The sequence below is a fragment of the Nycticebus coucang genome, chromosome 14, assembly GCF_027406575.1.
Source record: "Nycticebus coucang isolate mNycCou1 chromosome 14, mNycCou1.pri, whole genome shotgun sequence".
NCBI classification, from domain to species: Eukaryota; Metazoa; Chordata; class Mammalia; order Primates; family Lorisidae; genus Nycticebus; species Nycticebus coucang.
Genome location: NC_069793.1, coordinates 65,525,985 through 65,646,579, shown reverse-complemented (window position 1 = coordinate 65,646,579; position 120,595 = coordinate 65,525,985). Strand labels below are relative to the sequence as shown.

Below are 120,595 nucleotides of genomic sequence, written 5' to 3'. Positions count from 1 at the left end.
GGAGATAATGAGCTATTCAGAGACAGATTGGGGACTCCCTGGGAAGGTGCCAGACACACCACATTCCCGCCTCTGCCTAGAGCCTCATTATTGCTCCTCGCTCTCAGGCTGATCTCCCATCTTCATCCTCAGCCAATGGGCCAGGCAAAGTGGGTGGAGGATGGGCATATGAACTCTGACTCATATGATCTTGCTCAGTGGGGGGTCTGGGGTCCAGTGGAGGACTTGAGGACATGGACTCCTTCTCTCTGTCTGTTAAGAAGGGAAGATATATGCTAGGAGACTGAAAATGGTTCTCTGAGTCCTACTGATCTATTTCACAGGCTGGGGCTAAGTCATCCCTTGAGCCTTCCATCTCCTGTCCTGCCCTCAGTGAGCTGCACCAGGCCAGACTGATGGATTAAATGTCTGACTGTTCTTCCTACAGTCAGGATAAGGCTGATGTATCCCCTCATCCAAGTCCTCAGAGACTGGAATTCTTTCCTGGCTCTGACTTTGCACTGACCAGCTAGCCTTGGGAGGCCCAGAGACTGGGTGAGACTGGGTGAGACTGGGCTGCCCAGGGGACTGGCTGCAGTACTGCTTTGGGCCACAAGAGGGAAGCCATGGACTGCTGATTGTTGTTGGAATCAGGACCCTGTCTGGAGGCCTTAAGTGAGCTGGTCCTGGCCCATATCTTACTCTGCTGGGGTGTGGAGTAGGACTCAGCCCTGATTTTGGTTCAACGATGGTGATCTTCTGCAAGGCAAAGCAGTACAGGAATGTGCTTTTGACTCCTGGGCTCTAGGAATCAGCAGGAAGAGGTGGTAGAGGAGGAAACAGCCTTGTACCTAGCACCTACTGTGAATCAGTGCCTGTTCTTTGTGCGCTGTCTACCCTGGGGGGAGGGAGGTTAGGTCCAGAGAAGGGAGATGACTTTCCCAGCATCACATAGATCTTCCAAACAGGTCTGAGGTCCATTCCCACTGCCCTACTTTGGGGGGGGTGGGGGGTGGGGGTGGGCTGTTCCTCCTTGATTCCTCTTTTGATTCCAGCCATTTTCTCCTCTTATAAGTGGCCCTGTGTATTCCTCGAGGAGGGGGTTCTGAAGTGTCTGGAGTTACTGATAGCTTAAAAGTGTATTCCCTGGGGTAGGGAATTGACAGGAGCCTAACAGTGTTGGCTAGGTTGGGGCAGGAGCCTCTGCTGGTTCTTATCACAGGGATTCTTAAATATGGGGCCTCTTGGGACCTTGGCTAGTTTGTTCACATATTATTTGAGGTTGGGATGGGGGGGATGAGTTGAAGAGCCCAGAGCTGGGCCTGCTGAGGGACCATCACAGTGGCACAGGGGATGGAGGGGGCTCCCTGGAGGAGAAGGTACTCTTGAGTTGATCTTGAGGACTAGAAGAAGTCTTGCCAGGTATGCATGGTGGGAAGGGGTGCAATTTGGGGTGGTGGTTGGAGTGTTGGGGGGACAGGGCTCTGAGGGCAACCCAAGTTCAGGCCTAGCCCCAGGGGAGCCCAGAGAGCCCTGAAAGAAAAGGCTGTGGCAAGTCAGCACCTGGGTAGTGAGGGCGAGGGCATTGTGGGTAGAGAGGAGGCAAAGAGGAGTGTGGGGGTGGGCCAGGACGTGGGGGGGCGTCCTGCCTCTCTCCTTGCCTCCTTCCAGCTCAACCTACTTTGCAGAGAGGCCTGAGGAGCCTGGGGGGCAGAACGGATAAGCTGTACCCTGCCTCCTCTCCTTGCCCCTGAGCCCAGGGACTAGAGGGGGTACCTGGAGCCGAGGCCATTTTTCCTGGCCCCATGCTTTGCTGACTTACTAAGCTGCCTGCAGCTTGCTTTCTTGGGAAGCGTGTGTGGGTGCTGATGCCCCCGTTTACAAGCTGTGTGGCTTTAGCTGAGTTACTTAGGTCTCTGATCTGCAGTGTTCTCATCTAGCTACCTCCTTGTGGGTTGGGAGATTAAATGAGCTAATAAGTACTGTCCTTTGCTAATTCTCTTCCTGACATCTAGGCCCAGTGTATTTTCATTCAGTAAGCACCCATTGAACACTTACTGTGTGCAGAGCTTAACTGTATGCTAAGGAGGTGCAGATGAGTAGGTGATGTGGGGGAAGAAGGGAGTCCTTCTGATGGGGGAGATTGGTCAGGAAAGACTCCATAGAGGAGGTGAGCCCAGGTCTCGGTGGAGCTGAGAGGGGAAGACATCTCCAAGAGTGGGGAATGGCATGAGTACAGGCCAGGGGATGCGACTGCAGTGAGTGTTCCGGGGCACCCTGGGGCCTGCCCCTCATGCCTCCAATGTTGGGTCTTTGCCTTTACCCCCTACCTCTGAGATATGACCACATGCCAGACAAACAGGCTCCGTGAGATCTTCCCCCACCACAAAAAGGAACAGTTTCTGTTTTCTCAGCTCTGTGACCTAAGTGACCCTGACCCTGTTCTGGGGGACTGTCTCGCTCATATATACATAGATACAGCTGGCCTGAACCTCCCAACCTTTCCTCCTTCAGGAGGCTCTTCTGGTTGCCCTCATCCCACTGTACTGTGTGCACTTGGGGTATGTGTGTGTGCCCACTTGCACCCAGCTAGGGAGTAGCCTAGGGAAGAGCTATCAGGGACAGGGTCTCTGGTCAGTTAGCCCAACCTTAGTTTGTCCCCTCTCCCATGCCACTTTCAGCCTGTGGAAATTTCCACACTTTCTCTGCCCTGGTTACAGCTCCTATTGCTGTATTTATCACCCTGGAGACACAGTGGCACAGGGGCACACATGCCACACACTCAGGCCCTGTGCACACGTGCCTGTACACCTCAGCCTGCATGTCCAGATCTGCAAGTGCATGCTGCACACATACACACAGCACGTGGATGAACACCCACACACACACAGCTCTCTAGGAAAATTGTTCCCCTTCTCTCCTGCTCCTCCTCCTCCTCCTCCACTCTGTCCTCCCACCTCCAAACACTGAGACTAAAGAGATGGGCTGGACGGTGCCTCCCACCACTTGTCAGCCTAGGAAGCCCTTCTTCCCTGAGACTATAGTGTGCCCCACCTCCCCTTCTGTCTGCTTCTCCAGCTCTCCCTACCTTCCCCCTTCCCCGCCACTCGCCTGCACTCTTGTGTTTCTTCCCTCCATAAGTCACTCTCTTTGTGACTCTTTTGACTTCCCATAGTGGGAGCTGTCCTTCCCTGCTTTCTCCCTTGAGGAGCTCAGGGTAGGGACCTAAGGGAGCAGAGAGACAGGCTGAAGGGACCCGGGGCCCCAGATCTCCTCAGCTTTGGTTACCTTTAGGCCCTCCTCTTGGGTGAGGGGAGGGTTGTGTACCTGGCACCCTGGAGATCAGCATTATGGTAACACCATCCAGGTGGGCTCAGCCTTCTTCCTTCTAGGGGTGTGGGGAATAGGAGTTGCCAAGAGGCCCTGAGGAGTGGGGCCTTGTGCTGGTGCCCACCACTGGCTGCCATGTCTGCTTCTGGTTCATCCTACCCCAGGACACCCCACTCTGGCCAACTTTGTTTACACTGCAGCTTCCAATGCCACAAGTCACTAATTCAGTTGTGGGGGTGGGTGGGGATCTTCTTGCAAACAAACTCCAGAGTTAGGGACCAGAGAAGGCAGGGGTTTACCTAGGGTCACAGAGCAAGTCTGGCTAAGCTCCTGACTCTCAGACCTCAATTCTGTCCTTTGGTCTCCTGCTATCCAGGTCAGAGGCCACTGGGGGCAAAAGGGTCAGTCCAACCTCAGTTCTAGCCACCTGGGAAGTCTCTAGCCAGTCCTTGGCATTGGCAGTAATAATGGTACAAACAGTAATGCTGAAGAACATTCAGACCATCATGAAACACCCACCTCTTGCTATGCTGAGGCTTTGCATGTGTCATCTCATTTAATTCTTACAACAACCCATGAGGAAGGTGACAAATAAGTGGTGGGACGGGACAGGAACACAGGTCTTTCCCAGGTGGTGCAGGCGAGCCAAGGCTTCATGCACGGTGCATCCTCAGCAGGTGCTCTTTTCTAAAGCAATGACCAACTGTGTTTCCAATTCCATCTTTCTTGCAGGGATTGTTTATGGGGAAGATCTGGGGCGTAGTCTGGCCTTAGGGTTTCTAGAAAATACAGTTATTTTTCTAAGAAAATAGGGAACAGAGCCTTCCTCATGTGGTTAGACCTAAGGAAGATTTTTCTTGCAGTCCAGCAATACAGAGACTAGCTTCCAGTCCCCAGGTCCTTCTGAGTCATGTCTAAGGCCCAGGCTGGAGACTGGGGATAGGAGGGGAGGAGACCCCTGTATCCTGGGCCCAGCCTCAACTTGTCTCCTGACCTTGATGGAGTCACATTGCAGCTGCCTCCCTCCTGGCTTATGTAATAATTCAAATATAGCAGCTGCCTTTATCCAACTCAGTCACACCCCCTCCATCTCCCCTCAGGTGTGGGGAGCGAGGGGGGAAGAGGTGGATTGGGGCTGAATGGGAGGCTCAGGCCCTCCTGAAAAGGAGGATCCTGGTGTGTTGGATTGGAGGGTGGTGATGGAGAGGGTGCTGGTGCTGAGGCCCCAAGGAGAGCAGAACCTTCCCCAGAATATGAAGCCACGGGCCACTTTTACCCTGATTCATCCCTGCTGGCATTCCACATTCCTGTGGGTCCGTGGGGGGTGGGGGTCCATCTCCAGAGTCACAAGCTATATGCACAGCCTTCTATCCTTTTGTCCCAACTGGAGGCAGTAAGGAAGAGGGAGAGGTGGAAGTTGTCTGGTGGGGCAGAGGCCAGGTGTCACTAGTCCTAGGCCCACCCTTTCCCTTTACTTCCTGTGTGACCTGGGCATGTTTTTGTCCTCAGTTTTCCCATCTGTACAAGGAGGCATTGGAGTCTGCTGGCTCTAGCAATTTATGCTTCCTGATTCATATCCCTGGAGAGGACCTCACCTTAGGCAGAGGCAGAGCCTTACTCTATTGCCCAGGCTAGAACATGGTGGCATCAGCCCCATTCCAGGCTGACTTCCCTCTCCTATTCCTTTGCCCATCCCCAACACACCCAACCTTCATGGGCCAGCAGTGCACAACCCCCACCCCCAATACACGAGACAGAGTAGCCAGAAGGGGACACTAGATTCTGAGCTGAGGGCCTAAGGAGGCTTTGACTCCCTTTCCCTTCCCTGACCTTGCCATCTGTTCCACCACCTCAGCCCCCTGCCTAGGAGGAATGGAGAAGTCACTGTTCACCTCTGGTCACCCCTTCCCTTCAGAGGGCAGCTCTGATCAATCCTGGCACCTGGACTGACTCTTCATGCCTCAACCCTGGGTTCTGAATCCGAAGCCATCTCCTGGAGGTGCTGAGATATCTCCTACCTTAGTAAAGCTATTCTAGAGGCTGTAGTAGCCTTTCATTTTTTTTTGTCAGCAAGGGCTTTGCCACCCATTGTATAATGGGGTCCATGCTTAGTGTGAGAATGCAGGGAATGGAGCCAATCCCTTCTCAAGGACATGGTGCTCCTCCAGCCATTGTCATTGGAGCCATGGGTGGCAGTTTCTTGGCTGAGGAGGCAGCGAGAGGCACTGTGAGATGGCTCTGAGCTCCCCATCCCACCCCTATGCCTGCACCTGAACTTCTGTTGCCAAGACCATGATGTGGGCCCATTCTGACCCGCTGCCGGAGTGAGTCATCCAGGGGTGTTCAGGCCAATGCTTCATGTTCACCCAATTACCAGCCTTTTCCCAGGGAGCTGGAGGACTGTTTCACCCTCTGTAGTTCTCAGCCGGCCCTAGGGATAGGGGATGCCACCACCATCTTCGTCCCCACATATACCTGCAGCCTCTTATTTCAGGGCTTATTCCTACACAACTTTGATGTACATCATCTCATTTCTGTCTGTCTCTTTCCTTCTGACTTTCCTCCATCAGCATTTCTTGCTTGTACCTGTTGGGGCTGCACAAAGGCTGGGGACTATGGCTGAGGTGAATAGGACTATGGTTTTTTTGAAGAAAGTAGGATTTTTTTGGTTTTGAGACAGAGTCTCGGTTGCCCAGGCTAGAGTGTGGTGACATCACCCCAGCTTACAACAATCTCAAACTCTGGGTTCCGGTGATTTTCCTGTCTCAGCCTCCTGAGTAGCTGGGACTACAGGCCTGTGCCACAATGCCCAGCTAAACTTTCTATTTTTATTTTTTATTTGTAGAGACAGAGTCTCACTTTTTCACCCTCGGTAGAGTGCCATGGCATCACACAGCTCACAGCAACCTCCAACTCCTGGGCTCAGGCAATTCTCTTGCCTCAGCCTCCGGAGTAGCTGGGACTACAGGCGTCTGCCACAACACCCGGTTATTTTCTTGTTGTTGCAGTTTGGCCGGGGCTGGGTTTGAACCTGCCACCCTTGGTATATGGGGCCAGAGCCCTATCCACTGAGCCACAGGTGCCACCCCAAGTTTTCTATTTTTAGTAAAAATGAAATCTTGCTCTTGTCTAGGTTGGTCTTGAACTCCTGCACTCAAGTAATCCTCCCGGCTCAGCCTCCTAGAATGCTAGAATTGTAAGGGGGAGCCACTGTGCCCAGGTGAAAGTAGGAGCTTGTAGAATGAATGAGATGAACCTGAGCAGGAGGAATGAGGTGCTGGGACAGCTGGCAAGTCAGAGAAAGGGGAGGCCACCAATGGCTGCTCAGCCCAGAATCCAGTGACCCTCACCTGCCTACCCTGTTCCCTGTGGGTGGGGCAAAGTGTGCGCTGGACTGGCCACTTTGAAAAGGGAGGAATTGGGATGGGCAGAGGAAAGGACTAGCATGTTTGGGGACTAGACCCTGCTCTACCTGGAATAGAGAATGGTGATGTCAGTCAGAAACAGACACTAGAGACCTCCGATGCCAATCTGAGGAGCTTGGCCTTGATCCCAAGGGCACGGGCCATCCATGCAAATGTTTAAGGAGGGGTTCTGTGACCAGATGTCTTATAGGGCTGCCCCTAGGGACAGGGTGAAGGTGGAAGAGAGGTGTTGAACTGGGGGAGGAGGCTGGGGAATGACCAGGAGGTGGGAGAGGAAGTAGGGGCACAGAGGATGGAGGGAGTGAACAGGTGTGAGAGAATCTACAGGCCTTTGGAACAGACTTGATACAGGAAGTGTAGGGGAAAGAAGAGGCAAATTCACTTTGAAATTTCCAGCTTGGAGAGTAGAAGTTTGCTGATGCCTTTGATAGAGACAAAAGATGTATTGGATGTTGAATATTTGAGTATGAGTGGCCTTTGGAGTGTTCTCAGGGATGTTCAAGAAGCATCTTGTACCAGACATCTGGAGCTCCAGAGAGAGAAATAGGCATCAGGGGACACCCAAAGTTGTGGATACATTGGGGGAAGAGTGTTGAATGAGGAGAGGGAGGGTGGTGCTCCCGTGAGGAGCATCCATATTGAGGAGGCGAGGATAGGATGAGCCAGTGAGAGAGACAGAGGAGGGGACATCTGGAAGATAGAGGGAAACAGTGGCAAAGTAGGGAGCGGGGGCGGGCTGAGAAGAAGCCGCCCTCTTAGGCAGTGAGGAGGCACCTGGGGCCTGTGGAGCCTGCAGTCCTCCAAGGCTGTGGGGGCAGCGTGGAGGCCGGATTCCAGAACTGCATCTGCCCATCGCTTTGGGCAGCCACCCTGGCTCCCAAGAACATCGTTTTCCCCACTTTCCCCCATTCCCTGGCTCCGCAGCTAGCAAACACCTGTGTCCGCTGACCCCTGGGGGACAGTCGCCTGGACCTGTGAAGGTGGTTCGCACATTTCAGAACCCTGGAGAGCGGCCCGCGCTGGGGCGGGGCCTGCGGCGGGGGCGGGGCCTCGCCGTCCGCGCTGGGGGACTTTGGCTGCAGTTAGGGCTGCAATTAGCCAGGACTCAAACCCCCAAGTCCTCAAGATTTAAAGCATTTCTTTCAGGCAAGGGGTAGAGAAGTGAAGAACAGTTTTGGGGGCGGCGCCTGTGGCTCAAAGGAGTAGGGCGCCGGCCTCATATACCGGAGGTGGTGGGTTCAGACCCGGCCCCAGCCAAAGAACAGTTTTGGACCATCTCCATCTCTCTCTTCTTCGTGACGTCCCTCCCGCCCCATCTTGGCTCTGCCATACAGGAGCTCCTACCTCAACATTTGGGGCTATTACTCCCTTTTCTCCATCAATTCAATGTCTTCAGTGGTGGATTGGAGGGGAAGGGACAACTATTTACTGGAAACTTTACTGAATCTGCCAACATAACCCTTTGAGCTTGGAACTTGTGACTCCATATTTCAGACGATTGAAGTTCAGAACAATGAAATGACTTGCCTAGGCATGTGGCAGAGCTGGGATTTGAATTCCGCCTGATTGGCCCTAAGTCCAGGAGTGCCCATTAGGTTTCCTGAACTCTGGATCTTGCACCTTGTTCCTGAAGACTCTCTACTTCTGGGTAACTGTGGAATCTGGTGTGGCAGAGTGATGGGAAGGAGACCGTAATAGCATAATCATATTCTCAAGAGATTTCTGAGGATGAGGCCACCACCATTGTTTCTAGAGTGGGAAGTCGGAAGGCTGAGGACCAGGTAGGACCTCATCCTACCTGCACTCACCAGTACTCAGGAGGTGCCCTCCTTTGAACTCTTCTGACTCGGCTTCTTTCTACTGGACTCCTCAGACCCAAGAATGGCTTTCTACGGCATGAAGGGGAGCTGTGAAGGACCCAGACTGGCAAGGGCAGGGCCACAGCTTTCTGAGACCAGAGAATGCCTTCCAGCTAGCAGGAATGGAGCAGCAAGGTCGCAGGGACGGGCCAGCTGAGAAGCAAGATGTGAGCTGGCTCAGCTGGTTTAGGACGAGCCTGGGCCTCATTCCCTTTGAGTAAGAAAAAAAACTTTCCCAGAGCTTTCAAAGACCTAAAATTCTATCTCTGGGGTCACAGTTGGGGCAAAAGCTCCCTCAATTTTCTTTCCTAACATTTCCCATGCCACAAGACTTTCTGCAGCACTCAGCTTGGACAGACCAACTGCATAAGCTTGGTCATTCATGTTCATCCTCACACCAGTGTGTGCACCCCCTATACCTTTCTGCATGGGTCAGGTTTCCAGTCAGTTTCATGGCCTTCTCTGCCTGGAGCCTGTTGTGTGGGCAGAGGGTATTCTCTCTGTAGCTCAGAAAGACAGCCTCACTATGAGGTTCACTGAAGCTCCTCTACCCTAGACTATACCCTCTGTGCCTCTAAAAACTCAGCTCAGATTTTATCTTCCTGAAATGTTTTCCCCACACACACACTGGATCAGAAGTCCCCTTAGGCTCCACAGACCCTGTCATAGCCTGTGAGTCTCCCCTCCTCCCACTACAGCTGGGTGCTTCGCCAAGGCAAAGGACAGTCTGAGCCATATCTGATGGAGTTGTCCAGCGGTAGGCTGATGAATGAGTAAGTTAATGGTAGAGCCAGGACTCAAACCCCCAAGTCCTCAAGATTTAAAGCATTTTTTCCTACACACAGCAGGAGCTCTGTGGAGACAACTCCCTATCTGTCCCATTGCCTAAAATGCCTCTATTTCATTGTGCGAAAGCTTTATAAGACAGGGCAGAGATGCAGCAGACCTCCCCCCTTGCCTAGAGTCTATGGAAAGTGAAGGCCATGGGGGGCAGGCTGGGGCCTCGGTGTTCACAACTCAGCTCCCATGGCGAGCTAAGCAGAGCCATCAAAAGGTGGTCTACACAGCTCTGAGTCCAAAGGGCATTAGCAAAAGCCTTCTCAGTTCCTGGGTACCTGGCTCATGCACCCTAGGAAATGATATAAACCCAGTGAGGGAGCCCAGAGGAGATGGAAGCTAGTTCTGCATGGAAGCCTGCCCTCTCAGACTTGGGGAGGGGACATCCATGTCCCCCCACCTTGAAGGCCTCTGTAATAGGGCAGCAAAGGGTCTGGGTGCCATCCACTTGTCCCTCAAGTCCCCAGCTCATAAGGATTATAAGTCCCTTATCCTCACACTTCTCTTGGGGCTTCTTTATCAGCCACTCCTCCCTCCCACTCCCTTCCCCCCACCTCTCTCTTTCTATTTCTGCCTCTATTTTTTTCTTTTTTCTGTCTTTGTTCCTCTGTGTGTGTGTTTTCCCTGTGCCTCTCTGATCTCTTTGTATTTCTATCTTGATCTGTCTGAGGCTCTGATTCCTCTCTCCTCTCCTTCATGTGTTTCTCTTCCCCTTTCTGTCTCTGTGTATCTCTCAGTCTCTGTATGTGTGAGTCTTTTTTCCTTCCTCTCAGGCAGAGTCTCTCTCCACCCCTCCCTCTCTCCCTCTCTGTCTGGGCCTCTCTCCGTCCCTCCTCCCTCCTCCCTCCCCCTTCTGCATTATCAGACCTGCTCCAACCTCCTCCCAGAGCCAGCAGAGCAGCAGAGGCAGTGGCAGTGGGAGAGGCAGGAGCAGCAGGGCAGCAGAGCTGGATTGGGGTGTTGAGTCCGGGCTGAGTGGGGGTCAGGCCGTTGCTCTTAGTCCTAGTGCCTGCTGGGGGCGCTCTGCCCAGAACTCCGGGCAGGGGGGACAGGGCAAGGTGCCACCTTAGTCTGGCTGGTGAGGCAGATGATGAGTGATGGGGCAGGCATGCGGCCACTCCATCCTCTGCAGGAGCCAGCAGTACCCGGCAGCGCGACCGGCTGAGCCGTGAGTACTAGTGAGGGGCTGGGGTCTGGGTGAGTGGCTGTGAGAGGTCCCATGGGCAGGGTCCCTCCCAGGAGCTGGGGTTAGCATGGAGCTGAGCCACGTGGAAGGATTGATGCTGCTCCTGGCTACCCCCTCCCCCTCCGGACTGTAGCCTGGAGGTCCTCTGTGTAGGGGTGCCTGGCATCAGCCTAATAGGTGATAAGACTGGGGTCCCATAGAAGGGGCTGCTGGATGGGGGAGGGGTTGATAATGAACCTGAAGCATTTCTTCAGGGACTGGGGATGGGAGAGGTTTGCTAAGGAGTTCCAAGGAGCTCTGGAGCTGAGATAGGCTGGTTCAGGACCCTGGAGAGGGACAATGTCTTGGACCTGCAGGAGGGGGCAGGTGTGAGAGTAAAGGAGACAGGGAGAAGGGAAGGGAGAGTATATGATTAAGAGTGACCCTGGAGCAGGAGAGGATCAGGGGTAACCACTTTTCATGAAAATGAGGATTGGGGTCCAAGACACGACTTTATGCGACTTTACCCCAAACCATCTGTCCCAGTGTGAGATAAAGAGAGCCATGGAGCTGGTTGGAATGGAGCCCCTTTGTGCCAGCTTTGTGTATTCCCATGTGCAGGGGAGGGGGGGGCTCCATGAAGGTGTCCCTCTATTAAGGGTTGCTGAGGTGGCAGGCAGGTGATGAGCGTGTGGGTGTATGTCCAAGTTAGTAGTGTTGTGGGCCTATGCAGGCTGTGTGAGGGAGTGTTTGTACACATGTGGGAAGTAAGGAGCACATTGAGTATAGAGGGCCCTGTAGAGTTCTGGGGTCTTTTATGGTTGGATGTGAAGCAGCCTGTTTGTGAACATCCCTGTGTGACTGTGAGAGTTTATCTGTGTATGTCTGAGCATGAGTGCAGACTGGTGTGTATACGCAAGTAAGTGTGTGTGTTAAGTTGAATTTGTATGTTGGCGTGCGTGTTAATATATATGCTGTTTCTGTAAAACAGAGCGAACCAATATGCGTTTTTTAAATCTATTTCATGTGCATGCATGTTTTTGTGTGTATTTGTAAGTGGGCGAATAATAGTGTTGCTATGTGGGGGTGTATGTGGAATATGTATTAGCCTAAGTGTTCTGGTGTGGGTGTGTGATCATGGTGCTAGCAGGTATTAATGTATATTGGTGCTTATGTGGCTGGTGTGTGTGTGTGTGTGTATCTATATGTATGTGTTCATCTGAGTATGTGTGGGTGGCTGTTTCCTTTCCATGGAGATGCCCCCTGAGGCAGGGAGCCGGTGGCTGAATGTGTGAGCACCTCTGTGAGCCCAGGATAATTCACTGGATACCCTGTGGGGAGATGCAGGAAAGAAGCAGGCAATAAGGGCTCTGCCCTCTGGGGCCTCCTAAGCTTCATAGACATAAAGTACCTGAAGAATAATTAATCAGTAAAGATCAGCATCTGCTAACAGGTGGGGGTAGGATGGGCACAGCATGAGCAAAGGCCCTGGGCCTGGGTTTCCTGGAGCAGGGAGGAGGCTGTGTAAAGAGAGTGGTGGGAAGAGGCCAAAGGGGTAGGCAGGAGCCATGTCCTGAAGGACTTTGAACTCCGGGTCTCTTGGGCTTTAGCCAGGAAGGTTTTATGTATGGGAGGGACATGATCAGATTTGGGTGTTAGAAACTTGCCTCAGGGCACTGTTGAGGTTGAATTAGAAGACAGAGGTGGGGCCAGGAGGCCAGAGTGGAGGTCAGTTCAGTGCAGGATCAGTGAGGTCTGGGGCTTTCTGAAGGGAGATGCTTAAGGACTTGGGGAAGGCTGGATAGAAGATGAGGGGGAAAGGAGGGTCAGGGTGGCTCAAGTTTGGACTGGAGTGAGGGTGAAGTGGACAGACCTTAGAGAGTCAGGATTTAAAGAGGGAAAAAGCTCTTGGAAGGCTCAGACAACCCAAGGGTAGTCCAGAGTAGTGGGAGAGACCCTCATAGGGTTTCTAAGATACAGAGGATCAGAGATTTTGAAGCCATCTCTTGCCAGACAGGGAAACCGAGACTGTGGCTTCTTCTCCTTCCTTTAGCCACAAGGTTGGGGCTTTTCATCAGACCAGACCCTCAATATCCTTCTCCTTCAGTCTCTGTGCAGATGTCCTGGTTGTCTGAGCTGGGTCTGCTCAGTGAGGGTTAATTGCCTTTATGCTCCTTGCACCCCCCCCCCCATCAACCTGTTCCCCCTGCTCACTAAGCAGCTCCTGCCACTCTTCCTGCTTCCCACTCCAGCCTCCTGTCCCCAGAGATTGCTGATGGCTTGGCTGGGATCTAGCCAAATGGTGGAGGGAGGCAGAACTTCTGGCAGTACCCCTCCCCCCACCAGTCTTAATGGACTGGGAGTCTCACCCTCAGCTGTGCAGCTCTCAGGCCAGGCTTGCACTCCCCAGGCTCCTGCTGCTTGGGCATGTAAAATCTGCCCACGGGACATGATTCCATTCCTTCATTCATTCACTCATTTATTCAACAGGGACTTCAGCACCTACCTAGTGTCCACTGGGCTGGTCCCTGGGGACACAGAGAGGACACTCACCTTGCTCTCAGTGAGGGCCTAGTCTGATGAAAGAGGCAGGAATGGGAATGTACAAGCCAACTGAGTGCACAGTGCTATGCAGAGGACTATGTGTGGGAGCCCACAACAAGCCAGGGCTTCAGACAATGAGACATTTGGGCTGAACCTTGAGGGACAGGCAGAATTGAACAGGCAGGGAAGAGCAGAGGTGAGTAGGTGTGAAAGAATGCAGCATGTTCAAGGGACAGAAAGAGCGTGAGTTGGCAAGAGTAAGAAGGGGCATTGAGAAGAGGAAGTGAGGGAGGGGCCAGTTTCCAATGCCAGGCTAAGGGGCTTGAACTTTCCCTCATAGGAAATGGAGTTTTGAAAACAAGACTCCTGTAGAAATCCTTCCTTGGTTCCTCCTTTCTTTGGACCCCACTACCCACTCTGAAGTCTCTCTCTCTGATGGTACAGGATCGCATGTGGCTCAGACTCAGCCTGAGTCCCTTACCCATTTGGTCAAGGAGTTCCTAAAAGGCAGGAGCTGCCTCCTCTTCCTTCTCCACTGCACTCACAGCACTGGGCTGGGCATCCAGGCCTCCCACCCTGAGTGGGAGGACACATTAGGAGCATCTGGGTTGTTTTCTTTACTGTTTTTAATTTTTGTTGCAGTTTGGCCAGAGCTGGGTTCAAACCCGCCACCCTCGGTATATGGGGCTGGCGCCTTACTCACTGAGCCACTGGTGCTGCCCATTTACTGTTTTTAATTTAAAAAAAATTTTTTTAGACAGAATCTCACTATGTCACCCTTGGTAGAGTGCTGTGGCATCACAGCTCACAGCAACCTCAAACTTTTGGGTTTAAGCAATTTTCTTGCCTCAGCCTCCCAAGTACCTGGGATTACAGGTGCCCACCATAACACCTGACTATTTTTGTCACAGTCGCCACTGCCGTTTTAGCTGGCTGGGGCCGGGTTCGAACCCGCCACCCTAGGTATATGGGGCCGGTGCCCTACCCACTGAGCCACAGGCACTGCCCGCTCATCCCTTTTCTCATGGGCAGCCTTTCTCTGTGGTGATTATATCTACCTTGGGTCTTCTCTTTAGGGCCTAGCTACTCCAGGCTACCCAGAATGATCTTGTGTCCTTTCTCCATCCTATGTCACTGTCCTTCTAAGCAGGGCCAGGCTGGGGCATAATGATCCAGGAGTGGTAGGAACACATCTTAGGCAGAGAATGGGAGGAATGAACAGACTCTGTTAACTACAAGTACTAAGATGGGACAGGCTTTGACTTCTCTCCAAGAATAATAATAAAGAAGCAGCCATGGCCAAAAAAAGGGAGAGAGGATAGACAACAGGAAGAACTTCCTACCAGAGCAAAAAGGCTGCAGAGTCTCCTGGGTTCATGAGAGTGGGTTGTGGGGCTAAGGGAGAAAGTCTCTGAAGATAAGGGGAGAGTTGGAGGGACTGTCTATCCCTGATTCTCTCATGGGAGAGTAAAGTTATCTAGGGAGACCGAGACTGGGGGTGCTAGGGGAGAGGGGGATCAGGATTCATTGTTCATTCATTCAACAGCCATTCACTGGGCTGCAGCCCAGTGGAACATGACAGCCCTGCGGGGAGATGGACAGAACCAGTGACCACATGGAGGGAAGCCCAGAGTCTTCCCTACCTGTGCCAGTGTCAGGGGAAGGCATTTAGGAGGACGGACCACTGGGGCTGGCCTTAGAAGAAAGAGTCACTGCAGGCAGAATTGAGGGACGGGTCCAGGAAGTGGAAATACCATGTGCAAAAGCCATGGGGTGAAAGTATGGTTTTGTTTATGCAAAGACTGTAGGGGTACAGAGTGGCCTGAACATGAGGCACAAGGCTCAGGGGAAGCAGTGGGCAGAGATGGAGCAAGAGATGGGTGGGAATTAAGGTCAGGCTATAGGAAGCACTTTCTGCCATGGAAGTGTCCCCAAGACCTTGATGTGTCAGCATCATTGTAAATTTGCAACTTCTTGGTCTCTCCTAGTGCTCTTGACCAGGGCTGCCAAGGCCTTCTGCCTTGCTTGAGAATGGGGTGTCAATGAACAGAGACCCTGGAAATGAGAGAGAAGCAGTGGCTGAAGAATGTGGGCCCCTTCCAGAATGTGGCATGCAAATTAATGCAAATAAATATGCAAATCAGCCGGCTTTGGTTGGAAGAATGAGACATCACCCCCTCCCGCCCCTCTGCTCCAGTCACTGGGACAGCCTTGTCTGCTGCTCTGAACACCCCAGCTTGTCTGAGCCACAAGATTGTGGCCTACAGAGCGGGGACCATGGGCTCCCTGTAAGCACCCCCGTCCTCTGGGAAGTGGATATATATTTAGTAACAGAGATGTTTTCACACATTCATTTCCCATTGTTCAGCTGCTCTCTCCCTGGGAAAGGCCAGGTCCCTAGTGACGTGACCCAGTTCTGGAAGTCCCTGAAGTCACCCTTCTCACTGCCCTCCCTGAAAAACAGGAGGCAACTAGTACTTGGTGCTGCAGAAGGGATTTGAATCCAATATCTAGGAGGACTTCACAACAGTGTAGTTGCTAAGATCTGTAGATCCTAGGATTTCCAGGCTCTCATTTGTTAGATGGTTAACCCAGGTTCAGATGGGGCATTGGAGATAGAATAGAGAAAGTGGCAGACAGGCAAAGATTGAAAATGTCAGCACTATTACTCTATAGCTGTGTGGTCTGGGAAAGTTACCTAACTTCTCTGAACTTCATGTGACTAGGGGAGTGGAGATAATCATGCTTTTTCAGCAGGATGATTGTGAAGAATCTGGAAGTGCAGAGTTTCGCCCCTAGTTGTGCAGGAGGTGCTCATACAGGTTAGCTACTGCCATTATGAACTACTCACCTATACTTCTAGAAAGATTCAGTGGAGCCTGGAGAGGAAGAGACCAGAGCTAGGATCTCAGAGGCTGTCATCATGTGGGAATGACAAGGAGGAATGCAATGGCCCCCTAGTGTCCGTGGCTATAGTGAGAAGTATAGACACTGTCGGAGGGGCTGAGGGATCTCTGAGATGTGACCATCTTGCTCGGCTTCCCTGGCTGGTCTGAGACCAATCCCCAGAGATTACACAGGAAGCAAGGGCTTGATGAGGAAGAGGTTAAGCCAGCAGCCACACCCATGGCAGTCTGTGAGTCATTCTGGGAGTTGTAGTCTTGTGCCAAGGGTTCCTGCCTTGCTGCCTTGTATTTGCAGCAAGTATACAGTACTTTGTATTGCCTCCTTTGATCCAGATCCACACCCTGCTGCTAATAGCAGGCCCTGGTGGGTGTTGGGAGGTGTCGGGCCCAAAGGTGAAGCAGCCTCCACCCCTTCTTTCAGGGATCACCTAGCTTGCTGTGTTGGGGGTTATGGGTAGGAGCAGGGATAAAAGGATTAAGCCATAATTATGACTCTTCACACATTTGCACAGAAGTTTACAGCTGTCTGAACACTGTTTTTCACATCTATGGTCTCATTTAACCCTCACCACAAACCCAAAAAACTGCTGTTTTCTGGATGAAGAAGCAAGATCTGAGGAGGAAATAACTTGCCCACAGGTATTTAGCAAGTGAGTGGTAGAACCAGGCCTGGAACAAAGGCCTGTCTACCTCCAAAGCTCCTACTCTTTCCACAGAGTATCTTTCAGATGGCAGAGGCCAGGCTTGAAGAACAGGCAAGATATGTATAATTTTTTTTTTAGTTTTTTTAATTTTAATTTTTTTATTATTAGAGCATAGCTGTGTACATTAATGCAATCATGGGGGCACCATACACTGCTTTTATATACCATTTGACATATTTTCATCACACTGGTCAACATAGCCTTCCTGGCATTTAAGATATGTATAATTAAAGTTGGGGGTGAGACATCTGAGCAGAGGAGCAGCTCAGGGTACAGAAGGCAAGGGCCATGCTCTTTGGAATATGAGGTTGAGAGGTGGGCTAGTTGGTTCCCAGAGACCTGATTTCAGACTGAGAGTCTGGCCCTCCAGGATCCACCCTAGGTTTTGAGCAAGGGAAGGATCACATTAAAGTTGGATTTTGGAAGAATTGATCCTGCAGTTTGGGCTGAATGGGTTGAAATGGAGAAACCACAGGCAGCCTGAGGCCTCTAACTTCCATCCTGTTTTTGTTTGTTTGTTTGTTTTGTTTTAGACAGAGTCTCATTTTGTCACCCTTGATGGAGTGCCCTGGCATTATAGCTCACAGCAACCTCTAACTCTTGGGCTTAAGCGATTCTCTTGCCTCAGCCTCCTGAGTAGCTGGGACTACAGATGCTCACTACAACAGCACCTGAGTAGCTGGGACTACACGTGCTCACTACAACAATAGCTGGCTATTTTTAGAGATGAGGTCTCACTCTGGCTCAGTCTGGTCTCGAACCTGTGAGTTCAGGCAATCCACCTGCCTTGGCATCCCAAGTATTGGGATTACAGGCACCATACCAGGCCTTAACCTCCTCCATCCTTGGAGAACCCAGAACTTTGCTCCTCTTCTGTCCTTCAAACATCTCAGTTTCTTTTTCCTCTTTTACTCCTCTCTACCCTAGGCTGGGGAGTGATGACTAGTGTCCTGCAGAGCTATGCTGTAATGCCACATGTCTCCAGCAGGGGTTGCTGTTACATCCAGTCCATTCTAGCCTGGATCTTCCTTATGTTTGAGTCCAATGTGAGAGGGCCCTGCTAAAGTGCCACAGGAAGGAAGGAAGGCTGAGGAGTGACTGGACCCCACACAACAGGGAGAGACACATTAGAGGGCTTAAGTCAAGGGCCAAGAAATTTTTTCCTCACAGTTCTGGGACAACATAACATTTGGTAATGGATTTAGAATGACATTGCGTTTGGTCTGGGTTTCTTTTGGGTTGTATTTGCTTAATACTGAGATGCAGGGTGAAACTGGTTGGTTTATTAGTGTCTATCTATCTGAGTCTTAGTGTGTGTGCGTATTCCTGACTGTGAGCTTCCTGTTGTACATGTGTGTTTGTAGGTCTGAGAGGGTAAGAACATCTGGGGTGATTTGGTACAAAAGTGTGGGCATGGTTGTATATGCAATGTATGCGAGCCATTTTTTATGCTTGATTATTGGTAAATGATTATTGCATGCAAATGTGGTGTGTGTGTGTGTGTAGAGTGTTATGTACACATGTTCTAGTGAAACTGTGAGGGTGTGTATCTCCATACACATGGGTGCCTGGGTTAAAGTGGGAATGCCCAGATACGTGCTCTGCTAACCTGCTAAGGCCCAACATCTGGCTACTCAACACTTTTTTTCCTGGGTTCCACCTGCCTGAAGGTAGAGACTTGTATATGGACTTGTGCTGAAGGGGCTGTCACACCGCTCATTTGTGTGTGGGGCTGGGCTTCCCTTAGCGGATTCTGGGAGCCCCTCCCAATCAAGCTTTGTGTTCAGGCTGGGGCACCCAGGACTCTAGGCTATTGAATTGAGGAGCTGAACATAGTTGAACATAGCTGGGAAGCATCTAGATTCCATTCTCCCCAGGAACTCCTAATGGTCACACCTATACCTCACTAAGTTTCAGGGACTCCCAGCCTAGTCCTCTTGTAAAGATACAAATATTGAAGTCCATAAAGAGGCAGTAATTAACCCAAGGCCACTCAGCAAGATCTAGGGCAGCAGTTCTCAACCTGTGGGTCGTGACCCACAGGAACTGTACTAAAGGGCCACAGCATTAGGAAGATTGAGAACCACTGATCTAGGGGGAGATGGCAGGGCTCTGAGCAGAAAGAGAGGTGTGCCTGGCCTGGATGCCTCCCTCCCTGTAGCCCTGAGAGCAGGTGGGGAGCTCAGATCCAAGTCTGTGGTGTGAGGCCACCTCCTGCGCCTGGGCAGGCCCATTCCTTCTGGGCCTCAGATGCTGGCTTTGAAGTTTCTACCAGAGCTTCTGCATGCTGTGATGCTCCTCCCAGGGACTTGTGAAGTCTGTCATTCCATGGAGCCTGGAGACCCCATGGAGAGGAGCCCAGTGGTGGAGTGGGGCCAAAGGAAGGGGTCTACTCTAGAGAAACCTCAATTTCTTCATCTTTGCAGCAGAAGGGTTTTTTTTTTAGGTTTCTACTGTTCTAACATGCAAGGCTTTCCCTATAATCTCTCCTTGACCTCTTAGTACTGAGACAGCTTGGGGTTGTAGGGGGTCTTGAAGGCCCAGCATGGCTCAAAGTGAAGGAGACAGAGGAGCCCCAGAGGAAGGGGGTGGGTGGGAGGAATGAGCTTTCTGCCTGGGGGGGTTGGGTGGTGCTGCACAGCCTGGTTAGGGAGGCTGCAGAAGAGACTTCTACCCTAGCAAGGACATTGGTTGCAAGCTCTCTGAAGTCCCTTTAAGCTATAACTGCCATGGACATGCTCTGGCCTTCTCAAGCATGGGAGGGTGTGAGTGCCCAGAGTGCTCCCCCTGCAGCCTGGGCAGTGGGGAGGTGTGAGGTTAGTCTGCCCAGCTGGAAGCAGGAATATCCCCTTCCCTGGGGCAATGTAGAGGTATTATTTGTCTTGAATGTTTGGGGCTGCAGGCAGGGGCTGGATGGGAGGACACTCGGGGTGGAGCAAGAGGTGAGATAGAGAGAATTAGGCAACTTTAAGGCGGCTTCTCTGTTGAGCAAGGGTAAAGAGGAGCAAATGGGCATGTCCTGAGTCTTGGGGGGGCTCTAGAGTGATCTCATGCTGTGGGGAGCACTCAAGCATGGCCCCTGGTTGGGGCAAAAGGGGAGACTTCCTGGAGGTGTGGGGCTGGGTGGGGCTGGGGGAGGGGAGGAGAGAAAGGACAGTCTGGTACCTCATCCTTCTCACACCAGAGTGCTTGGAGTTATCCTAAAACTCTGAGTGCATGGGACTTGGGGGCCAAATGGAGAGAACTAATGTTTATAGAGTGCTCTTTATGTTTTTAAAATTACCTTGTTTAATCACCTCAATAATCCTACAAGGAGCTAGCCCCATTTTGTAGAGGGGAAACGATGATACACTTAAATGGCTTAATTGAAGGCAGTTTGGAGAAGTAACTATTATGGAAATGGGGAAGGGCCTGTCCAGGTGCTTGGGACTAGCATCCTAGAAGCCTGAGGGACAAGGAGAGGGCCCAGGTCCCAGAGCAGGACCTTGCAGAAGGTGCTCCTGCCTCCAGGAGATGCAGCTGAAGCCACTGTGTGTCAAAGGAGGGGCACGGGTGAGAGGTGGGAGGCCTCACTTGAGCCTGTGGGCCTCTCACCCTCTGCTCTCCTGCTGGTGCCTGGCCCTCATTGGAAGAACCTTCATCTGGCTCCCTCGCCCTTGTGACCAGAGGGCAACAGATGAGGCTGCCATTAAAGGTCATCTCCCTGAGCACAGAACTCAGTAAGAAAAGGGTGGAGATTGGATCTGGAGGGACAAATGGATAATGGGAAACTGAAGCACTTACCCAAGGTCACATAACTAGTTGGTCTCAGAGTTGGAGCCAGAAGCCAGGCACCACTAGAGCTTCCTACATGCACCCACATGCGCTTAGATGTCTACAACTGGCCTGGGACAAATGCCCTGCTCCCTGTTTGAGCAGCAATGGGGCTGCTGAAGGATGTCATTCTCAGGATTCAGTGTGCCCTGGACCCACACCCAGTCACCCACTTATTCATCCCACCTGTCCCAGATGGTGCTCTGATGTACCGTGCCCTGTGCTTGTACCCTGGCCCTGGAAACGAACCACATAGTTCATGCCTTCCTCTTTGTTAGCAATAGTCATGCCCAGACATGGGCATTAATTTCATGGGGTGAGCACTGGGACAGCTGATGAGGACACTTCCTGAGAAGGTGATGCTGGATTTTAGCCTTAAAGAACAAATAGGAGTTTTCCAGGTAGAGGAGAGGAGGAAGGGTGTTCCAGGCAAAATGGCCAGTAAGAGCAAAGGTGTGAAGGACAACAAGAAGTCAAGGTGGCAGGTCCAGGGCTCCTGGGCTGAAGGAAGGGCCTAGCAGTGGAGAGGAAGGTGTGGAGGCCCAGCTCACACAGGGAAGTGGAGGGGGGTTTAAGTAGGGTCAGACTCTGGTTACCTTCCAGTTTAGAAAGCTCCAAATGAAGGGCGAATTGGGGGCCAGTGAGGAAGCTGGTGTGGAGACTCGGGTGAGGGGTGATACTGAGGGTGGCTGAGGACATGTGAGTTGCACAGACAGGTCAGAGGAGGAGCTATGGCCCTTGTTCCTCAGTGTATGCCCACCAGTGCAGGTGGGTGGAAGCTCCCTCTCTGCCTCATGCTGCCTGTGGCCTCCTCTCTGGAGCACCCGTCCACACCACCCAGAAACCACCCCAAGAGCAAAGCTATGTGACTGCTTCATCATCTGATGACACTTCTGGACCCACCGTTGCCAAGTCTCAAAAAGGCCTCCCTTTGAAGACCATCCTCCTGGAGTTAGATCTCAATTCTTCTTGCTGTCCGGAGACTGGGCCTCGGGCCTTTCTGGGACAGGAATCAGTGAGGGTGGCCCCTTCTGGTGCTTGGGGTTTAGGGACGTTGGCCCAGCCGGCTCATCCATGTGCCAGTGGGGATCCACTTTTTGCTTTGCTGGGTCTTGGGCAGCTGACTCATTATGGGTGTCAATTAGCATCTCCCATGCAGCCTTCTGTCCCACTAAGTGCTTGCCAGTCATTAGGTGGTGGTGTTTGCTTTGGATGCCAGCACTAGCACCTCCCTGCCCCAGGCTTCTCCTCCAAGCCCCAGCTGACTGAGCTAAGAGATGAGATGTCCTGGCCACAAACATACAACAGACCGAGACCCAGGCACAACCTAGGCAAGGGACATGAACTCCAACACAAATATACAGGGAGAAACAAACTCAATAGATACAGAAGAACTCCCCACACAAAACAGCAGAGCACAGCACATAGACACGGAGAGACCTACAATAAGCACACACAACACAGGCATCAACATACGCTGAGAAACAGACACAGGATTGGTCTAAAAATAGACTTAGAAGCTTGGTGTCCGTATCTCAGTGGTTAGGACGCCAGCCACATACACGGGGGCTGGCGGGTTCGAACCCAGCCTGGGCCTGCCAAACAACAATGACAACTACAACAACAAAAAAATAGCCGGGCATTGTGGCGGGCTCCTGTAGTCCCAGCTACTTGGGAGGCTGAGGCAAGAGAATCGTTTAAGCCCAAGAGCTGGAGGTTGCTATGAGCTGTGATGCCACTGCACTCTACTGAGGGTGACATAATGAGACTGTCTCAAAAAAATAATAATAAAAATAAATAAAAATTGGCTTAGAAACAAAAGTACCAGTACGAACTGAGGCATGAATGCAATCAATTTAGGGATAGCCACTCAGACGTGCTGCACCGTTGTGATCCAGCACATGCCTGGAGCCCCTGAGAAGCACTCACGCTAGGCATTACACAGGCTGCTGGCCAATAGGTGGCTTCCCACATGCACGGCTTCTTTTACCTCTGAGCTGCTACCAGGCTGTTCTCTTTGCCTGGAACACCCTTCCTTGATGCCCCTCTATTTTTACCTGGCTAATTCCTATCATTCTTCCACAAAGACTTCCCCTTCCTTGATAGCAGCCTTTCTGGGCTCCCCAATCTTGGAGCTCTTTCCTGCCACATGACATCACTGACTGTTTTCCAACAAGTCTCAGCCAAGTCCTGGGATGAAAGCTTTTGCCTGTGCCCAGCGAGGTAGTAACTGTGTGTGTGAGTAGGTGATTAGGGCCAAGAAAACGGACAGAGATAATTTTTTTTGTGGGGTGTGTGTCAGGAGTAGCAGTAAGGAGCCCTAGCTACTCAGCACCTGAGAAGGCACTTATATCCCTAGGCTGGCGCAGCCAGACATTGCCTGCCTCATTTTCTCAGACCTTGCCTGATTTCTTTTGTGTTTCTCCCAGGCTTGCTGCCTGACCCAGTTCCCACCTTCCCAAAGCTGGCCTTGCCTCTTGCCACCTCTCTGAGCATACACACACCCACCTGCCTTCTCTGCTTGGGCGTGCCCTGTCCCGATTTATAAGAACAGTGAAAGCCTCATTATTCAAAGTCTGGGGCCAGAGGGCACGTCCTCCCTGTGGTCTTCCTAGTCCACACCAGTTAGTGCCATGGAGTGGCCTGATCATGACCACAAGCCTCAGGAATTGTCTCTTGGTTCAAATCTTAGCTCCTCCACTTCCTAACTGCAGGATTACTGCAAGTTCTGCCGCCTTTGTTCCCTTGTTTGCAGAAAGGGGAAGATGACAGAGCCCACGTCATTAGGGCTGCTGTGGGGATTAAATGAGACAAAGTATGTCATGGCCCTGGCACACAGATCAGCTTCCTCTGTGGACTACTATCAGGCAGAGAGCTAATGAGATCAAGGATGCACAGGTGCACACAGGAGGTGCCTAGTAAGTCCTTGCTAATTGGCACCAAGTGAAACAAACAGCTCCCGTGTGAGCACCTAATATGTGCATCGGGATCCTTGCCTTAGTTTCTTCCTGATGGTCAATTCTCCACAACTGTTACTGCTATGGGGCCAAGAGGTGGGGGTTGACATCTTTCTTAAAATTTGTTTTTATTTATTTTTACATCTGTTTTATTAAGGTATAATGTATAGACAATAAAATCACCAAAGGATGTAATGAGTTTCGATAAATATATACAGTCATGTAACCACCATGACAATCAAGAAAATATTTTAGGCTGGGCTTGGTGGCTCATACCTGTACTCCTAGCACTCTGGGAGACCAAGGCAGGTGGATTGCTTGAGAGCAGGAGTTCGAGACCAGCCTGAGGAAGAGCGAGAAGCCCCCCATCCCCCAGTCTCTAAAAATAGCCAGGTGTTATAGGGTGTGCCTATAATCCCAGCTACTTGGGAGGCTGAGGCACTAGAATCATTTGAGACCAAAAGTTAGAGGTTGCCGTGAGCTGTGACAACATGGCACTATACTGAGGGCAACAAAGTGAGACCCTGTCTCAAAAAAAAAAAGAAAAAGGGTGGCGCCTGTGGCTCAAGGAGTAGGGTGCCGGTCCCACATGCCGGAGGTGGCGGGTTCAAACCTAGCCCCGGCCAAAAATCACAAAAAAAAAAGAAAAAAAATTTTTTATCCCCCTAAACTTCCCTGTGCCCTTTGTAGTCAATCCCCTTTGGAGGGATGACTTCTTACAGCTCTGGGAGAGGTGCTGGGTTTTCCTTGAGCAGACAGCCTGGGCACACAGATCAGGACGATGTCAGGGACCTCTCCCTTCTCTGGGCCGTGGCTCCCAGAGGAGCCATGAGGGCAGGCCCTGGATGTGAGGGCTGGATCAGCTGGAAGTGGTGGCTTCAGAAACCATAGAATGGATGACCAAGAGTGGAGAATTGGTGTTTCCACAAAGCTGTCCCTCTTTGGACCAGGGCTGCTTGGTGGCCCTGGTGGAGATGGCCATCTGTTGGTTCAGATTGGAACAAGGGCTGGCCAAGATGACTCCACCCCCTTCCCATTCTTCTCCCACTCAGGGACCATTACCCCACTGTGTAGATTAACAATTCCCTGAAAAGAAGGGGGAACATTTTTGTTCCCCAGCTCTAGAACCAAATATTAAAGCAATTATGTAACTAGCAATAAATTACTTAAAGTAGTGACTCACTCAGCTTAATTAGAGTGAGAGCAGGGAGGGATTAAGGTATTTTTAGAGCACACACCTCGCTCTCTCCTGTGGTGGGGAGGCCTCTGTGCAAGGTGGGGGTGGTGAAAGGGCTGGGAACTCATGGAAACACCCCAGGTGTCTGCAAGGAAATGAAAGCTGATCTTCTGGCTCTAACAAAGAGAAGCCAAGTCAGAGGGATTCAGGTCAGACCCAAGGAGCACATTCCAGTGGCATTTATTGGAGAATTAGGACAAGTACACTAGATTATAAACTATTTGAAGGCAGGGAGTAGGTTTGTGGTCCCTACTCCTCATCCAGGAATAAACCAAGAATGAGACTTGGGAGTCAGACACATCTGTGTTGGAATGCTGCCTTTACTGGTTACTCATATGTGGCCTTAGCAGTTCCCTTTATCACCTCAAGCTCTGCCATTTCCTCTCCCATTAAGTGGGCATAATAATATCCACCCACCTTCATACACATCGTAAGGGTTAAGTCTGTTAATACGAGCAAACCAAACCTGGGTGCTGACTCCACTCGACCAAAATCCCCACAAGGACAAGGATTGGGTCTGCTTTGTTTACTATCATATTCCAAGCTCCATACATAAGACTGCACATAGTAGATGCTCAGTAAAAGCTTTCTTGTGTGACTGCATGACAGTTTTGGTCCCATTCTCCTGTTCTAAATACGTTCCTTTCTCTGAGGCAGGGAGTAAAAAACTTGGGCAATGTGTGTGGAGGTGCCTTGCACATGGGAGCCTAGTCCTCCTCTAGACTAAGGAGCTGGTGACTTCCAGGGAGAGGCCTGGGAGGGTATAGGACCACAGAAAGATCCAGCCTGCATTGGTGGGGAGTCTTATTGCCAAGAGGGTAGCTGGGTTAGAAGATCCTCCCATTGTGACCTCCACAACCAGGGATGGGAGGAGCAGGAGCCCCCAGCCCAGCCTGATGGAGAAGACTGGTACCCTCACCCACCATTGCTGGGAGTTCAGAAGAGGCAGGGGTAAGATTAGGTGGGGCCTTCTTTCCAGAAGATGGGAGTAGGGGGCCAGGTGCGGTGGCTTGCTCGTGTAATCCTAAACACTCTGGGAGTCTGAGGCGGTTGGATCGCCTGAGCTCAAGGAGTTCAAGACCAGCCTGAGCAAGAGCGAGACCCACATCTCTAGAAATAGCTGGGTATTGTGGCAGGCACCTGTAGTCCCAGCTATAGGGAGTCTGAGGCAAAGAATTACTTGAGCCCAAGAGTTTGAGGTTGCTGTGAGCTGTGATGCCACGGCACTCTACCAAGGGAACAAAGGGAGACTCCGTCTCAAAAATAAAGAAAGGAAGGAAGGAAGGAAGAAGGAAGGAAGGAAGGAAAAGGAAGGAAGGAAGGAAGGAAGGAAGGAAGGAAGGAAGGAAGGAAGGAAGGAAGGAAGGAAAGAAGATAGATGGGGGAGGACTGGCTGGGGGCATTTAGACAGAACATCCAGGTATCTAGAAAACGGAGCAATAATTCTGGCCCTGCAGGTTTTCCGGGAGTATTACATGGCTCACATTTTGGAGATGCCTGGTACACGCTCACCTGGAGAGAGGACACATATGAACTCTCTTCCTTCCCCTTCCCTCTGTCCCTCCTCAGCCCCTGCGATTTTAGGAGGGGCACCCCTTGCCCTGTCCAAGAGAGCTAGGGCTAGGCACTGGCTCACAGAGGCTGGTGGGTGTACTGACCCTCACCTCTGCATTTGGCATGAGCTGGACACACAGCAAACTGGAGGAATGGCTGTGCTCCTCCTCCTTACCAGGGTGGTAGGGGGCTGAGGGAAGGACACAGCTGGATTGGGGTGATAGAATTTAATCTCTGCTCCTCTGCTCCCAGCCCAAGGCCTCAAGACTCTTTTGCCCAGGGCTCCTCAGATCAGCTCTGACCAGCTCTCCTCACACCTCGCTGGCCTCCCAGGGCTCAAGTGATGAATTAGTGATGACAGCAGCCAGCATCGCTATGACGACTGTGTGGCACTCTTAGCCTCCAGTCAGGGCTCAGCAGCAGAGGCCACAGACCTCTTCAGCTCTGCGCCTTTGTCCTGGTGTGTGTGTGTGACAAGGGCTGAGGCCTGGGGGATAGGGGTCAGGGGCCAGGGCGTGGGGCTCTTCAGGAGTGGACTGGGCTTTATTCAGATTGTTGGATCCAAAGGGACCTTGGGGACAGTAGTTTCTCTACCTTCCCTCCTTTCTTCTCTCCTTGTTTTTTGTTCCTCCCTCCCTTCTTCCTCTTTCCCTTCCTACCACCCTTCCTGAGCCCTATTCCTATTTGAGGCCTGGGCTGCCCACCTTTTCCCCTGCCCTGGGAATCATTTTGGTCTATGCCTCAGGGAAAGTGTGGGGGCCCACTGGTGGCTCCATAAGAGGGCTGGGCTTCGCCCACCAGAGTGCTCTACAGGTGGCTTTGCAGAGGAGTCGACACTTCTGGCCCTGACAAGTGAGGAGGAGGCTTTCCAGTGGAGGAGCAAGGTCCAGAGGTGAAGCAGCATAGGATGGGAGGGTGACAACAGCTTAGAGCAGCCCGAGTGTGGGATGTGTGGCAGGGAACAAGGAAGTGTTGGAGCTGGCCCAAACTGGGAGGACGTAGATGCAGTGAGGAGCATGCAGATTGTCCCATGAGGAAAGAGGAGCCCCGAAGACTTTTGTTGTTGCTTATTATAGAGATGGGAATGCTGAGGCCCAAAGCAGGAAAGTGGCTTGCTGAAGCTTGCTTAAGTCCATAGGGAGAGTCTAGGCTCTGCTCCGGTCCCACTAGGCCCCAGTTGGGACCTCTTGCCCCAGACTTGCTGGCAGGTTTTTCTCTCTCCAAAAGGTAGAGAGAGCTCGTAGGTGACTGTGCCCTCAGTTTGAATGAAATTTGCATAGGCAGGGGCTGTGCTGACTGGGTCAGGAGGACTGGCTTGATATTGGGCCTAAAGTGCTAAGCCTTATCTGGGCAGAAAGAGACAGAGGCAATTGTTCTGTTGAAGAAACTGAGGTCCTAAGGTAGCAGTGGCTGACTCAGGGTTACAGCAGGGTCTGGGCCGAGCCCCACTGCCTGGCCCTCAGCTTGTCTCCACTTCTCTGACTCAGGTCTCACCTTGCCTCTCTCCCATCCCGCTGTGCGGCATTGCTGGGCCTGCCAGCTGTGATGGATGGCCCTGCAGCCCAGCCTCCCTCCCACAACACTCCGGATGCTGGACCGTTAGCCTCCTAATCACCAGTCCTATCTGGTGGCCACCAAGCCATCCATCTCTCCGCACAGCCTCACCCAGGACAGGTGGTTTTCTCTGGGGATGCAGGGGGGTGCTGGGGTCTTCCTTGTCTGAGGTTGAGCTAAGAGTTTGGCTGCAGCCCCCATTCTAGAGGTCCTCAGGGCTAGGGAACAGCCTGTGCCCCTCCTGGCCTCCCAAGGGCACCTATGGGGCCCCTATACATGCACACACGCATGTGAGTTCACCTTAACTCTAATAAAAGCTTTCATGTACCAAAAGGGTATCATATGCCAAGCATTATACCAGAGCTCTGTGTATATAATTTCACTGAGCCTGTGAGTTGGGTATTGTCACTGACCCTACTGTACAGATAAGGAATTGAGGCTCAGAGAGGTTAACAGATCTCCTATGTAGTAAGGGGAGGAGCTGGGATTTGCTCCCATCTTGCAATCACAATGCCTCTGTCGCTGTCCTAACTTGGCATGGGCACGCACACATGGGCACCCATGTGTGCACACGAACATGTCCTACCATATCAGCTCTTATACCACCCGTCTACTCAGGCCGGGTTCCTGAGGAGTGAGAATAATGCTGGGCTGCAGAGATGGTGAAGGGTCACTGCTTATAGACCCCAGGCTGCCCCCAGCCTCTCACCTTAGCTGTGACACTGGTGGGCCAGGGGGCTTCATGGAGGAGGCAGCCTCCAGGCAGTGGGAAGGGGAGGTGGGGAGGCAGTGGATCGATCATCCCTGCAGCACTGCCTTCCAAGAACTGGGGCCCAGGGGAGTGTGGCACCACGGGTCGATTTTTTTCTGGGCTGCAGCCCAAGTCCAGAGTACATAGTGGGTGTGTGAGAGATGAGGCTGGTGTACAGCTGTCCACTTCCCCTGCTCCCTTCTCCTGGTCCTGCCTTCCTCTGGCCTCTCACTTGCCAGCCCACCTTCCCTCTATCCCCCTACAGTCCCTGCCATAGGCACTACAAATGCTGAGAATCAAACTTCTGGCTCCCAGTTTGAATGAAATTTGCCTACTGCTACCCTGCCCACCCTGTCCTAGTGGTAGATCTTGTGGTGGCAGCTGCAAGAGCTGCCCTATGGTGGTGGTGAGGATGGGTAGGGAAGCCAGGAGCTGCGAGAAGGTGAGGCAATCCACCACAGAGCCTTCAGAGACCTCTACGAGCAATTTAATGAGATGATAAATGTAAGGAGCACATAGTAGGCACTTAATTCATCTTGTCTTGCTCCTCCCTTGAGTCTGGAGAGACCAAGACTGGCAGGGTGCCTCTGAGGTCTGGCTGTCAGGCGCAGCTGCTAGTGTTCCCAATCCCTGGGAGAGTTAGCTCAGAGTAGGGGAGGGTGGAGAGGAGGGAGAGGGGGTGAGGAAGATGTCAGCACCTGACAGTCTAGCCAAGTGTTGTCACGCATACTGACAAGGGGAGAAGGTACATATGGTGCTAGGGGCAGGGGTGGCCAGAACAGGGCTTTCAACCCTCCCCAGGCCACTCCATACCCTCCCTCTGGAAGGAACTTCCCTCACCAGGCAGAGGAGCTCTCCAGCCTGCACTGGCCTCAAGAAAACTGGGGTTAAGTCCTGGGCCAGGCTGCTGCTGCTGGTGGTGTTAGAGCAGAATGCTCTGCTCTTCATTCCTAACAGGTTCCCGTGAGAAGTAAATGAGCTGTTGCCTGTCAAGTGCCTGCCACTTCGCTAATCCCAAGGGATCAGGCTGTGCTGCGTCCCCAGAGCATGCCTCCCTAGGCCTAGCCCTGAGATGGCCAGCAGTGGTCCTCGTTTACTGCTTCTTCCTGGGGCCTCACACCCCAACACAGGTTATGTTGTTGAGGAAGCAGGAAGTAGATATCTGGGGCTTAAGCCCTGCCGCCCATCAGGGGGTCATCTTCTCTTTCACTCTGGTATGCCAACAAGTGTGACTTTCTGCACTAACAGAGCCTCCCTGGCCAACTGAGACATGGGCTCTCTTGGGGTGGGTGGGGAAAGAGCTGGGATCACCAATGCCTGACTTCCTGGCATTCAGACACTGCTTCATTGTGTGATCTGATGCAAGAGCTGTTCCACTGAGGGTCGAGGAGACATGTGACCCTTGATATCCAGAGGTTCTTTTCTGAGGTTTGTGCCTCCTGAGGGGGAGGTCAGGGTGGTTGGGTGGTCTGCTGGGCAGTCCAAGGAGGAAAGGGCCAGGGCTCTGCGACCTCTTCCTGATATAGCTGCAGCTCCGCCACACTGCTGGCTGCTCTGCGTCTGCACGTGCGGTGCCTTGCCTGCCCCTCCATTCCCAGTCCTCAGCCTTTATTACTGCCTTCTGCCTCAGGCTTATCTCCTCTGTCATTGCGTCCATCCATCTTTGTCATTTCCCTGCGGCTCTCCCCCACTCTTTGCACACCCTCTCCCTCCCTGGGAGTCTGGAGCACCCCCTGGGAGTTTGGCCCTCCCTGCCTCTTGGCTGTAAGAGGTCTGTCTCTGTGACTGACTAGCTCTTTTGTCCTTCCACCTTCCTGAAGCTCTCTCTCTGACGGAGTCTCTGCCTTTCCCCATCTCTGGATTCCCTTTGTCTGTCTCTGCATATTTCTTCTTGCCCTTATCTCTGGGTCTCCATCTCTCAGGGCCTGCCTGGTGTTGACCTCTTTGCCTTCTTCCTCCTCTTACAAGCCCAGCCAAGGTAGCAGGTCCTGCTCTCCAGCCCAGAACACAGACGTAGCCCACCTTTGCTCTCTCTTGCTAGCTGCTTCAGAAGCCCCCACTGATGGCCTTCCATGCCTTGTTGCTAGGCCTTGGGCTGGCAGCACCTGGCTTCCATAGCGACGGGTGCTTAGAAACAGAATGCCACGTCTACCAGTCCCACGATAGGAGCCTTTACTGATCGAGCGACTTTCGATCAATCAGGAAGCATGGCCAGGCTCTAGGATGCCTCCAACTTGGGGAGACAAGAGAAGGGGGGCCATGATTTCCATCTTTTGGAGCTCTGGGGACCACTGGCCTGGGAAGAGTTACCATAGTGCAGCCAAAGGAGTCAGGAGGGAGACCCTAGGTTCCTCTCCCAGGAGTCAGCCTGAGCTAAAGGCATAAGCCTGGGAGCCAGAAGGGGCTGGGTTGGAATTGCTGTCCTGCCATTTCTAACTGCGTGACTTTAACCAAATGACTTCGGGTCCCAGGGCCTCAGTTTCATCAACTTTAAAATCAGGCTAAAAGGGCAGCACCTGTAGCTCAGTGGGTAGGGTGTCGGCCACATACACCGAGGCTGGTGGGTTCAAACCTGGCCCAGGCCAGCTAAACAATGACAACTGCAACAAAAAAAATAGGTGAGCATTGTGGCAGGCACCTGTAGTCCCAGCTACTAGGGAGGCTGAGGCAAGAGAATCGCTTAAGCCCAGGAGTTTGAGGTTGCTGTGGGCTAATAATATCACGAATTTTAAATGAAAGAATAGGCTGGGTAGGCTTGGCACTTAGAAGGCGGTCATTGACGGCCATTCCCCTTCCTTCACCTTTAGAGTTGTTCAAGATTTAATTGGCAGGGTATAGGGAAAAGATTCCCCAGGCATGGGAAATGGTGTAAGCAAAAAGGTAGAGGCTGGAATGCATCACACACATGCAGGGGTCTGAGGGGAGGACCCAGGACCACATCTGGAAGCAGCCAGCCTGGAAGCAGCCAGGCTGAGGGACTCTTGGAGGAGGGACCCAGTCTCTTGGTGTGTTCTTGCCAGGTGCAAAGAGATGGTGATGAAATTCTCCTTTGGCATTTGGAAGTCCTGGGGTGGGGAGCTACATTGGGGTTCCTTTGCCTGTTCCCATATGGCTCCCTGCCTCCACCACGGCTACACAGCCTGAATCCTAGGGCTGTGGACTGTTCGTGGAAGGCCCACTGTACAGATGAGAAAACTGAGGCTCAGAAGTAAGAAGGCTTTCCTGATTCTAGAGCACAGCTCTCCCCTCCTTTTAGGCCTGTCTCTAAACTTAGTACTGCAGGCTGCCAGGAAAGGTGGAAAGAAAGAGAGGAGAAGATGTGAGCTTAGGGGAAGCATGGGGAGAAGTCCCACATCACTTGGACTGCCAGAGAAGGCTTAACACTCCTATGTCCAAACCACGGGCACGGGCACTGCCAGTGGGCTCTGAGGCATGCTGGGGGATGAGGACAAAAGCACTGTTTTGTGTGCCATGCCCTGAGTTGAGTACGTAAGAGTCTCATTTCATTTGTTCTTGACACTGCCTTCTGAGGAAGGCCAGCTGACCCCCAGTTTAGAAGTGAAGACACAGAGGTCTGAGGAGGCACTTGTGTAAGATGACACAGCTAGAGAGTGAAGGATTAGACTGACTCACCCGCATGGACCCGGCCCCTCCCCAGCTCCACTTCCAAGCCACCTACGGCTCCCCTGATACTGCTTGGGAGGGGGGGTGTTCATTTCCTTGGGCTCCCCCAATCCCTGTCCTCAGTGTCCCTCACTGTGGCATACACAGGGGCAACATCCCCCTTACCTCATGGAGACTCAAGTGCACAAAGCATTGGGTTCTGAGGGGAAATTGAGGTTGGAGTTCTGGAATCAGGGCATCTGAGGCTAAGGATAATAGAATGATAGGGTCGGGGGCTCCTCTGTTCTCAGGACCCCAGGCTCTCACATTCATAGAATAGTGTAAGAAGCATAGACTCTTCAGATGATGGAGCATTATAATACTCTGATTTTCTTAGAAAATGAGGTTCTGGGAGTTCTTGGAGCTTCGAAGCTACAGACCAGGCAATAAGACAGTTTCTCAGTTGTCAGGGAGTTTGGAACATGGGGCCTTGGATCTCTGTTGCTTAGACTTTCTTGGTATTTCTAGATGTCTTGGTGTTTCTGGTGGGCTCAAGTCCTAGCACCTTTGCTGTGTGTGTTTGGTGGGGGACTGGGATCAGTGACTAACTGCAGCCTGAGGCACCCTGGAGTGGGGCCAGACCAGGAATAGCCTTGTGGCTGCAGCTGTCTTGGCAGGGCTGGGTGAGGCTCTGGGCAGCCACCTTTGGCAGAGGACCAGCCTGCCCTCTTTATCCATCTGTCCAGCCTGCCATCAGGGCAAAGAAGGAACCGTCTCCATGTGGCTCTCCTAGGGCTGGAGTCAGAGCAACCCCCCTGCCTGCAAACTGGGTGGCAGGAGGTGCCATTGAGGAAGAAGATAGGGCAGGGAAGGGTGGGTAGGGGCCTGGGGGATGGGAGGCAACTCAGTGAGGGGTTGGGGATTGGTGATAGGCTGGGGCTTAGTAAAGAGGGAAGGGCTGTGGGGGGCCCTGTGTGTGGGTGGCAGCTTAGTGAGAAGGATGGGGGCTCCAGGGATGTGGCTCAGTGGGGTTTTCCCGAAAGAGCCCCAAACTGCCTCTGCTCTGCTGCTGTAGGTTTCTGAGGGCGGTGGTTGAGTTGAAGGGTCCTGAGCACCCACTTGCCTGTCCCGGAGTAGGCTGAGAGCCAAGAGCTCATTTTTCCCACTTCTGCCCAAAACTGGAAAAGTCTTTTTAGAGCTGCTGAGAAAGCTGGGATCTGCCTCTCCCTTTGCTCATCTTTCTTCTTGGTTTCCATGGGAATCTGTGGCTCAGAATGATCCTGGGTTGACAGAATAGTGCTGTAGGAGGAGTCAGAGTCAGGCAGAGCCACCCCACAAGGGAAGGAGCTGGCTGGTAAGAAAGTGAGCTCCCCATCCCTGGGAGTGTGCAAGCAGGGCAGGGGCTGAACGCTCAGAGTGACTTCAGAAAGAGGTTCAGACAGGGACAGGAAGCAGTGTAGACTTCCCTGGGGCAGTCAAGTTTTGTGTGATTGGCCCAAGTGGCACCACCTTCCAGATGTCCCTGAGCCCCATGGGGGAGGGAGGGCACACCCTAGGATCTGTCCCTGAATCTGCCCCATTCATCTCTCTGTGCCTAGCCGCATGCTGGACATGGACACGGAGCTAAATCAGACCCAGTGGAATCCCAATATGACGGGAGGCATACAGGGAAACAAGCGTGGTTGAATAAGTCCTACAAAAGGGGGCAGGCCTGGGGGGAAGGAAGGTTCTACCACTAATTCTTGAAGTCCATAGATGTCTTTTTGAGCAATTCTTCTAGGTCAAGCTTTGTTATTAGATGCTGGGGCAAAATAGCAGTGAGCAAAACAGAAAAAAAGTCCTGTCCCCTGGAGCTAACAGCATGGTGGGGAGGCTGAGCTCCTCCAGACAGTGACGAGAAGTGCTGGTGAGCCGTGGGGAATGAGGCCAGAAGGCAGGCAGAGTGTGGGTGCAGCAGGACAGGAGGCTTTGCCCAGCTTGAGAGCTAGAAGGCCAGGACCTGGGCTCCAGCTTTGTCCCGTGGATAGGGGTGAAGTAAACAGACTTGGAAATAGAAAAGATTTCTCTGGCAAGTGGTCCTGGAAGGAGGCACTGAAGCACCGCCCACCTGTGCCTGCCTGTGTAGGAGCCAGGGGGCATGTGTTTGAGGGTGTGTGTGTGTGTAGGGGTGATGGGACTATGTATGTGTATCTATGGAGACTTTGTGTGTAGGTGTGTGTGTGTGTGTGTGATTGTGATGTATATCAGGTGCCCAGGCAGCCTGTATAGTGGAAGATGGGGATCTGTGGATGATGGGAAGCAGACGCTAAGGCCCAAGGTGTGTCATCGCTCAAGTCTCCTGAACCTTAACTCCGGTGTGAGCCAGCAGGTCCTGAACTAGTTCTGGGATAGACTCCTATGGGTTCACTCCACCCTGGAGGGTCACAGAGTTACCATCTGCTGCAGAGAAGACAAATATCAAATATGTATGCAAATAATATGAAAATGGCTGACTCCCCCCACCCCATGTCACCTCCTCCCCTGATCCTGAGTTTACTTAGCCTGTGTGCTTTCAGACTCAGAGTTGCTGCCAGAGCTCTGGGAGCAGGCCCTGCACATCCAGAGCTGAAATCTATATTGTCCCCAGTACCTGCCTCTGGTCATATCCTCTCTCTATGAGGACCACTCCCACATCTGGAGCCATAGCCAGTGGGCACAGAGCTGGACCTGGATAAGTGGTCAGGAGTGAATCTGAGTACACACACATATTCACAAACATGAAAGCACATACATGCTATACCTGGACACTTGTGCATACATAGGACTGCACACGCATACTTGTGTGTACATTTGTACTGCACAAAGACACATGTGTGCTCACTTCTAGATACACATATGTATCTGGGTTCACACACTTCAGTTACACCAGGAAACATCACACACCCTTACAGTGAGAATAACTTACATACGTGTCTACTCACACACTCTCTGGTCCTCACACATGTCATGCTTACACACCTGGGTGCAGCCTTGCACACATTCCCACCACATACAGGGCTGCCTAAGGGTGGCTCACCCCTGCCCAGTTGCACACCCATGCCCACCACAGGGCTGAAGTGTTGAGGACAGGGTTAACCCAAGGAGATGTCACTTTTCTCTAGGAAACTTCACGGATTGTCCATTTGCAGAGTCCCTTAGATGTGGGGCCCTATTTTAGTCAACAGGCTCCACTTCAGGTCATGGAGAGACTAAGTCATACACATTCTTTCCTGAGGGGCCTCCTGTATTGGGATCTGGTCCTTGCTCACAGCCCTTGTGCCTGACATGCCCAGGCAGGCCCGTTGGCTCAGGACAGCTGCCTTCTGCCCAGCTAGGCCTGCCTGTCCTGCCTCCCTTCACCTCAGCTGCCTGAGTGCTCAGAGAGAACCAGGATAACCTTCATAGCCACTGAGAAGTCTGAGGCCAGAGAGTGTCAGAGCCTTGCCTAAGGTCATCTAGCATGTCAGGGAAGGGTTCGGGTTTGAACCTGGGCTTCTGATGGTCTGAGTATGGTCAGCCACAATAGGATGGATGTATATCAGGTGCCAGACGGGCTCATGGAAGCAGGACACATGGTCATGTGGGGCGGGAACAGATTTGGGGCTTATGGAGGTCCTGCCAGTACCACTCTCCTGCCAGATGGAGAGATGGTGAGAGGAAAACCATCCTTCTACTTCACTGGAGCTCATTGGACACCATGGTGGACCTGGGCTGGACCATGGGGACTCAGGAAAATATCTGATGGTCCCTGCCCTTGATGGTGGGCTAGGAAGATGTGAGGACAGAGGGCAGTGTAGACTGGGGAGACATGGTGGGAACTCCTTCTCACTGGGTGGGAGTTTTCTTCCTGTATGTATCTTGAAAGATTTGACTTTATAATTTCTCTATCTTCAATAGGTAGCATGGAGTAAACTCTCAGTAAATATCTGTGGCATGAATGAATGAACAAACAAATGCATGACACTGACAGGCAGATATACCTTTGGAAGGGCATTCAAAGTGGGAGGGGAACAGGTTGAGCAAAGGCAAGGAAATGGAATAAAAGCCAGAAGTTTGGGGTGTACCAGAGTCAGGCATGGCTGATGGTAGGAAGTGGCAGGGGAAGAATCAGGAAAACAGTCATTTACATGCCATGCTAAAAGTTTGGATGTTGGCTTGGAGGCTGGGAGTTGCCCTAGGAAGGTCATGCATATGGAGTTGGCATGGTCAAGTGAATCTTCCCTGGTAGGTCTGGGCTGTACAGGAGATGCTCATCCTTAGAGGAAAGAGCACTGGGTTTGGGGTCAATAGGTATGGGTCTGCATTCCTATACTAACCAACTGGGTAATCTTGGGTAAGTTATATCCCTCAGCCTCAGTTTCCTCATTTGTAAAATGTGACTAAAGCAGTGCTTCCTGAGGCTGTTGGACGGGGCCTGGGTAAGGATGTAAGGTCCTCCCAATGGGAAGCATCATTATTATTAGGAACAGGGCAGTACTAGTTCCTGGACAGGGCCTGAGGTCAGGTAGGCTATCAGCTGAGTCACCTTTTCCTGAAATACTCAGTCTGGGACAGCTGGGCCACTAGGCACAGGCCAAGTGGCTCATATGGTGGGGAGAGAAAAAGAGGTTGGCCAGGCGTTCCTGAGCTGGAGCAGACAGGACAGCAGGAGCTGGGGCTAGGCTTCCTGGTATTTGAAATGGGCAGAGGATATAGACACTAGGATAGCAGGATCTTCAGTCACTGCATTTTGGGGACAAAGGAGAGCTTGGAAAATCTATTTTTCTTACCTACCTTTGCTCAAGAAATGAGGAATGAGTTTTAAGGCACAGACTAGAGCCGGAAGGCCTGGGTTTGAATTTTGACTCTGCTACTACTACTAGCTATGTGACTGTGGGCAAGTTTCTTAGTCTCTCTGTGCTTCAGTTTCCCTTAATCTGTCAAATGTAGCCAATAAGAGTGCCTACCTTATAATGTTGAGAAGTTGAAATGCGAGGCGTATAATACATGCTCAATAAATGTTAAAGCCTCCTAGTCCTGGATGTACAGACTTAGCCCTAGGAACCAGCCCTGACCCTTACCTCCACAGGACAGAAGTGAGTCTGAGAGAATATTCATCTAATTCAGGTTCTGAGCCACCTGGGAGCATTTAAAAATATCTGGGATGGAGGCCGGTGCTGTGGCTCACACCTATAATCCTAGCACTCTGGGAGGCCAAGGTGGGTGGGTTACTTAACTTCACGAGTTTGAGACCAGCCTGAGCAAAAGCGAGAGACAAGAGGATCGCTTGAGACTGAATTCGAGGTTGCTGTGAGCTATGATGCCATAGCACTCTACCCAGTGTGACAGCTTGAGACTCTGTCTCAAAAAAAAAAAAAAATCTGGAATTGGGGTTCTAGGGATTAGCATTTTTAAATTGGGTGAGAAGCTAGCACAGGATTGCAGGATGCTGAGTTGGAGGGAGGGCAGAGAGATCCCTGTGGGAGCGGAGGACTCCTAGCCTTGGAGCAGGGTTACTTCCTAGCTGCGACAACTTGGCAAGGCCTTTAAATGTGCCACCTCAAGGAGCTGTGGTTGCACCATCCAAGAAGGGGCTCGTTGGGGGAATTTCAAGGGTTATATGAGAAGATGTTTGTGAAAGGACTCTACATCTTACCAAGAACTAAAAGAAAGAAGTTTGCTTTCTTTGATTATTACTGAGTCTAGAGTAATAGCATTTCACAGATAGGGAAACTGAGGCCCAGAGAGGTGCTGTGGCCTTCCCAAAATCACATAGGAACTCCACAGAGTTAGGATTCAAGACCCTCTGAAGAATGCTTGAATCTGAAAGACTGACACAGAAAGAATCTCTGAGTTGGGGGAGACATAGAGCATGCACCTGAGACCCCAGCCATTGAGCTGTAATATGAGAGCCTCAAGTGAAATTTAAGAAATAACTTCTGGCTGGGCATAGCGGCTCACACTTATAATCCTAGCACTCTTGGAGAGCCAGGAGGGAGGATCAGTTGAAGTCAGGAGTTCAAAACCAGCCTGAGGAAGACTGAAAAAATTAGCTGGGCATTGTGGTGGGCATATGTTGTCCTAGCTACTCAGGAGGCTGAGGCAGGAGGATCGCTTGAGACCAGGAGTTTGAGGTTGCTGTGAGCTATGCTGACACCATAGTACTATAGCCTGGGCAATAAAGAAAGAAAAGAAATAACTTCTTAAGAGGTGAGTGGGGCGGCGCCTGTGGCTCAAGGAGTAGGGCACCGGTCCCATATGCCGGAGGTGGTGGGTTCAAACCTAGCCCCGGCCAAAAAAAAAAAAAAAAGAAAAAGAGGTGAGTGCTCTGGAGACCATGCCTAGAATTGGGAGCCTGGGAGATGTGGCTATGGCCAGGGCAGGATTGGCTTTTGGTTGCAAGATCTGAGATGGCCTCCCCTAAAGAACAAGTAGTTCTGGTCAGTAGCCATACAGATACCTCCTGGGTACCTGTATCCCACCCAAGTAATCCAGAGCCCAGGACCAAGCCAGTGATAAGTGCTCAGGATTTACCAAGATATTTTTGTACCAGGCTCAGGGTTCAAACTTAGTCCTTACAGTAGCCCTTCCATTGGTCATTGTCTTTTACAGAGTAGAAAACTGAGCCCCCAAAAGGGAAAGGAAGCTTTTTGAGGGGCAGGACTTGTACATATCTTAGCCCATATAATGTTTTCTATAGTATTATTAAGTAGGACAAATTGCCCCTATTTTTAAGATGCAATAAAATACATTGACTTATTCCTTACCTGTCGCTAAGTCTCCAGACATGACTCCCAGGAAAGAAAAAATGGGCTACCCAGAGAATTAAGGTAATATCCAAGGAAGGCCTCCTGGAAATAAGTGGGCCTCCAAATGGCCCCTGAATGATCAGCAGGCTGAAAGGATCTGGGAGGTCTTTGGGGGTAGGATGGCATGGGCAAAGGCCTGGAGGTGAGAATGAGTCAGTTACTGATGGGAGCTGTGCAAATCATATAAATTTAAGGAATGGTGGGAAAGGGAGTAAGTCAGGGTTCAGTTTATAAGGTCTGGCATGTCAGACTGAGGGTTCAGGCTTTACTGTGTTGGTAGTAAGGAGCCACCAAAAATGTTTAAGCAGGGAAGGAAGCATGCCCAGAACTGATTCTCAGAAAGATGGGAGAAATCCTAGCGTGGAGAGTCACCCCCTGAGCTGGTGGACAGCTAGGACTCTGCCAAGCCTGTGTGCCAGGTGGCTGGACTGTGTCCAGGATTTGGCTCAGTGACTCAACATTGAGGAAATCATTCCCCAGGGAGAAAGGGCCCTGATGAATCACCCAAATGAGGTGGGGAGGCTGGAAGGCTGGGGGTTCACTGAGTCACCCTCCAAGAGTTGGGGAGGCAGTTGCAGAGAGAAAGGATTCAGGTCAGACCACAGTGAGAGCTGTCAGGGGACTCTGCTCTTGGAAGTCCTGTGAAGGAGATAGGAAAACTGGGGCTCAGAAAGCGGGGAAGGGGATCTGACCAAGGTCATGCAGCAAGTTGCTGGCATAGACCAAGCAGACTCAAGTGCACCGTCTCTCTGTCGAGCGGGACTCAAGTGCACCCTCAGTCCAGATACGTCCCATGACCTCGGCCGCTCTCATGTTAAGCTGAGGCTAAGAGCCGGTCTGTCCATGCAGGGAGCTGACCCCAGTGACCCGCCCCCCGCTCCCGCAGCCAGGCAGCGGGCCACTGAGGCCGGACTGCACCGCTGCCATGAGACAGCAGGGGGCGCAGGAGTGTTGCGGCTGCCGCAGGCTCCTGAACCCGGAGGCCGCTCTGCGGAGAAATGCGCTCCGGGAGCGCGAGTCCCACCGCGGAACTGAGGACTGCGTGGCCCCGGGGCCTGCATCCTCTCCGGCCTCCAGAGGCTCCGACCAGACCTGATTGCCCAGTCTGGGATGCCCCAGTGGCTTTACCCTCACTCAGGAGTGGTGCGTCTGTCTGCGTGAGCGCTCCTCCGGTGGCTTTGCGCACGTGTCTACCTCGCAGATTTCTACTGCTCCAGGGCCTCTTGTCTCGGAGTGACCTCTGGAATTCTCCCTGACACCCCTTTCCTCCTGGGGTTAAGGGAGAGGAGCAAGCCCAGGGTTCCTGTATGGTCCGCGGCCCCTCCCTATCTTCTTCACCCTCTCCCCCAACTCCGCTGGTCCCTTGCCTCGGGACTCTAGCGAGACCCAGGACTCAAAGTGGTGGTGAGGGGAGAGAAAGCGATCAGACAGGGTGGGGGCTCGGAGCTAGCAAGAGGAGTGGCGGTGGAGCAAGGGGAGGGGAGCGAAGGCTGAGAGCCGCTGCCTGGCGGGGGATCCTAAACGCAGACAAGCTGGAAGAATCCAGGGAGTCCGGGCAGCGGAGAGAGAAGGGAGGTGAGAGCCGATGGGGCTCTGATGGGGTCTGAAGATCCGACGGGCTGAGAGGTGCTGTCCCCGCGGCCGGGAGAAAGGCGGGGCTGGGGCGGGCTGGGGCGGGCCGGGGGCGGGGCCGGGGCGGGCCGGGGGCGGGGCCGGGCGGACACTCTCGCGGACCCGGCGAAGCTGTTGCGGACGCGCTGACCCAGCACAGCGGCCGGGCCGGCGGGCGGGCGGGCGGGCGGGCGGGCGGCTGCGAGCATGGTCCTGGTGCTGCACCACATCCTCATCGCTGTTGTCCAATTCCTTAGGCGGGGCCAGCAGGTCTTCCTCAAGCCGGACGAGCCGCCGCCGCCGCAACCATGCGCCGACAGCCTGCAGGTAGGGGGGGGCCCCCGCTCTGGGCACAAGGGGAACAGAGTGTCCGGCGAGTGCTCCTCAGCTCCGTGGTCCACCTTGATCTGAACCCTCTGAAACCTCCTCAGGGAGGGGATCCCTCCCCTAGTTCTGAAACCTACTCTGGTGCTGGTGCTGCAGCTCCTACTTGGAGCCCTTGAAGCCCCAACTCACAGTTCCAACGCTACCCCCAAGCTCTGAACCCCATTCGGATCCGGGACTAGAGTAACCCCAACCCCTGAACTCCCAGTCCACAGTGGGACCCCAGTCCACACTTGAGAGCTCTCCCTATGCCTCCCGGCTCCCCCTAGATAAGTGAAGGACTCCTGCCCTAGCCTCTGGACCTGAACCATCCATATGGGTTCTAGCACAGCCAGAGCACCTGAACCCCCACTTTCTGCTGGGACTCCACTTCAAAGCTGGGGCCTCACCTCAGGCTCCTGAAGCTCCACTCACAGCTGAGGCTGTGCACCCATCCAGATTCCTACTCAATCAACTAGACTTCAGTCCTTGGCTCCGATCAACCCCAGGGTCCAAAGCCCTTTTTCTGTCACGGTTCTCTCATCTCCTCTACAGGATCTCCTACCCCACCCCATTCCTTTCCTCCCTCTGGTCTTTTCCCGCTGGTCTCCCTGTCCCTCTTGTTTCTCTCTGGGTGTGGCAGCCCCACTTTATTCTCTGGGTTTCTATTCTGGTTTTTCTGGAAGTCTTTCTGGGTTTGCTCTCTGCCCTTTTGCTTCTCTCTGTTCCCCCATGGTCCCCCCTCTCTTGGTCTGTCTCCTTCCCCAACTTCTCTATGTTTCTATCTTCATTCTGAGGCCATCTGCCTCTGCTTTGGTGTGAGGAGGAGGCAAGCTCAGAGAGCAGGGCCGGTGTCCCCAGACCTCCGCCAACCCCTCTCCTCATTCTCAGGGATAGTGTGCTGTGGGCTCAGGTGGAAAAAAGCTTGAACATGGAGTGTGCTGCCCTCCAGTGCTGCCCAGGGGCTCTGAGGTGGGTGGGGAGCCTGTGGTAGGGCACCAGTGTCTGTAACTTATAAAGCCCCTGGTCCTGTGCCTTATTCTTGAGAGGGGCAGCTGAGTTTGGGATGGGGGAGAGTAGACTGCAACCTGCTGTCAGTCACCTGTGGTGGGGTGAGTTAGGAGTATATGTGTTTGTGTGAGGGTATCCGTGTGTGTGTAGCATGGGCTGGGTTGCATGGTTTGAGTGTGCCTTGTGTGTAATCGCAGGTGTTGTGTCAAGTCTCATTGTGTCCTCATGAGGGAGATTGTGTGTGGGAAGACAGTGGGGAATGTGGGCATTGTGAATCCATGGTGCATGCTGCGTGTGGCTAGGGAGGCAGTGCTGTGGGTGGTGGCAGCTGGGTGTGTGACTGTTGTGTGTGGAGGGAACTTGTGTGTATGTAGTTGTGTGTCTGTCATTGTAAGGTGGAGCTGTTGCGGGGGCAGCTTGCATGGGGGCTGTGTATGTGGTTGGGTATGTTACTGGGTGTTGTGTGTAGACAGGAAGGGCCACTGTGGGGGACTGATGGGTTCCATTGGATGTCTTATCAGAGAGGAGTTGGGGAGTTGCTTATGTTTGTGGCCTAGGTGATTGGCTTAGAGCCACTGTGGCATACCTTGGGTTTGCTGGTTCTGATATATATATTAGAACCTGTGTGTTGGTGTGTGTTGAGTGTCATGTATCTGTGTGGTGGATGTTTCTGGAACAGCCAGGAAAGGGTGCAGCCAGGGCCAAGGGATCCTAGACCAGGGACCCAGTTAAAAGTGTGTGTATGTGCGTGCACACACGTGCACACATGGGGGTGGTATGGAAGAAGGCAGTGTTATGCCAGAGGTGGCGGGTTCAAACCCAGCCCCAGTCAAAAACAAAAACAAACAAACAAAACAAAACAAAACAAAAAAAAAAGAAGGCAGTATGCCAGCAGGGCTGTCTATGCTGAGGGGCTACGTGTGCCCACAAATGTGTGACAGTAGGTGTGCACATTATCTATGCAGGGTGTGTTTGCATGTGTCTCTGAGTTTGGGTGATATGTGTGTTGAATTTGATTGGATGCATAAGTCTATGGTTGGAAGGTGAGGGAGAGGTGTGTGAGGTGCGTGGTGGGAGACTGGGTGTGAGTGTGGCGTGAAGTGTGGGTGTGTGGGCTGTGTGACTTTCGGGTGTGAGGTGTGGATTATGTGATATTTTCTTCTGTGAGCTGTTTGCATGTGTGGTGAGGGGTGAGTGAGGGGTGTCCAGTGAGCTAGAGGATGAGGTCGAGATGTTGAGAGCTGCAGAATTTGCTGTGGTGGGGAAGGGAGTGTGTGTGGAAGGTGCGTAGTGGGAGGAATAAGGTATGTAATGTTTGGGCTGTGTAGAATATAGCAGGTGCCCCATAAATGTTTGTGGAGTGACGTGTGTGTGCAGGGAAGACTTGGCTGCTGTCCTTCCTTTGCTCCCCTCCCCGTGAGGTCCCCAGAGATGCCCTGTGACGTTCTTGCATTCCGCCCCTCAGCACAAGCTGCCCCTGCCCTTTGCCCTTCATCCTCCTCACTTTGACCAAGGCCTTTGTTTTGGGTTTCCGGCTAAGCAGGCGCTGGACAGGCGGGCGGCAGGCGATGTCGTGGTCCGGGAACCTTTGTTCTTTTCCTCTTAGCCTGACCGGTTTGGCAGGGGGGTGGGGAGGGTGGGAGAGGATGGATGTGCAGACAAGGTTCCTGTCCTTACCACCACCTCAGTGTTCTGTGGAGGGTCTGTGGAGGAGAGGGGTGGGGGCAGGCAATGAGGCCTGGTGGTAGCCTCGGTAGCACCTCTTGGTACAAGAGCAGCTTGTGCTGAGCATGGAGTTAGGCAAGTTTGTCAACTGTGCGGTATTAGTCCGTGGTGGCCCAAAGCGCATGTCACCTCAGGGGTGCTGAGCTGCCGAGCACCCCCTTCTCCAGCCTCTCTTCTCTTTCCTTCTCTCTGTGGCTGCAGCCCCCACGGAGGATACTTGGGCCGGGAGACAACCAGGGCAACCTCAATCCATCTCTATTTTTGTTGACCCACATATGATGGGTGAGAAATAGTCCTGTCCTCAGAGAGACCCCTTGTGAAAGAGGAGAGCTGGCCAAACTTTTGGGGACCCTCTAGTGTGATGGGAGAGATGCAGGCAGCAGGAGGAGCCAGGTCATACCCTCCAGAGAAAGCTATGGGAAACCTTATCTGGCAGACTCTGAACAGGTGTTTGAGAGAGTGAAAGTCCAGGACTCCTTAAAAGTGGAAGGAACAGAGACAATTTGAGTCAGTTGGGGGAGGGGCTGAGGTGATGCCTCAGCATCACATACCAGAAGGTTCTCAGAAGTGAATAAGCTTGAGCTGGTCTTTGAAGGCAGTCTTGGAATGGGCTGAGAAATGTGGCCTAAGGCTAAGGAAGATTGTGGCCCGATTAGCAAAAGGGATCTTTGGTAAAAGGGAAGGCAGCTGGCCCTTCCCCAACCAGTCCTATCTGCCTTTGGACGGCTATCCCTGGGCCTCCAGCTTTCTCAAGCTTTCATGTCACCTTTTCTGTCCATCTCATTGTCTTTGTCTTGAAATATTGTCACTGTCATCATCGTTGTCATTGTCATCATCATCATCACTATCGTCTTTTAGGCAGTTCCTTCCAAATTCCAAGGTCCTTTCCACAAATGTCTTATTTAACAGATTCACTCATTCACTTGTCTTGAAGTATTTATTGAGTATCTGCTGTGTACCAGGCAGGCACAGTTTTAAGTCCTGGGGTCATAGTGGTGACCAAATTGATCTCATGGAATTCTCACCTTCTGTGTCCAGACACATTCTCAGTCTCCTGGTCCTGGGCAGCTGGCCCTCCCTTCTGGGTTTCCCCCAGCCCGGTGCACCTGGTTTCATGAGGCTCCATGTGTGCACCCCGCAGTGCTGGGTTCTATTTTCTGCCAGAATATGAGCTCAGCAAAGGTTTTCTGGGTCTTCCTCTCCTCATCCCATGTGTCCTGAGCTTGGCTTGGCATAATCCAGATGTTCATATCTAGCATCAGTTTTCCATAACTGCCCTGCAGGGTTGGCAACCCAGCTGCCATTTAGGGAAACTGAGGCCCAGACCAAGGAGGGGACTCAAGGCAGCATTCTCACCAGACTCTCCTTTTACCAGATTTTCTCAGACACTGACAGTCAGGTGACTGGTCCACATCTCACAACAAGGTAGCAGGGCTGGTATCAGAATATGGCTTTTCTGGCCACCAGGCTGGGCTCTGGCCCCAGCACCATGCTGCTCCCTGGCTGGCCTCCGTGCTGCCTGCGGTGGGTAAATGATTATTAATGACCCCCCTGGCAAGGAGACAGGAAATGTTTCCCAGCCACAGCTGGGGACCTGCTCCCTGCCAACCCCAGCCATCCATACCCACCCTGACCATGGTGTCGGCACTGATGTTATCTCCATTCTGCCTCAGCCTTCTTTGCTTCTCCTGCCCATCCACCTACCTCCCTGACCTTGGCCTCCCAAGGGTAAATGACAAGATGGGACAGAGCTTTCTTTTCACATCCCTGTCCCTCACCATTTTCTCCAACCTCGCTCTTCTCTACTTTCTTCCTTACCCCAAACCAGCCAAAAGTAGCCCCTCCTCCAGGAAGCTTTCCTTGAATGCATAGCCAGTCCCTCCAGAGGCCTGGGGCCTAAGGCACTGAGTTTCCTTCATTGCAGCCCCTGTCCCCACTCTGATGGTTTGCTCTGGTGGCCCTAGGGTTGGCCTGAGCACCTCCTGTAGACTGTCCCCTGCTGTTGCCTTAGCAGTGACATATGGAGGATCCTCCCAGATGCCACCTCCATGAAGCCCGGAGCCCAGCCTAGGGATTCTCACTTTCTCCAAGCACTCTTGCCTTTCCTGCCTTTATATGTGGACATTAGTGAGCACCTACTATGTGCTCAACAGAGAGGGTGGGTAGAGATGAACAGGATGGGAGCCTTAATGCTCCCCACACCTTTTCCCAAGTCTGAGCAAAACCATGTCAGCCCCATGGCAGGTGGCACATACCTAGGTGCCAGGGCTGAGGTAGGGAGGAAGTCTGGGATGTTGATAGAGCATATTAGGAGAGAAGGAATGAGGGGGATAAACTCAGGGGCCTGTGGCACAGAGCAGGGGCCCCTACTTCAGCCCAGAGTGGGAGGGAGGGGTAAGTTGGGGAGCTTCCAGGAGAAAACAAATCTAAACCATCTAAACTGATAGCTGAGGGATGAGCCAAGAGGAAGTTCTGGACAGAGGAGAGAATGGCGACTGTGAAGGCTCATTGTTACACCCCTCCCCAGGGCTGGACCCTGGGCTGAGTCTCTGGGATGGGAGGGAGCATCAGAAAACAAGAGCGAGGGCTGCTGAAGCTACCCTGGACAGATTGTGCAGGACTTGTAAGCTGTATTAAGGACTTGGGACTTTTTCCAGAGGGAAAGTGGCACTAGGGGAAGACCTGAGAGAAGGGATGTGACTTATGAGACCTGTGTGTTAGGGCGCTCCCTGGCCCATGGGGTGGAAACAGGTGGAGACTGGTGTGGTCCAGGGAAGGGGTGAATAGGACTAGATGGGGGAAAATGTCTGAAGGATGGAGGGGAGAGGCGGAAGAGGGAGATAGTCAGCTGCAGAGGTGAAGGGAGAGGGATAATGCGCCCTGCTTCAGTGTCTGGGTGGGTGCTGTACAGTCTCTGAGAGGCCCAGGAGGGAAGACCCAACGGTCTCAGAGGCCTCCTAGGAGATCACGCACTTTGAGGCTAACCAGAGACCTGATCTGGGCTCAGGGCTATTGGATCCTCACCTGTAACACGGGGGAACTCAGAATCTGCTCTGGGCAAGGAATGTTCAGAATTTGATAATTAAAACAGTCTGTGAAGTGTAATACTTAATAAAATCCAAATCAAAAAATATCTTGAGTACATTCCAAACTAGTAAAAATGTAAATTTATGAAAATGCTAAACATATGTGATTGTTCTAATGTAAATTGTAAGCATCAGCTGCTTCCCCCAACTTCAGATCCAACTCCCTTGAAGCTGCCGCCTCTGATGTGGCTGCTCCCTGGGGTTCCAGGACCTTCCAGTTCTGCTCCCTTGAGAGGAGCTGTCGGGGGTCCTTCTGGGCAGCTGGTGGCCTGGGGGTGGGGAGAAGCATTTTGCCTTTCTTTTCCCCTACCCTAAGTAAGTTGGCCCGGGGGCATCCCCATCCATGGTTGCCTCTGTTTGGGGGCACCAAAGGGAGATGGAAAAAGTAAGAGAGTTTTAGGAGCTGATAGGGAGAGGGGCTGAGAGCATGTGGTGTGGGCTCAGGAGGAGGAAGGTGGGGAGAGGCAGGAAGAGTGGGAGAGGGCCGGGACTGAGAGTGAAGAGGAGCAGCCTCACTCCAACATAAATACTGCTATTTCAGAATGTAAAAGTCAAGCCACTGTTTCCCGGAACACCGAAAGTGGAGGTCCAGTTTTGCAGTCCCCAGCTGGGCATTGCATGGCTCCCTGCTTTCTGGTAGTCTTGCACAAAACCATTTTTCTGGGCTGCATTTGTTCACCTGTAAAAGAAGGAGGTTGGGGGTCAATATCTCCAAGGGATATATAAGCCCAACCTCTAGGGGTATATGACTTTGAGAATGTATAATTGTCAGTTCGTGGGGTTCTTACTGGGAAGATTCTAGCATTCCACAACTCCCAGCTGCCAGCAGGGCTGTGTGGATACATGGTTGTGTGACTACGACATTCTATGATTTTAAGATGTTGAGGCTCCAGGAACTTAAGATATGGACATTCTGTGAATCCGGGATTCTAGGATTTGATGATGTGATGATTCAATGATTCTAAATGGGGCTGCTGGGAAGAGCTGCAACCACCTGCCTTGTTAATGTCAATGTTCAGTTATTAAAAACATAACAAGATGCAATAGAGACAGATAGCTTAGGATGGTGGGTGCTGCCTCCCCCCCGGAGGGGAGGAGGGGCTGGGCTAGCACTGGAGGAGAATTGAGACCCTTTCGGCCTGTGTCACACAGGCTGTCTCTCCTGCCACAGCAGAAGTGATGTGTATGTAAGTGAGAGGCCTGCCACAGCAAGGTGGTCATTCCCTTCAACTCTGCTTCCATTCCTTCGTTGTTTCAGACTATGGCAGAGAGAGGAGTACCTTTCTTCCCAGCCCCTAAAGTCTCTGGGCAGAAATGGTCACAGCAGAGGAAGGAGAGGCCTGCTCACCCCCGCCCCTTCCCTGACAGTGCTGGCCTAAGGGGGAAAACAGGACATGAGCACTTCCTGGACACAGACATGGAAACACATGAACCCCTGCCTATGAGGGCCCCAAGTACCAAGGACTCAGACAAGAGCAGAGGCCAGGGCAGCCAAAGAGTGCCATCGGCACTTCCTTAATACTGGCTGAGGAGGGTCTTGCTCCTGCCCCAGTGGGGCAGTGAGAAGGGGTCCAGGAAAGGAGGTCCCAGGCAGGGTCTGGAAATGCTGATAGGTTCTCCACTATATCACAGGCCAACAGCCTATCCTGGCAAAAAGCCTGCCCAGTGGTCTAGTAGCTCACTCCCTCCTGCATCCTGCCCATGCCTTGCACCCAGGCCAAAGTTGTGCAGTGATCTAGGTTTGAGGGGAGGACTTTGTCCTTCTGGAGTGCCTATCGTGGCTGGGTCCTTAGAATCCCAAAACAGCTGCATGAATCTGTGGGTTTCCCTAGCCAGGTGGATTCACAGATCAGAGTGGGCCCAGGTCACATGTTGCAGTAGGGCCTGAATTCCCAGTCCTGGTGCTCCCATTACGGCAGCCATTCTCTTCCCTCTGGGCCACCTCGGGAGCAGGAGTAGGGTGACTCAGGTTAGAGGGCAAAGCCTTGTCCATCACCCCTTCATCTTCTCCTCCCGCAGGCCAGAAGCAGGTGGGGTGACCGCTGCTGCCTGTCCTCCACACAGTTCCATTGTTTCCCCTCTCCTGTGTCAGCCTAAGGATACAGTCTCCTCCCCTGGAGGGAACCCCTCCCAGCTGCCCAGACCACAGTGTGCCTCCCTGGGCTGGGCGCTCTCTCTTTGCTCCGCCACCCCTTCCTCCTGCTGTCCTGTCCTCACTCTTGTCTCTGCCTGCCCACAGACTCCTGCGAGTCCCCATCTCTAGCTCTGTTGTGTGGAACCCTCTCTCAAATGATTGGTAGACTTGAAAGGGCCCTCGAAGATCACTGAATACAACCTTTTATTCTTCAGATGAGGAAACCAGCTCAGAGAGAGAAAGGTCCTATCTGGAGGTGCACGGCGGAGTGTGGCAGGGCTCAGTGCCACGCTCCGCTCACCCCTGGGGCATGGTGCACTGCACTCAGCATCAGGTGTGTGGGGTTTGAGGGCTGATCCCATCATAGTCAGTGTGATGCTGAGCACGCAGAGTCCCCAGAAATGCGGTGGGCTTCTCTCCTCAACCCTTCTCTCTCAATTCCTCTCCTCTGCCCAGATCCTCTCCTTCACTATCCCTGAGGCTTGTATGACCCCTGCCTGGGGCAGACACTGCCCTTGGGACACAGACCAGAGGTCAGGCCTCCATGACCGGGACATGCACCCACACACAGGGACACACAGATGCATGCAGTACATCATGAGGATGTGCAAATACCAAGTGAAAACTTGATCACACAGTTAGGAGCCCACTCTGAACCTGGCATTCTCCTCTTCCCATGAGGCCCCACACACCTCTTTCAGGAAGTCCCTCAGGCCCTCTGCAGACTATTTCCATCCCACCACCCCCTTTGTGTCAGCTGAGCTCTGTGATCCTAGGTTCTTTCTCTGTGACCTTGAGGACTGGGCTGAGTCTTCCCCTCAGTGTCCTGGGGCTGCTCCTTCAGTGTCTCCAGAAGGGGCCCAGCTTCTCATAGCTCAGTAGGGAGAGACTCGAAGACCCTGGAGGACCCACACTACTGGTACAATTGGAAGACAGTGACAGATAAGAGGTTGCATCTTCTCCAAACCAGGCTTCAGTTCACCCTGACCTGGTGTCTGGGGCACAGCCCTGGCCTATGGGCCCCTTAGGCTAGAGGCCCTAGTCTGACCCCACAGTGCAGAGGTCAGAGGCTCAGAAGCCCTGATGATCCGGCAGGAGTTCTCTAACTGGAGGCTGTGCGGTCCAGGTCCTCAGGAGACCAGCAGCTTATAGACAAGTTGTTGCAGATTCCTGGGGCATCTGGCAGCATCCTGGGGCATCCAGATTCTCTGGTAGCAGTGGGGAGTAGAAGGATAGTAAACACTGAGGTGGGGACAGTAGTATGGGGAGCTGTGAATGACTGGGAGAGACTCCCCTAGTCCTATCACTGTCCCCACACCTGCTCGAGCGGAGGGGGAACCAGAGGTTGAGTGGAAATAAGGGGGCAGGAGCCTCTACCAGGAGTGATGGAGGCCTGAGCAGGGAGCTGGAGAACCCACTGACATGAGCTCTACCTCCTCTCAGGGGAAGGGGTGGGTGCTGTCCCAGGGGCAGCTCAGTGGTAGACCATCTGGCTTTGGGTGGAGAAAAATGCTCAGGCTTTGTGGACAAAAGGGACGGGCCCTGGGGTCAGGCACTTATCTTGGCCCTCGTCATTTCCTCTACCGGACACGGACGTGGCCAGGTTAGTGGGGTCATTGCACAGAGGGAAGGAACAGGCCCAAGCCAGTGCATACCAGGCCCTGCAGTAGTGTCAGACACGTGGGTGACCTCGTCATGCCCTGGGCTGTAGTCAGTCACCAGCAGAGGTTCAGCCACACAGCTAAAGTCACCGTGGGAGATGGCCACACCTTGACACATAGTACCAGTCATCCTGGGTGACACTCAGGCCTAGCTGTAAGTTCAGCTAAGAGAGGAGACCCCATAGGCTCCGGGGACTTGTGGGACAACCAGATACCCTGCCACAGCCACACCACAAGCATCCCCACACTAGGTGCAGCTACTGTCACCCCTGCGGTCAACCCAAGGAGAGCCAGAGATTCCAGCAGTTGTGGGCAGGCATCAGGGCCTAGGAGAAAAAAGGACGGCAGCAGGTGGGGAACCCAGAAGCACCCCTGTGCTAGACTGTGCCCTCTTCTCTGCTTGCCGAGTGCTTGAGGCTGTATATTTCCTAGCAGGGATGGGTGTCTCATCCCCCTCCCCCTCTGGTCCCCACCACACGATTCCAAAGCTGCCAAATCAAATCAGCCTCTGCACCCGCGCCAGGCTGGCATGGCGGCCAGCAGCTGACGGGAACAACGCCAGGCTCAGAATATCCCGCCGCCTGTCCGATGCCTGGGGAGGCTTGAGGGGTGTGGCTAGGAGGGCAAGAGCCTGCAGCAGCCCCTGGGCTGTGCCTCTCAGAGAGCCTGGGGATCTGAATGCCACCCGGTTGGTGACAGGCTTTCAGGGGATGAGTGAGTGAGTCCCTGGTGTGCCTCTAGGCTGCTGTGGCAGTGTCTCCACTGCCAGCATTCAAGTAGCTGTGGAAATGGTGCTGGTGGGATGTGGGTTGGGAGGCCCCGTCTGAGCCCAGATGACTGGGTGCCAGGCTGGGGGTGGGAGCTCACACATGTGTTCACATTCATTTGGGATTCAAACAACCCTGGGCTGGGAGCCCCTTGGTTTTTTGTGAGCAAAGGCCCAACTTGCCGAGGAAGCCCAGTGACTGGGTGAGGTGGAAATTATAGATCCAACCTTATAGATAGAGGGTCTGAGGCCTAGGGAAGATTCACTGGAGAGAAGCAAAAGTGGAGGGGACCTGAGAAGGGGCAAAGATGTGATCATTTCCATTCCTTAGGAGCCCTAGGCAGAAAGAAGGAACTTGGCTTTGTACCGTGAGTTGAAGAACAGAACTGGAATGTGGCAGAGCAAGAGGTGGCCTCGAGAGGCAGAGAACAAGGAGGGAGTCTGGGAGAGAGCAGGGTGCAACCAGGCATGGCTCCCTGGAGGAGGAGGCCACCTGTGGGCTTGCTGGGGGCCGACGGGAGGGCAGGCTGGGGAGAAGGGGAGAAGGCCCAGCAGGCCTCAGCCCCTGGCCTTCTTGTCTCTGCAGCCAGCCAGGACCCCCTTGCAAAGAAGCCAGAACCCCCAGGGAGTAGAGACGACCGACTGGAGGTGAGAGCTCAGTGGAGGGAGATGCGGGTGGGCTTGGGGGGTGGTGGCACAGGCTGAAGGTCAGTCTGAGCGGTACCTTCACCCTGGGAGGACTGGGAGGCTGGAGTCGCATCCCAACCCCACCCCCTCCAGTCTAGGGTCACCCCATGTCAAGACCATTTTCCCTCACTCTCTACATACTTAGCCTAGGGGTTCCCTACCACTGAGGGTTCCTCCTCCTCCCAACTCACATGAGTGTCATTTCAGATCCACACTCAACCTCCCCACCCTCACCCAACAATTCCCTGTTGATTCTCTGCCCTAAATGTTCCTGGAGGCCCTCTCCTCCTCTCAGTTCCTGTTGCCTGCTTGAGTCTAGGACCTGGCATCTCTCCCTAGGGCGCTCACCAGTTGCCTGCTTTCAGTTGCCCCCAGCCTCCATGTGGCTGCCAAAAGGATCTTTCTAATACACAGGCTTAAACTTGCCAAAAATTCTCTGTGCTCCCCATCCCATGGCCCTTCTGCAGCCCTAGCCTGGCCATAGTCCCTCCTCCTTCATCCATTCCTGCCCCCTTTCAACTGGTCTCTCTGGCCTCTTACTCCCTCACCTTCCTAAACCCTTCTGGGCTCAGCTCTAGCCTCCCCTCCTCTGGGAAGTCCTTCCTGCTCCTTGACCGCAGGACCAAGCTTGCTCACGCTCCCTCCTCTGAGCTCTCCTGTCCTGGCAGTTGCTGGGGCATTCTGCTGTCTGTTGCCCACTGAGCTGTGCCATGGCACCCTGTTTCTCCATCATGTGACTGTGTACGTGTCTGGTTCATCCTCCTCTCTGCATTGTGAGCTCCTTCAGCCTAAGGACTATGCCTTTTTCATTCCTGAAGTTTCCACCTCCCTCTGATGGGTACCTGTCAGGGCTCAGTCAGTGCTTTTCCTTTGAAATCAGGGATGCCAAGCCCAGTCCCTGACGATGGCTCTGGGTACCTTGTAGGAATCTTCAGTGCTCAGAGGGGCGTTATGGAGCAAAAATGGGATGGGCTGCAGATGTCAAAGATTGGCACAAAGGAGGGCTGTGTGTGAGTGTGTGTGTGTAAATTGGACCATGAAGCCAGAACAGCATGAGTCTGCGCAGACCAGGCTGAGGAGAGGAAGATGCTGCTTGTACCAGCACCTCTTGTGTGCCAGGAGCTTTAGATACATCTTGTTTATTTCTCACAACAGCCTATGAGGTAGGGGGCACTATTATTCCCCTTTTACATTTGGGGAGACTGAGGCCCAGAGGGATCGTGCAACGAGTGGATCAGGGCAAGCTGAGAGTGCAGCCCAGATGTGTCTCAGGCTCCTCGCTCTTTCCTTGCCCTTAAGTAAGACAGGAAAAGAAATGCCCATGTGGGACCTGGCACACAGCATGTGTCCCTGCTGAGACATAGGGCCATGCCCCCGAGACTGTTCCTCCAAGTGGGAGTGGGCCCTGCTGCAGGGAGCTGGCGGAGGGAGGAGGGGGAGGGCCTGGAAAGTCATTATTAATTTATTTATTGCCATGGCATTCCCCATGGGGCGGGGGCTCCCCCAGAGCTGGGACAGATGGTGTTCCTGGGAGCCTGCAGTGTGTCTCAGCAGCCTCGGCCACCCGCCAGGAAAGACTGGATTTGTCATCCACTCAGGAAGCCACAAGGGGAGAGGGGCCTTGAGAGAAGATGAGACCCTCCCGGGTAATGGGGGCTGGGCCCTGAGGGAAGGAGTCTGGTCTTGGCTCCTTGCTTATGCCTCTGTGACAGCCCCTCTTCCTTGACCATTGGCTCTGCTCTTTGCAAGCCCACGTTCTGCCCCTTGTCCAGCTCCACCAGCCCCATCCTCTCCAAGAGGCCTCCCTGGGCCAGCCCCACTCACTCTCGTCCGTGTGGTCTCCTTCTGCCTTTCTTACACCTGGGTCCTACTGCCTCTGACTGAGGATCTTAGGCCATGAGCTCCTCTCCTCTGTCCTGCTCCCAATCCACACCTGTCCTAAAGATGGTTATTGTCTGCCCTGCCTCCTAGCAGTGTCGCCCTATTTCTAGGCTCTCTCAGCAGGAGAGAGCCTAGCCAGAGTGCCCAGGCCCATGCTTGGCCCTGCTGGGAGAAGTGATGGGCTGCCCTCGGGAACTCCCCAATATGGAAAGGACAGGACTGGAGGCCCAAGATGTTGCTCAGGCTGGAGGGAAGGAGGGAAGACAGACTGAGAGCCTGACAAAGAGCCCTCTTGACAGGGCAGTCTGGGGAGATAATATGGGCTCATGTTGTGGACAAATAATGTGGAAAGTTAAGCAGGTTCAAGTCCCAGCTTCACCACTTCCTACAGATGTGACCTTGACCCAGCCACTTAACCATTTTGAGTATCAGCTTCCTTACCTGCCAAACAGGGATAAGAAATTCTATTATTATTTGGATATAATTACTATTATTGGACATTATCACAAAGTGCCTGGCCCATGGCGTGGCCTTGGCCCCCTCCCCTTGTCCCTTGCAGATGACATCCTTGGAGCCAGGACTGGACTGTACCCCCATGAGACAGGGTACATCACAAGGATGGACTGAGGTTTGTGGAGGTTCTGTGGGCATGGCATGCTGTCCTGGCACTGGCTGGGCAGCAGCCAGGAGAGCAGAGCTGCCAGCACCCATCCCCACCAGTAGGCATCTGCTTAGCACACCCTCCTGGGATGGCTCCCGGGCTCCTGTGCCAGCAAACAACTTGGAGGAGAGGCCCTGGCAGCTCAGCCTGGCATCCTCCTTCAGGGCCAGGCCTCTGCATCTTTACTTTCCCTGGAAGTCAGAGCCGAGGCCATTCAAGCTGGTGAACTGAGTACACCAAGTCTATGCCCTGTCTGTGCGGCTTTCCAGGCCCAGAGGGGAACTGGGAAGCTTTAGCTGGGATGGAGGGTGGGGTGAGGCAGATGTGGACATAGGTATCTAGGCCATAGGTGTCTGCACTGAGCACCCAAGGCACTGCCTAGCACTGGCTCCTCTATTGTTGCTCTTGGATAAGTGAAGACCTCACCCTTGGCATGGCATTGCTGGCTTTGCCTACCAGGTCCCCCTGGTGTCCATCCTTCACCCCATGCTTCAGCCAAATGGCTGTGCCCACTCCCTACCATGCATCCGCTCTTCTGGCCTCCCTGCCTTCACTCACCCTGACTCCTCTGTCTGGAGCACCTTTCCTTTTTCCTCTGTTTTTAAGGTTCTGATTAAACGTAACCTCCTCTGTGAAGTCCTCTCAGACTGCTCCCTCCACCTCAGGCTGAGTCAGTCTCCTACGTGTCCCAGGCACTCACAGCCCCTAAGTTTCCCAGAGCCTGCAGTTGGTACCTTGTTATTCCCCATGGTTATATGTGTTATTTATCCTTTTTCATGTGATCGTAAACCCAGGGGAGAGGGACAGGGGCCAAGGCTGTGTCTCCTTTGTCTCTCTTGGGCCTATGAGGGGCCTGGCATAGGCCTGACTATACAGCAGGTACTCAATAAACACTTGTTGAATGAACAAGAATGGCTGTGAGTAGGACTGTTCTAAATAGTTCCAGGGGGCAAAGTTGCTGGGTTGGGCAGTCTCAGAGACTTCCTGGAGGATACAGCCTTGGAACTTGGAAAGATGGAGACAGGTAAGGCCGAATGTAGCCAGAGAGGAGCTGAGCAGTCAGAGGGTTCCACGTGCTTCTGACAGGACCAAATGAATGCCATGAGGACTAGAATGGGATAGAGGAGGCTGGAGCAAGGACTCAGCCCCAGAAGGGCTTCAGGGGGCTGGCTCAGTTCTTAGAACCCCACTCCAAAACCTGCTGAGTCCTGGGCTGAGCAAAGCTTAGCTTCCGAGTTGGGGATGAGGCTGAGGCCACTGATGGTCACTAAGTAAACCCAGGATAGTGGGACAACAACAGTCAGGGTAGGAGCCAGGGTGGTAGTGGAGGTGGGATTGCCACAGGGGCCTTTGCGGGGCTTTGCAGGAGAAGGAGCAGCTAGTGCAAGGGCGTGTGGGATGCTGCCAGGCCTCTGGGGGAGAGGGCTGTACATGTCTGTGAAGCATATCTTACAGGGAAGGGAGCACTGGGGTGAGGCTGGAAGGGCTGTTGCAGGCAGCGCTTTTCAGGCTCATATTTAAAATTCTCAAGTGAATGCTCCTAACTGCCAGATGTGCCTGCCTGCTCCTGGATTCTGCACATCAGGAGCAAGTGGCCTCAATGATGTCCCTTGGCCCCAAGGGAGTTGCTGCCAACAAGTTGGCCATAGCATCTGGCATCCATAGGGCCCTGAGGCCCTGCCATCTGTCTGTGCCCACCTGTCAGGCTGCACAAGCCTAGGGTGTGCAGGGACTTAGGGCCAGGGAGGTGGTCTCAGCTGCCACTCCTGCCTCTCTGTCTGCCCATCTGTCTGTCCACACCCTTGACTGCCTTAGGACAAGAAAGAGATGGGCACCATCAGTTGTGCAATCAGAGGATACAGTCTAAAGAGGGAGGCATCAAAGTGCAAGATTTACACCCAGAGAAAACACAAGCTGAGACCCAGGAGTGTGGGCAAGCCTAGACCCAGCTCCCTTGCATCCTGGCTCAGAGAGAGGCAGGTCCTGACTCGGACGTGCACAGCAGGTCTAAGGCAGTGCCCAGCTTGATGCTGTGGGCCAGGGATGAGGTTCTTCCACCGGCCCCTCCCCCACTGTCCTGTCTGGCCCTTGGCTGTAAACACAGAGAGAACAAGTTCCGTTTCCCGGGAAATATTTATCTCAGGCCGTGTTGGGAGCGTGTGCACTGGCCTCCACGTGTCCTTCCTGCAGGCTGGCCAGGGCAGGAGGCGAGGGGTCTTGGCAGCCGGAGGGGGCAGTCTGTGAGGGAGGGGCATGCCTGAGGGCTCTGCTTAGAGCCTGTATCTGAATGCTGGCTGAGGGAGAAGGGGAAGCTGATGGGAGAGAAGCCTGTTTTCTCCAAATCCCACAGAATAACCTCTCTTTCCTGTTCCTGTCTTCATCTCTGTCCTCTCTGTCTCTTCCAGGTTCCAGCCTCTAACTTTCCTCCTGTCTGGTGCCCCCACTTGGGATGTCTTTTCTTCCCCTTCCTCCATGCTTCCTGGCTCTCTGCAGGCTTTCCTCTGGGAAGACTTCCCTAGCTCTATAACCCTCTAACCCTTTGTCCTTGTCTTCCCCCTCCCCCCGCTTTAGGCTTCCAGCCTCCAGACAGAGCCCCTGCTGGTCTTGTCCAAAGTGGTTCAGGGTAGGCAGCTCCTTGCAGGCTGGGCACCCTGGGAGTGGGGCAAGGCCAGAGGCCATCTCCTCTGCCCATGCCAGTGGAGCCATCACAAGCCCAGGCACCTGAGGGATCTGGGCTGACTGATGGGGGAGGATGGAAAAATCCCATGAGCCAGCCAGATTCACACTAGGGAAGGGGCCAGGGTTCCTGCCGGCTGGCTCTTAGGCTTAGGGCTGTGTATCCCAGACTGGGCCAGGCCTGACTGGGGCCTTGACAACAGGAAATCCTTGAAGGAACAAGCGGTGGCTGAGGACTCTGAGCACAACAACAGGAAACAGCCTTGACATGGGGTAGCAGCTCTGGTGACCGTGCCCAGCATGGTGGGGGTGGGAGGGAGCTTTGTGGGACCCAGGTGATGCCAAGGGTGACACTGAGACACTGTGAGACAGTGAGTAGTCTACTTGGCATGTGACGCTGAGCTTGTGACATGTGATACCAAGTGTCTGATTGTGATCCTGTGTGGGGAGTGGGTGAGTCACTGAGTATGTGACACTCTGTGATACTAAATGTGTGACACCATGATAACTGTATGATTGATATTGTGTGATGCTGAATGACATCACTGAATTGTATTGCATACTGTTATCACATGTGTGACACTGAGGGTGATGATGGGTGCACAGAGGGTGTGACAGCCTGAGAATCAAATACATAATGTGAGGGCAGTGCCTATGGCTCAGTGAGTGGGGCAACGGCCCCATATACTTGAGGGTGGTGGGTTCAAACCTGGCCCGGGCCGAAATGCAACAAAAAATAGCCAGGCGTTGTGGTGGGCACCTGTAGTCCTAGCTACTCGGGAGGCTGAGGCAAGAGACTCACCTAAGCCCAGGAGTTGGAGGTTGCTGTGAGCTGTGACACCACAGCACTCTACCGAGGGTGACAGCTTGAGGCTCTGTCTCTATAAAAAAAAATTAAAAAATACATAACGTGAGCAAATGACATTTATAATAATGGGTGTGGTCCTGAGTTTGTGGCCTGAGTGACACTGAATTGTGATTTCAAGTGTGTCTTAAGCATGTGGTGTGTCTTAAGCATGTGCTATAGTGAGGCAGAGTGTGTAAACAAGGGTGTGTCGTAGAGTGACAGTAAGTACATGAAAGCAAGAGTGTGATGCCATGTGACCCTGAACCTGACATTGCATGTGTGATTTAAGGTAATGGTTGTGACAATATGAAATGTCCACACACAACACTGTGTGTGAAACTGTCATGGGAAGACACCAGTAGGTTCAGGGAGGGAAGTAACACAGTTCAATAAATGGTTTTGAAGGGTTGTTCTGGTTGCTGAGTGTGGTAGAGTTGGGAGGTGCAGAGAGGAAGTGGGCAGAGCAGTTGGAGGCTCCTACAGCCACCTAGGCAGGAGATGTTGGTGCCTGGGCTCAGGGGATGGCAGAAGAGTTAGAGACATGGGCTTGGCGCCTGTAGCTGAAGCGGCTAAGGTGCCAGCCACATAGACCAGAGCTGGAGGGTTCGAGTACAGCCTGGGCCTGCCAAACAACAATGACAACTATGACCAAAAAATAGCCGGGCGTTATGGTGGGCGCCTGTAGTCCAGAGACTTGGGAGGCTGAGGCAAGAGAATCACTTAAGCCCAGGAATTTGAGGTTGCTGTTAGATGTGACGCCATAGCACTCTACCAGGGGTGACAGCTTGAGGCTCTGTCTCAAAAAAAAAAAAAAAAAGAGTTAGAGACATGGATAAACTTTGGTGACATTTGATAGAGAGAAAAGACAGAACTTGCTGATGAATGAAAGGTGAGCGAGAAGGAGAAACTGAGGACGACTCTCATGTTTTTGGCTTGAAAATCCAAGTGATGGATGGTGGAGATGTTTCTTAGATGGGCAAAGGTTGGAGGAGGTCAGAGTTAGCTGGGCAGGGAGGATACGGAGGCAGAAATTGAGAGCTGTGATTGGGACATGTTAAGTCAATCATCCAGGCGATGATGTCAGAGGACATCATCCGCTGGATGGGGACATATATGTGGGAGTCAACAGCCCTGGCTGAGATGACACAGAAAGAGAGCTTGGTGACAGGAGAGGCCTGAGCCCTGAGCCTGCACGCTCCATCATCTAGAGCCTGAGGAGGTGAGCAGGCGCAGCAGAGACATGGAAGGCCTGGCAGGTGTAGGGGACCAAAGGTGTGAAACCAGAAGCCCAGGGAGGAGAGAGGTTCCAGGAGCAGGGAGTGTGTAGATGGTGCTGGTCCCAGGAAAGGTGGGGATGAGGAAGTTGTGCTGCCCCTGGCCCTGTGGATGAGTCAGGCTGACAAGAGCCATTTCAGAGACGAGCTGGGGCCCGAAACCTGGGTGAGATGGTGAGTGGAAGTGAACACATGAACCCAGACAGCCCTTTGCTCCAGCTGTAGGAGATGCAGAGAAGGAGTGTGGTCCCTGGAAAGAGCTGCAGGGTCAAGGGGGGAGTGTTAATGTTTTCTTATTTTAGAATGTTTTAAACAGACACAATACCGGAGAGAATAACAATAGACTGCCACAAACCCATCACCTAAGTTCAACAGTTGTCAAGGTTTGGCCACATTTGCTTCATCTATTCCCATCCCTTCCTTTCTTTCATTTTTCTTTACAAGTTTTTACAAAAATATTTAATTGTGGTAAAGTACACATAACATAAAATTTGCCATCATGACCTTTTCTAAGTGTGTAGTCAGTTCAGTCGTGTTGGGTCCATTTCCACTGTTCTGCAACCCATTCCCAGAACTCTTCCTCTTCCCAGACTGAGACTCTGCGTCCTCCTCGGTCCCCAGCCCCTGCCACCCCCCTTTCTACTTTCTGTCTCTATGATTTTGATTACTCTGGATACCCCATATAATTGGAATCGTAGAGTATTTCTCTTTTGTGACTGGCTTTTATGTTCACCTCACATAACGTCCTCAGTGTTCATCCATGTTGTAGCACGTGACGGGATTTCCTTCCTTTTTCTGGTCAAATAATATTCCATCGTATGCACATAGCACATTTTGCTCATCCTCTCGTCCACCTGGGCGGCTTCCACATTTTAGCTGTTGTGAATATGCTGCTGTGAACACGGGTATACAAATATCTCTTCAAGGCCCTACTTTCAATTATTTTGGCTGTGTACACAGAAGTAGAATTGCTGGATCATGCGGGAATTCCATGTTTTCATTTTTGAGGCATCCCTATACTGTTTCCCTCCCCTCCCCTTCCTTTTCCTCCCCTTCCTTTCCCTTCTCTTTCTTTCTTGACAGAGTCTTATTCTGTTGCCTGGATAGAGTGCTGTGGCATCATAGCTCACAACAACCTCAAACTCCTCAGACTCAAGTGATCCTCTTGCCTCAGCCTCCCAAGTAGCTGGGACTACAGAGGCCCACCGCAAGTCCGGCCAGTTTTTCTACTTTTAATATAGACCAGGTCTCGTCCTTGCTCAGGCTGGTCTCAAATTCCTGAACTTAGGTGATCCACCCACATTGGGCTCCCAGAGTGCTAGGATCACAGGTGTGAGCCAGCATGCACTATACGGTTTTCTATAGCTCTGTATCTTTTTTTTTTTAAGTTTTTTTTTTGTAGAGACAGAGTTTCACTTTATGGCCCTCGGTAGAGTGCCGTGGCGTCACACAGCTCACAGCAATCTCCAACTCCTGGGCTTAAGTGATTCTCCTGCCTCAGCCTCCCGAGTAGCTGGGACTACAGGCGCCCGCCACAACGCCCGGCTATTTTTTGTTGTTGTTGTTGTTGCAGTTTGGCCGGGGCTGGGTTTGAACCCACCACCCTCGGTATATGGGGCCGGTGCCCTGCTCACTGAGGCACAGACGCTGCCCAGCTCTGTATCTTTTTATATTCCCACAACCATGTATAAGAGTTCCAGTTTTCCACATCCTTGTCAACACATGTTATTTTCTTTTTTTTTTTTAATGGAAGCAATTCTAATGGGTAGCTCATTGTGGTTTTGATTTGCATTTCCCTGATGATTAGTGATGTTGGATGTCTTTTGTTTGTTTGTTTTTGCAGTTTTGGCTGGTGGGCTTGAACCTGCCACCCCTGGTATATGGGGCCTGTGCCCTACTACTTGAGCCACAGGCGCCGCCCAGATGTTGAATGCCTTTTTATATGCTTGTTGGCCACTTCCGTATCTTCTTTGGGGAAATGTCTATTCGAGACCTTTGCTCATTTTAAAAATTGGGTTGTTTGCTTTTCTTGTTGTTGAACTGCAGTTCTTTATGTATCCTGGGTGTTAACCCCTTATCAGATACATGATTTGCAAATATTTTCTCCCATTTCCTAGGTTGCCTGCTGAAATGTTTTAAAGCAAATCCCAGACATGATGTCATTTCACCAAGGGTGGATGTTTTTTAAGACTGAGAGGTCCTAGGTGATGCTGAAATGTGACAGTGTGACACAGAGCCAGCATGGAGCTGTGTGTCTGCTACTGTGTGAGGATGACACAGTGGCATTGGGGACATGGTGTGTGACACTGAGGATGTGGGAGACCCTAAGTGTGGCTGACAGGGTGTGAGTAGCTTTGTAACACTCACTGTGAGTAGCCTCATAATATTCAGTGATGTAGGATCCTGTGAACACTGAAATGATTGGGTGTCACTAAGTGGGACTTGCCATATGGAGGTGACAGTGACCATGTCATTGCATGCTATCCTGGAGTGATGAATGTGACATAGAACAGGACTCTGCGTGGGAGTGAGAGGGGCTGAAGGTGTGCTGTAGGTGAGAGGGTGTGTGTGATCCACGTGGGATCAGGCCCAACCTCAGCTGCTGACAGTCAGAGGAGGATGGGCCTGGTAGGATGGACAAACATCCAAGGGGACAGGAATGATGTCTGAGCCCAGGTGTGAGTTGGCATGCGGCCTCCTCCCTTTTCTGAATATCCTAGAAAACTTTCTGGAGGCAGGATGCGGTGGTGTCGGACAGCCCTGCCTAGCTCTGACATTGAGCAAGTCATTTCACCTTTTGAGCCTCGATTCCTTTCAATAGAAAATGGGCCTCTCAGGAGGACTGTGTGAAGCAGTGCTTGAAATGAACACAGTTCCAGCACTTGGAAAATGCTCCCCCGTCTCTCCCGGAGCAGCGCCCTTAACCCCTGCCTCCCAGGTCCCTCATGGACAGAGCTAGTGGGAGCCCCGAGGGAGTGTGCTAAGTGATGGTGTCCTCTTCTCTCATGTCCACAGCCCTCCTCTCTGCCTTCCCCCTTCAGTCCCCCATCCCGTGTTGTCAGCGACACCCCCACACCTGCTCCTACACCCTCCTCTCCCCTGTTCCTGCTGCCCTCACTGCTGTAGGCCTCCAGCCCAGGCTTCTGCAGCCTCATTCAATTAGGCCGATGCAATTTGCTCAAGAAAAAGCCCCATAATTTGGTTAATCACACCAGTAGGGGATCTGGCCCTGGCGGGAGGGTGGGGATGAGTAGGAGGTCCCTATTGATAGCTGAGGGCACAGGTCTCAAAGTGCCTGTCCTTTGAGAACTCTACTCATTCCTTTGGCTCCTTTCAGGAACCAACAGAGCCAAAGTTTGGGCCTCCTCAAACACAGCTATAGAGGCCTCAAAATAGGAGCCTGGACTTCCAGCGTTCACTTGTGTCCCTAGCACCTTTCTGGGCCTCAGTCTCCCTTTCTGAAAATGGGAGTTGGACTGGGGGTCTCAGAGGCCCTGGCCAGCCTAGCTGCATTCAGTGCTGCTCAGTCTCCCTCATGGCCTCTGCAGGGCCTTCTCTGGGCCTTGGGGAGGGAGGACCAGAGGGTGTGTTAAGGGGAAAGAGCCCCAAGGGAAATCAGGACGGGTGAGGGTACTCAGAGCCTCATCTGGAACATGCCCACCCAGTCCCATAGCCAAAAGCCCTCTGGTCCCAGGCTGTACACCTGAAGGTGGGGGCAGGAAGAAGGGGAGCTGCCATTTCTTGGTAATCTGCAAGGCCATTGGCTCTCAACCATTCAGGTTATGAGTTGCACAAGGATCCCACAGAGAAGGGGCGGCACTGAAACCGAGCCCACTCTCTCCACCAAGCCTTGCCTCTCAGGGCTGTATCAGCCCAGAGGATTGGGATCACTTCTTTCTAACTGGCACAAAGGTAACTCTAGCCCCCTGCTAGGAGTCAGCTTACTCTAGACTTGAGTGGCTGTAGTTTAATTTTGTCAGTGGCTCTGAGGGAAGTTACCGTTTTACAGATGAATAAACAGAGCCCAGATAGATTAAAAGACTTGTCCAATGTACACAGTGTATGGCAGGGCAGGGAAGTGAGCCCTGATCTGAAGGAGGAGATGGAAGAGGTGATGGGGGTGCATGGAAGGGAATTAGATCCTGTGGGTGCCAACACTGTGAGCCAAACCCTCATTCACTCACCAGGGTCACGTAGACATTGATGACCCAGGTCACGTATGCATGGACACAGGCTGAGATGGCCACCCACACAGATGGCTGACGCAGACACAGACATGGAGTGCTCACACGTGTTTACGCTCTCACACAGTCTCCCACAGAAGCACAGACGTACATTCTTTCACACAAACATTTTCCTAGTGGCCCAAGGGACCTATTTGGCCATGGTCATGTGATGGCCCATGGGGACTCACCATTGTGGATGACTAATGGGCAGTCCACACACGTGCGTAGGTCACCAGCAATGTAGGAGCACCACATAAAGTAAGAGAAAAGATCAGTTTTGATAGTGTATCCTGAATTCTGCAATCAGGAAAGCCTATTCTAATAAAAGCTATTCTGATTTTCATTTCCAAGATAGAATGTATTCTGAATTGCACGTAGAACCTCAGAGATAGGAGGGTGTCAGCTTCTTTTCAGGGTTTTGGGCCTCTGAAGGACCTGCATGGATCCACAGGCACAACAATCCTATGAGATGTCCCAGACTCACGTTTACCCAGCCCTGCGTGTGTGTGTGTGTGTGTGTGTGCACCGTGCATGTGCACGTGTACTCATGCTGGCTTCTGGATCCTTGGGATGTGAGGAGACAGAGTAGGAGAAGTTCCAGAGACTCCGGATGTTTGTTTTTCCAGTCTCTAGCCTGGCTTCCTGGGCCCTCCAAAGGCAAATAACTGTGGATGCCAGCCTGCCTGCTCCGGCGGGCTGGGCAGGCTAATAGGCTGTGAGGAGCCCGCCTCTGCCCCGCAGCCCCTGTGACCCAGGCCCATGGCCAGCTTCCCATGGCTTCCTAGGCACATCACCTCCCCTCTCTGGGACTTGCTCCTCTCATCTGAGAAACAGAGGCAGAGATGAGGCGGGACAGGATGCACTTTCCCCTAGAGGCGGAAATAGACTGAGACTCTTGGCGCTCAGGGTCCAGAGGAGAAACCAAAGCTGGGGAGGGGCTGACAAGGGGACAGGAGGGCCCGGGTTCAGGGCAGGGCACGGGGCCCAGAGCCTGCAGTGTCTCTAGCACACTGTCTCCTTGGTAGGGGGGAGGGCTCTGCGCTGTCGGTACCCCAGCCCTCAGTCCCTTGCTTGCTGTACCAGGGAAGCAGGGAAGGGAGGAGGCAGGATGAAGAGTCCCAGTGAACAGCCAGAGGACAAGATCAGGGGAGAGGGCTGGGCCTGGAAGGACAGGGGAGGAGGGAGGACACCACAGTGCAAGAATGGAAGAGCAAAGACCTAGAGGTGGGGAAGGATGCAGGACGTGGAGGGAATAGGGCTGGAGAGTTGGAAGGAGGCCAGAGGCCAGACTGGGCAGAGCCCTGATGGAGGGAAGGCAGTGGCCCCTTGTCCTAGGTGAGCCCTGCTTCAGGCTCTGTGCTGAGGCTTTATAAATAATTCCCAATAGCCTGGGAGCTTAGTGCCTATTGTGGGGGGATCCCCAGGAGCCATGGTAATCTTATTTGAAGGAGGGATAGAGTCACATTTGTGTTTAGCACTGTATGTGGAAGGCAGGAACATGGTGGATGGGAGCCCAGAGGAAGGGGCATGCCTGAGATAAACCCTGCCAGGAAGATTCCTCACCCCAACCCCCCAAAAAGAAGGGCTATTTTTAAGAACAATAAAAGTGCTCACACATTCCTGCAGGGGCAGGGAGAGAGAAGGGGGCCTGGAGTGAGCTCAGAGGGAGGGGGTGTACCCCACCCCTCCCCCAACTCTGGCATTATCTTCAGGGGCTTCTCCTTGGGGGGTTTCCCTGTCCAGCCCCATCTTTCCAGCCCTTGGCCCAGGGTGTCCTGGCTCTTGTTTCTGTCCCTCTATGTGAATTGGTACTTGTTTCTGTCCCTGTCTCTCTCATACTCCCATTTTCTCCCTCCCCTTAGGATTCGGGGAACAGCTGGGATGGGCCAAGCTCTGACGATAGAGCCAAATACAGTCATGGGATAAAGTGGCGTGAGGCTGTGGGAGAGACACACCAGAGAGGAACAGGCAGCAAGAGAGACAGGCTTGGAGAACCCAGGGAGGCTGAGAGACAGGGAAACAAAGAGCTCGGCACAGTTGGGGAAAGCCCCAAGGCAGGCATCCCTGGGCAACCAGCCGCTCTGCGCCTGCACTCTGCCTTGTCCCTGAGGAGACCAGCATGGCTAGGCCCCCTCCTATCCTGGGCCAGACCTTCCTCCCTTCCCTCTGAAGGACCACACCAACCCTATGCCAGGTCGCTGTCACTCAGCATTTACCTCCCCTGAGGACACAGTGTCTAACACAATGGGGAGACAAGAGACCCAGTCTCTAGCCTGGAGGAAGACACACAGCCCCACTTCTTCACATCTGAGAATGGTTCAGCGCATCCCCTGGCCACAGCAGGGTATTAAAGGGGCCCCAAAGATAAATGGTGCTCAGAAGAAAGGTGGCCCAGTGTGGTCTGAAGGGGTGGGGTGGGACATGGGTCTTCTGACTCCTGGTGAGAACCACCACACGTCTTTCCCTGCCTCCTCTGGCCTTAATCTACCTCCATGAAGTTGAGGATTGGACTTCATGAGGCCTGAGGCCTGGTAGACCCTGGTCCTGTGGAATTTTCAAGAGGTCTGAGAGGAGGACGGATGACTACCCAGGAAGGCTTCCTGGAGGAGGTGACCTCACTCGATAAAGGAAAATGACAATGACAGTGCCCCTCTTGGGGAAGAGCTCCTCCCTCCTAACCTGCTTTCCTCTGCCCAGTGTGCACTGAGAGATGATCTGAAACAGCAAGGGCCCCCTGGCCTGTGGAAGTGCCTTGGTAAAGTTGCCAAATGCTCTCAACACAAGACACCTTCTTTCCCAGCCCCTTCTCTATGATGATCACTGTGTCAGATTTGGGATGCCTTGAGAGGTCTCAGGTGTCTCTCCTGCCTGGGGCACTCTCCGGGGGTCATGGGATTCACTTCTCTGCACAGTGATGGTGTTTGGCGCTTACCCCATCAGCCCTGGGCACTCAGGAGTTCAGCCCTTCCGACACTTGTGATGGGCTGGGACCCAGAGGGGAGCAGCACATGACCTCTGCCTCCAAGAGCTCCCAGTTTGATGGGGGAGCCAGATGAGAAAGAGTGGCAATGCACTGGCCATGCCCTCATGGGGGGCAAGAGCATGTGAGAACCCAGAGGAGGAGTCAGATCCGCCTGGAAAGAGAGGCCCAGAGCAGGGAGGTCATTCATTCATTCATTCAACCAGTCACTCCTCCAGTCACTCCTTCAGCCATTATTTCCTCTGACACTGTCCCTGCTGGTTTCTCAGCATCCTTCTCCTCTCCTGCATGGGCCACTATGCCTTTCCTGGACACACTTGTCCAGCTCCCAACCCACCATGAAGGCCATGTGAGGGGGTGAAGCTGAGGAAGGTGGTCAGACATTTAGGGTCATGAAACGCAGAGCTGGGGGCCAGCCAACTCACCCAGGCACTTTCCCAGGGCACAGACTCCGGGAGTGGGCGGTTAGTTCTTGCTGGCACACTCTTGGGGACTGGGAGCTCACCCTCCTTCCTGCCCAGGCCTCTCTCTTATAGGGACATGTCCCTGACTTACAGTGTGCTTCCATCTGCCTCTTTATGACAACCACTCTGTGCCTAACTCTGCCTCATGGGCCCCAGGCCAGGAGATGAGGAGAGTGACAAGTGCCGGGTGACCAGGATAAGACGAGGGTGGCAGTAGAGAGGGAGATGCTGGTGATGTGCTTGAGGAGAATGTAGGCAACAGGGCTGGGGGCGCAGTTGGCCCTGCTGAGTAGGGAGAGGTAGTGGCAGGTGGGGAGTGGGTGTGGGGAGCCCTGAGCCCACCCTGTTCCCCTCTGTAGTGCTTCTTTCTCAGGGCCATCCCCTCTCCCCACACTAGCTCTTGGCCCCACTCCTTCCCTCTGTCTATGCTGCCTGTCCGCTTATTCCCTTCTTTCCTGACTGCAGAAGTGGGCTAGGGACTGACGGGATCCCAGTGAGTTCAGGCAGCTCCTGCCTTCCCTCCCCAGCTCCTTAACCTCTTCTCATCCTTTATCCCCCCAACACCTCGACCTGAATGGACCCAAGTGGGCCGGGGACCATCAGGACTGCATGTGGAGGAGGCAGGGGCTAGAGGAGAAGCTGGGACTGGCTTGGAGGAGTTGAGAGGCCCAGGAGGAGCCAACAACATGGGGTCAGGATCCATCGTCAGGGAGGGGGACGCCCCCAGGAGGCGCCAGGACTGGGCTCAGGTGTATTCTACAGTGCACGTGTCTCCAGTGTGGCTCGGAGGCTGGAGACGCGGCCCTGTTGGAGTAACAACTGAAGCCGGAGTCTGCAAAGGGCGGGCAGTGGGGACAGGAGGGGTGGGAGGGTGGAGACGAGACAAAGAGGTGAGGGGGGAAGTCCCTGCAGCCTCTCCTTTAGGGCTGGGCTCCTCAGCTGCAAGTGGCCCTTCCCACACTGCCTTGTCCCTCATCATCCCACCGCCCCAGCACACTTTCTCCTTCCTCGCTCCTGCCTCTCCCCTCCTTCCAGACCTTCCCTGAGAAGACCCCTGTGTGGTGGAAATGGAGACTTACTGCAGAGGATGGGCAGTTCGTGCCTGGGCCAGGCCCCTCCTCTCTGGTCCTTAGCTCCTCACCTGTAACCTGGGATGAGCAAAACAGGCTCCTCCCAGGCTCACGGGGAATAGAGAGCATAGGGCAGCAGACCACAAGCTGTGATCTGACCAGCAGAACCAGCATCATCTAGGAATGTTTGGAAATGCACATCCTTGGACCTCATTCCAGTCTTTCTGTATCAGAAATTCTGGAGGTGGATGGAGCCCAGCAGTCTGTGCTTTAACAAGCTCGTTAGGTGATTCTGGTGCACACTAAAGTCTGAGAACCACTAGGGGACACCTGTAGCCACAGTAGGTGCTTGAGAAAGGTGCCTTCCCTTCCCAAAGATGTATGACCCACTCGAGCAGGGCATGGACCCTTGGACTAGGCCAGCTGTGGCCTGGGTCTCTATCCTCCCTCCTCTTTCAGACTAGGTCTCCCAGGTCACCAAGCCTCTTTCCTCTATTCTCCCACCCCTGGTCCAGCTCAGCCTTGTTGTAGGAAGGTCTGGGGGTGCAAGATCTTAGTGCTCACAGGCAGCTCCTTGCTGAGTACTCAGGCACCAGCATCTTCCAGAGGGGGCTCCTCAGGCAGGTGGCAGGCGTGGGCGGGTGGGGAGGAAGGAGGAGGAGCTGCCTTGTTCTGCTTCCTTGTCTGACTCTGCAGGCAGGGTGTGCTGTGAAAGCTGCCAGGAGTCACAGAGTAAGTAAGCTTGGGGTGCTGGGCTCAGACCCAGCCAAAGGGGTCATCTCTGGTCTGGGCCCTCAGGGAGCCTCCTTTGTGGGGGATTTCTGCAGTCACCCTGAGCAGGCAGCTGTGCTTGCCAGTTCCAGGCACGTGCTGGGCACAGAGGTGGGTAAGTTCTCCTCTGTCTTTGAAGAGCCTCGTTCTCTGGAAGTTAAAGCACTGTGTATATTGCTCACCAGAGCAAGAGGCAGGAGGCACAAGAGGTATAGCTGGCATCTGCCCTGGCACCTCTGGTTTTCCCAGCTACAGCCACCATCCCAGGCTGCCCCGTTGTGCAGGTGCCCATCGTGGGTCAGGTGTTTTCTCCCCAGGTTCTCGAGGTGACTACTTGGAGGTTTGGAGGAGGAGTGGGCAGGAGAGACAGGAGCTGGTAGGGACAAGGAATATGCAGGAGGAGAGAGGGAGAGTGGGAGAAGCCATCTGAGAGGAGGAGAGGAAATGTGGAGGTGGAAAAAGTTGTCAGGACTCCTCCGGAGGAGACAGGAGTGCAGCCTGTGACAGAAGTGGACGTCGGCTGGGCGAGGCAGGGAAGGAGGCAGAGAGATCCATGCAGAGAGCACAGGAAAGCCTGTCCCAGAGGGAAGGGAGGGGGAGCTCCAAGGTTCTGGGGTCTTGAAAGAGCCCCTCCCTTTAGAGAAGGGGCCACCAAGGCCCAGAGAAAGAGGAGGACCTCATAGAGGATCCAGGACAAGCAGAGTTGGATAAATCAGTAGCAACACAGTCCCAATAACACAGCTTGAGTCTTGGGAGGTACTTTTGAGTTTGGGCCAGAGAGAGGGACACTGTGAGGCTTTCTTCCAAAGAAAGAAGTGTGAGTTAGTGCCAGTGGGGAGAGCTATAGGAGGACTTGTGGAAGGTGGGAAAGACAGAGCATCTTGTGTCAATGACCCAACCTTTGAGAGGGGCATCAGTCCCTGTGCTGGTGTCTCCAGATGGGACAATGTCAAGGTCTCTGGTTTCATATAATTGTAGACTTTAAGAAAGACTTAGAATTTAGTCTGGACCCTCTCCTCTCCCCAGATGAGTGCAGAAATGCTGATCCAGCCCCACATGGTGTCCTAATCCTGTTCAGAAGAGGCCTGATCCAGAATAGGCTCCCCTTTCTCGGGACTAGTACATGGGAGTGGTGCTGGTGGCCCTACCTTGGACCACAGAATAACAGATAGGGATGTGGGAAGAGCAGGAAGGCGCCATTTATCCATCCGCTCACCCACCCATCCATCTACCCACCCATCCATCTACCATCCACCCACCCACCCATCCATCCACTCACTCATCCATCCATCCACCTACCTATTCACTCACCATTTATTTACCCAAGCATCCGTCAATCCATCTACCCTGCCACCCATCCATCCACCCACCTGTGTCCACTCATCTATCCATCCATCCACCCACCTATATGTCCACTCATTCATCCATCCATCCATCCATCCATCCACTCATCTATCCATTTGCATTAAAATAAGCCACAACGCCATAGAACTATATTCTACAGAGCTAGAAAGACCCATTTTTATTAATGAGGAAATCGAGGCTCAGAAGAGAAAAGGAGCCTGCTAAGGCCACACACAATTTTTGTAGTCAATCTGGGACAGGACTGGACATCACTGCTCTTTTCTACACATTACAAATTCTCCTCTGGGGTCTGAGATATAGCCTATGCTGTTATTTATACTAATGTTTGTTCCTTTTAAGGCAGGAAATGTGAACTTTAACCCTGAACATGAGCCTTGTGTGTGTATATGTGTGTGTCCAAGTGCATGCTTGTGTGTGCTTTGGATACATGGCTGCAATTTTATCTGTGTGTGGATGTTTGCATGAGGGCGTGTGCATGTGTGGGCAGAAGTGTGTACATGGCAACGTGTTTGTGTGGCACTTGTACATGGGCATGCAAGCAGATATGGCTGTGTCTGTATTTTTCTTTTCCTCTTTCTTTTAAGATTCCTTTAAAGATTCAAGCCCCTGATTTGAGCCTGGGATTCCATCTGTGCCTCTAATTCCGGATTCTCCCCCATTCTCCATTCTCAGCTCCTCCCTTTTGATTCTCTACTCTCTTCCCTAAGGCAGCAACTCCGCCCTCCTCCGGAGCCCACACCTCTTGGGCTTTGGAATTTGAGCTGTTTTCTTCCCTGTGTTGATGCAATGGAGGTGAGGTTTCTTTGAGAGCTGGGGAAGATTCATGGAGGAGGTGGCATTTGAGCAAACCTTGAAGTCCTCTTTATGTGCCAATCGGAAGTGGCCCTTTCCAGCTGTAGTCCTACACCCAACACTCCCAGTCCTGGGGCAGGCTGAGCAGGACCAGGAGGTGGGTGGACAGAAGAATGCCAGGCTGTGAGCCTTGGGCTTCATCAGCCACATCTGCATCCAGCCCACTCTGGCACAAATGTGAAGCCCTCTCTCTGCTGCTGCCCCTACTCATCCCAATTTTCCTATCCACTCCCCCCACTGCCATTAGCCTGCCCTTGGCCTAAAAAAAATCGCAGAAAACAATCAGTCAGAACAAAGGCAGACAGGCACCCACCAATTCCAGTAAAGGACAGTTCAGGGCATCCCCCAATCGATGCAAAGGGCAGGTGGAGGAGCCCACCAATCAGAACAAAGGACAGACTGTTCTTTCTAAGCCCCCTAGGGTGGGAGCTGGGGGTTGGGTGCTGAGCAGGAGCCAGACAGGGGCTAGAGATCCAGAGATTTAGGTTCTGGATCTGGCTCTGCCCTGACTGGTAGGCTGACCACAGGTGGGTCATTAGTTCTTTTTAAGCCTCAGTTTCCTCATCTGTCAAATGAGGAGACTTAGCTGTCTGAAGCCCGTAGCTTTGAAGATTTCTTCCCCCATTTCAGGTTCACTTTATCAGCTGGGCCCCTCTCCTCCAACTCTCCAGCATATGCCAGACTCCAATGAGGGCAGAGTCTGTCAGGGGTCAGCTTGTTGACTCTCCTGCCTGGAGGCAGGGATAGACCTAAATCAGAACCACCTTCTTCACTCTGCTCTTGGAGCCTGAGTCTGGGGAGCTTGGAACTGTTTTAGGGCATTTCTTCTCCTCTTTAGTCTTTAGAATGGACCTTAAAGGCTACAGCAGCCTACATGCATACGGTGTATGCAGGTGTTACTCAAGCCCTTGCCCTCTGAGTCTGTAAGAAAGTAGCTGTACCGGTGAGAACCTGTGTGTGTCTGAAGGCATGCTGAGGAGTCTGCGGCTGTGTGGCACTGAGTGTGTGTGAACTGCGATGAGGACCACCTAAAGGTCAAAGGACAGCAATTGTGTTGTCTGGAATCAGACAGCTTCCTATGTCTGACGGCAGACCTCTCCCTGTGACCATGATGTATCTTCATCCTTGAGCAGTGGGAGGGATCAAAGGGAGACTGGGGGGTAGGGTGGGGGAAGCAAGGCCAGTGAGCATGTGGGGAGAAAGCCCATTGCTGCCCCGCTTCTCCTGGTAGCATAGGTTTGGGTTGGGGAGGAGGAAGAAACTGCGTCCAAGAAGATCCAAGAGTGACATTTGGAACTGAAGTCTGAACCCCAGGTTCACGTAGATCCCAGTACCGAACTCTCCTCTGCAGCTTTTCTGAAAAATGGGCATTTAGCCAATTCTTGCACACCTTCAGAGATGGAGGTCTCACTTCCTCCCTCTCTCCTGCCTTTGTAGCATGACTCTGCTTGGAGAAAGGCCTTTCATCCCACTGACCAACACCAATGTCCTATGAAATCTTATGGTCGCCAGGTGTCCATGGAGCCACAGAGCTCAGTTCCCTCACCCCAGAGGATCACAGAAATTGGAGTTGGAGACTGAAAGCCCTGGGTCTACTTTGCTTCAGATGAGGCATCCCTGGGTTATTTTGTCTTAGTCAGGGGCAGGGGACTTGGTTTCCAATTCCTTCCTAACATGGGTCACCTCCTATGGATGGGTCTCCTCTTGTCCTCTCCTGGGACACAATGAAGTGGGGACAGTCTGAGGGAGTTATTTGGGTTAACAGACCTCTATTAATACAGCCTCCAGTTTCAGCATTTTAATTTCTTACCAGCCATGGTTACACTGTGAGTTCATGCTGAGTTTGTGGTCCTCTAGGACCCTCAACCTCATGTTATTCTCACGTGAATGGAGGTCAAACCAGTCTCTTCATCTTGTAATTAATCACTTTGCTTTTTGACACAAACCCAGCCATCCACAGAGAAGACATCTGAAAGGATTTCCGAGGGCTGTGGGGAGGGCATGGCTAAAGGGATGGTGTGAGTCACGATCCTGCCTTGGCCCTGGATCCCCTGTTCTGTTACCTTTCTCTTTGATCCCTGTGGTTCTGGCCAAGTTAATAGAGTGAGAAGCAGGGACTTTTGTTGTCTCCATTCAAAAGCTCTGCAAGGACAAGGCCTATTCCTGGGATGGGAGGGCTGCGAAGCAATCAAGACTGACTTCTCTCTTCCATCCTGTGGTTGCCACGGCTAGACCAACTGTTTTCCCACCTTATGGGTCACGCACCCACCAGACCCTTGCTACTCTCAACCCAGCCCCTCACAGGGCTGGAAACAAGCCTGGGTGAAACCTCTGTCTTCTGGACAGAGTGAGCGGGACTCAGCTTCAGCAAACATTCAGAGCACTTGCTCCATGCTGGGTACTCTATGAGGCACTTTTATTTTATTAATTTAATTTTTTTTGAGACAGAGGCTCAAGCTGTTGCCCTAGGTAGAGTGCTGTGGTATCACAGCTCACAGCAACCTCAAACTCCTGGGCCCAAGCTATTCTCTTGCCTCAGCCTCCCAAGTAGCTGGGACTACAGGAGCCCACCACAACACCCAGATATTTTTTGGCCCAGGCTGGATTCGAACCTGCCAGCTCTGGTGTATGTGGCTGGTGCCCTAGCTGCCTAAGCTACAGGCACCGAGCCTGTGAGGCACTTGTAGTCTTCAATTTCATTTTTATTTTCATTTCTTAGTGCTCTATTTCATTTTGTCTTCATGTCAGCTTATAGGGGGCAATAGCCACAGTTGCCCCCAATTTACAGATGTGAGATACAGGCTCAATAACTCAACCAGTACACATATTGCTAATATATGGTGGAGCAAGTATTCAAATTTGTTTTTATTTTGTTTGTTTGCTTGCTTTTTTTTGTTTTAATGTGGAAGCTTTTGAACTTTCCCTACACTATGCCCAAGTTGTCCTTGACTAAAGGATAAGAGATCCAGGGCCCAGTTCGGGCTTGACCTCTTGACTCACCGTGAGGCTCTTGCTAACTTCCTGGCCCTTCTCTGAGCCTTAGTTTCCCCATCTATATAATGAGAGGACTCAGACATTCTATGACCTTAAAGACTGATTTTGAGATCCTAAGATCCCAGGATTCAAGTGTCTGAGAGCCTCAGGCTCTGGTCTAAGCAGAGGGAGCTTCTGGCCTGTCTGGCAACCACCCCTCACTGCCCTTTCCTCTCTTCCAGGATGCTTTGCTGAGCCTGGGCTCTGTCATCGACATTGCGGGCCTGAGATGGGCTGTCAAGGAGGCCCTGTCAGCTGTGCTCCCCAGAGTGGTAGGTGCCTTACCCCAGACCTTGACCAACTCTGTGCTATACTTTACCAGGGTCAAGGAGGGAGGAAAAGACAGGGCCTCTGCCCAGAGGACTCCCATGGGAAAGTAAAGGGTCTGGGGAGTGTTCTGAGAGGGCTTTCTGGAGGAGTTGGCCTGAAGCTAAGAGACAAAGAATGGACTTACATAGGAATCCTACAATGTCTAAGCCAGAGGGGCCTTAGAGGTTAATTGGGAGAGCTGTGTCTTAGATAATGGAAGAGATTCACCTAGGATAACAGTTACCACATAGTGGAGTCAGGTGGGTTTGGGAATGTGTGCAGCAGGAGAGGTTGAGGGTAGACATGCAGAAGAACTTTCTGGAAGCCAGGTCTGGGATGTGCTACCATAGTGCTCAGTCTTGATGAATAGATTGGTTTAAAGTGCCCTGCCTGGAGACAGGATACTGGAAAAGTGGCCTCTAGCAACCTTTCAACTTATTTCCATTCCATCCCAATACTATGGATGGGGTTGCAGGTTTGGGGCAGGTAGAGAGTGGTGACCCTGGTTGCCTGGACCTAGAGTGCCATGTTGGGGGAAATCATACCCCTCTTTTTCTTCTTTAGGCCACTCCCCAACCTGGCTTCAATGGTCCATGTTCCTCCCTTAGGCAGGAGGGTCCGTAAACTGGTCTTCAAGGCCCAAAGCAGCAGTTGTCTCAGTTATGCCAAATAGAAGGAAGCTAGACTTTTGGAGCCTGGGGAAGGGGGTCTGATCCAGCCTAGGGGCACAGAAGACTTCCTGGAGGAGGAGATGCCCACACTGAGTCCTGGTGGCCTTGAATGTCCTCTTTGCTGCTCTAAATACCAGCCAAGGCAGCCTCTGCTCCAGGAAATAGGGCCAGCTCAGAGGGCAGCCTCCCCACTCCACCAGAGCCCATTGTCCCTGAATCTGCTTGATGGATGAACAAACCAGAGGCTCAGAAAGGGCGCTCCCCCAAGGTCACACAGCATGACAGGGACAAATGGGACTTGGCACCTAAGCACCCCCTTTCCCTCTCCTTGGTTCTGCCTTCCCAAAACCTCCTAGAAGTTCAGAGCCCAGAAGGAGAGCTAATGAGTGAGCTTTATTGAGCGTGAAATTGGTAGGAAGTGGGTGGTGTATTGGTGCCCCAGAATAAATCCTCCCAGAGAGGGATGGAACTGAGGCAACATCTGGCCTGGGCTAGAGGCACATCTGGAAAGGGAGGGTGGGGGAAGCTGGCAAGTCAGTTTCCTCAGGGCTTCCTTGAGTGCCCCTGTGGTCATTGAGGCAGCCCTGGGAGCAGGAGGAGGAACTGCCTGACCACTTGTTTGCATAGGCAGGGTGCCCTGGTGGGTGTGCCAGTATGGATGCATCGGATTAATTGTCTCCTCAAAGCTGGGGGCTGGGATGACAGCTGCAGTCCAGGTTCCCGGCCCACCCAAGACCTGCAGGCTCTAGGGAAGCCCTGACTGTGGGGAGCCCTGACTCACAGGGCTCAGCACCCAGTGAGGTTAAAGTAGCTGAGGTCAGCTTTGCCCCCAGGGAGGGGTCCCCCCTCTTCAGAGAGGAATGCTGCTAGCACCTGGCTTACTCATCAGCATCCATTGTGGCAGGCAGCCCCAAATGCAGATGGTGCTGTTGTGTCTGAAATGGTTCCCTCCTTCTCTCCAATAAACTCAGCTAATTTTAACTCAGAGGACTGAGAGTGAGGGGGTGGGAGATACACGGACATCTGGAAGTGAAGTGAGGATCTGTCCCCCTTTGCCCCCAACAGCGATGGATTAACCACCCCTCTCTCTGCCTGGGCAGGACTCTTTGTATGACCCTGGATGTTCTCTTAACCTCTTATGGCTAAATACCTCAGGCCCCTCCCAGGCTGCTGGAAGAGTCAGATGACAAGGAGGCTGGATATAGCAGGGGAGTGGGCGGCCTCCTTCCCACTAAATTCTTTAACCCTGAGTTCTCTGCCTAGATGCCTGGACTCTCCTGCCTGGAGGACAAGGGGGCTCCAAGCCGGACAAGAGGGTATCTGCCCTGCTCACTCCCCTCAGGCACTATCATTCCCACCCAACCGCTACAATTGAACCTGATTCAGTGTCTCTGGAAATGGTGGCCAGGCCATCTCCTGGGTATTAGGAGGAGGTAGGGCCTGGCTAGGGACAGACAAGGGCATCAAGATCGGCTGGCAGGACTGTAGAGTCACAGAGGAAAACTGCTTCTGCTGACAATGATTCCATACTCACTGAGGGTGGACCTTTAACATTGAGCTCCACTGTCACCTCCTCCAGAAGCCCTCCCAGATACTCCTTATACCCTTGGCAGAAGGGAGAGCCTTCCTCCACCCTCCCACAGAGAAAACTGCAGAGTTACCCTGCAGGCCTGTGCTGAAAGAGGGTTGGTGAAGGAGGCCTAAGAGGTACGAGTTCTACTGGGAAGGAATGTGAATTTTTGTCTGTAGGTCATTGAGGGAGACTACTTTTGCCAAAACTTGGCCTGGAACTGAGGCCCGAGACTGCTCTAGGCCCTTGGGGAGGGCAGATTGAAGAGCTGAAGACTTAACAAGCCTAGAGCAAAAGCTTTGATCTCACTCTGGGGAATGATTGGTCCAAAATGTAAATCTGCTCACAGGTCTCCCTTTGGCTCCTGGCCTGCCCCTCCCCCAGCTCTGTTCACAAGGCCCTTCCTGTTCAGCCAGGTGGACCCCAGCCTTCCACAACCCATGGCCCTTGCATTATCAGTTCTTCAATGCACCACGCTCTTTATACTTCTGGACCTACCTGCATACATGCTGTGCCCAGGAGCCAGTCTACCCTGGGCCTGCTCCTTGAATGTGTTTAATTCCTACTCAATTACAGCTTAAAGGTCACCTCTTCCAGGAAGCCCTCCTCAGTCTCCATTGAGGACAGGTGCAGTGCCTTGCTCTGTGCTCCTGTCCTGTCAGGTCATGGATTTGTGGTTTTTGGTGGAGCTTCCTGGGGCATTCTGAGCCCCTTCCCCAGTATGGCCTGGCCGGGTGCTCAGTTATTGTTTGCTGAAGGCCAGAGGCTAGAGTCAGGCTGGGAAATATTCCCTAGTAAGGAGTAATTTGTCTGCACCTTCAGCCCTTCAAATGCTTTCCCTAGCACCTTGGCTCTGGGGTGACAGGTAAAGAAAGTTGCAGGTTCTGGGATTACTGCCTGCCCAGAATCCCTTCTAAGAGGAGAAGGTGAGGTGCTAAGTACATAAGGGTGTTTTGTCCCCCTGGCTGCACATTAGAATAACTTGGGGAGTAAAAACAAGCAAACAAACACACAAATGCAGAGATCCACTCCCAGAGGGTCTGTGGCCTTGCTATGCAGACCCCTGTGTGCAGACTGGGACTGGGCACCTGGGAGGGCCTCTCTGCAGGATCTCATGAATGCCTTCTGTCCTAGGAGATTGTCTACACCTACCTGCTGGATGGGGAGTCCAGGCTGGTGTGTGAGGACCCCCCCCATGAGCTGCCCCAGGAGGGGAAAGTCCGGTGAGCCATTATCTGCACCCCCATTGCCTTCTGGCATGGCCAGTGTTTCTCAGGGCTAAGGCACCTTCCAAGGTCATCTGGTCTGGCCCTCCCCATCCAACATTGACCCCAGCCTCTCTGCCAAGTGGGCTTCCTTTTCCAGGTCACTGACCCCAGCATAGAAGAGCAGAAGCAATGTCTTCTCTCTGCTGGGAAAATGGGACCAGGGTAAGTGCCAACTGGCAGGTTTTCTGCTCACAGAGTTCTTTTAAATTGCTGTGGCCTCCTGAGAGTGAGGTCTGAGAATGTTGGGGTGACAGTGTCCATCAGTTAGAATCCCAGTACACTATGAGAACTCCCTATGAGATTGGACACAGAATCCCAGATGCTGGGCCTACAGGAGCTCATGGTGCCAACTCCTATATCTGAGAATGGGAGATCAGAGGCAGTATCCTGCTGAGGGTCCTGGGACCACACTGCCTGGGTTCAAATCCCAGCTCCCTGTTTACTAGCTGTGTAACCTTGGGCAAATTACACAGCCTCTGTGCCTCAGTTTTCTTGTTTGTGAAATGGTGATAATAATACTGCTTATCTAATAGGGTTGTTGGGAGAATTACATGTGTTTAACATATGTGAAGCATTTAAAACAGGCTGATCCTTGAGGAGTACTACCTTTGGGTATTATCAGTAGGATGAAATACTGGAGTCATTGACTTTAAGGTCATGGGATCAGTACCTGATGGTCCCTGATACCTCTGAGCCCATTGAATTCAGCCTCATTTTCTTGATGGGCAAATGCCATGAGATGTGTCCAAGGCCACATGCCAGATATAAGGCAGAGCTAGGTCTGGGACACAGGTCTCCCGGCTCCTGGCCACTCAGGGGACAGTGAGAGAAAGTAGAACTTGGCAGATGAGAAATTGTTGAGGGTAAGAGAGCTGTGGGGCCGAGGCAGCTCTGAAGGGTGTGGCCATTGCCTTCTAAGCACCAAACAAAGGGCTATGGTGGGGCCCATGTAGCACTGGGTAGGGAGCTGAGGGCAGAGTGGGCACTGGTTGGGTGGGGGGGTGGTATTCCCAGAAGGCAGCTCTCCATCCATGAGGAGGGCTTTTGAAACAGGCTAAGCAGTCCAGGGATGTGGCTTGTTTGGGTAGCAGCTAAGCCTGGGAAGCCAGTCACCTTTCCCAGAGGCCATAGAGAGAATTCTTGTTTGTGCATGCTGGACTCATGATCCCGAGGCCCCTCCTGGCACTGGGAACCCTGGATTCAAGGATATTGGTCTCTTCCTGGCCCTTCCTCATGGAAGTAGCTGGGTCTTCTCCAAAAGCCCAGAGTCTTTCCACCTCCTGTTCTCCCTGTGAGTTCCTTTCAACCTCTCCTGACAACTTCTCCCCTCAAGTACTGTGTGAACAGGACCACCCCTCTCTGGCCTCCTGTCCCATCTGAAAGGTCGTTGGGCTCTTAAAGAAAAAAAATACTAGACTATCCCTTTTTCTCCTCTGAGCTGGCATCTCCCATCCCTGATTCCAAAGAATTTTGCCAACTCCTCTGGGAAGGCTCCTTGAAGCAGCCTGGGCAGCCTTCCAGGGGGAGAGAGGATATGAGGCTAAGGAGGCAGGGGGGCATCAACAGGGTCTGCCCTGCCTCTTCCCACCTGCACTCAGGCCATCTGCTGCATGGCAGAGAGGGAGGTGTCTGTGGCTCAGGCCTCTTTGAGGGGGCTCAGAACTTCACAGCATCCCCTCCCAACACTTCAGACTCAGAAAGGCCTTTGGAAAAGTTACCCCCCAAAAGCAATTAAAAGTGAATGTTCAAATGCAATTAGCTCAGAGCTCAGTGGAGATGAGGAGGCAAGTGCCTACTGGGAGACAGGGGTCAGAGATTCCAGGAGGCTGAGGTAGGCCAGGGGATGTGAGGCCAAGGAGGATGGGAGGTGTGATGACAGTGGGGGGTGTCCTGGGGGATATAGACATCATCGTTCATCAGGCCAGCAAGGACTAAGTGTGGAGGTTCAGGCTTGGTGCTCTCTCTGGTATCCTTGTTCTCCTGAGGCCTTGGTGTCTGCCTGGTGTCTGGTGGTGAGCCCATCACACAGTTAGGGCGGAGAGGCCCCTGGGCAGGCTGGGTCCTGCTCTCAGGAGTTCCCAGCAAGATGCAGGCTTGAGACCTAGGTATGTGGAAGAAGGAAGAGCACTGGAATAGGAGTCAGACAGACCTGGGTTCTAGCCCGGCCCCGTCCCTGCCTTACTGTGTCCCTCCTGGAGGACCTATCTATTGGCTTAATGAGATAATAGGTACTAAGTGCTTAGCACAGTGCCCAGGCACACAGTAGGAGCTCAGTGATTGCTAGTTGCACTCCCAAGTCTTAACCAACTATTAGCCTTGGCTGATCTTGAGAAAATTACTTTTCTCCTGGACTCAGTCTCTTTTTCTGTGAAATTGATCGGTGGGGTTGAGTACAGGGTTCTTCCAATGGTGACCTCTGTGGCTCTGGTCCCATCAGGAGGTGGAGGTACCTGCCTGCAGGGTGAAGTGGAGCCTGAGGCTCTGCCAGTGCTGAGGGAGGGGGGCATTCCTCCAGGAAACCCTAGATGGCTGGCAGGCTGGCAAACAGCAGCAGGTGTGACGTGGCGGCTGGATCATAAAGACAGATAAGGCCCACGGGGAAGGTGTGGAGCACAGGCTTGGGGGGGTGGGGGAAGAGCAAGGTGGCGATGGATCCGGCAGGAGTGAAGAGGCCCCTGCCCCGAGCACTGTGCAGGCTTTCAGGTGTCCAGCTTTGTGCCCCAGTGGCTTCCTGCCTTCTGGGCCTACTGTGCTATTTGCTCCCCTGCTCCCCCTCGATCTCAGCCAGCCCCATTCTACTTATCCTTCGTGGCCTAGCCAGCATTCCTCTTCAGGAAGCCTGCACCACCGTTCCCCAGTGTGGATATGATCCAAGTTTCAGAAAATGTGTCTGGGCCATAGTAACCCCCACCCCCACCCCCCAGAGATGGATCTTTCCATAAGAAGAACCTTGGACTGGGGAGGTGGAAGACCTGGGATCCAGACAACATGGCTGCTGTTACAAGCCCCTGCACTTGCTCTAGGCCTCCATCAACTCCTTTCTGGACATTTTGATGTTGAGGGCTGGAGAGGCTTTGAATTCTAAGTGCTGGAGAGGAAAGAGTCCTGGAAGGCTGCTTGGACCAGGGTCTTCTTGGAGGCTTTGCTTGCCATTGCTGGTATCCCACCACCCCATCTCCCAGCCTACTTCAACCCCCTCCCTGCCATCTCTTTTCTGCTGCCATCCTAAAGCCTCTGATTACCTGCTGCTGAGTGCAGTGAAAATCTCAGCCTTTCAGCTGCAACTGAGGCACCGCCCCCCGCCAGCCAGGCTGGTTGTCTCCCTCCATTACCACTGGGGATTCCAGGCCCAACCTTGAGAAATTTCTTCCTCAGAGCAGACCTGGTGTCCTTTCACCACGGACTCTGGCTGTCCTTCTGGCTTGTCTTGGAGGACACAGGGAATATAATCCATTCCCATCCTTGACTCTCACATTCTGGGGGATAGGGAGAGATGAAGGTCAGAAAGGAAGGGACTGAGGCTCGGTGAAAGTAGAGGGTTCAGTGAGTGGTAGAGCTTAGGGAAGGGTTTAGACCCTCAGTTAGGGCTGGGACTTGGTGAGGAAAAGGGCGAGGGAAAGGGGGAAGGGGTCTTCCTGAAGAGGATAATCAGAGAAGGATGCAGGGCCTCAGAGAGGTGGAAGGGGGCTTGGGTAGTCAGCTCTTTCCAGGCCACTGACCCTACCAACAGAGAGACTTTCCTTCTTTTTTTATTAAACAAATAGTTGTTAAAGGCACGGAACTGTCATAAAATCCACACCCGTTCCTCTCTACACTCTGTGCCCATCTGTCTTTATCTTCAGTGGGGCAGACCATGACCACCCAGGCACCCAGGGCTGAGTCATTAGCCCTCAGCCTAGACAGCTGGCTCTGGGGTACGGAGTCCCCCCCAACCCTAGCATCAGCCTCAAAGGTGGGGCAGTGGGTGGGGAATGAGGAAAAGAGGAACTAGAGAGGAGGCCAGGAGGTGATCTGAGTTGAGAAGAGAGCCGTTGGGGGCCTGAGCAGTAAACACAGTCCCCCACAATGTGGATGGTGGAGACGCAGCCTTGACACTGCCTACTTTGTAATCTGTGGGCATTTCTGAAGTCTTTGGGAGTGTGGCAGTTCTGGGAAGGGTAGGGCTGAGGAAAGGGGTGGCCATGGGAGTAGGTTGAGCTGAACATGGCTTGACACATCCCTGCTCCGGGCTGGGACCTAACAGTGCCAGGGGAGGACAGGTTGCAGAGCAAGGTACGAAGGCTTCCTGAGGACTGAGGATGTTTGGAGGTACTGGTACAGGTTGATCTGCCCCAGCCCAGCCTCTTCTCTCCTGTCCAGGGCCACTAAGATGTTGGTGCCCTCACTGAGACCAGACTTCCGTGTCAGATTCTCTTTCTGGAGTGAGAGTTTTACCTGAGCAGCCAGGATGATCAGTTTGAAATCAACCCAAGGGCTAGGCACAGTGGCTGACGCCTGTAATCCTAGCACACTGAGGCAGACGGATTGCTTGAGCTCATAGGTTTGAGACCAGCCTGAGCAAGAGAGAAACCCTGCCTCTAAAAATAGTTGGGTGTCGTGGCGGGTGACTATAGTCTCAGCTACTCGGGAGGCTGAGGCAAGAGAATGGCTTGAGCCCAAGAGTTTGAGGTTGCTGTGAGCTGTGATGCCACAGCACTCTACTGAGGGTGACAAAATGAGACTCTGTCTCAAAAAAAAAAAAAAAAGAAAGAAAGAAAAAGAAAAAAAGGAAAGAAAGAAAGAAAAGAAATCAACCCCCAACTGTTACCTTCTCCCAGAGTTCCCACTGGCCACAGGATCAAGCCCAGCTCCTTAGGGCCCTGGCGCTGACTCACTTGCTCTCTGCTGTCCAGCCACCCCAGCCTCCTTTGTGGTTGGACCTGGCAGCAGACACACAATCTTCTCTCCCCCAGACTTTTGCACATGCAGTTCCCTTTCCTGCCTGTCTTGGTAACCTCTGCATGCCCTTCAGGACCCAACTCAGGTGTCTTCTTCTCCATGAGGTCCTCCTGGCCCCACTCCTGGGTAGGCTAGGGCCTGCTTGTCCTCCCTGTCAGAGACCTCATCTTCTGACTCAAGCGTGGGTCTGCATGTCAGCCCCTGCAGGACACTGGCCTCCTCAGGCCAGGTTCTTCTTCTTAACTCATCTCAGCCCTCAGCACTGACCCAGAAGGACCCTGTGGAATGAAAGACTTTAAGAAGAAAGTGCCCATAATGTTTTTAGTCTAAACTTATTTTTGCTCTGGTATGGAGGAAGGATTTAAGAGACCCAGATAGGAGGCCAGAGGGGAGAGGGTGCTTCAGGCTTCTGGGGACAGGTTGTCTCCACTTGAGCTGGGCAGAGTCCTGGGGATAGAGGGCAGGGGACAGCTGTGCGAGACACATGGATGCACTGATTGGTGGGAGAGGTGAGGACAGTTTTTGTACAGATGCAAAGAACCCAGTAGGTGGTTATAGCTGGGGAGGCCTCCAGGTAACCTTTGGGTTATCTGGGGTCTGGAGCTCCTGAGTGAGGGCTGGAGTGTCATGAGGCCCTGGGCATAGAGGAGGGAGTTTTGTGCGGAAGAGAAGAAAGGCTATGGACGGTCTTTCATCGTGGTCCTGGGAGAAAGAAGCCAAGGTAACCATGTCTAAGGGTGGCAAGGAGGATAGTCAGGGGTTGGTGGGACCAGGCCACAGAGCTCACTGACCAGCAATGCAAGGACAGCGCCACCTTGTGGCTTCCTGATAACCAGACGTTCCCAGGCTAAGCAGCTGGGTGGCTGGCTGGGTGGGGTTTGGCTGAGGGTCACCCCCTGCTTCTGTGAAGCCCCAACCTTCATCAGTGTAGTTATCAGGGAATGTGGCTCCTGTTGCCCTCCTGCCAAGCTAGTTCCCTATTCATTCCTGGGGTGACTGGCCATTGAGACAGCCCAGAACTAAAGCCCAGCACTCCAACTCCAGGAGCTTTAAATGTCCTAAGTGTGAGGGTTGGCAGATGGGAGACACCACTGGTTCCTGTAGATTCTGGACTGCTCAAAGGGGCCAGGAGGGGAAGGGTCTGGCTGCCTGACCTTGAATGAGATGATCAACCTCTTTGGTGTGACCTGCCGTCTGATGATTTAGGCCATCCCCTCTCTTTTCCTCTTCTGACCTTTGCTGGGCTTTCCTTAGTGACCCTGCACGCACACACCAGAATCCCAGCCCCCCAAGCTTCTCTTCTGTCCAGGCCAGGCAGCTCCTACAAGTATAATTAAGTGGAGACAGCATGAAGGATGAGGAAACCAGGACAATTAATCAGCAAGGAATGACATTGGTGAAAACTCAGGTGCTTAATTAAGCAGGAAGAGCCAGAAGCCAGGAGGGTGGGCGGTGCGGGGGTGGTATGTATGGTGGGGCAGAGAGAAACTCATTTTTCCCACACCAACTTCTCCCGCCTCAGTTCCCACCTCCCTTCCCTGTCTGTCACATCCTGACTCGAATGCTAGTCCCCTGTTCAAGGCTCACACAGATCTTTGGGAAGGTTAGAGCATAGTGGTTAAACCCAGCTCTGATGCCACCTGCCTGGGTTTTAATCCTGGTTCTATCACTTATTAGCCATGTGACCTTGGACAGGTTATTTAACCTCTTGGTGTCTTACGTTCTCCCCCTGCAAATGAAGATGATGACATCTAACTCAGAATTGCTGGGAACTGTATGTTAGTCTAGTAAGTTGCTCTGGCTGTGCATGTCACATAGGAAATGTTCAATGAACTTTAGTTATGATAGTTACATCCAGGAGTCTCCCTGTGCTTAGCATAGAAGTTGTGCTACAATTTGAAGATAGCTTTTGGAAGGCTTCTGCTCTTCCACCCACCCCCCACGCCTAGTTCTCCTTGGGAAGCTTAGAGCGGTCAGGTACTTGCCAAGGCAGGATTTGACCCAGGCAGCCTAGCTCTGAGCCCTTGCGTTCACTTCCTCTACTCTCCTCATGGCCTGGGGGGTCTGCGCTGGTTCTGGGCCCAGCCTTTCCCACATCTACCAGCAAGGCACTAGAGGCCAGACCATGGTGCCTGCCCTTCCACATAGGCCCTGGGTTCCCTAACTCTTATTTTTGTTGCCCTCATGCCTGCCCTGAGGCAGGTCAACTTGTCCTGATCCTTCCACATGTGCAGGGTCCAGCCTGCTGTGTGTCCCCAGGCTGGGGCCTGCTCCTCTTTGATCCAGGGGCTCTCAAGGTGGATCATGTCCTCTTTTCAGAGAGGCTGTGATCTCCCGGAAGCGGCTGGGCTGCAATGGGCTAGGCCCCTCGGACCTGCCAGGGAAGGCTTTGGCCAGGCTGGTGGCTCCACTGGCTCCTGACACCCAAGGTAAGGGCTGGGAGCTGGACAGGGGTAGGGAGGGACTATGGCCCCACATCCCAGGTCATGTCTGTCTTCTACCCACCTTTATCTCTCTGTCTCCTTCTTCCTTGTGCTGTGTCTTTAGCAATTTCTCCATCTAATTCTCTATTGTGCTACTAACCTCCCTGAGCCTCAATTTCCTGACTGTACAATGGGGACAATACCTTGAGGGGATGTTTGGAGGAAAAGCAAAAGAGAGGATGCATGTTAAAGGCCTGGAACACCCCAGGGCTCGGAGGCCCGTGGCTGTGGTTGTGATGAGCTCCTGCCTGTTGCTGGACGGGGCTGCAGTTGTTCTCATGCTCTCTCTGTCACTGTCCCCGTTTCTCTTCCTTTCCATGCTCCCTGTCCGCCACGTCTCTCTCTGCCTCATGTCTCAGTCTCTCTAGGTCTCTGTCCTCTGTGTCGATGTGGAAAGTGCACGAGACTGGGAGTCAGGAGACCTGACTTGCTGTGTGATCTTGGGCAAGTCACTTCCTCTTTCTGGACCTCAGTTCCCCAGTCTGTAAAACAGGGTTGCTTAGCCTTACCTGCTTCCCTCCCTGCCAGGGTAACTGGGAGGATCACACGAGAGTTGTCAAGTGAGGGGGTCTCCTTCTGCACAGGGGTAGTTGCTGTGGTTGTTTTTGTCACTGCCTTAGGCCTCGTCTCTTTGTCTCTCTGGGTCTCTGGGTCTCTTTTTGTCTTTGTCCTGGCCTCTGTCTGCATCTTTGTCTTGCTCCTTGGGTCCTGGCTCAGTATTTCTGAGCCTCACTGGCCCTGCAGGACCACTTCATTGCCCTCTCCCCCTCAGTGCTGGTCATACCACTGGTGGACAAGGAGGCCGGGGCTGTGGCAGCTGTCATCTTGGTAAGAGTCTACCTGGGTAGGTGTGGGGTGGGATGGGGGAGGAGACCAGGGGAGGGAGTGGTAGCTGGAAAGAGAGTGGGTGTGTGTATATTTGTGTGTGTGTGTGAGGGGGGGTGAGAGCCACAAGCTGGGATGTAGTGAGGGGGGATGGAGCATTTCCCAGGCTCCAAGCCCTCCGCCCCACCTTGAATGAGCTGGATGAAGCCACTGGCCCCAGTAGATGACTTTCTGAGGGGTGCACAAGCCCCATCTAGTCTGTCAGCATCTTGGAAAGCCCAGCCCTTTGCACAGCCCTTGGTTCCTATCTGGGATCTTCCCAGATGGGCTAGGGACAGTGTCCAAGAGAGCACGAACACAGTGAGGTGGGAAGTAACTGAGAGGCACTGAGGAGGGAGGGATGACATAAGGCACTGAGTAGAGACAATGGGATAAACCCAGTCAGAGATTCCAGGTGGCTGGAGCCAGGGGTTTGAGGAGAGGACCCCAGCACAGGGCTGAGGCTGGGCAGAAGCCAGAAGGAGGATGGGCTTCCTGGAGGGGATGGGGCGGAGCCTCAGTGGGAAGTGGGGAATGATCTGAGAGGTGAGCAGGGCTGGGAACCCAGGAGGGCTCCCTATTGCCCTCTGAGGTCCCTCCTAGAGTTCCCAGGTCTCTGCTCTTCTATGGGGTGTGAGGTAGAGGAGGTTTGGAGGGTAGTAGAGGGAGGGGATGGTGTCCTGCCACTCTTCCAGTCTTTTCTCCGGTGTGCAGGTGGGGGTTCAAAATCCTTGTTCTCTCCTAGGAACCTAAGGGTGAGGGCCCCGATCGCTATTATGGGGGATCTGCTTCCACCAGAGTGGCTACCACTCCAATAAGAGGCAGGCTTAGGGGTGCAGACAGATAAATGAGCTGGTCTTGGTGCGCCTGCTCAGAGCTCATTAAAATGGAATTAAAGGCTTCCCAGGTGCCTGACCTTTCCCGAGCTGCTGGCGGGAGCGGGTGGTGGGTGTGGGGGAAGCTTGGAGGCGAGAGGAGGGGAGGACAGGGGTTCTTGGCTTGTGTCCTCTGCTCCCATCTGCCTGATTGAGGGAGACGAGGCCCCTGCTCGGTTTCTCCGGGAGCTGTTCCGCCCACCCTAGCTCCTGCTCCGCAGGGAGGGGATCTGCAGTTGGCACGGAGTTCTCAGTGGGTCCGGGCGCTTGCTTCCCCTCTCCTTGCTCCCTGTCTGTTCAGGAGGACCAGGGCCAGGGCAGTGTGCAGGGAGGGGGCTCAGTAGTGGCAGGTGGCTCACCTCTTTCTCTGTTGAGGAAAAAGGACTAGCGGTTCCTGAGAAGGACTTCCTGTGTTGAGGCTGTGAGGACTGGGTCACAAGGGAAGCAGAGTTGGCCAGGGGAAGACATTGGGAAGGTTGTTCATCTTGTGGGCAAGAGGATTGTCTCTGAGATCATTACTCATCTTGGGTCAGGTTGGGCCAGGAGTCCAGGCTTTGGCCTTCTCCCAGGGGAAGGAAAGGCCAGAGTGTGTGCGCTGTGCTGGCGTGTGCCTGCGTGTGCCCATGTGTCTGTCTCAGAGAGGGTGGTGGGGTCAGATCACTTAAATTTGAACCACTTGGCAGAAACTTGCTGTGGGCCCCATCCCAGGCTGAGTGCTGGAGCAAACCATATCTGCCTTCCAGAAGCTTCATCTAAGGGAAATCAGGGACACCCTCAGGCCACCACAGGCCAAATGAAATCAGCTCTACCTGCAGGTGCTCTGGTGGTAGAGGCTGGAGTAGCAAGGGTGCCGCATAGTAGAGAGAGCTTTTGAGTGGGACTTTGGGGAGATGGGTTGGAGGTCAACAGGCAGAGAAGAAGGGCAAGGATGTTCTAGGCAGAGGGACAGCATGAGCAAAGAAGGGTGGGGACAAGGGTAGTGGTGTGTTGGGGGAAGAGTGTGATCTTGGTGAGGCTGAAGTGGGAGGTGCGTGCTATTAAGGAAGATGCTACCTGGGGTTTCCACAAGCATCCCCTCACCTCCAAATACCCTGGGCAGTGAAGAGCTCTTGAAAGAGGATTATTTCCCATCTCCCTCTTCTCCAAGCTTGCACCTTCTCAACTCATGAAGAAATGCACTTCCCCGGGATGCACCTCTCCCCAATCATGCACATCTGATAGACGCTCCCTGGGCCACAGGATCGCACATCCTCCCAGAGGCAGCACAGGTAGCCCAGGACCTCCTAGATGCTACCAGATTCTGAGGGCAGAGAGTGCAGAAGGTAGAAGGAGTGCCACAGGGCAGATCTTTTCGAGGGGCTGAGTCACCAGCTCCTTCTTCACAAGCCCTGTTTCTCTCTCTGAGTATTCATCCCGATCCATCATCCATCCATCTATCCATCCATCCATCCACTCATCCACCCACACAACCATCCATCATCTTAAGTACTCACTATGTGCCAGGCACTGTCATCATCCTGAGTACTCACTATGTGCCAGGGACTGTGCTAGGTGCCAGGAATACAGAAGTGACCAAGACAGGGTCTGCTTTCACAGACCACAAGAAGTTTGGAAGGGTGGGTATGACAACCATTAAACAAGTGAGCAAAGTAAGGATAGAACTGCAAAGGGTGGCAGGTGCTAGCAAGGAAACCAGGAAGCCTGGCAAGGAGTGTTGGGGTCTGGTGGAGATGCAGTCAGTGGAGGACTGAGGAATACATTGTCTGTGTTCAGACTGTTGGACTGAGTTCTGGGCCTTTGCAGTTCACAGCTCAAGGCGCCTTAATTACAGATTCTTTGTGTGGAAAGTCTTTGGCTCTGTTCTTCAATTTTGGGATAATAAGTCTCTTTGAGGGGTGGGCGGCCCTTGGTTTCTGGCATTTGATACTTGATTTGTGCCCACTTCCCTCCCCATTCCCCCCATCCCTGCTGTGCCAGTCACACCAGCCCTTGCATGGGGATGTGATGTTCATGCCATTAGCCACATCAAACTTGGTGAGGGTGGGGGCTGTGGGCTGTGTTGGGCTTGTAACCCTCTCTAAAGCCCCAGGGCCAATGCTTAGTATTCCCACTGGACTCCTGACACCCACCCTGATTAGCAAGAGCAGGTGCAAGTGTGTATTCCTATTGGTAATCAAAAAGCCATGTGTGAATGTGTTGAGGGATTGCGTGTGTATGTGCATGGGGCACTGGAGTGTGTGCATGGCTCTTGGCATATGAACTCAAGTTTCCTATGTAGGTATGAATATTCATGGGTGGACTGAGTGGACACTGTAAGTGTTGGTGTGTGGATGTCTTTGTGTCCGTGACTGTACTTCGTGTGTATTTGTGTGTCTGTGTACCTCCATGGGGGGTGAGTGTGAATGCATGTGTGTGTGGGCCTGAAGTTCTTTACGGGAGTGTGTATGTGTGTTTGTGCACCTGCTGGGTGGGAGTCAGCTGAGGCAGCCCAGGACTGTGTGCCGAGGAGGAGGAAGGATCAGGGGATGGAGGAGGACTCTGGGCTCCCTCTCTTTCTCACAGCAGCCTGTTTCATCTCTCAGCTCTGTACCTGGGGCCAAGCTGTTTTGGCAGCCCAGGAACTCATGGCTCCCAAAGCCCCAGGGTCCCAACTTTCTCTGTCTTCCTGAGAGATGGTTCCAGGTAGAAGGAACAAGAACCATGTACTCTTCCATGTACTAACAATAAAATGTCAACATATTTATGTAAACCACATGCAAATGAACCATGGACCCAGCTTCTTTCAACCCCATGCCTTGTGAGAGTCATAGATACGACTCATCCAGGGCTTAAACGTCAACACCATCCTTGACAGGTCATGGGTCTCCAGATTTTCCTGTCTCCAGTTTTGCTCCATCCAATCCATCCTGCCCCATCAGTGGACTATGGCCCTTAGAGGCTAGTCTGCCATGGCTCCCCAGTACCCTTGGGCTAAAGTCCAATTTCTCAGTCTGGCACTCAAGGCCCTTCCCTCTGTGGCACCATGGACCGCACCTCTGCCTGGGTCCTCCTCTCTCCACTAGGAGGGCAGCCTCCTGCCTTCAGGGTTCCCCTCTCTTCAGGCTCTACTTGTCCCCTCCATGCTTCAGTGCCAATCCAGGAAGCCTCCCAGATGCCCTCCCCTCTGAGCTACCCACCTAGTCTGCCTTCCCCTTCTTCCTCAGGTATGAGGTTCTGCACCACCCCCAGTCATGTCCCCCACTCATCCCGCCCCAGCCAGACTGTGAGCTTCCTGAGAACCTGCTGGTCTCCTCCTCCCCATCTGGTCCTGGCAGGGGACCCAAAGCCAAGGCAGTCAGGCACTGCTGAGTTGGGGGGGAGGGTGAAGGAGGGGCTCCTGTTGCAGGCAGGTGGTGAGCAGTTTTGAGTAGGCGCTGGAAGCTGGTGACGCAGGTGGGGAGCCTTGTTGGCAGGGCCGGTGGTGGGCACCTAGATGGTGGTATCACCCCTTCCTCCCCCACTTTCTCTCATTTTCCTCAACAAGCACCCAAGCAGGTGTGGGGGAAGGGACTTCATAGAGTATGAAAGATAGGCAGAGGGGATCCCTGGTGACTGGCACAGGGAATGTGGAGAAGGATGGGATGCTGTGTGTGGTGGTGAGAGTGGGTCTGGAGAGGGGAAGGCGTGGGTAGAGAAAGGGGTGGAGTGTGTGGTTCCGGCCTCACTTTGCCACTTTCTGCTACATGATCTTGGATAAGTCACTCAATCTTTCTGGGCCTCGGCTCATCTGCAAGGTGGAAACTTGCATCACACAGTAGTGAGACTCACATGTAAGGCAAAGTGCTTCATCAACCCATTCATCGATTCATTCATTAATCCATCCACCTCCCCACAGCAGATCCATCATGCTGGACCCCTATCAAAACCTAAGTTAGATGGTGCTGGGAAGCTGATGCTGCTGCCACTAATTTCATATTCTAGGTCTGAAGGGATCCATGGGCTGGGAGATGAAGGGTCAGAAGTCCCTCCATCCCCTGAACTATATACTTGGACTGTGCTGTTGATGGGACAGTGACTGAAAAGACAGAGACAAAAAAGTTCCACTTGTTTGGATCAGCCTTGAAAGGCTTCCTGCAGGAGGGGGTTTTTCTGGAGCTATCTCCATGGTAGGAGGATGGCTTATCATTCAGGCCCACAGACTGGAGTGTGTATGTGCTGGTGTGTGCTGGGCACCGAGAGGGCGCTCTGGCAGAGACTGAGGCTGGGAGAAGTCACAACAGAGTCACTTCTCCGGTTCTTCTAGGTGCACTGTGCCCAGCTGAGTGACAGTGAGGAGTGCAGCCTGCGGGCAGTGGAGAAGCATGTGAGTTGGGGGAGAACCAGAGGTGGATGGGGCTGTTGAAGACCCTTATCACAAGCTGGTTGGGATGATGTCCTGGCCAGGGAGCTGGACAGACCTGCTTGTCAGTTTCAGCTCCGCCCCTTTTGAACCGTGTTACCTTAAGCAAGTCACTAAACCACTCTGAGATTCAGTTTCATATCTGAAGATGGGGATAATGATAGCAGTGACCTACCTGGGGTAATGGTGACATAAAATGGATCAAATACTTTGAAACACTCCTGGTGTCCGACTTAACAATGGTTAGACTTACAATTTTTGACATTAGGATAGGCTTATGGGGGACATAACCCCATCATAAGTCCAGGAGCATCTGTACTTAGGAAGGACTAGCTAATGATATGGGGCTCTTTTATGCCCAAGATTTTGTGATTTTGTGACTAACAAGGACTTACAACTTCCCATGGGTGCCAGGAAATTTGACCCTGTCCTGTCTTGGAAGGATCTGGGGTGGAGACAGACAGATCCTATACTTTCCCGTTCACCAGCCCAGGGACGCTCCAGGGACAGTGGGAGCCCTCAGGAGGGTGGAGTCCCCCGGGATGGGTTTGTGATGGGCTCCGGAGTGAAGTTAGAGGGAATGGCTGAAAGAGGTGAGGAGTCCTGTGGCGGCGAGCGCGATGAGGCGGGGCGCGAGCGGCGCATTGACGGCCCCGCCCGCTCCAGACCCTGGTGGCCCTGCGGAGGGTGCAGGCCGTGCAGCAGCGCGGGCCGGGCGAGGCTCCCAGAGCCGTCCAGAACCCCCCAGAAACTGTGGCCGAAGACCAAAAGGGAAAGGTTGCGTACTCCGACCAGGACCGAAAGATCCTGCAACTGTGCGGTGAGAGCCGGGCCTGGGCAGGTTCTGAGGGTAGGACAGGGTCGGTGGAGGGGAGGAGCCTGCGGTGTGGGCGTGGCCAGACAGGTGGGGCGCAGCCCGGATCCGGGTCGGATCCAACTGGTAGGCGAGGTCTGTGGGGTGGGAGGCCTAGCGGAGCCCGAGGTAAGCTCGAGGCTGAGCATAGCCTTGCAAGAGTCTACGGATGGGGAGGCATCTAGAGGAGTGGGCCACCGAGGCAGGGCGGAGCCCTCTGTGACCCGGATCCTGCCCTTGCAGGTGAGCTGTACGACCTGGATGCCTCTTCCCTGCAGCTCAAAGTCCTCCAATATGTGAGTCCCAGGGCCCTTCTCACCCATCTCCCGCCCAGTTTCTCGGCCAGGACTCAACGTCCGCTCGAGCCCTCTATTTCATTTCAGATTCCGATGTCCCGCCTCTCTCCTCTCTTCCCGAGAGGCGGGAAGGGCAGGGAGTGGTAGGGAGGCCCCAGACCCGCAGTCAGCCTCTCGCTCTGTCTGTCCCTCCCTCTCAGCTGCAGCAAGAGACTCGGGCATCCTGCTGCTGCCTCTTGCTAGTGTCCGAGGACAATCTCCAGCTTTCCTGCAAGGTGAGGACCCAGGTCCACTGCGATGCTGGGCTGGGCGAGGGAATCAGGTCTCTGAGAGGAAAACCTTCCTGTTTTTTTAACCGGCCCCGCCCCTCCTTCCTCAGGTCATCGGAGATAAAGTGCTGGGGGAAGAGATCAGCTTTCCGGTGAGTCCGCCTGTCCCCTGGAGTAGGCCATTAAGGCGGATAGACACCCCTGCGATCTGCGTGGAGTACTTGGATCCTCTAGAATCTCTTGGAATCTGATGGAATTATCTGGCTTTGGGATCCACTTAGAACTGTTACAAGGGATCACAGCCTCTCAATGATCAAGCTCTATTAGGAGAAATCTCTTATCTACAGAGAGGCTTTCTTGGGATTAGTCACCTCTGTTGAGATCAGTGAGAATCCTTGGAGTCTGCCTAGTCTCTTCCTGTTGAGAAGACTCTAGAGTCCCCTGTAGCGGGTTCTGCCAGACTCCCCCTGCATCTCTCTGCTCCTCAGTGTTGACCCCATTCACCGTTTGGATTGACCAAAGAGTTCATTGAAACTTCTAGACTTGAGGGTAGTGTTGGGTTGAGATCCCTTGACCTGGAGAGAGTGGGGCCCTGACTAAGCCACCCCTTGTTCTCCAGTTGACGGGACGCCTGGGCCAGGTGGTGGAAGACAAGAAATCCATCCAGCTGAAGGACCTCACCTCTGTAAGTTATGGCCTGGCTGAACCAGGGGATGGGAAAAGGGGAAATGCCATTGCCAGTCTCCAGAGCCAGAGTCTCTGGGACAGGCCAGCTGAGGAAAAGGGGAGACAAGAAAGTTGTCTGGGTACTTTCACCACCCCATCTCCATGTCATAGAGCCTCTGTTCCTGCATGAGTCCCTTAGAACTGCCTGTTGCAGAGTGTGGTGGAGGGCTGGGAAGGGAAGCATACCCCTCCCTCCTTCCCTGCCTTGACTTACCTTCCCATAGCAGGAGGATGTGCAACAGTTGCAAAGCATGCTGGGCTGTGAGCTGCAGGCCATGCTCTGTGTCCCTGTCATCAGCCGGGCCACTGACCAGGTGGTGGCCTTGGCCTGCACCTTCAATAAACTTGGAGGAGAATTGTGAGTCTGGGCAGGGTGATGGGGGTTGGGAGACTTAGCTGAGAGGCTGGGCAAGGTGCCACTAGGGTAACACAGTGGGAAGGGTACTAGACAGGGGGCTACTGTCCCAGCATTGGTGATCAGAACATTTTGTTAGTGCAAGAGACTATGGGGTTATGGAGGCTTCCAGACAGCTGCTGTGGCCTGAGGCACACAGGTCATTGCAGACTCTTCATTTGGCTTATTTAGAGTCATGCTAAAGCCCAAGCTGGTTGCCCTTCTCTTCCTACTACTTCCTACAGCTTGGACTATCTGCTCTTAGGGTGCTGGCCTTCTCCCCACTTGCCATCCCCTATTTCTGCATTCTTGCTAGAAACCACCTGATGTAGGTGTCAATGTACTCTGGGATGGGTGGACCTTCTGGCAGCACAGATTATGATCGATACAGTGGACAGTGGCTACAGGGAATAGGCTTGGAGTCTGGGGGAAGCTGTTGATCATTTGAGCCTCTGACAGAGTAACACTGTACAGGGCACAGTGTCCAGGTAAACAGACTTGGAGGCTTAGTCAACAAGCATATCTCCATAACTGAGATTTGGAGATCAAATTTGGGATCCGGGAATGGTATTATGGATAAATTTCATGTGCTATCCCAACTCATTAATTGGTAGTAGCTGCCTGAATCATTGTGTTATGAATAGATCTTAATTCTGTGAGAAACGGCATTGTGTCAGATTAGCCATGTCTGTCCAGGGTGAGGGTTCACACTTGGGCTGACAGATCTAGCATTTTGTGCTGAGTCATACAGGTAGAGAGAAGTAGGCAGATGAGGGGTTGAGTCCTGATGCAAAGAGATGCTGACAGGATGGTGCCCCTGGACTGTGAATGAGCAGCCTGGAGCTCCTGAAGGAAGTGGAGACAGGAGAGGTGTTGGAGCCCTGGGCTGAGGCCTGCTGGGGTAGGGCAGAGACCTGGGAGTCCTGGATCTGAGCATCAGGACCTGCCTTTGAAGAGCTCTGTAGACAGTTGGGTGGGCCTGGGGAAATGAAGATAGGGATGAAGCAGAATCAGCTGTGACATTTGGAACTGGTAGGCATCCTGGTGGTGGGAGCATTTATATTGTTCAGCAAGAACACATGGAGCACCTAATGTGTCCTTCTAAGTGCTGGCCAGATGGCCTGGGGAAGGCCTTTGGGAAGGGGAGTCTAGAGTGAGTGGGAAGAGGAGTCTAGCAGCAGCCATGACCTCTGGCTATTGGCTGTGGGACTGGGTTCTAGTGTGGCCCCCAACATGGAGGAGAGGTGATATTACTAGGAAGGCAAGATGGGTTTTTCGTAACAGCCCTAAGCCTCAGGGCAGGGGCAGGGCCATCTCTGGGTCCCACATATTTTAGGGAAGGAGTGTTGAATGACTACATGAGCCAGAGTGGAGCTCAGCTCAGTGTGGTGACTGTGGAGAAACTTCCTGGAACACAGCTAAGTAGCAGAGCACGGGGGCTCCAGAATCGCTTCTGCTTGGATTAGGATGGGGTTGGTGGCAAGGACAGGGTTGGTGTACAGGTAAGACATTAGCAAACACATCCTGGAGCCAGGCTCCACATTGGCTGTGGGTGATACTGCCTTAAGAATTGAAGCTTATTTTCAGGGCATAGAGGGAAGCTTTTTTCCTACCCTAGAATAGATTCTAGGTTGAGGGAACAGGGTAGAAAAAAGCATGAAGGTGTGAAAGAGCCTGAAGCTTTCTCAGAATGATGATCGTAGTAGTATGGCTCAAGCTGAGAAATGCCCATGGATGAGGGGTGAGAGGAGGGTGGGCCCAGAATGAGGGACCTCGAATGCCATGGGAAGGAAAGTGTGCAGACAGAGCCAGGGTGGTGGGCTTTGGGATCTAGACCTGAATCATGTGATAGCTGGCATTATGGGGGATCCTCCAGCAGTAGGGAGCACTGAGGCCAGCCAAAAAGAGGGAAGGGCCCTAGGCAGGGACATCTGGGGGCAGAGAGATGGGGGCTGAGGCAGGCTCCCACCCTATGATGCCCCCCCACATTGCTCCACTCTGCCCCATGCCTCTCCCTGATGACGAGTCATTTGGTGGCCAGATTGAATGACCTCAACAGGACTGAGGGTTGATCTTGTTGGGCAAGAGCTAGCTCCATGAGTAGGGCCAGCCCTGACTGTAGCTGGACAAGACAGGGTAGTGCCACTGCCCCTCCCTAAGGCTGGAAGGGCCCTCAGGGAGAGCAGGAGAGCACCAGCTCTAGCCTGGGCAAGTCTCTAATCCGGGGGAGGAGACTTAGCTTTGATCTCCTTTGGTAAATTCCAAATAGAGCAGGGAGCTATGGCTTTGGCTTCAAGAAGCAATAGACCTGACTTGGCGCCTGTAGCTCAAGCGGGTAAGGCGCCAGCCACATACCCCAGAGCTGGCGGGTTTGAATCCAGCCCAGGCCTGCTAAACAACAATGACAACTACAACCAAAAAATAGCCGGGCGTTGTGGCAGGCGCCTGTAGTCCCAGCTACTTGGGAGGTTGAGGCAAGAGAATTGCTTGAGCCCAGGAGTTAGAGGTTGCTGTGAGCTGTGATGCCACAGCACCCTACCCAGGGCGACAGCTTGAGGCTCTGTCTCAAAAAAGAAAAAAAAAAGAAGCAATAGACCAAGGAAGAAAACACATTTTGGTTTGAGGAGGATCAGATCCTCCCCTCAGGGAGCCCCCAGTCTAGGGTTAAGGCTTTGCTGGTCCCAAGTGCCTATACCGTAGAGCCTGCCCTGGGAGGAGAGTTACGCTTAGTGGATAGCTCACTGATATTCTGGGGGAATGGAAGCTAGGAGAATGGGGAGAGAAGCCTGCCTTCCCTTCCCTCTCAGGTGACACTCCCCCACTCCTTCCCCCACTGTCCAGGTTTACAGAGCAGGATGAGCATGTGATCCAGCACTGCTTTCACTACACAAGCACAGTGCTCACCAGCACTCTGGCCTTTCAGAAGGAGCAGAAGCTCAAGTGTGAGTGCCAAGTGAGTGACCTGCCTTCAGCCTTCCTTGGGGATCAACTCACCCAGCTCTCAGCCCCAGAGAGCCATCATAAGAGAAATGCCCAGGTCTTTCTGAACTGATGGCAGACCCGCCTGAGGCAGCTAGGTAGCCTAGTGACTTGGAGGCCTCAGAAAGAGGGAGGTCAAGGAGTTCCTCAGAACCCATACCACTGGCCCCAGGCACCGTATGTGGTCGCCCTCTAGTGTTCAACACGGGTACCACAGCAACATCTGGGCGGCAAGAGCCTAGGAGAATGCCAAAGCTCTGGACTCTGGAGACTCCTGCCCACCTGCACTGCGGGCATTCCACCCCTACCCCCACTACTGCACTCGGTAGCTAAATGGTATAATTGGATATGGACAGTTTCCAGCCTGTCTGGGGGAGCTCCAGGGGAGGAATGAGAAGACCTTGGGGCTGTGGGAGGCAGGGGGCTGGATAGGGTAAGCCCTGCAACCCAAATCTCTTGTGATCCCCTCTTCCTCCATTCCAGGCTCTTCTGCAAGTGGCAAAGAACCTCTTCACTCACCTTGGTGAGCCCACTGTTCTCTGTGGCTGGCAGGAGGGCGGGTTTGGGGGCTGACATTTGGCGAGGAGAGGTGGGAAGGCTGGGCCTTGGGGCTCTAGCCTGGTCTCATCACTGTCCCATGCTTCTCTCTCCCCCAGATGATGTCTCTGTCCTGCTCCAGGAGATTATCACAGAAGCCAGAAACCTCAGCAATGCAGAGATGTGAGTGAATCTAGCCAGGGGATTCACTCCTGAGGGAGGCTCTAGGCCTCAGGGCTTATCACTTCATTTTCCTCCCTTTTCCCCTTGTTGCCTTAATGTGGGACCACATCACCTTTTGAGTGATCCTTTATTTCATGGCTGCCTGCTTCACTGAACTGTGAGCTCTAATGACAGCAGGGGCAGGGCTACCCTTGCCTGCTGTATGTTCTCAGTTCCTAACAGTGGCTGGCACACAGTAGATGCTCAAAAAAATTATTTGAATGGGTGATTGCCCTGCAATCAGCCAGTCTGAGTAGAGTGTCTCACCTCCAAGCACTCCTCCAGGCCTCAGAGATCCTGCCTTTGCCTCATGAGAGGTGGCAATGGTGGGGCAGGGTTGTCCAGACTCTGCAGACCAGCCCTCCCCTTACCCCTCTGCAGTTGCTCCGTGTTCCTGCTGGATCAGAACGAACTGGTGGCCAAGGTGTTCGACGGGGGCGTGGTGGACGATGAGGTGAGGGAGTATGTGGCCCTGAGGGCTGTGTTGGAGTCCGATGGGAGCAAGCCCTACGTTTGCTGGTCCCCTCTGTAGCCGGGCCACTAACTTCTTCCTCTCTACTCCATCCCTACCGCGGCAGAGCTATGAGATCCGCATACCGGCCGACCAGGGCATCGCAGGCCACGTGGCGACCACCGGCCAGATCCTGAACATCCCAGACGCATATGCCCATCCGCTTTTCTACCGCGGTGTGGACGACAGCACCGGCTTCCGCACGCGCAACATTCTCTGCTTCCCCATCAAGAACGAGAACCAGGGTGCAAGCTCTTGGCGGCCCTGGCGGAGGGGCGGGGACTGGGCGGGGCCGGAGCGGGGTGGGGCAAGGCCGAGCCGAGTGTGGGCAGTTCTTCCCCACCACATCACGGTATAGCGTCCTAAAGCAGAGCCACGTGGGACCCATGCCTGGGCGGTCACCTGTGGGCACTCTGCGAGGGCAGGTTACGGCCGTACCCCTCGACCAGTCTTTCCTAGCCTCTGTCCCTTCCTCAGAGGTAATTGGTGTGGCCGAGCTGGTGAACAAGATCAATGGACCGTGGTTCAGCAAGTTCGATGAGGACCTGGCCACCGCCTTCTCTATCTACTGCGGCATCAGCATTGCCCATGTGAGGGCAGGGATGGGGAGAGAGGCAGGGATGGGGAGGGGCGTTCGCCGTTCTCCTCCCCCACTGGCTCACTCTCCTGGCTCTGTCCAGGCTGGTTGATTCCCTGGTCAGAGCCCCGATGCTGGGGTGCTGTGCAGCCTTCAGTACTCTCTGGCCACCTCTAGGCTCAATTTCCCATGTGAAAATTGGGAATACTATTTTTCACTCTGTCCACTCAGCCTACCAGGGACAAGAGAAACCCTGGTTGTCATAAACCTCCCCCCTTCTCTGGAAGCAACCTCAACCCAAGTCCCTGCTGAGCTTCATTTTGGGAAATGTTGGGTCCCACTTTCCAGGCCTGCTGGTGGCTCTAGCCTGGGAATCCCTCAGATCCCGGGCATCATACCCTTCCATGTTTCTCTTTCCCTGTCTTGGCCTCTGGGCTCTGCCACTGGGTCAGGCTTAGGAGGGGTGCAAAGTGCCACATCAAATGCTGAGAGGATCTGGGGAGGAGGAGCATGAGGTTAAAGGTGGGGGTGGAGGTCTATACTCTGGGCTGGGGCAGAAAGGCTCAGGGTGGGGGCAGAATGGGACAGGAAAGGGGTTCTGCCAGACCTCTTTGTCCTAGTCCTGGACATTTCTAAGAGTTCACAGACATTATTCTCAAGCCTCACTTTTCCCTGTCCTAGTCTCTCTTGTACAAAAAAGTGAATGAAGCCCAGTATCGCAGTCATCTGGCCAATGAGATGATGATGTACCACATGAAGGTGAGTGAGGCCTGCAAGGAGCGACTGTCCTCCTCCCAGCATCCCCAGGAGCCCCAGGCTTAGGCAGGACTTCCTGATTACTGTTTACTGAGGATGAGAAGACAGATGCAGAGAGACACAAGGCCTCCTGCTCACCTTAGGGCCAGCCTCCCTGCCCCTATTCCCAGAGCCGTTTTGAGTTCAGCCCCAAGGCTGGAAGGAGCCAGTAGGACCAGCCCAGGGAATAACTTGGTTCAGCCAGATATTTCCCATGTCCAGCTATTTACCAATAATCCCCACCTTGGGAATTCTTTTTTTTTTTTTTTTTTTTTGTAGAGACAGAGTCTCACTATACTGCCCTCGGGTAGAGTGCCGTGGCGTCACACGGCTCACAGCAACCTCTAACTCTTGGGCTTACGAGATTCTCTTGCCTCAGCCTCCCAAGCAGCTGGGACTATAGGCGCCCGCCACAACGCCCGGCTATTTTTTTTTTTTTGTTGCAGTTTGGCCGGGGCTGGGTTTGAACCCGCCACCCTCGGCATATGGGGCCGGTGCCCTACTCACTGAGCCACAGGCGCCGCCCCACCACCTTGGGAATTCTTGAAGGCTAGGAAGCCCACCTGGGACGTTTCCACAGCTCCCCCATGTACAGTGGTCATATAGCCCTGGGAAATCCTCACTGCTGCTATTCCATTCCATTCCCAGATTCCACGTCAGAAAAGTTGTCCCAGACCTTAGTTGAGAGTTTAGGGTAATCACAATGTGGACATTTCCTATCACTTGTGTCCAAATCAGACTTTGTGAATATGATCAAAACTATAGCAGGAAGGGAGAACACTGGGAAATTCTCCCTAAAAGGAGAAATACTAGAGTTAGGATTTATGAAAGGCTGCATGGCTTGGAGCGTCACAAATGGTGACATCTTTGCTGAGGACAGGCTGTTACAGATAAAGGGTGGTCACAGGCAGGGAGGTGCAGTAGGTGGGCTGCAGGGCTATGAGGGAGGTAAGTATCTCCTGCTCAGTGACAATCCATGGATTGATGGCCCAACTGTGGTGCATTCTGGGTGAGGGACTCTTCACCTGCTGTGGGAATCTGTGAGGACTCTGGAAGGGGTAGGGGCTGTCTTCTAATGACCTGGCTGGTCCATTCTAGGTCTCTGATGATGAATATACTAAACTTCTCCATGACGGGATCCAGCCAGTAGCTGCCATTGACTCCAACTTTGCCAATTTCACCTATACCCCTCGCTCTCTGCCTGAGGATGACACATCCATGGTGAGCTAGCCCTCCTCCACTTGACTGGGGAGGCAGAGGGCATGCAGCCAGAGATTTGAGTTAGATGTGCATAAGAACTTCCTGGTAAGACAGAGTCTTCAAGAAAGGCTGTGGAGGCTCCCTCACAGATGGATTGGGGCCACAGAGCCTGCCCAGGGACTGGACTGGATGATTCTAAAGGCTGCTCCTGAACCATCAGTGCCCAGGGGATGTGACCTCAGGACTTGTACTCCCTCCCTGTTTTTCTAAGATTTGTGTGAACTTGATTCCAAGAGCTCTTGACTCTTCATGCTTAGATCACTTGGATGTCTAAAAAGTGCACAGCTCTGAGAATGCTTGGTTTGGCTATTTTATGGTTTTCTAGTTTAGATTTAAGGTTCTAAGAGTCCACAAATTTGAGTATGGGACTTGAAGAAGGGTCCAGGCAGAAGCCCCATCTTGATACTGACCATCCTCTTATCCGTTTTCCCGCCCTCTCCAGGCCATCCTGAGTATGCTGCAGGACATGAATTTCATCAATAACTACAAAATTGACTGTCCAACACTGGCCCGGTGTGTTCACATGCAGACAGCTCCAGTCTTGCCTCCCTCTGTCCTCCACTTCCACATCCACTGTTCCCAGTGTTCCGAGGAGGGTTCTTTTTGAGGTCAACTAGGGGAGGCTCAGTCTTAGGGGATGGGGAGGATCCATGAAGAGAAGCAATTCCCAGACATTGGGACTGTCAATAATGGCAAGACTTGGGGCTAGGCAGAGCCTGAAGGGTTTTCTGGAGGAGAGGCTGAGGTCCCTCTGCTGCCCTCTTCCCTCCCCCAGGTTCTGTTTGATGGTAAAGAAGGGCTACCGGGACCCCCCGTACCACAACTGGATGCACGCCTTTTCTGTCTCCCACTTCTGCTACCTGCTCTACAAGAACCTGGAACTCACCAACTACCTCGAGTGAGTGGCTGCATCCTCCTGCATCTGGTAGCTGCTGGGGTCCCCTTCCCAGAGACAAGGAAGTACCCTCTATGTGGCAGGCATTTACGTGTACTGTTTTATCAGCTCCTCTTAACAGGCCCACTTTCCAGAAGGGACTTACCCACAGCCACACAGCCAGTGAATAATGGCTGATTTAAACCTAGGTCTGCCAAACTCCAAACCAGACATATTTTTTTAGGAAGGGGACCCAGGTGTCCCCACCTGTCCAAATAGCTCCTGGACATCTTATCTAGCTGTCCTTTCTCTAAGAGGCCTGGAAGAGAGCTGTGGCCTGACCTCTTTCTCCTTTCTGTCTCCCCACCAGGGACATCGAGATCTTTGCCTTGTTTATTTCTTGTATGTGTCACGACTTGGACCACAGAGGCACAAACAACTCCTTCCAGGTGGCCTCGGTGAGACCCTACCCTCTTCACAGTGGAGACCCTCCCTGTGGCAATCTCACTCCCTCCCAGCCTGAGGAAGGAGGGAGCTGGTGAGAGCAGGAGCCAGGTTTGGAGCCCGAAGGAGGCTCTCCCTGGTTGCCCCAGTACCTAGGGAGGGGAGAAGGGCAGGAAGGAGCAGGACAATGCTTAGTCTAACTGCAGCGGTTCTCAACTTGTGGGTCGTGATCCCTTTTTAACAATGAAAATACATTGCGGCATTAGGAAGGTTGAGGACCACTGGTCTAACGCAATAGCACTTGGATCCACATGTGAGGAGTGACTGAGTTTTTCCTGGGCTTTTCCAGAAATCTGTGCTGGCTGCACTCTACAGCTCCGAGGGCTCTGTCATGGAGGTACTGCCGCTTGCTCACCCCTGTCCTCCTCCTCTCCTTAAGGCTACTGATACAGTCATGACCTAGCACCTCCTATTTGTAAACCATGCTCTCCAGACAGGCTGTGAGAGCTGCAGCTACTTCAAGGGCATGTCGGCTCATTGCCCTGGGTGGGCTTAGCGAGGTGCAGGTGGGGACTTTTGTTTAGCACATTTCCCTTTGGCTGTCTGGGAACACCTCATGCAGCTCCTCCCGCAAGCTTGGGATGGGCTCCATGCTCATCACACTCACCTGTGCCTTAGATTGTTTGGTTTGGGTCTGCCCACCTCCACTTAGGGGCAAGGACAAAGTCTGAGATGTCTCTGCGTTCCCTGCACTTGGCACAAAGTGGGAGCCAAATTTCCAAGGTCACCTTGCCCATGTTGCCTCTCACAACAGAGGCTGTCCCTGCTTGCACACCCCTAGAGATGAGGTGCTTTCTCTCTCTCTCTCCCCTGGGAAGCCTGGTGGCAGCCCTGGTTCTGCCCTCTGCCGCTGGGAATAAGCCTGCTCCTCCTCCGAGTGACAGCCCTTCAGCATCAGGAGACAGGGGCTTGCCCTTGCCTCATATCTGGCTCTCCTTTGCAGCAAACAAATGTTTTTTGCATGAATTAGTGTCTAGGACTCCAAGGGACCATTTCAGAATTTTTCCAGCTTGTGAGGCTCTCAGATCTTGTTGGGTCTCTCCATGTTGTGTGACAACTGAGGACTCTGAGGCTCAGAGCCAGCTAGGGCCTTGCCCTGGCTCACAGAGTCACACTAAACTCAGAAAGGGCAGTGGTGTCCTTGACTCCCTCTCTTTGCCTGCTCTGCTGGCCTTGGGTGCTGGGACCTGTTCAGGCTCTGCTCTCTCTCTTGGGGGTCAGAGGTGAGGGGAACCCTTCTGCCCCAGCTGGGACCCTATCACTCCTCTCCCCCCAGAGGCATCACTTTGCTCAGGCCATCGCCATCCTCAACACCCACGGTTGCAACATCTTCGACCACTTCTCCAGGAAGGTGATGGGGCTGTGGCTGGAGAGGGGGGAGTGGGAGCTGGGAGCTGGCTAGAGATAGGAGAAGAAGCCAAAGGGTGGAGGGTCCTGAAGAAGGTTGAATGGGTGGGGTGTCCAGCAGGAGGCCATGACACCTGTCCACTTGCCCTGGCCCAGGACTATCAGCGTATGCTGGACCTGATGCGGGACATCATTTTGGCCACGGACCTGGCCCACCACCTCCGTATCTTCAAGGACCTCCAGAAGATGGCTGAAGGTGCCTGCTGTTAGCCTTGCACCTTAGGGCTGGGAAGGGGCAACCTGGGAAACATTTGCCAGGGGAGGGTCCCCAGGGGATCAGCTCTCTGCCTCCTAGTATAAGCCTGCTCCTCCTTCAAGTGACAGACCCCCTGGCATTAACCTCTGCCCTGGCTACACAGTCCAACCAGAGAGGCCCCTTGGCACCCATCTAGACTGCCCAATTCCCTGGGCCACTCTGGGGTAGGCCTTGGGAACCTTGTCCTCAGAAGGGGCAAGGAGTCTGGGCCCCTCTCCTGGATGCCATCCTCCCCCCAACAGGGGGCTATGACCGAACCAACAAGCAGCACCACAGACTCCTTCTCTGCCTCCTGATGACGTCCTGTGACCTCTCCGACCAGACCAAGGGCTGGAAGACCACAAGGAAGATCGCAGTAAGTGCTGGCCCTCCCTGGGGAAGCACAGGCTAGGCTACACACCTGCCTGGCTCTGTGCAGCCCCTGTAGCACCCCTTCTCTGTGCTGAGCTCAGCCTGGCTGTATTTTGGGGAGACAGAAACCTAGACATCTCAAGGTGACAGATGGGGGGACTCAGAGAGGGACACAGTTACCAAGGGTCACATAACAAGTCAATGGACCAGAACCCAGCTACTCCTCCCCATCTGGGGCTAACCCATTGCTGGGCTGAGGCTGGTGAAAACAAGTTCTGAGGTGAGACTGAATCATCACTGGGCCTTGCTCTCTGTGCTCTCCTGGGAAAGGGCTGTCAGAGGAGCTTGGGTAGATGGATCCCATGCATAGGATGTGATGAGATTTTTTTTTTTTTGCCTTTTAGGAGCTGATCTACAAAGAATTCTTCTCTCAGGGGGATTTGGTATGTGTGGAGTGATTTCAGGATGTCCATGTTGAGGGAAGGTTGGGAAGGCTGGCCTAGGGTAGGGAGGGCTGGGTTAGCCTGAGCCTAGTACCTGATGGAGAGATGGAAGGAGCAGGCCTGATGATGTGATGCCTTTAGGAGAAGGCCATGGGCAACAGGCCAATGGAGATGATGGACCGTGAGAAGGCCTACATCCCCGAGCTGCAGATCAGCTTCATGGAGCACATCGCAATGCCCATCTATAAGTGAGCAAACCCACAGGGGTGGCTGGGTACCCTGCTCAGAGAGGGTTGGGCCAGGTGTGGACATCACAGTAAATGCAGGAGCTGAGTATGGCCTGGCCCAGCTCCCACTGATCTACCCATCTGTCTCTGGGCACAGCTGTCCCTTGCTTTGCCCTAAGTGGGCCATGCACTTCATCCTTGGGCCTCAATGTGAAGAGACCATCATGTTTTCCTTGTGGGTCCAGTCCTGTGCTTTAGACTCTTATGAAAGTTCTACCGCTGGTATAGCCCTAATCTTCCTTGCTGCCCACAGTCTGATTTTTGACCTCTAACTCTGACTTCATGCACCTGCAGGCTGTTGCAGGACCTGTTCCCCAAAGCGGCAGAGCTGTATGAGCGTGTGGCCTCTAACCGTGAGCACTGGACCAAAGTGTCCCACAAGTTCACCATCCGTGGCCTCCCAAGCAACAACTCGCTGGACTTCCTGGATGAGGAGTATGAGGTGCCTGATTTGGACGGCACTCGGGCCCCCATCAATGGCTGCTGCAGTCTGGATGCTGAGTGATCCCCTCCCAGGACCCTTCCCTGCCCAGGCCTCCTCCCACTGCCCTCCACTGGTCTGGCCAGACCCACTGGGAACCAGAGTCACTGGACTCTAGACCAGGACTTCCCATGTGATGCTGGGCAAGTGCTGACCTTCCTGGCCCTCAGCTTTCTTGTCTGTATAACGGAAGCAAGACTTCCAGCCTCACTGAGACTTTGTGATTTGTCCTTTGAGAGTACGGGGTGACCAAATGAGCAGTGGGCCCCGCTCTCTGCCTCTGATCGCACCTCCCAAGCCATTCTTTCTCTGAGCAGCTTGATGGTTTCTCCTGTGCTTCATTCTGCCACACCAGGTCTGTGCCCTTTTCCGCTGGAGGACCTCCACCCCTTGGGGTCTCTAGGATCCTCATGGGAGGGGAAGGTGGGACACCTGAGTGAACAGAGGGTGAGGCCTTGTAAACATCCTTACAAACAGTTTTGCTGGAGGACTAGAAATAGCCAAGCAGCACAGGTGCCCCCGAGGACCACCACTATACTGATGGTGGGGTGGGACCTGGGGGTTATGCGAACCCCAGGAGGAAGCTGCCAGAGAGGCAGCTCAGCACTCTGGGGAGAGGGAGCTCAGGAAGAAAGCAGGATGACAGTGATGGGCAAGAAGGGTCCCTGCACTAGGAGACAGGCCCAGGCATGCGTCAGCCATGCCTCTCCCTGCCTGTGTGATCCTGGGCAAGTCCCTCCCTCTGTCTTGGAAAAACATGAGGGTAAGACAATCCATTTTCTAAGATCCATTGTAGATCAGTATCTAAAATGGCTTCATAGTTCTGTGGAGTCCCACAGAGGCTTTGGAATGTCTCTGTCACCCTAAGGCACAGACAGCCCAACCCTGAGTCCCTCAGTGGCCCCCTGAGTGTATCCCCTCAGCCCAAGCTACTCTCTCTTCCTGCAGCCAGAGAGAGACCTGGCCTTAGCCCTGGCAGGGCTTTCTCCTCTTCAAGGCCATATCCACCTGTGCCCCGGGGCTTGGCCTCTTGGGTCAGCCCAGCCGCTGGCTTCTCTCTTCTCTGTTTTGTTCTGTATGTGTTGTGGGGTGGGGGGAGGGGGGCCACCTGCCTTACCTATTCTGAGTTGCCTTTAGAGAGATACGTTTTTCTAGGACTCTGTGCAACTGTTGTATATGGTCCCGTGGGCTGACTGCTTTGTACATGAGAATAAATCTATTTCTTTCTACCAATACTCCCTCATGGGGCTATTTACAGACTTTGTGCATGGTGTGTGTGTGGGTAAACAGAATTGGGAGAGGAAAATGCTCTTTGGAACTGCCTGTCTGCTGGAACCCCCACCTCTGGTGCCTAGCCCCTTTTCTGAGGCAAAGACCTGTTGGGGCATTCCCTGAGCCACCCCTGGGCCACATGGTGCAGTTTAGGAGTGGATGGCAGATGAAGAGGCCTGGCCATGGAACGGGGAAAGGACATGTCAGCTGGCAGAGATTGCAGACTATAAAGAGAAAACTGAGAGACTAAAGCAATTAGGAAGGCTCCTTGGAAAAGGTGGCCTGAAACTCCTCCTGGACCTTCCATGTGCTGGCCTGCCCTGGTCATGAGTGCTCACATGGCCAGGGCCTGGACCTCTGGACCTCTCCCTAGCTGCAGCAATGACTGTTGGTGTCCCCATAAGTCCCACATCCTAGTTTCTCTGGGTCCTGCCAAAGGGATATCCCTGAGTCAGACTCCACACCAGATGTAGCCCTGGATTGTATCTGTGGAGTCAGACCCCTGCCTTCCTGCCCGAGTACTGGCCCTGCACAGACAGAAAGGCAGACTCCTGGTGGGGGCCATAAGGAGGCTCTGACTGGCCTCTTCTGTCCTTCATTTGCTTATACCCCTTCTTCCCCTCCCCCTCTCCTGATAAAGAAAGGTTGTTATGTTAGGGCACTGAGGTCTCCATTCTTGGGGGAGGAAGAGGGGATAGGGCCATCCTGTGACCACTAGAATGCCCCTGGGATACAAGACGTGCTTTTGGGACCACAGAGCCCTCTGCTTCCTCTTCTCCCAGCCCAGCAGCCTGTCAAGACTTTGGGATCTGCTCCTCTGGGCTGAATGGTCTCGAGGCTTCTTAGCTTTCCCTTAGGGTCATGGCCCCCCCAGGCTCTTTCCTTGCCCTGCTGCTTTGGGCTCCCACAGTCTATCTCTTTCCTCTCACAGCCCAGGTCCCAGGCTTGGCCAGTGGAACTGAGTTAGGGGGTTGTCAGTAGATCCTGGACCAAGACTACTAAGAGATACCTATTCTAATAGTTCTTGGCTGATGGCAGGGCAGTGTAGGCTGACATGCAGGCCCTTTTGCCTCTGAGCTTCAACCTGACTGCGTGTGCAGGTTCCTCTTCCACAAGCCTTTGGGCAGAGGGGAAACAAACACAGCCTGGGTACAAACCCTAGAGGTTTTGCTCTCCTCCTCCCCACCCCACACCTGCTATTTGGCCCCAGCCCAACTGTCCCATGAAGCCCATGCTGTGACATATCTCTCTTTGTCACCAAATTGAGTGAACAACCTACAAATATTTCCTCCCGCACGCAGGTGCCTGTGTATGTTTGTCCCTGGTCTGGAGGGCCTCACGGTTTGAATGGGGAAATAGATCCAAACTCAGATGCAGGCCATGACAAACTGATGGGATGCCCAGCCATGGGGTTCCAGTCAGGGTCATGTCCCTGAAGAGAACAGTAGTTAGGTTGGAAACATGATCAGGTGGTGTCCTCCTATAGGCAAAAGGAAACAGGCTCTCCAGCTAGGAGGAACTGTACTTACAAAGGCCCAGAGAAGGGAGGAACTGGCTGGTGGAGAAGTGGAGGGATGGGGGTGGGGGAGATAAGCCCAGATCAAGAAGGGCCTTGAATTTCATTTAGGCTGTGGAGTTTGGCTCTAATCTGTGGGCAGTGGAGAGACTCAAGTAAGGGTTTTCAGTAGGAGAGTGACTCAGATGTGCATTTTAGGAAGATCCTACTGGAAAGCAGAGAAATTATTTCAATGAGGGAGTGTGGGCAGAGATCATCCTCTGAGCGGTATTCTGTGCCTGGGGTGGGAGAGGAGAGAAATTCCAGACATGTGGGATTGGCAAGACTTGGTGACCAATGCCATGGGGATACAGAGAGAGGACTGAGAGGCACTCTGGGAAGTGCCCTGGAAGGTGGGGTCCATGCTGCCCCAGGAAGAGCCCTGAGTGGCTGCTCAGCACCGCCCTAACATCCTACCTGGTGCTGGGTGGAGCTCTGGCAGGAGGGAGGGGCAGCTGTCTGGGGATGCCAGGGGAGAATGGGGAGGAGCCTTTTGCGGGCCATCAGGATCACAGAACACAAGGCTTGGTTGGGCTCACTGGCTTCTCGTAGCTTCCCTGCTTACCATGAGTCTGCGGAGTAGATGCTATTACTCCATTCTATAATCAAGTTGTCTGAGACTCAATTATCCACTGAGGTTAGGATGTGAGCCCTGCCTGTCTGACTCCTCTCCAAGGGCTTTCTCTGAAATAGGACACTCAGGAGGGCAGGGTCTCCAGCTACAGTCTATGCAGAACTGTTGTGGGGAACAAGGGAGGTAAGCAAGAAGTAGGTTGGGACCCTAGAGAAGGAGCTAGGATCAGCTTTGTGTGTGTGTTTGGGGCAGAGGGTCGGGTGGTGGGGCAACAGGCAAAAAGGGAGAAGTTTATGGCCACCAGGTGGTGCCAAACCTTTGCTGTCCTCAACTCCCAGGGGTCAGAGAATGGTATGTCGGGGTGGGGGTAGGGGCTGTTGGGACTAACCTCCCTCTTTGGGGGCTAATCTTACTTCCATTCAGGTTGAGTATCCCTTATCCGAAATTCTTGGGACCAGAAGTGTTTTGGGGTTTTTTTTTTTGGATTTCAGAATATGTATATACTGTGTGTATATATATATATATATTTTTTTTTTTTTTCTTTTCTTTTACTTAAGACAGGGTCTTGCTCTGTTGCCTTGGCTATAATGCAGTGGCATCATCATAGCTCACTGCAAGTTCAAATTCTTCTGGGCTAAAGTGATCCTCCTGCCGGAGCCTCCCAAGTAGCTGGGACTGCAGGAGTGCGCAGCCACACTTGGTCAGTTTTTCTATTTTTTGTAGACATAGAGTCTCACTATGTTGATCAGTCTGGTCTTGAACTCCTAGCCTCAATTGATCTTACTGCCTTGGCCTCCCAAAGAGCTAGGATTACAGGTGTAAGCCACCATACTTGTCCTGGATTATGGTAGAACCTCTGTAAGTCAACCACTCAAGGGACTGTAACAAACTGGTTAACATAGGGAGGTGGTCAATATAAGGAAGTAGGCCTGCTATACGGATATGTACATGTGGTGCACATCCGGTCTATGAAAGTTAGGTCAGCTTAGGGAGGTGGTCAACTGTGGTGATTCTACTATATTGGCATATACATAATGAGTTATCTTGGGGATGGGACCCAAGTCTAAATTCACTTTTTAAAATATACCTTATACACATAGCCTGAAGCTAATTTTATATAATATTTTTAATTATTTGGGGGCATAAAGCAAAGTTTGTGTATATTTAACCAGGGGTGGAGTTTTCTACTTAAGACATCATGTCAACACTGAAAAGGTTTTGGATTTTGGAGCATTTTGGATTTCAGATTTTCAGATTAGGTATCCTCAACCTGTGTGCCCCTTTCAACACTCACAAACACAGCAGCCTTCTCACACCAACACACGCATGCATACACACTCGGTTTCTCTTTCACATACAGACACCTCTACACCTATACCCTATGCAGACTCCACAGAGAAAACAGGGAAGTGTTTCTTGGGCACCTCCAGCCCCTGTAGCTGTTCTCTGAACAGGACTGAGGTCCATCAGTTCTACCTGAGTGAGATCTCATGTTCCCTGGGGGTGTCTGCCTGCTGAGTGCTCTCCCTCTGTGGGAGGATCCCTGGGAAGGCAGGGCCAGCCTTGCTATCAGGTGTGGGCAGAAGTGATGCCTCCCCCAGCCCTCTTCTATGTGTGAAATATTCTGAGTCAGAGCCAAGGTCAGGAAGGGGGCTAAGGATGGGAGGAAGGGATAGGTGATGAGGGCACTGCAGGCAAACTAGGAAAGTGGGCTGGGAGGAGGGGAGGTGCAGCAGGCCTTGGCCCACCCTCATTGCTAAGCCTCCCGGCACACAGTCTCCTTATCACAGGTGTGGTGGCGGGGTCCTGGGTGTGAGGAGAGGAAATGAGCCAAGGAAGGCATGAAGTAGCCAAATGGGTGGGAATGCAAAAAGGATGCAGACTCTTAGGAGGGTGCCTGGTCCAGGGAGGCGAAGGAGCTCCGTGCAGGAGTGGAGCCCCCCTGGCCAGTGTAGTGGGCAGACCAGGGCAGCCATTGCCCCAACGCCAGGCTCTGGACAGCACCTGGGTTTGGAGGGAATGAGAAGGGTGAAGGGAAGGAGGCAGAAGGCACAGTGGTGTAAGGAGATCAAGGATGTCAGAGGGGGCCACTTAGTGACATAATTCACACTTCTGGGTTCTCTCTCCTGAAACACAAAGCAAGAGCTGTCCCCACACACAGGCGCCTCTGCTCTCCAGGCTCTTTGCAGTCACTCTCAGCCTCTCTTCTTCTCCTGGTAGGATGAGCTTGAGGATTCCTCACTGTCCTAGTTTTTCCTTCCCTAAACTGAGGTGATGAACCCTGCTAGAGGCCTTTCAGATGAGGCAGGGAGGAGGAGACTTGTGTAGGAACGAAATCTGACAGGTGGCACTGCCAAATTGTCCTCTGAGGGAGTACCAGGGTGAGTCCAGGAAGCAAAGTGCCATCAGGTTTGGAGACTAATGAATCAGGAGTGAGAATGCAAGGTGAAGAGACCTCCTGCCAAGACAGCTGCCTCTCTCACCCCCTAAATCATCCCTGGAGAAACTATAGAACTGAGTGGGGATGTAGGATTCTAGGCAATGATAGCAGTGGCCTGGGGTGGATTGGGGATGGGGACAGGTAAGAGTCAAAGCTGGGCTGGAAGAGAGCACTTACCTTTCTCCTGCTGCTGGGACGGTCATTATATGCTCCCCTCTGCGAGATTCCTCAGGTGAGGAGCTGATGTGGAAAGAAGGGGCTGACTTGGTTTCCTTGGGCATCACCCAAAGGCTCCTCCCCCCATCCCTGGGCTAGTGGCTCACAGTCTAGGGCAGCGGTTCTCAACCTGTGGGTCGTGACCCCTTTGTAACAATGAAAATACATAGCGGCATTAGGAAGGTTGAGAACCACTGGTCTAGGGAGATACCTCATCTGGGCACTCCTTCTCTTATAGAGGTCCTAGTCAGTGGAGGCACCAGCTAAAAGCAGTGTCCAGCTTCCGCTGCGTGGTACAGCCATCACCTCCATCCTTACCTGAGCTAGGAGCCCAGCACAGACTAGGGCCTGCCTTCAGCTGGTCCCCAGCACACATCACCTATCTGACTCATGCTACCCTCAAAGGAGACATCTGCCTGCAGGTCTGAGAGGACCATGACTAAAAGAAAGAAAACAGCACACAAGTCTTAGGTAGACTTGCTGGAACAGATGGGCCCTGAATTTAAAATAAATGCTTTAAATTTCTTAAAGGGAGATATTAGTAACATGAAATAAGAACAAGAAATTATTTTTTAAAAACTTTGAGTATCAGCTTGGCACCTGTAGCACAGTGGTTGTGGCGCTAGCCACATACACAGAGGGTGGCAGGTTCGAACCTGCCCGGGCCAGCTTAACAATGACGACTGCAACAAAAAATAGCCGGGCATTGTGGCAGGCACCTGTAGTCCCAGCTACTTGGGAGGCTGAGGCAAGAGAATCGCTTAAGCCCAAGAGTTTGAGGTTGCTGTGAGCTGTGACCCCACGGTGACATAGTGAGACTCTGTCTCAAAAAACCCCCCCAAACTCTGAGTATCATGTATGAAACCATAATAGTTGAAATAAAGTAATAAATAAGTAGAGCAGGCTTCAACTAAGAAAAAAACAGTGGACTCTGAGGATCTGCTGCACAAACACTTGGCAAAAGCAGTAGGAAAGGAATCAAAAAATAGAAAGTATGAGAGAGAATGAAATACAAGCGATGGGGAGGGTTAATAAAAACATATGCAGTATTTCACAAATTTAAGACTGCAAAGAGAAAATTCTAAAAACTTTCAGAGAGAAAATGCAGCTCACCTAAAAGGGAGAACGAGGGTGGCGCCTGTGGCTCAGTGAGTAGGGCGCCGGCCCCATATGCCGAGGGTGGCGGGTTCAAACCCAGCCCTGGCCAAACTGCAACAAAAAAATGGCCAGGCGTTGTGGCGGGCACCTGTAGTCCCAGCTGCTCGGGAGGCTGAGGCAAGAGAATCGCATAAGCCCAAGAGTTGGAGGTTGCTGTGAGCCGTGTGACGCCACGGCACTCTACTGAGGGTGGTACAGTGAGACTCTGTCTCTACAAAAATAAAATAAAATAAAATAAAAGGGAGAATGAATCATGTTATCATCAGAGTTCTTAACAGTATTCACTGCTGGTTGGAATGCAAAATGGTACACCCAAAGAATGCTTGCACACATCCCCTACACTCAACAGATAATAAACGGTCTTTCTGCATATACCAAATATTTGAAAAGCGACCACCTATTAGGCCACAGAGAAGCCTCAAGCCTCCAAAGGATCAATGACGCAAAGTTTTCTGATCATAGTGCAATACTATGTAGATATTAACTACTATGTAGATATGTAGATATCGATGTAGTGTAGATATTAACAGACATGAATAACAAAATAATGATTAAAATTTCCACGTAACTGGAAATGAAATAGCATGTTATAAATTACTTTTAAGTTAAAAAGAAAGCAATACAGAAAATTATGAAATACTATACATAAAACAGTACTGTCAGAAAAAAAACTCCACTATATTCTGCACCAACATTTGTGAAATGGCTGAAGCAGTAATGGTGAAATGCATATCTTTAAATTCATTTGTCAGGAAACAGAAGACTCTAAAAATGAAACAAATGAGTTCAGCATTCAACTCAAGAGGCTTCACTCCATGTGCCTGTGAGTTTTTGTTCCTCCAGACATCAGGTGCACAGGGTTGAGCTAATCATACTCCTCAGTTCTGTGCAGCGCACCTGCCCCCAGCCAGTCTCCTCTGAATCCCTTAATTGCTCTTGTTTTGAGAACTTATCAGTCTCTAAGAGGAGATACTTTCAGAGAGTCTCTGGCAGGTTCCAGGCCTGTAGAAAGCTTTGCTAAATGCTTACTGAGTGAATGAAAGAATAAATGAATGTGCAGAAGAGTACAGTTAAAGGAGGAAGAACAAATGACCCAATTAGTAAGTGAATATAGGTGAATGAGTTCTAGAATGAAAGTGTGGGTGAATAAAGAAGGTAAGGGCGACTGGGTTGGGTGAGTCAGTGCATTGATGAATGACAGGTGGGTGAATGGACGAGGAGTGGGATGAGGGAGGGCGGCCCATTTGCCCAGACTTTGGGGATTGCTCTCCTGACAGCAGGCACAAGCTGAAGTGGCTGCAGGTCTGTTTGGTGTTCTGAAGGGTCCCTAGGCTGCATGCCTGCCCCATCAAAGAAAATGTTGGCAACCTCATGGGGGAATTAATACTTGGGAAGACTGAGAGGGACTGCAGGGAGAAGAATACGGTGTTCCTAAATCTGAAGACCAACCGCTAGTCCAGGCAGCTGGAGGTGAACTGGCTCTGCTGAACAGAGGCCCTCATCCTCCCAAGCTCAAAGTAAAAGCTGCCCAGACCTGGGACTACAGGGGCAGGGGCCTTGCAGCAGCCCCACTTCCCCACAGCAGCTGCAGGGCTCAGGTCAGGTAGAAATACCAGGTCTTGAAGGAGCAGTGCCTCATGTAGCGCTCCTGGGAACCGTGGCTGTCCACGCTGCCTCGCACAGTTTCTAGTTCAGAGAGTTGGATGAGTTGATGTGGGCCAGGACTGTGCTCCCAGGCCTCCTGCAGCCACAGAGGCAGCATCAAAGGTGTCCTAAGCCAGGTCATAACCATGAAGCCTCTAGTCTGGGGCAGGATGGAGGGAGGGAGTGAGCCTCAGCCTGGGCTAAGCCAAGTTGTAGGCCAAGCCTATTCTGGGTGCTGCTTAGCATTAATTGCATTGCTAGCAATCCGCTGATATAGAGAGGTCATGTGACCTGCCTAGGGCCACTCAGCTGGGACCTGATGGAGCCTGGATTCAGACTCCAAAGCCATGAGTCCATCCCACCTTGTAACAGCTCCTGAAATCAGATAGGGTGGGTGGTCCTCAGGCTAGGAGGCCATGCTGAGGGGAAGGTACCTCCCAGGAAGGAGCCGCAGAGCCTCCTGGGGCTTCCTTGTCTCCTCTTGGCTAGGGCTGAAGGATCAGAACAATCCCTTAAATGGAAGGCTCTCCATGGATGGGATGATTATTGTCCCCTTTGTAGGCAAGGGAAACTGAGGACCAGAAGCTCAGCTGGCTGGAACCTCCCTTAGAACAGGTGGAGCTTAAAGAGCAACTCCAGTGTCAGATGGGGAAACTGAGGTTCAGAAAGGGGCAGGGACTTCCAAGATCACACAGAAATCCAGAGGGAGAACAAGGAGAGCAGCAGCTCCCATTTCCTGGCCCAGGGTTCTCTCCCCTGTCCCAGGAATGGCAGGTGGTCTCTGGTCCATCAAATCCTGAACCTTAGACCCCACCCTGGGCTCTCCCTGCACACCAGGCTCTGGGGAGCTGACTTGTGTCTCCCACATCACTGTGTCCTGTACCTGTCTGGTGCAAGTTAGAGCACCTGACCCCACTTGCTTCTGAACTACTCATCTGGCCCTCAGCTTAGACTACCTGGGCAAGGTGTGTCTTTTAGGGGCATATGGGTTCTCTTCCCCAGTTAGATTGCAAGCCCCTTAATGTTGGAACAGATCCATCTCAGCTCTGATTTCCCCATCCTTATATAGAGTAGGTACTCAAAACAGGTATACTGATTGACAGAAAGTAGCAGAGTCTGGACTCAAATGCATACATTGGTCAAAATTCAGCTGAAGACTGAAGGCGACCCTAGGAAAGTCTCCAGAATTCTGTCTCTAGGTAGTTTTCTCCTCTCTGGTGCCCTCCTCAGACACATTAACTCCATTTCCTCAACTCTGGGAGACTCCAGGGCTTCACCTGGGCTCCCCTGCTGGTGCCGTGGCATGGGAACTCTCTCCAAGAAAGAAGCCAAGCAATTGTAGGCCTCACCACGTTTGTTTCCTACTTCTTAGGAATCATAGTCATTGACTGATTTCCAAAGCCTTGAAAATCTTCATTGCATATATTTTTTCCTTTGTTTATTATTTTAGACAGGGGGGTAAATCTTTTTTTAATTTCAGATTAACCTGAGGGTACAAACCATTAGCTTGTATAGTTTATTCATGTATGGCTAATGTCCAAGTTGTTGCTGTGTCCTTCCCCAGGGAGTGTGGACAGCCGGGTAAATCTAATCTTTATTATTCCATCTTGGATGGGACTATAAGTTTATTAATTTTTATTGCCATACAGTACTCTATGTTTGAATGTTAATAGATATTTGGATATTAACATTTTGGCTATTAGGAACAATGGTCCTATGAACATCCTTGTATGTGTATGTTTTCTATTCTATGAATATATTAGAATTTATGTATCTAGTTCTACTATTAATTTACACCTTCAAGATTCCATCTGGGATCATTCTCTTCTACCTGAAAAATACCCTTTTAGTATTTCCTGTAGTACAGACCTGCTGCCAATACATTCTCTAATTTCTGCTCGTGTAGAAATATCTTTATTTCTTCTTTATTTTTGAAGGATATTTTGGCTGCTATCAAATTCAATTTTAGGAAGTATTTTCTTTTAGCACACTGAACATAACATTCTACTTTCTTTGGATCCCCATTGCTGGTGATGAGAAGTCAGCTATCAGTCTTATTATTGTATCTCTTTGGCTGCTTTTAAGATTTTATCTTTGTTTCAGGTTTTCAGCAGTTTTATCACAATGTGCTTAGGTGTGGTTTTCTTTGTATTTACCCTGTTTGAGATTCACAGCATTTATTTTTTGTGCATGTGGTTTGCAAATAATATTTTTTCAATCTGTGGTAATTTTCTCTTTTTTTAATATGATCTTCATAAAGTATAGATAAATCCATTTCTCATAATTCTCAAAGCATGATAAGAGAATTCTGCAAAATTCTAATGATACACTGGGATAACAGAAGAGAAATAATAACGAAGGCATGGGGAAACGTTTTAAATTAACCACTAAATTCTTGTCCTTAGGATTCACACTTAACACCCCTGTGTCCTCAGTGGCAGTCTGTCTCCTTAGCTCTTATTAATTTTTTTTAGAGACAGAGTCTCACTTTATCGCCTTTGTTAGAGTGCTGTGGCATCACAGCTCATAGCAACCTCCAACTCCTGGGCTCAGGCGATTCTCTTGCCTCAGCCTCCCAAGTAGCTGGGATGACAGGCACCCGCCACAGCACCTGGCTATTTCTTGTTGCAATTTGGCTGGGGCTGGGTTCGAACCCGCCACCCTCCTGGGGCTGATGCCCTACTCACTGAGCCACAGGCGCCACCCTGTCTCCTTAGCTCTTGATCTGTCACCAAGGATGTGTCCTACCTGGAGTCAGGGCTTTCTACCCCCTTGTCTGATACCTGGTGAGAAGGGAAAGTAATTTCCCTTTGTCTCTCTTGTTTAAGGTATGCTTCTCAGTCAATAATTACATTTTAATGCAGAGAAGTTTAGGATTTCATTGTTTAGAACTAATCCATATCAGAATATGATTTTTAATTTACCATGGAATAATCAAAATGTCTCTTAAAATATTTTGCCCCAAACAATAGATAGCTCTGTTCCTAAAGACAAATTCTGCTTCTATTTTTTTTTTTTAAGAGACAGTCTCTCTTTATTGTCCTTGGTAGAGTGCCGTGGCGTCACAGGACTCACAGCAACCTCCAACTCCTGGGCTTAGGTGCTTCTCTTGTCCCAGCCTCCCGAGCAGCTGGGACTACAGGCACTTGCCAGAACGCCCAGCTATTTTTTTGTTGCAGTTTGGCTGGGGCCGGGTTCGAACCCACCACCCTTGGGATATGGGGCTGGCGCCCTACCCACTGAGCCACAGGCACCACCCTCTGCTTTTATTTCTATATGATGTATATAAAAGAATATAAAAAGGAAAATCCCAGAAGGTTTAATATAGAGGTCCCCCTTTCTCCAGCTTTACTTTTAGCCATCAATATTGAGATTCCATCACAGTTGACAATGGTCACTCTAAACCTATATTTCTGGCTATGGTGGGTCAAGGCCAATTTATTTACTTAGGCTTGATGATGTGGACAGTGTGGGGCAGAGCACAGAAGTTGTCACTGGCACAACAAGGAATTCTCTCCCCAGTGGGTCCCTGAGTAGGTCCCTGAGTGCTGGTGTGGACTCTCCCCCAAGCCCAACAGAATAAAGGATAGCCAGTGGGGAGGCCACCACCTGCCCTGGTGGATTTCTCACTCTCTGCTTTGACCATCTGGCTCCAAGTATACCCATAAAAGGAGTTAGGGCAGCAGCAGGGAGCCGCCTTCATACTTGTATCTCTACCTCTACCAGGTCATTTGCTGTTTCAGTGGTGAACCAAAATGGAAGCACCTTGTACCTGGTTTGAATCACCATTCTCACCTATTTTAGTACCAAGAGAGCCCTCTGTCATCTGGCCCAGCTCAGTAGCCCACATATCTATCCCAAACTGCAGATATAATCACCCATTTATCCAGTCTCTTCCATATTGCCATCCTGTGTTATAGAGGCTGGAAAAATAGAATGACTTGTCCCAGATGTCACTATACCATGGGTTTCATGTGTGACCTGAGTTCCATCAAGAAGGTGCCCCTGGTAAGACATGGAGGTTTAGTACACCAGAGGCATTGATGACCGCATGGGGATAGATAGAATCACCAGGAAAGCAGCTGTGAAAGAGGTGTCTGGGAATTCCCAAGAGATCCATGGAGGAGTTTTCTCATGGGTGCCAGGTTACAGCTGGCAGGGTGGTAATGTAGTTTCCACGAGAAGATTCTCACAGTGTAGTTGGGTGTTTGAGCTGGTTGCTTGTCTCTGGCCTTGCTGTCTTTGGCTGTATGGCACTAAGACTGGTTCTTTTCTCCCTCTGCGTAATCCTGCATGGTATACACAACTAAGAACCCTGACTGATGCAGGGTTGTTGATGCAGGTTGACTAATTGCCTGTCTCCTCCAATAAAACCCAAGTTCCTTTAGGAGATAGACTAAGTCTAGTTTATTTCTATGTCCTTAGCACCCAACCCAGAATGGAAGACAGAGTATCCACCCAGCAAACAGTCACTAAATGCTTCAATGAAATGCTAGTCGTTATTATTAAAAATCCAGTCTGAGCGATTGTATGTACTGAGGAGCCAGCAGCCAGCCTGCATATCTTTAGTAGGAGTTTCTTAGTGGTGGTCACTGAGATACTGACAGCCAAGCAAGAGTCACCTCATTCAACAGAAGAAAATAGTTTGCTCAGCAAAAACATGTCTGCATGATGAGCAGTCAGGCCTCCCACCAATGGAAATCATGTTCACTGCGGAATCATGCTGCGTGACCAGGTCAGACATGGATCAAAACAAACCAACTTGTAGCCTGGCAGCTCCAGCATACAAAATGATATTCACCATGAGTAGGGCATATAAAAGTAGGACAGAGAAAAATAGCTGAATTTATATTATGTGTCATCCAATCAATTTTAAAGAATCACCAATAGAAATTCCTCCTTAAACAAATGTCACCTAAAACATCTGTTTTCACCTCTTCATGTGGTGTGTGACTGGTGACCAACATTTAAGCCCTCAATTTTGTGTTCTCTCTTATTATTTTAGTAGTTTTTTCATGACACTCTTATAAGTCCCTGCAAGGGAAGCATCTGGGAAGCAGAGTGCAAAAGTTAGAGGCCTGGACTCCAGTGCCAGAGGGACCTGCACCTGTCATTTCCTTGCTGTGTGACTCTGTGTAAGGTGCTTAACTTCTCATTCAATCTCTTCATCTATAAAATGCAAATAATAATAATAAACTTCCTTGGTCGGGAGTGGTCCCTCATGCCTATAATCTCTGGGAGGCTGTTATGAGGATTAAATGAGAAAAGGTATGAGAGACTTTGGCCATTGTCAAAGCTGTAGCCATCTGAAATGCAGGGCTTCATAAAGGTGCATTTCTGGGAAGGAGGGAGCATAACTTCATCTCCAGACAGAGGCTAAGAGGTCAGCAGGGAGTTCCCTGGGAGAAGGCTTTGGCTTCAGACTCAGAAGGGGCAAAAGAGACTTGAGTTCAAAGCAGGTCACTGTGACATTCCAGGTAAGTGAGTGTGTGGGTTGAACTGTGTTTCCTGAGAGATATGTTCAAGTCCTCACCTACCTATGAAAGTGAAATAAGGCCTTTGGAAATAGAGTCTTTGCACATGTGATCAAATTAAGATGAGGTCAGACTGGATGCTAGTGGGCTCTAATCCAATGACTGATAAAAGAAGACTTTAGACGAAGAGAGAAATTTGCTCACACAGAACCACGAGACAATAAATTCCCACTGTTTGAGGTCATCCAGTTTGTGGGACTCTATTGTAACATCCCTAGACACCTCACACAGGTGTGTCAGAGAGGAGTCCCCAGGTCACAGGGTACAGGTGGGCTGGAGAGAGGAGGAGGCACAGTTGATGACTATCACTTTCCAGCTTTGGTGTCTTGGGTCCATTGGCAAGGGAGCTCACTCATTGAAGACCATCTGGGACATACACACAGAAGCCTGAACCTCGCCTCAGGTGGTGCAGTGCCCCCCTGCCATCTACCAGTTCTGCTCCAGTTAACTCAGGCAAAGGCGACAGTTAACTCAGACTCCATGTTCCCTTGGCTCTTCCACCTTTCCTGTCCCACTTGCCCCCTTCCCTTACAGGTCGCCTGTGTAGGCATCTGTCACCATTACATACCTGCTGTGGGCCTGGGAGGGAGCATTGAGGTGGGGATCCTGCCCTGATGGAGCTCACAGTAACCTGAGTGAAATGTTAATTTTTCAAT

At 52.5% G+C, this 120,595-nt stretch overlaps 1 protein-coding gene across 6 annotated transcripts; it reads left to right on the top strand.

Annotated features, from left to right (window-relative positions):
* The first annotated feature begins 10,289 nt into the window (after nt 1–10,289).
* On the top strand, nt 10,290–106,779 carry PDE2A (phosphodiesterase 2A). 6 transcript variants are annotated; one of them, XM_053560603.1, is made up of 32 exons: nt 10,530–10,598; nt 40,893–40,962; nt 51,968–52,029; nt 74,351–74,440; nt 77,853–77,941; nt 85,244–85,353; nt 86,180–86,235; nt 91,429–91,488; nt 92,191–92,344; nt 92,621–92,673; nt 92,874–92,948; nt 93,053–93,094; nt 93,562–93,627; nt 93,893–94,026; nt 96,904–97,015; nt 97,525–97,564; nt 97,698–97,761; nt 98,182–98,254; nt 98,379–98,556; nt 98,789–98,901; nt 99,570–99,647; nt 100,782–100,904; nt 101,386–101,456; nt 101,719–101,841; nt 102,188–102,275; nt 102,611–102,658; nt 103,598–103,672; nt 103,825–103,924; nt 104,227–104,339; nt 104,740–104,778; nt 104,920–105,026; nt 105,360–105,871. In XM_053560603.1, the coding sequence occupies exons 2-32, from the start codon at nt 40,944–40,946 to the stop codon at nt 105,568–105,570; spliced, it is 2,766 nt and encodes a 921-aa protein (XP_053416578.1). In that variant the 5' UTR covers nt 10,530–10,598; nt 40,893–40,943; the 3' UTR covers nt 105,571–105,871. The 6 variants fall into 6 exon arrangements, with proteins under 6 accessions (XP_053416575.1, XP_053416574.1, XP_053416578.1 ...); XM_053560604.1 differs by lacking the exon at nt 10,530–10,598 and adding an exon at nt 40,483–40,599; XM_053560600.1 differs by lacking the exon at nt 51,968–52,029 and having other exon boundaries at nt 10,290–10,598; nt 93,896–94,026; nt 105,360–106,779.
* The last annotated feature ends 13,816 nt before the right edge of the window (nt 106,780–120,595 follow it).

Bases quoted from the DNA above. Each gene is read 5' to 3' on its own strand.
- PDE2A (XM_053560599.1), top strand. From the start codon at position 10,528: ATGGGGCAGGCATGCGGCCACTCCATCCTCTGCAGGAGCCAGCAGTAC. The intron at 100,905-101,385 runs GTGAGCTAGCCC...CGCCCTCTCCAG, and splicing joins CTGAGGATGACACATCCATG to GCCATCCTGAGTATGCTGCA. The intron at 101,842-102,187 runs GTGAGTGGCTGC...TCTCCCCACCAG, and splicing joins GAACTCACCAACTACCTCGA to GGACATCGAGATCTTTGCCT.